This window comes from Micromys minutus (assembly GCF_963924665.1).
Source record: "Micromys minutus genome assembly, chromosome: 16".
NCBI lineage: Eukaryota > Metazoa > Chordata > Mammalia > Rodentia > Muridae > Micromys > Micromys minutus.
Window position 1 is genome coordinate 27,495,685 of NC_137985.1, and position 144,179 is coordinate 27,639,863.

At 43.3% G+C, this 144,179-nt stretch overlaps 1 protein-coding gene and 1 long non-coding RNA gene across 2 annotated transcripts; one reads left to right on the plus strand and one right to left on the minus strand.

The window, feature by feature from the left end:
- Positions 1-13,322: 13,322 nt before the first annotated feature.
- On the plus strand, positions 13,323-75,200 carry ETS1 (ETS proto-oncogene 1, transcription factor). The gene is made up of 8 exons (XM_080930323.1): positions 13,323-13,695; positions 45,971-46,090; positions 47,560-47,760; positions 50,419-50,496; positions 51,395-51,643; positions 55,569-55,829; positions 70,262-70,380; positions 71,590-75,200. The coding sequence occupies exons 1-8, from the start codon at positions 13,614-13,616 to the stop codon at positions 71,803-71,805; spliced, it is 1,326 nt and encodes a 441-aa protein (XP_080786449.1). The 5' UTR covers positions 13,323-13,613; the 3' UTR covers positions 71,806-75,200.
- A 26,021-nt stretch (positions 75,201-101,221) lies between these two features.
- Positions 101,222-102,835, minus strand: LOC308430602. Its single transcript, XR_013975357.1, has 3 exons — positions 102,621-102,835; positions 101,869-101,962; positions 101,222-101,490 (listed from the first exon to the last, which is right to left on the minus strand). It is a non-coding gene; the product is annotated as an uncharacterized lncRNA (long non-coding RNA).
- Positions 102,836-144,179: the final 41,344 nt, after the last annotated feature.

Sequence of the window (144,179 nt, forward strand, 5' to 3'; positions counted from 1 at the left end):
TCTGACAGTACAGACTTGACACATACATTTCTCCAGAACTTCTAAATCCTTCGATTAAATCTCATTGATTATATGCAGATATTATTTTGTTTTGATTAGTACAGTGGTATGCATATACTCATTTATAATAATTCTTCTTTTCCAACCACACTTTCTGTTCATCTTTGTATCAACAGTTTATTTGTGTAGAGCAGGCTACTTGATATACACCTCTGATACATTAGGAGGTATGATTTTTTTCCAAGCTCAATACCCAGTGGCTGTTTTCATGCCTAATTCAAGGAGACAAATCTACAGGCAAATGTTGATGTCTCTGTCTTAGTCATTGTCCTATTTTTCAAGGTGTTTAGAGGTCTTGGATTAGTTTTCCTTAAGGCACTCTTTGAGAAGGGAAGGTAGGGGACAGTAACAAAAGAGCCTGTTGCCAGTCAGACACTTCTCTCAAGCTTTCAATCCACTGTATCATTACAAAGTAGGCATTTTTTTTTAATGCACAGCAAAGCTCACCAGGACAAAGGGTTGCAGAGCAGATGATGGTGCTTCCTCCCTTAGTCTCAGGTCAGCGGCTATAAGCTCATTTATTATTATTATTTGCCATCTGAGTGCCTATGGTTTTCTATATGGAACATATAGAATTCTATGGAACATACTAGAAAGTGTAGAGTTGTAGGATCTCTGACGATAGGGAGCAAGCAAAGAAAATGGCCACGCCTGCCATTATGCATGGTTACAAAGGCATACAAGGACCTCCTGGACAGTGGCTTCTGCTGCAAAGCTTAGGCATTAAGTGTGAGACTCCTTTAATTACGTTGGCTGCTTTTGAATTTTGGGGATTTGACAGTTCAAAAATCTACCTTACAAAGAACTTTTATGTTTTCATTCTTCTTTTTTTCTGTTATTGAGTTTGAACCCCATAACTATTTCCTGAGAACATATAGCATATGGGGTTGCTTTATGAAGAAGTCACCTGCTCAGTTGTGTGGAACATCTAAGAAGATCTTCCTTTCCTCCCCCTACTCATCTTCTTCTTCCTCCTTCTCCTTCCATTTTGAGAAGTTGTCTCATGCCATAGGGTAGGTTGTCCTTGATATTTCTTTCTCTCTCATAATTTAGTGTGTATGTGTGGGGAGGAAACATGTTCCACAGTGAGAAGGTTGAGAACAGCTTGTGGGAGTTGGTTCTATCCTTTCACTGTATGGGACCTGGGAATCAAACTCAGGTCATCTGGCTTGGCAGCAAGTGCCTTTAGTGACTAAGCCTTCTTGCTGACCCACCCATTAACCTTCTGACTGTCCTTACCTCAGCCTCTCAACTGTTGGAAGAAAAGCTTTTTTTAATTTTCTTTTTATTTTTATATTTTTAATCATCTGAGTCTAAGAAAGCAAGAAGGAAGATTTAAGTCCAGAAGCTGGCATGAAATAATTCAGTTCTAGGGCCACATGGCTAGCCTAGTCTCCTTCCAAGAGAAGATAGACAGAGAGGTCACACGTGTGCTCATGCATGCGTGCGCTCGTGTGTGTGTGTGCGTGCACACACACACACACATACACACACACAGGGAGAGAGAGAGAGAAAGAGAGAGAGAGAGAGAGAGAGAGAGAGAGAGAGAGAGAGAGAGAGTTTATGCTATAAAATAGCAGTCCTTTTTCTAAGCATAAAGACCCAACTATATGTTTATGTTGTGATGCTAAATTAGCAGTAAAGTGGACTAACCACCTCAACCTCAGACTATACCAACAAAAAATAATTCCATCATCCACCCATCTATCCATCCATTTATCTACTCACCCACCCACCCACTCACCCATCCACTCACCCACCATCTTCCCACCCACTTATCTGTTCATCAATCATCTATTAATCCATCCATTCATCCATTTATCTGCCTATTTATCCACCCACCCCTACCCACTCATCCATTCATTCATCTAAACATCCATCCATCCATCATCCATCTACCCACCCACCCACTCACCCATCCACTCACCCACCCAGCTACTCACCCACCATCTTCCCACCCACTTATCTGTCCATCATCCATCATCTTCCCACCCACTTATCTGTCCATCATCCATCCATCCATCCATCATCCATCCATCCATCCATCATCCATCCATCCATCCTTCCTTCCTTCCATCCATCTATCTATCCATTTATCTGCCTATTTATCCATCCACCCACCCCCACCATTCATTCATCTAAATATCTATCCATCTATCCATCCATCCACCTATCCACCCACATACCTACCCACTCATCCACCCATCCATCTACCCACCCATTCGTCCATCAACCCACACACTTAACTTATCTACCCACTCATTCATCCACATTCATTCATCCACCTACCTGACTCATCCACCCATCAATTCACCCACCTGCTCATGCATCCATCCATCCACTTGTCCATTCACCCATCCATCTATTCGATCATCTTCAGTATCTAACAAATACTCCATCAGAAGCCTGCATGTACACAATCAAAGGCTGCTTGTCCTTCAGAGCCCAGCATAGGAAGCAACTGATTTCAGCAAGGAAGACCTTAGAAATCATATCTGGGAGGAAATGTTTGCTGCTCAATGTTGTCAGCACAGTGAGGAAGCTAGACTAAAACTTGTAAAAGTGCAGAAAAAGCATATAATCTTAGATTCCATATAGTCCAAGGTTGCTAACTAGAGATTGAGGGCCTTCTGTGAGGAGAAGGGAGAAATGAGATTGAAGAGAAAATGGGACCACATTTGAGCCTTCACTTGGATTTTAGCTGCCTGGCAGTAGAGAATTTTAGAGTGCAGCATTTGTTTCTACATGATGCTTAACAAGAGCTGGTGACAATATTTTTTTGGATCCCAGCTGTCCTGTGTAAGTACCATCTTTCCAGTAGGCTGTGATTGTCTTTTTACGTAGGTCCCAGGCCTCCCTGTAGAAAGGGAGGGCTACCCAAGATTCCTTGATTTCATCTATCTGCCTTTGGCCCTGTCAAAGTTTTTCACCAAATGCTTCACTCCACTGGCTGAGATGTGGGTTGCTGCTCCCCAAATACCATACTTACTAGAAACTTCTGCCTTCCTGAATAAGTTATTTTTGAAAGAATGTCAGTTTGGTCTACATTGTGAAGCTGAGAGGGACTAGGGTGAGCTGTGAGGGAAATGGGAACATGAATGGATTCCTTGGTATTGATAAGGGTGGCTTTTCAAGGGCTGTGGCTAATTGGTGATGCAGGGGGTGGGGCTTCTGAGAATTAGAAGATTGGATTGTCTATCTCTAGGCTCTTTGCAGAAGTTTCTGGCTGAGAGAAGCTAATCAGGAGACCTGCATGGGGAGAGAGGCGTGTTATTTAATTAGCTTTACAATGGGCTGACTTGAAGGCACGTGGTGGGTTTAATAGAGGGAGATAGATGTCCTTTTTTGCTCGGCTAATTGTTGGGAAAGAGCAGGGTCTTTGTTGAAGCCCAGCAGGAGAGCTCTGATCTCTTGCAGCCCGGGGCTGCCCCTACTTATAATTTTAGACAGAGCTATTCACGGCTGCTCTGCAGTGAAAAGCAGAACAAGAAGTGTATTGTGTGTGCAGGATCAGTGCCCAAACCTCCCCAAAGTCACTGGAAAGAAAAAGAGAGGAAAGAAAAGGCAAGCCCTAGGACCCAGCCATGTGCCTTTTGGAGTATTTCCCCATTATTCATTCGCCGTGGTTTTGGAAAGGGCAAAGTTACACTTTTACCAACTTGGAGCTAAGGTGGGGTGAGTTAACCAAACTCCCCTACAAATACCAATTAACTCTGCTTTCTCAACAAGAAGAAGACCCTGCTCTTGCCAAGATGGAGTAGGCAAATGAGGTGATGGTGTGAGCCCCGTACTGCCAGCCTCGTTGGCAGGGCACCAGGCCACGATTAGTGCCAGAATGCAAATCATGTAGCTGAAGCCCCCTAAATAGAAAATCTGTGTTGCTGCCAGGGGCGGGGTGGGGGTGACTTGAAGCAGTGATGGTTCACAATAGCAGCCCAAAGAGTAGATCCTTTGGGGCAACTAGCCCACACAGGTGGCCATCCCCACAAGTAAAATGTCATCTCACATCCAGATGGCAAATCCAGGCTTTTAGTGCTGCCACCTATATCTGTAATTTCTGTCACTGTTCTGGGTCATAGATGAATTTTGATACATCCCCACACCAGGAGGGAGTTGAATAAATGCTGAGGCCAGCAGCTTTAAGAAGATATGATTTCTCCAAGTCGTACCAAATTATTGCATGGCTATCACATCTTCCACTTGAGGGAAGAGGACCGGGTCTTGGCAGGAGCCCTGAGGGGCTGAGCACATCTTTGGTGTTAATTGGAAGCACAGTTATGACCATGCGATCTAGTTCCTCAGCCATGTCTCACATTTCTATAACGGAAATTATTGTCATTTCATCCGCAAAGGTACAGTATCGAGGGCCTGGGCGATTTATTTGCTTGATGTTATCTTCACTCTGTGTCTGAAGGTAAAAGGCACACATACCAAGAGGGATGACAGGGGCTGATGCTTGTGACAAAAACGGTGTTCAGTGGTTTGGATTAACATTTTTGAAAAGTTTGTGCTCACTAAATCAAAAGTCACGATTCTGGTGTGGATAGACCTGGGTGGGGCAAGACAGGGTCTCATGTAGTAACCAAGTGTCTTAGTTTCTTTTCCTGTTTGTGTGTTAAAGGCAACTTAAGGCTGAAAGGGTTTGGTTTTGCTCAGACTTCAAGGTACAGTCTATCATGATGGGCAAGTCAAGGCAGCCTGAAACTGAATCAGCTGTTCATAGGACATTCACCTGTCAGGGAGCAGGGAGTGAAGACTGCTCTTGGCCACTCAAATCCTTTCCTCAGCTCCTTTCCTCCACCCATAAACCAAGTCAGGGGATGGCACCACCCACAGTGGGTGGATCTTCCTACCCCAGTGAACTGAACGAAATCAAGATAATTTCTCAGAGTCATACCCAGAGGTCTATTTCCCAGGTGATTTTACATTCTGTTGAGCTGACAATATTAATCTCTATTCCAAAGATGACTTTGAACCCCCACACCCCGGTCCCAATCCTCTAGGCTCCATCCCTAATATGGCAGGACTGCAGGTTTTTGCTACTACGCTAGAACCAATTCTAAGTTTTAAAGGTGGTGAGTTATTGTAAACTCAGTCTGCCAGACACAGTATGAATAGTCCACGGGACACAAATTATATCATACTCAACTCAGCTCTGAATTGGGGGCTTTTCTTGTCTCCATTGAGAGGTGAAGAAATTGAAGCTCTTTGAGGCCAGAAGACAGGTGTCCAGAAATGACAAAGGTCACAGCCTGGCTCTAGTCTACACACTGCTCCTGCTCATCACCCCACCTCTTTGCCTCCCGGGTGGTTTAGAGTTTAATGGTATGTTCCACACAGTGAGCCCAGCCAGAGAGTTGTGCTTGCCAAAAAGCTGAGTGTTCTGAGTGTTTGAAACCCAGGGCACCTTTTGGAATTGTGTTCTTACCTCTACAACTCAGTTCAAGTCAACTTAAAAGAGTTCTCCGAGGAAGAAAGTATTATTGATTTTAAAATATAGGCATCTACGTGAGTGCTAGGTCCATTGTGAAGGAGGAATAGCAGTTGCCAGCTATCTCCCAGTACTCTAGACTTCCCTCAAAGAAATGTCTACAGTTTTCTCTACCTTCTCTGTCTCTGTTTCTCTCTCCATGTGTACACACACACACACACACACACACACACACACACACACACACACACACACACACACACAATTCTCAATATTATTTAGAATTCCTGGAAAGGATTCTCTCCTGGGAACCTGCCACATGAGAGCTGGCTGCCTTTTGTTCTTCCTTACCAGTCAGCTGCCAGTTCCCCACCCAGCAGTGCTCCTCCCTCTTCCAATGGGTCCCTTGGGGCACTTCCCACCCAAGGTCCCTTTGTGAAGAACTCTTTCAGGCTGGATTTCCCAATCTGGGAGAACATGTGTTTCAGATCCCTGATGAAAAGCATTTCCATTAAGAAGGAACTTCTAGATGATTTCTTCTTTCTTCTCCTTCTCTCTTCTCCTTATCATTCTAAGCCTGAAGCTCTTAAACGTGTGCAGCCTCACAGGCTTGACCTACTGTAAGGCAAGTCGTCCTTGCATGACATACAGAGTTTTAGTGTATGAAGGCCAAGCCCAAGAGTTGAGCTGAGCTGAATCGTTGACCGTACATTCCAACTCATTCTGACTCCATCCTGAGGCTGAGGCTTGGTGTGGAGGAAGCACAGCTGGTTCCCTGCAGATTAAGCTGGACCTCACAGCTCTCTTTGAGCTTTCCTGACAGTATCCTGACTTCGATCCTAGCAAAGCAAACAATCCCCTCTAGAGTCTGGCTTTCACCTGTCAGCTTTATAGGGTCCTATATTTAAAGGTACTTGGGCTATTAAAAAAAAAACAAAACAGTACGAGTAGTTATTCTGATACACTGATACACTGGACAAAAGGTGTTTTTCCAGATTTATGTCTCTGCATATACACGGAACTCAGATTCTACACACACATACACACACACACACACACACACACACACACCATCTAGATTTGAAGTGGCGTGTATCTTCTAGTTCCTCTGGTATTAGTGTTAGCTAGGATAATGCTGGAATTCCTATGAATTCATTATGAAACTGTCATGGGATTCAGGGAAAGACTCTTAATGTAAGCAAGATATCTGTGGATGATTGCAGGGAATGTATTCAAAATGTGTTTACTGGTTAGTACCGAGTTCCCAGTATGACTCATTGAGTTTTTCTTGTTATTTAGTACTGGAAAAAGAAATGAAAACCAATGTGTGTTTGTCCACAATTCCCGTCAAGAGCCATGGATTTCTTGGTTTCCATGGCTGAGAATTAGCCAAATTTTCTGTTCCTGCATGTTGATTATCTATTCACAGATCCAAGTAGATGCAGTGACTATGATCCACAAAAGAGGTTAGCCAACTTCCCATGGCCTTGCATGCTTTCAGGCATTGTGGCTCAGTGGTTTTACCTGTCTTTTCCCTTCCCATCCTTCTTCACATCCCATCAACGTTCCATTTACCCTTCATTCCTCAGTGTCAGGGATATATCTTCATAGCCGATGGGCACATTTGAAAGTGCAGACCTCTCTGTGAGCTGTGCCTTCCCCCCTTTTCCTAAAGACACACATAGTTAAAGTCATTGCATGCATTTTCTTCATCTTGAAAGTGATAATATATATATTAGGGTGGTCTGTGGAATGAAGATTCGGTTTCAGAGAGTCCCAAGATAGCTTCTGAGCAGAGTCTGAGACCTAGGCAGCATACTGCGTGAAATGCCTAGACTGACAATAAAACACTTGGCCTGCTGTGGTGAGCCAAAGAGCATCAACCGCATGTGTGACAACAGGGATGAAAAACAAATCAATAGAATATAGTCACCTTGCCAGCCTTTTATGTGTTCTGTGACTGGGAGGATATGCAGGGTAAGCAGAATTAATCTGAATAAAACATCATCAGGTTCTTTTTTGTTAAAAATAGTTGCTTAGTTATTTAATGTAAATTTGGGGTAGCCCTGAATGACTTTTAGGTAAAAAAAAAAAAACCCTAATAAATAAATTATATTATTATTTTTTTTCTGTAAGGATCCATATTTGAGATGTTAGGAGGTTACCTGCTTATTAATGACATATAATTAATTATTGAGCTCTGGCATTATGAGAACAGTATAATATAAATGAAGGAGACAAACATGCATATTTTAGCACATACCACATAGATACTCCAGCTGATGAATAGGAAAAAATTGTCTTGTAGGGAGAGATAAAGTTTCTACGGAGGAAATTTTTTATAGCAAGTGTCCATGTGAGAAAAGAAACCCTGAGAAATACCCTATACATTTGAGTGTGACCTGCCCTGCAATCCTCTGCGACCTCCTAAAGTCTACCTTGACCCCTAAGATTCTACCCTGGGTCCTTCATTGCTCTTTCAGCATGAGGCTCTCTCTCAGAGCTCCCTCCCCTAGTTCTGTGGCTGTTGGCTTTGTGGACATTCTGGATTCATTAGCAGGTGCTAATGTTATTATCCTTGATTCTTGGGAACTCAAAAAAATTCAGAAAATCTAGGACATAAACCCATGGTGACATTGCTGATCCTTTGACTTCTCTCAACCTCTCCTTCATTTCCAGAGATGACCCCTTCTATTCCCTTAGCATTTCCGAAGTTCTGAAAGGGCTGTTCCTTCCTCAACCATCTGTTTTTTTTTTTTTTTCTTTGCTTGACTTTCCAACTTCCAAACAGAATAGACATATAAATCCCTAATTTCATCTCTGCTTCTTCATCTCCAGAGGGGGGCACATGTAAGCCTTTAAATGGCAAATGAACAGACTTGCCATTTAAAAATGAAAGTGAGTGGAGAGAGGGAGGGGGAAGACTACACGATGAAATTATTTGAAGGTAAAATTCAAGCCATACCTACAGAAAAACCCATTCTGAAGTTTGGTATTTCTTTTCCTTTTATAACATAAAAAAAAAAAAAAAAAAAAAAAAAGAAGAAAAGAAAAGAAAAAAAAAAAAAAAAAAGAAATCTGTGTAAGATCAGGGGTAAGATCTTCCAGGATGAAACCACCTGAAGCCCTAGGAATAGGATTCGGATCCTGTTGTCATGGGGTAAAAGCCTGTTGCTAGGGGCTTCTGCATTGTTGTTCAAGAATAATGTTCTCCTGCCATCTGAGCCAATGCCCTCATTCCTCCATCCATGAATCCAGAAGAACTTAAATTGAGATCCAAATGATGAAATCCCCCACTGACTTACAGGGCAATCCACATTCCACACTCTCCTGGCCCAGAAAGCAACGACAGTCCAGAAAAGATGTTCGGCGAGATGAAGGAGCTGACGCTGACCCTGGGTGTGAAGAAGGCTCCGGAGCTTTGCCGTTTTGATTGGCAGCTCCTCTTCTTTTTTCTGTCTGTGCCAAGTCTGATTTGCTGTGAGAAGAATACGTGATGTCTAAACTGATGGATCTTTAAAATGTCGCTCGGTCTGTGGATTAGGCCAATCCATCCCACATTGTTGGGGCTGCAGATGCAGTTGAATGGCTCATAATTATAGCTTAAGAAACTGCAGACAGCAATGGAGCCAAGCCAGACCCCCTTTCTTCTTATAGCCATGCCAAGCTGTCTCCTACGGGGATGAGGGTGGTTAATCTGCAGTGCATTTGCACAGGACAGCACAGACTTTTGCCAGGTTTCTCGGAGATTCCTGGTCACCTACCTGTTCTGATGTAGGTGAGAGTTGGCTTTGTGTGGCAAGGACAAACTCAGTTTTCTCCTCTAGTGACTTAGGAGGGCTGTATGTGGAAGTCACTAACGGACTTCCATCTCACTGAACCATGTTGTGACGAGGGTCTGAGGTTTTGGCTCCAGTACTATCTAGAACAATGCCCTTTGTCTCAGGACAAATACAAACCCACAGGTTTTCTTCCTTAGTGCTGGAAGCAAGGCTATACGCCTGGGTCGTTCTCTATTCAAGAACTGTGGAATGATGTTGGGTTTTATAATTCAGCATGATAGCTGTCTGATCTCCCCCAGGTGATAACTGAGGGTCTAATCCACTCCACAGAGATGTCCAGAGAGAATGACCAAAAGCCATCTCTCCCATAGTCTCCCGGATTCTGGATCCTAAAGACAACAACAATCTTTTGCTGTTAACTGATCACGCTCCTATCCTAGACATTCAGCTGAAGCTTTGTGTACCTTGCCTCATTTAATCATGCCGATAATCTTAAAGCATGGGTGCTCTCATTTTCCTGGCTTCAACCATGGGGAACTCGGTTTCAGGGTTAAGTGATTTACCAGTTAATTTAGCAGGTTAAGTTGGTTAAGTAGAAAATTCAATTCTAACTTCTAAACCTGTATTCCTCACTATCTGTGTTACTACTGAGCTTTCTGGGCCAAGTAGACCCTCAGGTCCTGCCCACCCTCCTCCCTTTCTCCCCAACTGCAGCTCTCTTACGCCCATTGTGTATTGTTCCCCTGGAACAATAGTTAATGAGTCTGCATTACAAGCTAGGAAGATCCAGGGGGCTGGTTTTATTCCCTGAAGCAGAGATGAGGTTGTGACACCAAAAAGGTTAAATGGCTTTGGTGAGGTCACAGAGCCAGCTTTCAGTCATCAACACCCGGCTCAGCTCCTAAACTGACCCTAAGGCCTTTTTGGAATTACAGTTTAATTAATAATTATTTTAATTTACCAATGGCTTGGTAATGGTAGATACTGAGGCCCTGGGCATTGTTCTTACCCCCAAGCTTTGCACTAAACTTAACGGTAACTTCTCGGTACAGAATTCGGTTTCTGAAGTGTTTTTCAGAATATGATAGGGACCGTAGGTTTTTTTTCTCAGTTTGAAAGGGAACCACAAGTGCAGCTAAAACAGGTTGTTAACCGAGAGCTCGAGAGATTTTTTTTTTTTTAATCTTACATTTATACCAGTAAGTCAACATCTGTGAGTCATAAACTTGCTTGGCATCAGTCATTAGTGGTCTGAATGGTTTGGTGCCTACTGTCAGTGGGGCCTATTTTTTGAAGGTTCGAAAAGCCGAGAATTTTAGCACATTTCTGGATAGGAAGTTTATGTCTCCAGTGATTTTTTGGAATTAAGTGTGTTTTTATATACTTAATGAGATTGGAGGAGGACTGAGGGAAGAGAAAAGGGAGATTATAATTTTTTGTATTATGTTCCTAGTGTCTAAAGGTGTCTTGATGCCATTCATGCCTTTTGGAACTCGAGAGCCATATTCTGCAAGGTCTCCCAACCCTTGATCAGATATAATTAGCTAGAATCTAAGGACTTTTAAAGATACAAATCTGTTTTCTCCCATTTGAAAGCAAACACTCCCTTCCTGCCCCCCACCATCAAGTGCCTTAAAATCCATCAGCCTTGAAAGAGTGTGCTCAAGTGTATGGAAGGCAAACCTTTTTGGCTGGTAGGTAAGGTGAACCACACATGAAAAGGAAGTGGTAGGGATAGGAGTTCCGTTTTACCATACAGAACAAAGGGAAGCTCTCGCTGCAGAGTTACTGACACCTCTTAGGTTATGTTCATTACAGGCAGTATGCTAGGAGAAGTCCAGAGCAGCCAGTGAGCTGACATGCTTCACCCAAGAAATATTTACTGGATGTCTGTAATGTCCTAGGCTTGAGGCAAAGCATATGATTTTTTTTTTTTTTTTTTTTTTTTTTTTTTTTTTTTTTTTTGGATAGGTAAGATGTAGAACTGGTTTTTAAACTCCACAAGAATGCTCGTGGAAATCTACTTCTGTTATAAAGAGAATGCAAATTCTATTTGCCAACCATTAATTAGGTGAGTGAGAGTCCTGATTGGATAATTGGTGTCCTCAAAATGTATAAATATCTTAAGTGGATCTCTCTCAGTGCTTCTCATCCTACAGGAAGTTTCAGCCAGTTCCTGCCGTACCCTTGGTACGTCAGACGTTTTGAACATTTGCCATCAGAGTTGTCCCAATCACACCTTCTGATTTGGACATTAGAATTTTTTTTTTTTTTTTTTTCTTTTTTGAGCTTCTGGACAGGGATAGGAACAGGAAAACCAACAAACTGATGGTCAAGGCTTCCTTTAGGGTCACACATGCTTGCATGTCAGTAGTAGTGTAACTAAACATGAGTTTAGTGGAAAAAGAGGCCTCGGGGAGGGGGTGAGAAGAAGGGATTCTGAGGAAATCGCTTTTGCAAATAAAGTGAAAAAAAAAAAAAAAAAAAAAACCTCTCCAGCATTTTCCTAAGACTACAACATCAAAATGAAAATTCCCCAAAGAAACCGTTAGTTTGTCCAGTTCTAAGACATCATAATAAGGCGGGACCAGTCCAAAATTCTTTTCCTTGCTGCTTGTTTGGGCGTGTGAACGGACAATTCATTCATCAGCTGGTTCTCTCTAAGCTTTTCCCAGGCTCTGAAGTGTCTGTTCTTGTCATTTGGAGGCCAGCATTGTTTTCTCATACCTTGCAGAAACACAGCTGGACTGCAACAGTCTTTGTTCTTTCCAAAAAAAAAAAAAAAAAGAGGATTACTACATCCACATATTTTCCTCTGGTCACCCCAGAAGGGTGGAGCCTAGAGATTGACACTGCAGTGCTGACCCCACCCTGCTGACCTGCACTCCTAAAGCTCCAAGGGGAGAAACATGAGCAGGTGAAAGTTAGCAGGTGGGAATAAGTTTGCTGGAGAAGTTACAGTTGCAGTTCAGCAGATGCTTAGAAATCAGGAAACAGTACTAAGAATAGCTCTCCCTGAGGTTGCTCGGGAAGATTTATTACGTTGTCTTTTACTCAAACGTACATGTCAATGTCTTGCTGCAGCTACACATAGACGACCATGTCCTGGATGGTTTGTTAATTTATACCAACTGTCTCGATATATAATGGCTATCTATCAGTGGCAAATTAGAGATTACACTCACTCATTTTGCTACCTGGCATGTTGGGAGTTCTCGAATATGGTAAGGGCGTGCACTGTGATGAACCCCAGAGATTCCCAACCAAGTGCGGGTGAATATGATGCAGGAAACGATGCTGTATTTTCTTCCCTAATAGAGCAGTGTCTGACAAAGCGTAGGCCAATAGTGACACAATCAGAGGAACAGACTATTTAGAAACTCAGTTACAGGTTCTGGTCTCCCTGGCTAACCCAGGATCTTAGTGACTTGAGTTTTGGGGGTCTTTAATAGGCTTGGTTCTGAGCTAATGAAGCTGATTGAGGTTTCTGCTCACCAATGCTGCCCTGGCCTGGCCAAATCCACTCCACGGGCAGGGATTCTGAGTCACGTCTAGGCTGAACCCTCGCAGGACCCCCGCCGTGGAATCCCCCGCACGCGCCCCTCGTTGCGCACCCACGCCTCACGTCCTGTGTGTCAAGCTTTATGAATGAAAGATCTACACGCACTTGGAAAACTATGCTGCTACTGGAGCGGGGCCGCAGCGGGTGACCAAACCTTCAAGAATGCGTGCAGAATCAGACGGATTTTCCCAAGACTGTGGCAGCAGCCCCTGCACGCCAGCCACCGGCTCGCTAGCCATTCTTACCAGCGTTGGGCCAAGGCCCTCGCCCCGCGCGCGCGGAGTAGCTGGAGCTGCGCCGCCCGGCCAGGCTCGCCCGCCCTTCCTTTCGCTTTTGGGAAGCGGGCAGTGATTGGCTGCAGGCACTAGGCCCCGCCCCTCCGCCCCGCCCCCGCCTCCCGCCGAGTGGGCAGGGCAGGCGCTGCGACCCTGGGCCTGGGCTCCGGGAGGAACGCCCTAAAGCGGAGGCGAGCTGCACTGCGCCAGAGCCGGCGGGCCGAGCGAGCGAGCGCCCGGGACGGAGGAGCGAGCGGGCGAGGCGCGGGCGAGGCTGGGACCCAAGCGCGCTCTCTGCTCCGCCAAGTGCCAACTTCGCGCGGACTGGCTGGGCGCGCACCTTTCCGCGAGGCGGTCAGCGGGAATTTTTGAGATTTTTAGGGCTGCGCTCTTTCCCCTTCCCCTGGGTTTAAAAAAAAAAAAAAAAATCCCCATTTAAAAAGCAAAACAACAGTTAACAGCAAACTTGCTCTCATCCCGCCGGCCCCCTCAACTCCGGCACCATGAAGGCGGCCGTCGATCTCAAGCCAACTCTCACCATCATCAAGACAGAAAAAGTGGACCTGGAGCTTTTCCCTTCCCCTGGTGAGTGGCAACAGTGAGGCCCCCACCCCAGCTCCGTGTCCCCCCTGGGCTGCGCTGCTCTCCCAGGAGCCCGGGATGCGGAGACCAGGAGGACTGTTGGTGACCCGAGACACTTGGGTTTTTTGGGGGGGTGGTGGTGGTGGTGGTGATCTATTTATTTTCACAGCTGCATTTTTTTGTGACTAATGGGAAAAGGCTTATAGAATTTCTAGTGCCCTAATTCCGGTGTTTCAATTTTCCCACCTAAGTGAGAACCTTCTGGTAGTATTCCTTAATTTTAACCGGGGGGGGGGGGGGCGGGGGGTTGACACTGCCTCTCAGGTCACCCCCACGCCCCTCCCAACTGTGTCTCCCCAGAACTGAAGCTTGATGGGAGGGTCCTGTGGAGTGCTGAAAGGGTATCTGGCTAGCTGCCTGGCTTTCAAGCACTTGTATCCTGAGCTCCCCTGTCATTAAGTCCCTTAGAGTCTTACTCCTCTTTCCTAGGTTGAGGAGGAGGTAGTGGGAGGAGAAATAAAATGAATCTGTTTAACGTTGGGAAAGTCTGGTTCCTTCCCGTTCAGTGTAGTAACTAACTTTACTGCCTTCGGTTCTGTCATGTTTTGGCCTTCGGTACCAAAGGTCCTCGAAGAAGAAAAGCATCCACCACCAGATGTGACTTAGTGTCTTTGGTTCATGGTTTCATTTAGCAGGCTTAAAGGATTTGAAGAAGAGAGGGAGAGTAAAGACATCGAATTTTGTCTTAGAAGGAAGTTTTAGTGCTCAGCAGATGGAGACGATTCTTCAGGGTTCCCGAAGCTAGCAGAGCGTGAGGGAATGTGCCTACTTTTAGGAGAGGAAGCTGGCCTCAGAGAAAAGTGATGTTGAAGGTGAGAGGATGTAGAAAGATACAGGGAGAAGGTGATTTTGGAAAATAATCAGCTGTCAAAACACACACCTCTACTCGTTCAGCTGCTGTCCCTGATCTTTGCCTCTTCCGTAAAGAACTGCATATTTAATTTATACAAGCCAAGATGACATTTCGACATTCTCATATGCTTCAAAATGTTAAGAAAGACATTTGCGTCCTATCCCTTCCAAAAACTCTCCTGATATTCAGTGCAGGATTGCTCTGTACCAAAGTCTTGTCACAGTGTGATGACAGTCAGACCCAGGCTGAGCTGGGGGGGGGGGGGGGGCTCTCCTAAAGCTGTGGATACTTCTCAGCACTGAGAGCTACAGATAGAAATGGTTGGTGCTCTGAAGGTTGTTTTGGGGGGTGTTCAAAGGTGTTCTCTGTGTTGCAATTGATTGGAACCATATAGAGCCCAAGCAAAGGGATAGTTCACAGAGAAGATCTAAACTCAACTCATAGGCCCTTTTCCTTAAGAATGGCTTGTTTATATGTGCGGTGTGTGTTTACGGGGAAGAGACAGATTTGGGCGTCTGGGAAACATCATGTGTATTATGTTAGTTCACATACCTACAGTGGACCTTTCATGCTGGTACTGAATGAGAGCCCTGGCTGCACATGTTTTAGATCATAGCAAATAGCTGGAGCATGTGTTTTGGTAATTTAATATTAGATATGTGAGATTCCAAAGCATTTGATTCTATTACTTCAGTTATTGATAAAAAATAAACTGTGGGTGAGTGACTTCATTGAGCTGCCCCACCAGTAAAATAGGGCTGGGCAGGCCTGATGCTGCTCATTACTTGATGTACCTTTACTATGGCGCCTCTTCTTCTTCTTCTTCTTCTTCTTCTTCATCTTCTTCTTCTTCTTCTTCTTCTTCTTCTTCTTCTTCTTCTTCTTCTTCTTCTTCTTCTTCTTCTTCTTCTTCTTCTTCTTCTTCTTCTTCTTCTTCTTCTTCTTCCTCTTCTTCCTCTTCTTCCTCTTCTTCCTCTTCTTCCTCTTCTTCCTCTTCTTCCTCTTCTTCCTCTTCTTCCTCTTCTTCCTCTTCCTCCTCTTCCTCCTCTTCCTCCTCTTCCTCCTCCTCCTCCTCTTCTTCTTCTTCCTCCTCTTCCTCCTCTTCCTCCTCTTCCTCCTCTTCCTCCTCCTCCTCCTCCTCTTCTTCTTCTTCTTCTTCTTCTTCCTCTTCCTCTTCCTCTTCCTCCTCTTCTTCCTCTTCTTCCTCTTCTTCTTCTTCTTCTTTGGATCAAAAAAGGTGTTCAAGGAATGCAAGTTGGAAGTAAACCTTGGGGGCTACATAGTGTATTCAAGAACACTTTGAGCAGTAGAGTGAAATCCATTCTCAAAATTAAAAAAAAAAAAGAAAAATTTCCAAGCCACTGACCTTCAGTGTAACAAAGCAACACAATCTCATTTGCTCCAAGAAATTATTTTCTGCCATCCACTATGATTATACATACATCTCAGACAAAATAAGGAGCAATGAACTGTTGATTATTATATTTTTTAAAGCATTTTTTTTCCTGGACTATAGTTGCATTTATGTAAATATTATGCCCATACTTCAGATGAGATGCTAGAGGCACGGGAAAGTAAAGACACTTGGGCAAAATTTTGCGCCGAGCCAGTAGCTGAAGGAAGATGAATTTATTTCTCACTTGTCAGTTACGTACCGTGAGCAGCAGTGCACATTACCTTTGGCGGCTTAGCAAAGAAGCTTCAATGGAGACTTAGATTTTTAGGTGCAAAGATGGAGGAAGCCCTGGCCAGGACTGACATCTTTTGCTAACAGAGAGGAGATTAAGTGGATGTTAAGCAGAGCTTTTCCTGACCCATCCAGTTATCCCGACACCTGTGTCAAAGTTTGACCATTCACAGCATGGGGTGGTGTCCACCACTGGGACCTCGGTGTTTATCATCTGGTTTTTCTTTGTATTGCTTCGTTTCTCACGAGTGGAGACAATTAGTGTCTGGTATGATGTTACCTCAGAGATTGAACCAGAACTTCCCTTCTGTCCCCTCCCCAGATCCCTAGAACCAAAGAAGTGAAATGGGAAGTCTGAGGGTCCAAATTGGAATGTTTGTTCGCCTCTCTGTAGCTAGGACTTGACCAAGAACCTTTATCCACTTTGGTTTTATTTTGAAGTCTGACATTTTGACAACATCACGTTATCAATACATACTCTACAATGACGAGGACATTCGGTTACTCTTGCAGGTGTCAGGGAGGGCATACTATTCCACTGCCTACTTCTCTCAGGTCTTACACAGATTTAAACCAAATGCAGCCTTGACTTGTCCTGGTTCCTTCCTGGTATGGAGGCTTCTGAGGAGGGGCTGACGCTAGGAAGACAGGGTGCACAAGCAAATGCCAGTTCTTTATAACTCTCCTTCCCATTCCGCTTCACCGTGACAGTGAGGGGAAGATTCTGGCCATAAAGGAGCAGGAGTTTTCATCCTGGCTCTTTGCCAGCTTATAAGACTGGAAGGACCAGCCCCAACTTTCTTCTTACTTTATGGAGGATGTCCATCCCCTGGGGACCATTCTTAGAGATGGGAAGAAGCTTTGTCCTCTCTTCATTTAGACTGTCTTTGTGTCACTAGAGGCAAGAGGGAAGAGGGGAGGGCAGCCGGCTGCCAGCTTTGCTTATGACTGTTTCTAGATCCCTTGTTACCACACTCTGTCAGTGACTAAATAGCCCAGTGGTTTAGACAGGGTCTGTGGAGCCAGCTTGTCTGCGTGTGAATCCCTAGTTAGTGGCTGTGTGACTTTGGGGAGACTACATAATCTCCCTGTGCTCCAGCTTCTGCATGTGTGATAATCCTTGGATAAAGATGAAACCGGAGTATGTGGAAACTCTTAACTGGTTGCCGAACCTGGTAATGGAGTCTGTTGAGCAGTTAAGGAAGAAGTAAGTTGACAGAAACCTTGAACAGTGTAGAACCATCAGAGGACCTCAGGAGGTTTGGTAGGGAATCTAATGGCTGCTTTATATATGTCTCCCAAATCTACTACTTGGGAAGGAGAGAAGGAGAGAAAAGAAGACCTGGCCTGAAATTTCACACCAGTGGGACTTTATTCTGAGCTGTAGATAGCAAATCTGGTGAGCAGTTCACTTGCAGAGTGTCTGGTCGTCTGACTGTTACTCTCTCAGATCTGTAGGCTGGTATACTCCTTTGGGTGATCAAACCTGTCACTGATAACCTCAGAGTAACAAATCTACCAAGTCCAAGGACAATGGGGACATTTGCAGAGTTGAAGGAGAAGTAGAGTATTTTCTATCTGGCTGGGATGAGAAATGTGTCTTGTCCAGTTATTATAAAGTATTTTACATTTTATTTATTTACTTGGTTGGCAGAGCTTACATTCCTGGCATTTTTGGTTGGTTTGTGTTGCTGGGTTTTTTTCTCCTCTTAAAGAGGCCAGACCACCCTGTAGGAACATCTCTCTCTAGGAGACAAAGCAGCCGTGGTCAACCTCCACAAGCCTAGCTTGTTCTGGGCCCTGCTACAGTTTCTGCAAAAGCAAGAGCTGGTTAGTGGCAGCCAGGATTTTCCAGGAAAGAATATCCCTGCTTCAGAGCACAGTGACTAATTCCATCGGCAAAGGCGACAACAAAATTATAGGCAGAATGAGAACCGTAGCCATGAAGGCCTTCCAGGGGTTTGTCCATGGGAGATTCCTGTGACCTAGCTATTGTAGAGAGAGTCTGAAATGTCTATCACATATGCTTTGTATGTCTACAATGGTCCCATACTGGAGCACACCTGACTTACACTGGCTCTGTCGGGACTATTATTCATCCCATTTTTCTCTTTGTGGATAGAGGATGTGATACTCATAGAAGTACCCACCTTTTCTAAGCTCACACTTTAGAAACTTAAGACCCCCCGTGAGATTAGACAGGCATCTTGTACCTGAAGTAAAATCATTGAGTTATTTTCAGCAATTAAACCATAGTCTGTATAAGAAAACCATGCTGGCTGTCTGGTGCTTTGGAGGTTCAGGGAGCACAGAGGTTCTTCCTGCCATCCTCTGAGCTGAACTGAGTACCCTGAGTAGCTTGGTGAAAGGGTGTCCCTGGGTGTGGCCATCCGGATGAGTATTCTTCAGAAGAGGCTTAAGGTTCCGGTCACTCCAACCTCAGGTGGTAAAGGAAGAACTAGAATTCCTGTGCTTTGCTGACTTTCAGGTATTCTAGGCTCTGTCTCTGGTGGGACCATCAAATCCCAGAGCCTCCAGCTTCTACTCATTCTGTCTCCTTTGGCACCGGTGCTGCCACGGATCCATGGTTTCAAGTCCGGATGATAAAAGATATCAAGTGGCAAACCGAAGGCAGTTGAAGATTAATTTTCTGCTTTATAAGAAAACTCAGGATAACTTCCTTTGCGTTTCACATAAGAAAAAAAAAACAAACTAATATCTTTGCTTCTAAAATTTATTTATTTTGATTCTAGTTACAGTGAGAGGATATATAGAGCAGTTACAGGGGAACGTAGGGTAGTCACCATCAGCACATGGCTCATTGAGAAACAGTCTCTGCCTCCTTATCCCTGGTGAATATTGATTCCTTTACCATTACATCATGAGGGGGTGTTTCTCTAAGTACTTAGCATCCTTGGTCCATGCAGCCATCATAAAGAATAGACAGATGGCTGCTGGATTTGTTAACTGTATAATGATGGCCGGTTCCGTTTCTCCACTCAGGTGGAGACTTGGGTAGCATTTGCCTCCACGTTCACAGAGTTTTAGATCTGCCTTCTACTGGTAGCTGTGAAACTGAGCTTAAGTCGGGGGTCAGAAAAGTCAGAGCTGTTCCCAAACCTATCATTCTCCCTCTTCGTATTTTGTAGCTACCTTTTTTCCCTCTTTAGTTAAGGGTTGAGTATGCCTTTTTATAAAACTTAAAGTATTTCCTAAATTGCACCAATAAACAGTTTTAACTTGACCACACTTATGAAGTCTGGGGTGACATTTTGCAGCGGACTGGCCCATGGTGCTTATGTAGGAAGGGATTGCTGTCTAGTAGAGGGTTGCAGTAGGTCCGGTTCTGAGTGCAGAGGCCGATGGGACAGTCAGCATACTGCGGTACGAGCCTGGAATATTTGTTTTGAGCTTCTTGATCATCTTGGTGCCAGGATCCTCCCTGCTGCCCCTGCTTGTGCTAAGGCCTGTCACTTGGTACCCCAGGTATGGTGGGGTTCTCCCCCCTTTTAACTGTTCATGTAATATTCCACAGTGCCTCTTTCTGGACCTTTCTGTTCTGTTTCCTGGAGGTGTAAAATATCCGGCCTACACAATGTTGAAAGACCTATTTAGCACAGGTGGTCTTCAGGCAGTTGGATTTGAGATCCTGGAACAGTATAAACGGGACTCGCCATCCAAACAGGACACACTGTCGGAGGTGTGTGTATTAGTAACAATCATACCAGAATAATAAAACTTAAAGTTGGACTCTCCTAGCAGAATAGGGTCTCTGAACCTCGGCACTAAGTGTAGACCAGAATATTCTCCAGAATGTTCTCTGCCAAATGCTCATTTAAAGGCTTAGACTATCCAATAAGCAAATTGGACCAGACTAAGAGTTTCATGTTTTCCCTCCACAGTGAGGAATAATTCTTTTAATTTTGCCTTCAATGTAAAGCTTAATGTTTCTAGCTCTCATGACACTACCTCATACACATTGAGTGCTTGAAACTTCCTGCTAACCTTGGGTAGCTCTGATAAGCCATTAAGTGTGCTTTGCAGAGTTCTTCTGCAGAGGAACTATATACATTTGCATGTAGAAAAGGAGAGAAAAGAGGAGGGACAGTCTCTGTGAGTGAGAAAAATGAACTTCTGAGTTGGGGGCAGGAAGTATTATTACAGTCCTGAAGATAATTAGAACTTTGTGTTGTTTTAGGGCTTAATCCAAGATGAGGTTTTATAATGTTGAGATTAAAAAAATGCAAAAGAAAAAAGTGTGTGTGTGTGTGAGTATGTGTGTATGTGTGTGTGTGTGTGTATGTGTGTGTGTGTGTGTGTGTGTGTGTGTGTGTGTGAGCATGTCTTTAAAATGGATGAAAAGAAAACAATACTGTACAAGCCCTCATCTGTGCAGGAGGGAGGAATGGTAGGTTCAATTACAACATCCCTTTTGGCTAAAACATGAAAAAAAAAAGGGAAGGAGGACAGGAAGAATACAAAAGAAGTAATAAAAGAATGAAAGATTAAAAGGAATTTCAGTGGTATTTCGTAGACTTTTAAAACATCCTTCTCTGGAGCAAGTATTGTACTGGACCAGGACTTCTTGTCTCAGGCGACGTGGTAGAGAGGCTCGGGGTCTGTTCCTGCTCTCTGTGATGCCATTTTCAGACGTGGTAAACTCTTCGTGCATCTGTGCTTGGTCAGGATAACCCAGATGTTGTTTTTCCCATGCCAGATATGAGGCTATGTATGGGTCCAGGCTCCAAGTGTTTTCTGTGCCTGATGAGTGTTCTTTTTCAATGGTTGTTGGGTAGAATGCTTTCATGAGCCAGCCTTCTGAAGATCACAGGCCACTTGGAGGCATTTGAAGAAGCCATACAGGGAAGTGTGTGTGTGTGTGGGGGGGTTACTTTTAATATAGAACAACATAAGAATTCTGTAAGTTTAAAATAAACAAAGACTTGAAGGAAAAAGTATTGTTTGTGGAGAGTGAAGGGAATTGTTAGATGTCAGAATTTAAGAGACACAGGGAAGCTCAGGAAGATCTTTGTCTTCCAGAATGGGGAGGTGGGGCTGTGTTCAGAACACATAATGCTCTTGTAGGGACCTGAGTTCCAGGTATCCAGTACCCCATATCCTGTGGCTCATAGCTGACTGTACCTCTGTCTCTAGGGGGACCCAATAACTCTGGCCTCAGTGGACACCTACACATAATTTAAAATAATAAAACTTCCACACTTTGTAAAAAAGTATGGTGGCTTCAAGGACAGCAGTGTTGCTGAGCAGGCGTTTGGGAGGGCTGAGCTGCATTACTTTCCCTCCCACTCACAACTGTTAGTTGCTAAAACCTCTGTATCGGTTTATCAGAATAGGCGTTAAACCTCAAAGAACATGACAGAATCAATCAGGTACATATTTTTAAGGTAAGAAATGGAAAATAACTTAGTCAGGCACTTAAACGTTTGTAGATTATTTTTTTCTCAATAATTTGTTTATATTTATTCACTTTACATTCTGACCATAGACCCCACCTCTTTTTACAAATCTCTCCTCCCTTACCCCTTCACCTGCTCCTCAGAGAAGTCCCCACCTTGGGTATCACCCCACCCCTGGATATAGTCCCAGCAAGACTAGGCACATCTCTCTCTGAGGCTCATTCAGGCAGTCCAGGTAGGGGAAGGGGATCTAACGCCAGGGAAAGGAGTCAGAGACAGCCCATGTTTTACTTGTTAGGAGACCCATAGGAAGACCAAACTGCACATTTGCTACAAAGCCCCTATATGCTCGCTGGTTGATGGCCCAGTGTCTGTGAGCCGAGGGATGAATTTTTTAAGGCTTTAGGAGCTCCTACTATGTGCCATGCCTTGTACCTGTTCCTAAATAATGTTTTTTTTTTTTTTTTTGTGTGTGTGTGTGTGTGTGTGTGTTGTGTGTATGTGTGTGCGCGTGCGCTTGTGTGAGTAAAACTTAGGTTTTCCTAAGGTAATTCATTGTCATTCCTATTCAAAATAAAAATGTGATGATAGGTCTGATTTTAAATTATACTTTTAAAAACTTATTACAGAGAGTTTACAGTGAGTAAACTTCGGTCTGACTGATTTTTATGCTGATCCTTATTGTTCTTGATATTTTTGCCTAACCTTTAGATTAATTCTTTCTATTGTGTGTAGGTTGTCTTGCACCATCCAGATACTACTAATGCACAGAATTCAAAGGAGAATGATCAGGACTTACTAGAGGGACCTATCATCAGAGTAGAATTAAGTATTATGTATGAAATGTAAAGTTCACTTTGTAGGGGAGGGGCAGGAGAGACACACACACACAGACACACACAGAGACAGATAGAGAGACTGAGACAGAGAGGGACAGAGATAGACACACAAAGAAAAAGAGACAGATACACAGAGAGACAGAGACAGACACACAGAGAAAAAGAGACAGACACACAGACACCACACACACACACACACACACACACACACACACACACACACACACAGAGAGAGAGAGAGAGAGAGAGAGAGAGTGTGTGTGTCTTCTGACTGTCTCTGACTAACAGGAGAATTCTAGCCATATCTGTGATCTTTGTGCCTGCTTGTATGACTTTGGGGAAAATAATTTCATTTATTCCAAATCTCACTTTCTTAATTGGCCAAGTAAGTCACCTAGAAATGATAACCTAAGTTCTCTCTTAACACTGATGCTTTGTGACTTTGGGCAACCGTAAAGGCTGGTAAAGAACATAGACTGCTATTTAAGAGGTGGACAGAACACTGATTTGACTCAGTCACTGGGAAATGTTAGGTACCTCTGTAAAGGGCAGCTTACAGACTGGTATTAGGAATTGGGCAAAGCTATCAACGAGGGTTGGGGTGACAGGCTCCACTGTTAACAGCTGGCTCCAACTTTTCTGTGATCATTTCTGGATATGTCGTCTCAGGGTAATGCTGGGCCAGGAGTCATGTCTTCCCGTATACAACATCTTCCTTTTCTGCAGAAGGGTTGACCACAGGGCCAGCTGAAGGCAGCCCCAGGGAGGGGGTCTGAATTGGAGGAAGAGATCTGTAGGTTAGGAGTCTGGTAGGCAGAGCAGCTAACCCAGCTGTATCCTCACAGCTGCCCCTGCTGTCTGAGTAGTGACTTATTTCATGGAAGCTGCCCCTTCTTGTTGTTCTGTTCTGTTGAGAAACAGTCCCCTCCTGCAGCAGGAATGTATTCCGCTGTGAGGCACCTCAGCACCTCTTCCTGACAAGCCTGGTGAGTCAAGGTCCTCACTGTCTGTTTGCACAGAGGGAGGGGCCCATGCCTGCTGGTGGGACTGTTCACAGATGCTTCCTGGGCAGCAACCGGCTGACCCCTCCGTGGGCATGGCCTGCCTGGTGGAGTTGGGGGCAGACAAGATGCCACCTGCTTAGACTTCCCAGCCATCCAGGAAGCTCTAACTGCGCTGGTGTGTCAACAACGACCCTCTCGCTTCTCAAAGGCTGCCTTTGTGGCTGGCTGTGGTGTCGCCTACGCACGCACGCTTATCTATGATCTCATTTTATTGATGCTTATTTCTACATTTTGAGAAAGATCTGTCACAGTTACCCCTCTGGGAACAAGGACCTAGGTGCAACATTTGTAAGGAAAACAAGAAAGACTGCCATTGAGTTCTTATCAGAGGGTAGATCTAATTCCTACCCATCTTCATTTGTTGGTGCTGTTGTGGTGTGTGTGTGTGTGTGTGTGTGTGTGTGTGTGTGTGTGTGTGTATTAGATTTAAAATATGAGGTTTGTGCCAAAGACCCCCCTGATTGTTTTATCCTATAGTAAAACGCTTGTTCCCATTTCATAGATAAAGAAGTGAGATGTTAAAACCTCATCACAAAGGTGCTAAGCACTACTTACATTCAAGCCCAGCTGTAGCCAGCTCTAAAATTACACAGATGCTATCATCACAATTTTTGAAGTACTTAAATGTTAAATTTGGAGGGGATGCTGAGGTCTGCCATGTGTTTTTAGCAGTCTGCCTAAATTCTGCCTCATAATCTGGTAGTGTGTTAGTTTGGCACACGGCTTTGCCCACCAGAGATGCCACTAATCCTATGAGTTGACGGTATTTTGTGAACAAGGGGAGTGCACATCAGGGATTTCAGTGCTACCAGCAAAGAAATGACAGCCCACAGCTGGGACTTGTCAGATGTCCTGACTGCTCCATTTGGCCACTCAGCTTAAATATTTCTCCCGTGTGATGAGCACCTCCACAAGAGCCAAAATAACCACTAACACTGGACTGAAATGTCAACAAGGCAGTCGCCCCTTTTGGTTGCTGCAAGTACCCTTCTACATGTTTTATATATACATCTTCCGTGGGTCCTACAGAGTCGCTAACTAGAGAGCTTAAGTGGGTTGCCCTTCTGTGTCTCATCTAGGAAAATGACGGAGATGTCCAAGACACCAGAAGCAAAAAGAAAAGAGGCTTGTTCCATAGAGTCCTGGACAAATGGACACTTTTCTTTTGAGAGAGGGTGGCTTTGGATCATAAGTTTGTTGTTGCTATTGTTGTTGTGTGTGTGTTTTGTCTGTTTATTCCTAAGACATTTGAAAAGAATCCTCCCAAACTGGTTTTCCTGTATTAAACTGAAGGTTCTTTGCTTGGGTCTTCTCTGCCTCAGTGTATGTCATTCGAGGTCCATTTTGATGGGCAGAGGGAAAGTCAGACAGCTGGAGGCTGCTTCTAAACAACACACACACACACACACACACACACACACACACACACACACACAATAAAACAGGAGAAAAATTAGAATTCATAGTACATGTTACATAAAAGAACTGTGCCCGAGAGGCATACAAGAATTAATAACATCCTAGTTGAGTGGTGTATTCTTTCCACTTAAAGCAGACATACCACTTAAGCTGTGGTACCAGGTCTAGGTGTTTGTGTGTGTGTGTGTTTCACTCAAAACTAGTTATATTGGACCAGATTCCTAATTATTCTTCCTAAAAAAACATCAGCACCCTTGCTTCCCCTCCTTGGTTTGACCTTACTGAAAGCAAGCTAAGTGACAGACTGTTGGCCTGAGCATTCCCCTGGGTTTGCTGCTGCTTTCGTGCAAATGCATGTAAATCCTAAGTGACCAACTTTACTTACCCTGGGTTTCCCTGGATGACTAAGGAGGGGAAGGAGAGGCTGGGAAGGAGGGGGTGGCACAACAGTCTACAGCAAAAACAGAAGAGTTTTAAGCTTGGCATCTTTCAGTCCGGGCTCTCAATTCTTGTCAGGAAAATTTTGGGACACATACAAAGTAAATCTTAATGCATCCAGAGGGTGACTCTCTTCAAACCAGGGTCAGTATCTGATTATAACCTCCCACTTAGAAGTAGTTCACAGCAGGCCTAAAGGGCCAGTCCTTGATCTTATCTTGCCTGGCTTAAACAGTTGCTTTGCTGTGCACTGAGCTGGCTGGAGGAGGTTGTCATCTTGTGTCCTTCTGAGGCCCGATGTGAGATTCAGGATGCTGTTTTGACTCCAGGCCTCTGGGTACTTGTTAACCTCTTCATCATCTCTGTATTCTTCTTGAAGGATGCTGCTCCTAGTTAGCTGTCATTCTTTTGGAGAGAGAGTAGGGCAGTTAATGAGTTCATGTTTACAAAGTGCCTGAGTCAAGTCACTGCGATGCAGGGAGAGTTGTTTAATGAGTGGGATCTGATACAGAGGCTGAACAGCATGACCTCTCCAAGGTGAGTCACATATAGATGTGTAGGAAGCGTGTCCTTGATTGCATATAGATCAAGAGTTCCACCATACACCCTCTGCCCCTTGTCCCCTGATAGAAATAAAACACTCTGCAAAATGGTTGGGTGTTCCTTGTGTTTCCTAGACCACAGCTGTATCTGCAGCATAAGGAACGAGAGAAGTGAGTAATGTTTGTAGAGAACCAGGTATGTGCCAGGCACTTCACAAGGACCTTTTCAGAAGCACTCACATCCGTGACTGGTGAACTACCCTCTGCCAAGTTAATGTTTCATCCCTATATTTTTCCTTATAAGAAACAGAATCTCAGAAAATTTCAAATCATTTGTTTAGGGCCAGAGAGGCTCAAAGTCCCAGATTTTTGTTTGGACATTTATCACAAAGCCCAGCCTATATAGAACACCCATTTGGAGAGAAACCTTGATTCCTCGATTCCTGGGATGCTATCTTTTTTCTGCATTGTTTTTTTTTATAAGATCTTCATTAATATCAGTATTGGGGGAAAAACATTCAGTTGTCTATAAGTCTGTGCCATGAGATGGGCTTGGGTGATTCCTAGCATGTTTTTGTTTTTTAAGTTCAAGATGGATAAATGAAAACGCACTTACTAAACTTGCATGCAGAATTGGTGCTTTGCCCCCCTACCCCTACCCCCACCCCCCTTGTTGTCGACCAGGAAACCGAGGAATGAAGTGAGAGCTCAACTGTGCCTGAGAATTTTCCAGGGAGGGGACAGAAGTTTAGACCTTGAGACCACTTGATGCAGCAGGAATGTTTGTAGAAAAATAAACACACACGGAATGAATCAACATCTACACGCTGGACCGGCAGTTAACCTCCTCCAGCAGGAGGGGGAGTGGGAGGAGCCAGAGCTGGAATCCTCCCTCTCTCTTTAAAAATGATACTTTCTTAAGGGGATCCTGGTGAGGGCTCTGCCCTTAACCAGAATCTTCTGCATTGGCTGGCCCGATAAAATAAATTAGACAATTCAGGGCCTCCGTAGAACTTTGGGTGCTTGTTGAACAAAACAGCAGCGGATTACCAGTGACACTGGGCCCCGGTGAGTTGCTGTGGCTTCAGGGGTGCTCTGGTCAGCAGTTGGTGCTTGCTGGCATGCCTCACAGTGAGTAAGCCATGAGCAAAGCGGAAGCAAGGCTGTCCTTGCTTCGTAGGAAAAGAATATTTCCCATGTGTTTCCGACTCAGCCCAGTCCTAGGGAAGTAGTGTGTGGATTAGCAAAGGCTGGTGTAGGATGCACACTCCTCTCCTCCTACACAGGCTACTCACGGTAGCTGTGGGGCTACCCCTCCCCCCACCCCCCAATTCCTGTTCCAACAGAGTCTAAATGTGATTCATCTCATTTAGTCATTAGTGCCGGGGTCTTAAGTGTGTCGGGTGGATTAAGTTGTGCCATTGGTTGCTTATCATGATCTTACGTTACATAGCCATTCTCCTTTCTCATTTGGCAGATGAGAACTAATCAAAAAGAAAGGTTCATGTTTAGGATTTTCAGTAGCAAGCGATCTGGGTGAAGCACAGTCCTCAGTAAAGGCAGGTGAGGTAGCCCTGAATGCATTGTGGCTCACTCGTTCATCCTAAGGCAGATGATTTAGCTTCCCCTAGCCCCACTTTCCTGATCCTAACACGAAGATAATAAGAAAGCACGCCCAGGGCTATGGCAAGGATTAGAGATAATTCCTCTAAAATACTTTTTTTTCCCTCTTCAGACCGCACCACAGGGTCTCAGGAAATGGTGTCACCATTGTCTCCGCCCACCAAATTCTGTACCAGTCTTATTTGCTGCTGACACTGTTTCTACTTCAGCGGTTGTTAAAACTGTGGTTGCTGTTAACCTGGTTACAGAAAATTTTCCACTTGACACCCCTTTAACCAAGTGTTCTAGAACGGCCCTGTGGCTGGCTACATTGTTTTCCAGTCCCTCCTTCTCAGACACTTACCTTATCTGAGTTCAGGCTTTGGCAGCATTTCTAACTCCAGAGCCTTATTTTCAGACCAGTCTTTCCAACTGCAACGAGGAGGCTTCTCAGCCCGCCTCATCAAAACTCAGGTGATCTCGGTTGCTGAGAGACACACATTTAGCTCTGGAACTCTTCACTTGTGGGGAGGTGACCTATGCCATGTGGCTTAAGAAGGAAAACTACTAGAACCCTCTGTGAGTCCAGGAGTAATTGTTCTGGTCACTTGCTGAGCCAGGCATCACCCCTCACCATAGGTGTGAGAGTGACGCTGTAGGCAGACAACCCACTGGACACAGAAGCAGCCTGTTATCCTTCCCCAGGGTTCTTTCTCCTGTTCCCAAACAGGTGCCTGTTGGACAGTCCTGGGCGCATCCAGATTTTTCCCTAGAACCCACACACCTCTGGGCTTCACCAGTTAATTGCAGCAGATGATTTACAACCAGAATCTAGCACCTAGAAAAAGGGATTGTGTGTCTTTAAACAGCTCTGCACCAGTGTGTGTAAATGTGCTTACTAATCCAGTGACTAATTCAGTAGATTATAAGGCAGCAATGAGCCTGCTGCCAAGGCAGGGCTCTATCCCAACTGGAGGGTGTGTAGGGCTCAGAGAATTATTTCTTAAAGCCCGGTCTCTCTGTCCTCTCTCCTCTGAATTTCATCTTGAATGTTCCCTGAGCCAGAGTCCTTCCTTACCCTCTTGATTCCTGTCCATCAGATGTCCATTCCTCTTTCTTCTCCCACCTCTCTGCCCTGCTTTATTCACTTATCAGGACTGGGGGCCCTGTGCCATCCCAGTAAGGGGTAGGGAATCCATCAGTGTTGGGTTGGGACATTGCAGGGGACAGAACTCATTATTCCTCTTGAAAACTTCCCCAAATGATCTTGTCATCAGTGTGTTGTGATCTGCCTGCCTCAGTTCCCAGTCTGTGATGCTGTGTTCGGCTCAAGTCTGTCTTCCTGAGATCCTGTTGTATCTATCCCTCTTCCATAACCTCCTAGGGGTTGGGAGAGAAACAGCCAATGGGCAGGGTCCAGAGTGAAAGGTCCACTTCCTTCTGAGGGTCTTTAAGGGAGGGCCCGGGAAGCCTCTTCTGGGTGTGGCTAGGGGGCTAGGACATTAGAGAGATCTGGGGCCTCTATCTTACTGTTCCCAGAAGTCACGGACACCAGGTGTCTGTTCTGGACGTGGACCTTGCTCAGCTTCTCCCACCGTGTCTCAGGGAGGCACACACAGTTCAGCTGCCATCTGAAGCATTTCCGTGTGTCGGAGGTGGGTGTTGGAGGCCCCAGCCTCTCTCTGTCTTCCCTTCTCAGTAATTGGTTTCATATTTGTCACCTTGGTTCCCCTCCCATCCCAGGACATCTGCAGACTCCTTCCTATTCCCCTCCCCGAAGATTCTGGAATTCAGCCACATTGGTCTCACTGCAAAGTCTTGGCCACTCTGGACTTGGGAGCATGTATTGCTTTTTTGTATGTTTAACAGCATAGGTTCGTCCCACTAGAAGGGGACCCCCCCACCAAATGGAGGGTCTATGGCTGTCAGTCCCCAAAGTATTCCCTTTGCTCTGTGTGTTAGTAGCTGGCTTATCTCTTAAGATGAGTTCATATAATAGAAGTTCAGTGGCTTTTTAATACATTCACAGAGTTGTGTAATCATCACAAGTACCTCCTTTCAAAATGTTATCAATGTCCCCCAAAGAAGCTCTGTGTACACCCACAGCCTATAATTGATGCTCATTGAGGGCATGTTGTCCGGTAAGGACCAAGTTCCTAAGGAGTGTTCAAAGTACACATCTGCCTTGAGTTCTCCATCTTCCGATCTCTAGGGACCTACTTTCTACTCACCTAGGCCCAGCACTTAAGCTCTCTGTTCTACTCTGCAGGCTGGCTTGCTTAAGCTTCTCAATGGAGTAACCCCGGTAATGCTGGGTGGACGTAATGAGCGCTTTCGCCAGCTGCATGCAGACACTCTGCCCAGGGAGCTTGGGCTGTGGTGGCTGCAATTTCCTAATGGCTTCCTGATGAGGCAGAGCCAGTTATTAACATCGGATGAAGGCTGTGCATCCGGGCCTCTCTTTCCCAACTGACCCAGGCAGATGGAGAGAGCGGATTCAGCTGCTGCCCCCTTAGCATTGATCACTTTCTCTCTGCTCTCCAACTATTGGTCTGTCTAGCCCATCGATCTGAAGATTGGGTCTGCCTGGCGACTGGGTTAGCCTCTTGGGTTTGTTGTTAAAGGCGCCCAGAGCTCTCTGCTCTGGGCCTGTGTAGACAAGACTTTGAAGCAGCAGTGTGGTTGTCAGTCTGGGTGCATGGGGCTCTTATAAGAGACCCAGAAGGAAGAAACCTGTGTGGCTAAAAGGTGTCAACTAGGAGAGATATAGGAATCCTTAAAGCTGTAGATTCAGCACTCCAAATGTGTTTGTTTTTAGAACGAGAGGTACTTGAATTGCTCCAAGACTTCAGGCCCCTTGGGCTGAAACAGACAACTTCATCATTAGATAGAGGCGTGCTTCACGGGCTTGCACTCGGACTTTATGGCCTGAATAGTGTGTCTCTGTGATGTTTATTGTATCTTGGTCATTCTGTTCGGGCACCACAGAAATGAAATGGTAGTAGTGTTGGAGAGGCTTCAAATGGCACAGTGACTCTTGCTTCTCCTCTCAGTGGGTGTTAGATACAGATCTGTAGATCAGACATTAACTGAGGTCTTCTCTGCCCCTGGTTTGATAAGAATGGCACCCTCTGTTCTCAGAGCTGGTGTACATTCCAGTGTCCTGCCACCAAATACTTCTTGTTTAATGATCACTGACACACAACAGGAACCTCTCTCTTGTGCGTGAGGGGGACGTCTACACTTTGGTGGTTGTCACTCAGCCCTTGTAAACTACAATGGGAACAGGTGGTAGAGGGGGCCATAGTATATTGTGCCATTTGCGGATGTGTTGGCTTTTATGGTTGGTTGTCTCCTGGGGTTTCTGAAGAGCTTGGGGAGGAATGTTGATCCAGAATGATACTTCAGGGCTTGGTGGCAGTAAAGACATGGAAGGGACCCTCTTCCTCCCAGTTCATGGTAGTGTGCAAATGGTGGTGGTACAGATGGGGAATCCAGGACAGGGGTCCAAGGGTCCTGAATTAGAAAGGGAATGGTGGATCACCTCCTGGGATTTCTTTCCCCATTAGGGAAAGTAAAGTTGGAAGTAGATGACATCTAAAGGCTCTTCTGACTCTTGCAGGCCAGTGACAGAGCTGTGAGACTCCTCCTTCACTGGCAGCTTCCCTTTCATTCATCTTATAATTAAGTCCGGTTGCCAGGCAGGAGAGCCTCCCTCCAAGGAGTTGTTAAGGTTTTATAGCAGATTCTGTAAATTCTTTTCCGCTTCTTGGCTGCAGATGAGGCTTCCCATGGCCAGAGTAAGGGTGTATAGAGGAAGAAGGCAAGGGAGGGATAAATAAAGACTCGGGCAAAATGCACGGAGTGATGGTTTACTATTCTTCAGCCAAAGCTGAAGAGATACAGGGGGCCTCGTTCTAGATTAGGTAGCTCTGCACCAACTGTGGAGAAGGGCAGATGACAGGGTTAGCAGAGAACCTAATGGTGTCGGGAGAGTAATCACACACTCTTCCAAGTTTATCTCTCTGGGTCTTAAGTAACTCCTTAGCAACCCAGGAGACGTTAGCAGGGACCCACTCTTAATTATTACTTAAATACTTGAGGTCCTAGGGTTCGAGATACGTGTTGAGATTTAAAGGACTGAGTAGGGTCTTTCCTTAGTCTGTGACTTGTTGAATGTATAGTCTAAGGCTATAAACTCCAGCTGTTCCAGTTTGAGGCAAGGCCACTGTTTGCTGCTGTGCAGGGACTATTGAAGGCCGATAGGCAGAGAGAGGAGGGTTGTGTCCTGTGGTTGCCAAACAAGCCACGGGGGGGGGGGGGGGGGGGGTTTCACGTCTCTGATGTCAGCGTTGTCCTGGGTATGAACGCTATGGATGTTCGTAGTCTTGCCTTCTCTCCACTCCCATCATGTGGCTCCCATGTGGCTCTCTTGAATTACCCTGGGATGAGTCAGCAGAGCCTTTGGAAAGAAGGGGATATTTTGCCTGTAGGGAAAATGGGCGGAGAGAAATGAAAGAAGCAGGGTTTGAATGAAAGACTGGATCAGATCAGGTGTTCCGCTCCCACTCCAACATCCGTTGTCTGATGTATTTTAAGGTGGTCTTCCACTGGGATTTTGTCTTCACCCTCTGTACTGCGTGACTTCAGCGCTTGCCAGTGTGGCCTGGCACATGATATCTGTTATCTTGGTAGTTCGGATTTATTAGTATGCCTTCTGGTGCTCTGAATTGGGAGCAAGCAAGCATCTTAGCTCATGCGTTTGTAAATGAATGAGGCTGGGGAAGGAACACAGTGTAACCTGGCACTGTTCACTGGGTCTGCGGGGCCCTGCCATGCCCTGCCTGAGCTCTAAAGTGATCAAACACTTAAGTGCTTGCCACCACTTCTTTCTCAACATGGGAGGGAGTATGTCTCTCCCATAGTCTGAGCTATTTAAATGAGAAACAAGACACTTACCTTCTTTCTGCTTATTTAGGTGTTGGTTTTCCAGGAGCAGGGAAGGAAGCCACTAGTGGAGATACAGAGGCAGGGGCAGAAAGCTGACATTTCCCCGCAGGGATCTTTGTACTGAGTCTCAAATGTCGTTTTTTGGGGGAAGAATCTGGGTTGTGCTTAGGCATTGTAGAGCTGAATCCAGCTGATGACGTTGCTGACTTGGTTGCCTGGCTGTCCTCAAAGATAACAGGTGGCACATGTATGAGGTGGACAGTGAGCAAGGTGACAGCCTACAGGGATTCACTGCTAGGTCTCTTTTCCTATGGCTTTCTTCTGGCTCCAGCCTGTAGCGCGTTGTGGTCTATCACAGACTAATCTGACCACTGGCTTCCATCTTTGTAAGCCTGTGGGAAAAATGAGAATATAAGTAAGGAAAGCAATGATTATCACAGGATGAAGCTGTGTTAGGAGAAAAGATGAAATTCCAAAGGGAAGACAAGGCAATAAAAGGGAAGGACAGTCGTCCTTTGTGCCCATGCATTTCAGCTCGTGGCTTCTCTTTCCTCCTTGACAACGGTGCTGGATTGAACCCAGATAGATGCATGCTGGACAAGGGTTTGCGACTTGAGATACACCCCCAGCTAGGAGTGAGCTAGGGAACGGAACCATAGAAGAGCTCTGGGGTCGTGTCACTAATCACGTGTAATGAACAGACCTGATAAGACTGTTATCTTAGGAGCCATAGCATTGATTTCTGTTGTTTGGTTGATGCATCCTTGGCATTAATTACCTCTCAGCTCTACCCATCTCAGAGGGGACTGTGGAGGGCAAGCAAGTTCCACACTTGGCTAAAGAGACTTATTAGACTGAGAAGGAACAGCTCATTCCTCAGCAGGCAGCCTTTGGGGTGACCTCATCTTCCTCCCAGCTCTGGTCCAGTTGGAGCTATGCATACGGGGCAGACTTCCAGTTCCTCCTGTCTGGGACTCACAGGGGCAGCTATAAATAGACCAAGACTTTGTCTGTAACCATTGTTCTCCGGCTGCCCATTGTTTCTGGTACTGAAGCCTACCCCCACCCCTCACTGCGCCTGCCCCCAACTCGCTCTCACTGTTCAGAAATCTGAATTTTAGCCTGCCTATTTCCATTTGCATTTGTCTGGTGCTTGGGGAGACCAGAGGAGAGAATCATCCTACAGTGGAGATCAGCCGAATTCTAAGCTGATGCCAGCAATGCTTTTGTCTGAGTCTCTCCTTGATATATTTGTGGTCCAGACAAAGATATGTGGATGTGTTGATAGTAGAAGCAGGAGGATTTGTAAGGAGTTGAACAACTGTCCCCACAGGGGCATGATTAATGTACCTGTGTCAGAGTAATGCATGATCTGCGGTGTTACGTTATGGGGCTAAGTACTTGGCCATTGCCTCTTCAGTGTTTTTTTTTTTTTTTTTTTTTTTTTTTTTTTTTAACAATAAGGGGCTTAGAATAGAGAAAGATGCAGAAAATGTTCTAGTAAGTTGCAGATGGTGCGAAGGTTAAGATGGATAGCCAATAGGATGGATTAAAAAAATAGGTTTTTACATGGGGAATTATGGTTCAGAACAGTACATTTGTTATAGATAAATCAGTAAAGGCCAGGCTGGAGGTGTGGGACCGGCTCCGTATGAGTTTGTCTTGAGAAGGGCTGGCAGGAGATTTCACCTTTTGCTGAGTAGTTGCCACATTCTTGCTTTTAAGCAGCTATCTTATCGGTCTCAGTTTACCCCATTCCTTGGACGTTCTCTGTGAAGGGTCCTGATGCTCCCCTAAGGGGCACAGACATGGAAAGCTGCTTCTAGGTGGAACAAGTGGCCTCTGTGAGTGATGGCATTAAGCGGGGAGTTTTAGGAACTGGACAGAGGGGTTATCAATCAGGGAGGAAAAAAACTGAAAAACGCCTAGGTGAAGGATCTGTACTGCAGGGCTTTGACCGACAGAGCCAGGTCTGAAGGACACAACTCCCTAAGCAGCCATCTTTTGACAGAATGCAATAGATAGTTCTTCCCATAGGCGTCATGGCTTACGAATGAATCAAAAAGCTCACAAAGTAGGGCACAGCTGGGCGTCTTAAGCCAGTTTAGAGAAAAAATGACGACATTCGCCTGGGTTCTTCCTCTCCTTGGCTCATCACCCCTTTGTCAGTCTGAGACGCTCAGGACCCAGTACGTGGATGGTGTGTCGCACGTGGCGCCATGTTGCGTGCCTCCCTGTCCTCTACTGGGAAAGTGGGCTTACTCATTTGGTGTCAACGATTTTTTTTCTGGTTTGGATACAGGCGGTTGTGCTCTGTGCATGTGTGTGAATATGCATCTTCCTTCCTGCCCAGATTTATTTATTAAAAGAAAAACACATCTGCATAAAAGAAAGCCTCAGAATACAGGAAGAATGTCTGCTTTGTTTTTCTTTCTGTAGCACCAAGACACGCAGGGTTTCAGCTTCCTCTGAGGGATTTTGAAGACTGGCTTTCATCTCAAAGAAGACCCCCTCCCCCCAACACAGACACACTGGAAAATTGTGCTTTTTGAGGGGAGGGGGGTTAAATGTATTTATAATAGTTTTAAATAAATAAGAAAACGGGGAGAGAATTTCCTTTTAAAGTTCATGGGAAAGATTCCTTTCTGAATTGGGAGTAAGTCGCTGCATCTCCTCAGCCCCTTCCACTAGGCCTCCTGCCTCTGTTCTGGCCCTGTCCTCCTGGTGTCTTCTCTCCTCTCCTGCTGTCTCTTCCCAGACAGGTCCCAACTCGGCTCTCAGACCATCTTCCTCAGCTAGCTTTGAGCCACCGAACTCTCACTGGAAGAGGCCTGGCTCTGTGTTTGTTTCCTGCGTGGGAGGGAGAGGCAGGCCTTGAGAAAACAGTTCAAAAGTGCAGAAAAACTTTACCTCTTCCAGCCTAAATAAACCGGCTTTGCTCCATTTGTTTGCCCAGATTTTTCCTTTGCCCATGGAGAAAATGTTTCATCTTTTACCTCTCCTGGGTTTACTTTCCTGGGGGGGGGGGGGGGGGGAGAATCCTCAGCACCTCCTTCTTCATGCTTGTTGTGGGCTCTGAGCCAATAGTGGGAACAGGCCACTTTGGGGAGGGCCGTGCGGTGACACAGGAGCCCCTGGAATCCCACATGCTGCAGCTGCCATGTGCTATCTCTGAGACTGAGCTCTACCTTTCTCCAGAAAGAACTCTTCTACAATTGAAAAGAAAAATCCTACACTCTTGTGGCCAGCCTGCCTTTTCTGCCTCTCATGCTTACAATTTTACAGACAGACCCAGAGAGGGAATATCCACCCTTTGTGTCTAAATATCTGGACTTGGGTGTTTGGTTACCTCACTTTCCTGTCAGCAAGGTGGTGAAATAGCCCAGGTAGCCTTTGTGGGGCTCTGTCTCCTCACCTGAAGAGGGGAGGAAATAATACTAAAACATTTGAGAAAATACTTTATAAAACGTAAAACTCTGCTTAACAAGCAGTGGTGGTAATTATAGGTGGGAAGCCAGTGAAATTAATATAAGCTGATTATTTTAATAACCCTCCTGGGCTGTAAAGGTACATCAGGAAGCCATAAGCAATAAACCGGAAGACATATCTTTTGCTGGGATAACAAGATGTAGAGGGTCAGACAGTTTCCATCATTAGGGTTGGGATTATTCTATCACGCTGTTACTAAGAGCCTTACCACCACATCATGAATGTTTGTTTTAGTTGCAGGTTAGATCAGTAATGCCAGGGGTATACGGGCGGGACTGGGCCTTGGTAGTAGAACCTGGCTTGTGCAATGCCTAGGTTCCAGTCCTAGCCCTGCACAGTCAGAAAGCATGTGGCAGAGAAAGAGCCAGCAGTGTATAATATGGCTATGCACACATCTGGGTTTTTCTATTTACAGCTTCTATGGAGACCAGTGCCCGCTACTGTGTGAGTCAGGACAAAGGGGCCACACTGACCTAGGATGTCTTGGACACATGCAGGCAGTGTTGTGTGTTAAGAGCTAAAGATAGTCATGTTGGTTGGAAATGCTCTGAAGTATGTAAAACACCCTGTAAATTAGCTGAAAGTGGTCCTTTAAGACTTCTATGTTTTATCCAGGTGGTCATTGTGCAGAACTCTGCCACAGGGTGGTAGGGCTAGAACCCAAAATATGTATATACCTTCTGCCATTAAACCATACCCTTTGCCTTTCCAAACATTCCTTCAAACTGTGGGAGAATCTCTGCATTAAAGGCCCATAAATGGCTAGTAGAGTTTATTTTGGGTTTAAGAAAGTCTTACTATATAGGAATGAGTTTTGAATGCAAAACTCCACTTTTTCTTTGTGCAGTATTGATTCTAAGGTGGCACTCATGGAAAGCCTTTAAAAACTAAAAGATCTACAGGGTATGGTGTAGCTGGGAAGTGTTGTCATGGCAAACATATTTTAGATGACAGCTACCAAGATGATTTTTCTCTAGCAGGTTGGATTACAAGACACAGAATAAGTAAGAAATTGCTCTGTTCCTTCAGTGGGGTATCGAGAGACAGATTCAGGTGAAAGCAATTTTCCCGAGCTTTCCCTCTGGGGTGTGCTCTGCAATGAAGATTATGGAACAGGCATTTGAAAACACCAGGGTCTAGTGGGACATCCTAGATGCTCAGTAGGGTGTGGTGACTTAATCGGATTGGAGCCACAAGAAACAATACATGGGGTTTCATTGACAATGCTTACCAGGACATCAAGGGTCAGGAAGCAGACAACCTCCCAAATGCACCTGAGTTGCACAAATGAGAAAAACAAAGGGATCTCTGTCTTGAGACCATCTCTTGGAGCTTCACTTGCTGGGTCTACTGAAGAAGATACACATTTCAATGTGTACGAATGAAGCAAGGCATCTTCACTCACACGCTTCCTCCCTTGGTGTTTTGGGTGGGAGACTTGAACTGTCCAAGGGAACAGAGTAAGAGCACTGAGCTGCAGTTGTGCTTTCTGGCTTCCAGCCTGGAACGGAAGAGCCTTTCTGGGTTTCCCTGAACACCTGGAATTGATTTGGGTCCTGCTGCGCCTTCCTATACATATGCTGAGGTGGAGGATGGTGGAGGGGCTCGGAAAGAAATAAATCCAGTGATTAAAAATAGCTTTTGCATGTCAGGTGCCTGAACACATTTGGGAACTTGCCTGCAGTCCCTTTTGTCTGGCAGGTCTGAACTCTGGCGCTGCCGAATTACAACTGCTTTCATTTGTTTTGCCTGCTTCCCTACCTTGTAATGGTCAAGGGCTCATTGGAACCATGTGTGAGCCTGGTGACTCACCAAATCCTCAGGACCTCAGTGGTAATAATGTGTTAAAACTTTCGGGGAGATGGAGCAGAGGATGGGCAAAAGGAAGGAGGGGAAAGTCTGAGGTCACTTCCTACAGATGTTCTAAGTGCCTGGCAGACCCCGCACACTGCTTTCTCATGCACAGAGCAGCTTGGAACACTCTGTCTTTTTTAAGACCCTCTCTTTTGTCCTCGGGTAGCTTCCCTCTGAGAAGAGGCAATCTACCTTTGAGCTGGCACGGTTGTGTGTGTTCCCTGGTGGCTGTGTGCATTGGCACAGAGAGATGTTGTAATCCGAGACTGGTTTACATTTTTTGGGCAGCCAGGTCACTGGAGGGTGAATTGGGGATTTTCTGTACTGCTTCTCTCTACCTTCTTTGGATTGGATTTTACTGGCTGCTGCCTGCTGGAGGTCTGAATAGAGAAGGCTACCCACTAGGCTGCCTGTTTTTCCGACTTGGTTAGAGGCCATTCCATGTCTCACGCTGTTCCATTGTTTGAAACAATGTTGCACTGCGTGATTGGAATGGGTGGACCTCGCATGGCCCCAGGTGGATGCCTGTGTATTGCTTTGTCACATCACTTGTTATTGCTTTGTCACATCACTTTGTTAATGTGACCTGAGCCAGGGCTGCAGAAGAACTCTCACCTCCAGTCTATGTCTGCGTTTAACCTGCCCCTGGGATGGAAGTTTTGTCTGCCAGGTTCTAGAGCCCCTTAGTGGGCTTAAGAGCTAAATAGAAGGTATTATTTCCCTTACCTCTGTTCTGCCCTTCTGTCCAGAAGGGAAGTTACTCACTGTTTCTGAGATTCCCATTCTTTTTGCATGGTTGTCGTGTTTTTGGTTGGGTATGCTTTTAGAAGCTGTTTTCAGCTCCTCTAGCTGCAACCAGTTTTCTCCTTGTGTTGTTCTCCCTCACTGGGGTTTGTTCTAGGAAATTTGACCATGGCCCTTGCTTTGAAACTGTCCTTTTGGTGTTTGTCAGAATGGCAGCCGTTCCTTGTGTGCTCTTAGTTACAGGTGAAAGTTCACGAGGCCAAGGGCCATTAGGAAGCAGAGGGATGACTTCAGTCTTCCTCACGTAGGGCACGGAAGTCTCAGGTTAGCTTTCTCTCCTCTTAATCTAAAGTCATTTCTCTCTGCTCCTCCTGGGCCAATTTCAAGATCACAGTGCTGTTGCCTTGACAGAGTTTTGTTGTTCAAGTTGGCCAATAAATGAAAATGTAGACCCTGATGGAAATGCCAGGCAAGATCATTTTAAACCCCATTTTCTTTGGCATCAGGGTATCTGTCTCTTAAGCTTTCGTACTATAATATACATTTATCTAAACTCCTCAAGACAACTATTAGTAGGTGAAATAGCATGTTGCTTGGATTACTTTCTCTCTCTCTCTCTCTCTCAGTGTGTGTGTGTGTGTGTGTGTGTGTGTGATATACAGAGAGGAAGGAGAGAGAGGGAGACAGATAAGAGTTCATTACACAGTTATGTGTGAAAATTATCAGATGAGAACTGTAAAACCTAGCGAGAGAGTGGCTGCCTCTTAACAGAGTTTTTTTTACAGATGAATCGGGTAGGTGACTTATCTAGCTTGAGTTGCCTAATGAAGAATGTGATAGCAGAGCCCATAGGTGAAGATAGAGAAGGCAGCCCAGCCACATGCACGTCTCCCATTCCCTTCTTTCCTTGTCTTTAGAAGCCGATCTCTGCCGTTGGGCATTTCTTTTCATCTCTCTGTAAGCCAGAAGGGCTCGTCTTGGTTTCTGTTTACGCTGAGAAAACTCAGCAAATCTTTGTGTACCTAATTAGTCTTATTATATCTACAGTGACCCATTAGGGTGACTCAGGAGTGAGCACAGACAGGGGAGGAGCCAGGTTGTTGTTTGACCTCTGTGCTGGGTTGGTGTGGAAGGAAGGAAGCCTTACCTTACTCCCAGGAAAGGAAAAGAGATGTAGTAGGTGATGAACCATTTCCTATCTTATCTCTGGGGGTTATGGAAATGAAATGCACAGTCTTGGAATAATTTCAAGTGCTTAAATATCTCAGTTTTATATAATTTTCAAACAAGAACATGAAAAAAAACCTTGTCTTTTTTCAGCTCTGAAATTTTTACTTATATTAATTATATTTATACAGCCTGTTCCTATTGGTAGTAGAACTGAGCAGGAAGACTCTTGAATTTCAGAAGCGGAAGGCTATCTTCTGACCCTAGCTACTCCATCTTACTCTCGGACTATATGCTAAACCTCTGGAGTCTTGCTTTCTCTGTATATAAAATGGGAACTCTGAAGCACCTTTCCAATCTCCCAGAGATATGGTGGGAAGGTATATGAACCACGTCTTGGTGAACTGTAAGTTAGCGCCCCCTCCCCCACACACATTATGGCTCTCTTTATGGCAGTACTCAACACAGAACTGGTGGTATCGTCAAGTACAGACTTTGTCCCAGAGTAGCATCCACACAATACGGGGTACTCATCCGGGATTTCTTGTCTTTGACTTTGTCCCCCACTGTCATACAGTGGGTCCCAGATGCTGTGGTCTTTTTGACATCATTTGTTGAGAACAACAAGAGAAAGAACTCATAAGCCTTGAGTTCTCAACATCCTCCTGAGCAAAAAGCTGCTGCAGTCAAGTTCTTTGTAAGGTTGATATGAGCAATTCTGTTTCAGAGAACTCCAGAGAATGGTAGAAAAGACACATGGACACCTTTGAAGTATTCTTGGAACCCTAACAGCCCTTAACTTTGACTGACACACAAAGAGAATAGAAACACTTGTTTTACATTTCTCTTGAAATGGGTTGGAGCTGTTGGGGGTTGGGTCACACTCAAACACAGGCAGGTGTTTTTCTGCATTCAGAATACGCTGGCTCAGTAAGTCTGTGAATTCCAGGAGAGCTGGTCTGCCGGCTTCCACACTGTGCCTTTTGGAATGGTTTTTGTTGTTTGTTTCGTTTTTGTTTCTTGTTTTTGTTTTTTTTCCCCTCATTGGCTTTTGTACCATTGTCTTCTTAGATATCTAGGTTAAGTCCTATACATGTTATTGCAGATCTAGGGCCCTGAAGAAAAAATGAGTAGACAGAAGTTTAGTATATGACTCAAATTTCCATGAGCTATGTTGAGGGTCTGCAGATTGGCATACTCTATCTTAAGTTAGATTCTGTGTATTTTGAGACACCTTGTTATTTTAATTCAAGATATTGTAATTGTTACCACAGAGGTAATCTCAGTAGGTTTCTAAGAAATACTAGTTAGTTGATGTTCCTAGAGCTACTGATTAATGTCCAGTTGCTGCTCTTAAGGTTAGAAGCTATCTATAATAATGCAAAGTATTGTAGTAACAAGGTAAATAAATAGTAACAAAGTAACTAGGTAAATTTAGGAACAACATGATGTCTGCTTGCCTAGACCATGTCAGGTTCTCCACCTGCTTACTGATATCATCGCCATAACTGTCACCATCACTGTCACCATCACTGTCATCATTGATATGAGTAATTACCAGAACTCACGCAATCACAGATAATGTTGAGGGGCCTTTTTGCATTGGACTTTTAAGTAATATCTACTTTTGAGCATGACCCTTCATCATTTTTACATGAAGTGTCCATTCCACTGAAAAGACAACTCCAGCCATCTGTTTTCATATGTAAAGAAAAGAAAGGCATGGCATTTTAAAAAGTTTAAATCTTTAGCTTTACCAATTCAGAAAAGTCCTGACTTCTTTTTTGCACCCTTAGGCTCCAAGGACAATGACAGTGTCCTCTGCTAGAGCTCACAGCCTAACCCAAGTGTCTCAAGTGTGGGAATAATTTTTCTTCAAGCTCCCAGGAGACCCAGCACACAGTGCTCGTAGGAATATGGACATAGCCAGGTGGCTAAAAGTCCACTGGGCATTTAGAAGTGGTATAGAAGTGGACAAGTCAACATAGTTCCAGATGCTTCCATGAGAGAAAGCACGAGAGAAATAGAAATTCTTGCTGAGAGGAAGTAGAAACCTGCATGGAAAAGTATATCTGCTTAGCACTGCTGGCCAGACAAGACGCTAGAGAGCTCTAGAGTTGAAGGAGTCAGCCTCAGGGAGTTCTTCTTCCCAGGCTCTTATCTCACAAGGTCTCACTTTGCCCAGCTTGCACTTGTAGAAGAAGGTGAGGTGGGGTCACCCGGCCAGTTCCATCCCAGGCTCAGTTTATAGCAGCCCTACCGACCCTCCATTAGGTTTGGCCTACATTTCCCACACATGGTCCCAGCCAATTTCCACTATCAGGAATGTTCTTTTCATGGAGTTTTTAATCTAATGGAGAGGGACAAAGGCACAGAGGAAAAACCCCTGCAGTTCAAGCCTGAATTTATATTGGATGGGAGAGAAGGGAACAGAGTTGATTCAATGGAGAAATACTGAATTCATAAAATATGTGTTGACTGGCTGTGTGTGAGCACATTATCCGGGGATGTTGGAGTTTGTTCTCCCTGCTCCTAAGACGTGCTCCCTGCTTATCCAAAGGGCTTCCTTCTTCCTGACATATGCTCCGAAGGAGAGATGCTCTAGATCACAAATCCACTCTTAGATTGGTGAACTACAGGCAAGTGGAGAACATGGATGTGTTTCTGCGTGACCCATGTGATGATTACGCCATTGTTTGAAAAGATGGCTGTTATGTAATCAACAACCATCCCTTTCCCAAGCTTACTTTTTATTTTATTTTATCATTATTATTTTTTACTCCAAAATCTGGGACTTTTCCATCATTTCGTCAGCCTTCCTGGAGGGCATGCTGATGATTCTTCCATTGCAACTTGTTTGGAATGTCCTAGGGCAAACACCCTCGGGGACTTGAGATTTCTTGTCATTGGCAGGGACAGGGAGAACAACCACAGCGAGCCATCTTCTTAGGTCGCTCCAGACACCGGCTGCTCCCTGGCTGCGTGGTTAGAAGTTGTCCTTAATCAGGCACGGTTGCTTCTGTTCATTTTGACATTCAAAGGCAATATATTGGCTCCTTTTCTTTGAGGTCACTAGTTTAAATTATTTCCCTTATTTTTGTTCAGGGATTTTTCCTTTCTTTTTTTCTTCCTTCCTTCCTTCCTTCCTTCCTTCCTTCCTTCCTTCCTTCCTTCCTTCCTTCCTTCCTTCCTTCCTTCCTTCCTTCCTTCCAAATAGCCAAGCTAGCTGAGGAACTTATGTAGTATTCTCTTCTGGAACTTAGTCATCTTACACCAATTTCTGCATGTGGAACATTGACAGTTTAGGCTTCTAGAAATTTAGGGCAGTGGAGGTAGTCACTTCAAAAAGTCACAGAAAAGCTAGGTGGAATTAGCTTTGGGGAGAGATTGACCCCATATGAGTTCAGAAGATGCACCCATATTGGGAACCAGGCCTGCACGTGTAGAAGTGTATAACTGTGTGGGGTCTGGCTGGTCTTCAGGATTTGATACCTCACCGTCCTTTCCCACCCACGTAAATCATAAATTGCAACTTCCTGTGCGCACTTCAGGCTGGCCTGCCTATCTTATCAGCATTGCCACTGTCATCAAAGCCACTGCCGTCTCTCAGACGAACAAATGACACCACTTTCTTAAAAGTGCCCCGACAGCTACCCATATCCACCCATATCCACTCTTTCCAAACTAGCCAAGGCAGTCTCCTGGAGAACAATGCAGTGAGGCCATTCCTCTGGCTAAACTAGAGCGGCTTTCTCTTTTCCTCGGGAGAAGGTGACCGACCTATTTAGTGTTCCCACTTACTTTTCAACCGCAGGTCAAACAGCAACCCTCCTGGTCACTTGGATTCAGCAGCTGTTCATCTTATTTTTTTTCTTTTACATGTCACAAAGTTTTATTGTTTCCCTTTTTTGTAATCTTAGAAATTCAGTTTATTCTATGAAAACCTCGTGTGTGTGTGTGTGTGTGTGTGTGTGTGTGTTGTGTGTGTGTGTGTGTGTGTTCGTGTGTGCATATTCTGATTATTCCTCCTCTTATCTTCTTGCTGTTCCTGTCAATTCCCCCCTCGTTTTCTTTCCTAGACATGGCTTTTGTTTTTGACTTGGTGACTCAGTTAGTTTAATCAGGGCCATCTGTGTGACTTTTGACTTAGTAATATCCATGGGAGCTTGGTGGGGTCACCACTGAGTACTCAGCTAACACAACGGCACCCCATCTCCCTGAATCTGTCGGCAAATAGTTCACGGTGAAGGGCATGGCTCCCTAAGCCTCTCTCATCCACACTGGGCTGCTGGGAAGCTTATTCTTCTGAAGAGCTGTGTCTTTGAGACCACATTGTCTGCGCCTTTTCTAACACTTCTCTGTGCAGTCTCCCGTTATTTCTGCTTCCTCCTACTGTGTTTGCTGCACCTTAGAGAGGCTGAGCACTTATTAGTCATGTGTTCTTAGCACCTGGTGTGGCTACGAGCGAGCCCCCTTTACCACCGTCACTGCAGGAGAAGCTTCTATGATTAAGGATGGGATTAGCATTTGTTGATGAATATAAACATAAATATTTAAAAGGCAGTTTGATGCTATGCCAGGTTTAGCTAAACACTAGTGTTCAGTTACCCCTGAGTTTTTGACAGGGCTTCATGTACCAGGCATGGCTTCTGTCCTGTGGAGTAGGTCTCAGAAGCAGAGCACAGTTGGCTACCTCACAACAGTAGTGCCAGAATTGCACAAGTAGGCACGTCTTGTCTGCTGGTTGAATTTCTGTAGTTCGTAGGGTTCCCAGCTGTTTAAGACCACTGCTGTCTTTTCTCCAGGAGTTTGCTCAGTGCTCTTTAAGCCTGTGTAGACTAGCTGGAGGGGAGCTTTCAGCTCACTTTCAGCTGGGTCTTTCTCATTCAGTGAAGATGGTAACACTGACTCTACTACTATTTAGTCTAGTTCCCAGTCATAATAGAGCATAAGAAGGAAGCAAATGGCATACAAATAGGAAAAGGAGTCGAAGGACCTCTGATTACAGGCAACATGACAGTGTAGGCAAACAGAAAAATCCCAACCAGCTAGTTTCCAGGAGAGTGGTAGGATACAAAATTAACTTACACACAAAAAATAATGTCAGCGGTCTGTTTATGTACCAGTGACAAAGGCACTAAGGAGGATCAGGGGGATAATTCCATTCACAATAGCCTAAAAACAACAAAATAAAAATAAAGATAAAACAAACAAAACTCTTGGTGTAAACATAACAAAGGACTTGAAAAACCTCTCCATTCATCTCCATACCTCCTATCTCATGACCTTCATTTACTCTCTGCCAAAAATTGTGTTGCTTAAGTTCAGGACTCACCACTAAATTTTTTGTTGAAAAGCACATGCACTCTGATCCACTAGGCATCCAGGAAAGATGAACATTTGTATCTGATCATTTTCAGGTGAAGCTGACATGTGTACTTGGGGCACCACTCTGAGAACAGCTAGGATAGAGTGCAGTTTTCTTCCTTAATTTCTGAGTGCCCATGGAATCTCACTATCCTCTGACAGAGGCAAGGTTTTCCTGTGCATGGAACAGTTTCTACTCTTGGCTAGCATGCATCATCTCTTTTGAAGCGCCATCGGCATTGTGTTTGAACATTTGTGTCTGTAGATTTTTAATGTCTGAATCCACTGCAAGGCTCAGAATCCACTGTCTTGGCCAGCGATATTTCTGTTCTGTTCCCATCCCTTGACATTACAGGCACTAAGTCATTCTTGGTTGCATGAATAATACTGTTCGTTCTTTTTATAGGTAACTGAGAATATGTCCTATCCCAAGTGGTTTCAATGAATAAGATGGATAAATGGGGGGAGGGGTATGGGTTTTGGAAATCAGAAGGAAGAATAAGCATTTTTGTTCACCAGCATTCAGAGTGTTGTAAGCAAGACACGGGCTTGTTTTTTGTTTTTTTTTTGTTTGTGTGTGTGTGTGTGTGTGTGTGTGTGTGTTTTTCAAAGGGTTCTAGTGTATTGTGGAAAACCCCTTCAGTTTTACCTGCTTTGATGAAGTCGTGAGCACAGCTCTTTCTCAGTTTGCATTCTCTGGCTCATTCACACTCTTTCATTCTTTGTGAGTGGTTAATTACCTCTGTGGGTTTTGTTTTTCATACGCTGCTTTGTTTTCTCTTACAGATATGGAATGTGCAGATGTCCCACTGTTAACTCCGAGCAGCAAAGAAATGATGTCCCAGGCATTGAAAGCCACTTTCAGTGGTTTCACAAAAGAACAGCAGCGACTGGGAATCCCCAAAGGTATACTCTTCATAGTAGGAAAAAGAACCACTAAGATGGACTGCTAAGGCTAGCTCATCTGCTCTCCTGTAGCTGGGCTGGCTAAGATCAGTCACAGTGGGGTCAGCTGGGACGGGCAGTTGCAGGAATCCGTGAGCCACAGGGACAGATGCCCCACGATTTTTCAGCTTGTCATTGCCAGTGTTCTTAGGACAGTGTTTCCTGACCTGTCTATACACCAGCATCTCTGGATCTTTGAAAGCTTCTTGGGGTAAGCCCCAGACTAGACCAATTGAAATTATCTTAACAGCTGCTGAGGTCTTTACTTTGTAAACCCCTCAAATAATTCCAACTAGAAAACTTTATATATGCGACTATGGATGAAACCAGGGAGCTGTGTTACTTTATATTTAAACTCAGTTCTCTTCCATACTTTAGCAAAGTATCTTTGTGCTTTGGGTGTTCATGTCTAAAAGGGTTTACAGAGGATGGGAAGAGTCTGGAGTTATCATAAAGAAGTGAACGATGAATTGTCAGCCTTCCCTAGAAACTTTTCCTGGGCAGTCATCAGTAGGAAAACTGTGTCTTGTTTTTATTTTGCTTTTTGTTTTGTGTTGATGTTGTTGTTAACAAAGTTGAAGGAAGGCAGTCTATAAATAACACCTTGTCTAACTGTAAATAAGAGACTTCCAGCTTGGCCAGACGGAAGAAGTGTTTGTTAGATTCTTAGAATACATTTGTGCAGCCTTTTTTCCTTCTGTTTACAATTCTACTCTAACCTGAATGGACCCAAAGTCTAACCATCCTTTGTGGACCAGAAGGCAGAGCAAACTGACTTCTGAGCCCTGGGTGTTCCAGGATCTCATGCAGTTACTTTTGGTTCAGGCATCATTTATGTGGACCTTTTCGGTGTCATTGGCAGGCACACCTTAGGTCATGTATGAAGATTATAAGTCATCACTGCTATCCAGAGCTGGGCCTCTGATCACAAATAAGGACATGCAAATGATTTACCATCACTAATTGCTGTGATTATTGTAATAGCTAAGTGGCTAAGGTAAAAAAAAAATTCTAGTATAAAACTTCAAGTGTATTGCAGAATGGAGAGCAGACAGAGGCATGTGCAATTTGTGGAAAACACTTTACATTGCTATCCTTGCATTAAAGAAGGCATAGTCTTTTATCTGGGGGCTTTTAATTTTTTTTTTTTAATGGAATAAGGGTGAGAGATGAGATGAATGGAAATCCTGGTCAAAAAACAAAACAAAACAAACATACACCCAGGGAATTACTTTTGACTGACTTTAGCTCCTCCTATCTGACAAAATAGGGAAAGTGGGGTCCAGATGTGGGGAGAGGAATCTTAGAGGTGCTAGGCAAGATGCTGCTCCCTAGACGTGAGAGTAACCAGCATCCTCAGCCCTGTACCATCCCTTGCCTGTCTTTTCCCAGCCTGACCTACTGTATCCTCCCTTGGTCTCTCTTCTTAGACCCCCGGCAGTGGACAGAAACCCATGTCCGGGACTGGGTGATGTGGGCTGTGAACGAGTTCAGCCTGAAAGGTGTGGACTTCCAGAAGTTCTGCATGAATGGGGCAGCACTGTGTGCGCTGGGTAAAGAATGCTTCCTCGAGCTGGCTCCAGACTTTGTTGGGGATATCCTGTGGGAGCATCTAGAGATCCTGCAGAAAGGTAAATGTGCAAACAGGGAAGATGGATGCTGTGGAGTTTTTCTAAGAGTAGGAGAAAATGGAGGGGTGCTCTTGCTGTTGCCTGTGGGTGTTCAGCCATGGATGGCATCAACAGTCTGTGGGGATGTGTTTGGTGCAGAGCCAGGCACAAAGCAAGAGCTCAATAGATGCTGGCTTATTTTCTTCTATGCCTTAGGAGTTCATATTTTATTTTATTTTAGCAAGACTGTACTTTTTTTTAGCATCCTGTATACAATCCATGTTACTTTCTTAGACCCATGCATTATTTGAATAAACAGTGCCTGGACTTAAATAAATCTGAATTAAAAAAAAAACAAAACAAAACAGGTGTTTTACCTACTCTAGAAACTTGAATAGATACTCCCTCGATCTATGGTGTATACTGTCTGGTAACAGCAGAATATGGCTTTTCCTAGCTCATTAGCGAGACAAGTTTCTCTGCCAGTCACTGACTTGGGATTATGGCAGTGTAGAATACCTTTTACATTTGGAGCCAAAGCTAAGGTTATGTCAGGTCGTGGTGTTGCAACCTTGTAATGACACAGCCTCCTCTACTAGCCTCTTCTAACCTTTATGGATCAAGTGACTCACGTCCCGTAGCTCCGGCTGAGTATAGCAACAGCGGCGGGTGGCAAACTTGGGTGTTTCTTTGCTTATTTGTCGACATTTCTTCTTAAAATAAATTGCAGTTACCAGCAGTCAGCAGTGCCCTCAAGTTGACTGTAAGCCTAGAAGCCTGCTGCCCTCTGTAACCAGGCCCACCCTTTCCCTGTGGTCACCAGCCTCTAGGCACAGTCACTGGGGGCAGGGCACAGAGCTCATTCCATGTAAGACCTTCCTTTGTTTAAGAGTGTGCCTCGGTCTCAGGGCTGGGGAGAGACCCAGGTCCCATCCCTCTGGGCACATGAATGTGATGTGTGTTTGTTCACCTCGGCTTCTTGTTGAAAATGACCAGTGGATGAATGCAGTTAAGGACTCGGTGGGTCTTTCTGTGGCTTCTGCTACTCACGACTGGGCAACAGCTGTAGAAACTGCACTGGTGGTGACTCCTAGGCACTGACATGAGTGACCTGTTTGTAAGAGGAAAAGAAAAATGTGATAGGCTCCTCGCAGCACTGGCTTAGCTGCTGCCTTCTGAACACAACAGCAGGTTGCACCAGACCATGAAACCAAACAGAGTCTGTCAATAGAACGCATCTCTGAACTCAGAATGAATTCCCACAGTGGATGTACCAGGAGCTGGGGTAGTTTCGGTTTGTCACTGGTCATGGTTCGTTCACATTCTTGACTCCAAAGTGCTGCCAAATATATTTTCTCTTGGAATTAGCCTCAATTACTGATCAACACTTTAAATTTTACTTCCTCCTAAGTCTGTCTTAATTTCACTTCCCACCCAGAGTTCTTGCTGTGTTAATGCGCACTCAGAAGAAACTCTGCACTAAGACAGGATTAGACTGTTGGCTGTGTTTCTGCAGGGGAGTACCCTCGGGGAGTTGAGGTGAAGGAGGGTGTAGTTGAGTCTGTGAGGAGGCGAACCCTGTCATCCTAGCCGGTGTCCCATTGCTTGAGGCAGTAAAACTGTCTTTCTGTGGATTCCTATTTCTGAAGGAACGTCCAGGATGTTTGTAGGCAGGACAGCGTCCCTTCTGTGATCAAACTTGAACAGTATGGCAGCCAGAGAACATAGCTGCTTGGGGTGGAGCTGGAGGCCAAAGGTGCAGGGGATGTTTTAATCTGATAAGCTGCTCAAGCAGAGTTTAATCATTTTATCTCAACTGGGAACTTTTTTTTCTCTTTTGAGTGCAGGCATAAACTTGTTTTCCTATCAGCCTTTGGTCTCAGCAGGCTATCAGATACCTGAGGAAAAACCTGTATCAGCAGTCTCCCTTTACAAGTGATTTTTGCAAAGACATGCAGGCTCTGTGGAGTGTCAACAGCTCCTGCATTTGAGTCTAGGGTAGCCAGAGTACCCCAAGCCCACCATGACCCTTCTGCTGGTCGCTGAACTTTCTCTAGTTCTTTCTGAGTCGTGAGGACATTGGCATCTAGGCAGTTTGGATATGTTGCTTCTCATGGTTCATTGAGTGGAGTCACCTTACCAGTGTCCAGCTTCTTGTCTGGGCCTGAACTTGAATTCTGAGAACAAAGAGAAAAGCAGAATTAAAAAAAAAAAAAAAAAAAAAATCCAGATGTCTGCAAAAAGTGGAGGATACAAATTCCTACTTGCCTAAAGACTAGAATGTGTTCTGAAATGGTTTTTAGTTGATCGGCCTGAGTGCTAGTTTGCTGATCATGGTCCATGAGACATCCCCAGACCTGAGCCTGAAGATTCAGTTCTCTGAAGAGAAACACCAAGACATCCTCAGTTCCGTGATTGCCTACTGGGTCTGCTCCCAAGATAAGTGGACCAATCCCATTCCACAGCTACTGAAATGCTAAACTCAGCCATACTTTTCTGATGCCATCCTAAGATAAAGCTCCATTCAGGCAACCAAGACACCAACTCTTGTAGCGTGCTTACAGACTTCTTATTAAAAGAAAAAAAAAAAGAAAGGTTGAGATTACCAGGGTCCTTGTGCTTTTGTAGGTCAAATTTTGCACACTATCTTTATTTTATTCCCTGGTGTGTTTCCTACAGAGGATGTGAAACCGTACCAGGTTAATGGAGTCAACCCTACCTACCAAGAATCCCGTTACACCTCGGATTACTTCATCAGTAAGTGCTGTCTTCTGCTCTCCTTCCGTCTCTTGGCTCTTCATGGTAGGGAGCTTGGAAAGGCTCCCTGGCTTAGTTGATCTCAGATGCTTTAATAATAATCCCATAGAAAGTAATATTTTCTTAATTATATTCTTCTATTTATTACTTATTTTATGACTTAAGTTGGTATGTATGCTTATCAGTCTATGAAGTTTCTGCAACTGGGAAGGAATATACCCTGGCCAGAATTTGACCTTATTTAATTTCCCCTGTGCTAGTAACTGGGAGAGGGTTGGGTTAGAGATTTGATTTTGGCCTGTATGCTTTCTTTCCCTATCATTAAAGATGATAGGCTTGACTATGGAATCCTTGTGGATTCCATGCATGGTCCATGCAGGATCACATCCTGTTATAGAAAGCAAAAAAAAAAAAAATTTTTTTTTTAAAGTGCAAGGCAGCTTAGCACACTATAGAGGTGTCCAGAGAAAAAGACTATCATTGGGCTTCTCTGATGGCCCTGACTTTAAAGGTAGTTTTAAAAAGGTGTGATGTGTATTTTAAATCTAGTTTATTACAGTTTTTATTCCAGTGGTGACAGTTACATTCCCTACATATTTGGAGTTTATCAAGAGTGCCAGAAATGTTGCAGACTTTGTGAATATACACGCAGTCTCATTTATCTTCACCGTCATGCTCTAAGGAACATGTCATTAACCTTATTTTGTCGACCAGTAAAAAAGGGAAGGTGTCTATGCAATGGCTACAGATAGCAAGCTGAACCCAAGTCCTTCTGCCTTACTTTCCTCTTCTCTTTTAAGGGAGTTGGCTCTCATCACATGGTGGGGCCTTGGTAGGTAGTAAGAATGGCTTCTTTCAGGTACCCGTGTCTCCAACTGTAAACATTCTCCTTTTCTAGGCTATGGTATCGAGCATGCTCAGTGTGTTCCTCCCTCAGAGTTCTCAGAGCCCAGCTTCATCACAGAGTCCTATCAGACACTGCATCCCATCAGCTCGGAAGAACTCCTGTCCCTCAAGTATGAGAACGACTACCCTTCTGTCATTCTACGGGACCCTCTCCAGACAGACACCTTGCAGACAGACTACTTTGCCATCAAGCAGGAAGTGTTAACTCCAGACAACATGTGCATGGGGAGAGCCAGTCGTGGTAGGTCAAATGTACTTTCAGATTCCTTGGGTGTACAAGAATTACCTGAGTTCATTCATTGTTCCGGTCCCAGTTTGCTCACTTAACAGTCTTATATCCATCAGCCTTAGCTTTTCACTTTCGAGTGTATAGGCAAGAAGACCTTTTTCTGCTATTGGATTTTAGCCTTAACTAGCATGATGACAAAGATCTTGGGGTCCATAATGGAACTCAGTAAGGCAGAGTAATACTCAAATGTGTTATCAGGATAAAATGCCTAATTGTTACTTCTGGGTAGATTTTGAAAGGGAGACTGAGGTTTCTTTAAGACTGCTTTGCCCAAGATCATAATCCTCTTGAAATTTGGCATGTGCTTTGATATTCCTTTCAGGGCTCACCTGAGCCATATTATAGACCCTGGCTTGGTACCTGGGATGACCCTTGCTGCTCATTGTGGGAACTTAAGCCACTTGTGATTTCTTTGGTTTGGGAAGATACAAGATGGTTAACCAATGGTTTATTTGGAGCTGGTCATCAACAGTGTGGGGAAAGTATGTATTTAGCTAGGAGACCAGGGGAAAAAGTGGCCAGAGGCTTCCAAAAGAAGGTCCTCTTGTTGACAAGGCTATTATAATAGTGACAAGACATTCACTGGCAGTGAAGTCAGTGTTTCTAAATAGGTATCATTGACCTAATGTCCCAAAGGTGAAATGTACCTGATGTTTAATGTACTGTGGATATTCCACTACCAGAAGCAGCGTGTTATGATTGTCTTGTTGCTGAGAAAACTGCAGTACAGTCTCTTAGAAGGAGGGGCTTCTTCATCCAGGAAAAGCCCACTAGTTTCTGAAAAGCTGAGAAGTTACTTTCCTGGTGGGAGAGTACTATGACAGGAAGAGGAAGGTCATGATTCTTGCTCACAGAATGACTTGCTCTGCTACCTGCTCAATGCTCTCCAAAAAGGTGAGAGCGGAAGGTAGAGTTAGCCTGTGGCCATGGAGAGCCATCCCTTCTGCCACATGCTTCAAGTGTCCAGGCTCCTGTTTGCTCCCAGCAAGCCTTGGGCTAGCTCTCTGGTATAGAGGAAGCCCAGGCAAAATCAGAACCCAGATTGTCTTTCTTATGCTCCTAGGTTGTTTGTGTTTCAAACCAAAGGGAATGGGTGGGACCAGGTCTGTCTTCTCCTTTCTGCCTGTCTTTTATTTTTGGGTACGTGTCTATTTAAATACATACCCTCAAGTGCACTTCTCCTTAAGCAGGCTAAAGCCTTAGAACCATTTTTTTTCTTCGTGGGGCTCTCTGTATATTTAAGGAGACTGAGTTGTGGGTTTAGGGTTCAGCTATGTTGTAAATCCATGTAGATCTGTAATCATCCTGTTTTACAATTGTGGCTGGTTTTGCATTTGTATAAATACCCTTCTCTCCCTTTCCTCCTCTTGGTTCTTGGGTCCGCACTCCCCTTCAAACTCCCACTAATGATCATAAACCCAAACTGATCCTTACCGAAGGATGCCAGGTGTCTGTGTCTCTCCTCCTGTTCGCCTCCTCTAAGCTCAGGTCACAGACTTAAGGGGAAGACCAGCTTGTGCAAGCCTGCATGCTGCATGGTAGATGTGCTGTAACACGGCTGGCCGAGGGGCCATTGATTCTGACTCTTGTGATTGGTCTAGACTGAAGACATTACTGTTAGCTGACTATTAATAATCACAGTATTCAGATTCTGGGTTATGGTATACAAAGTGCTTCTCTGTCCCACTTATTGGAGCTCTAAGGCCTGTCTTTGTGTAAGTCTTTTCTGTGGGTGGCTGTGGGGCTACCCTTCTGTTCGGAGGGCTTGTTTGGTGGACTCAATTAGCTTTGGAAGAACGTTGCTGAGGCATTTCTTAGAAAAGATGGTCATGGGGATGCTTGCCACCCCTGATTGAACAGAGAAGCAGAACCGAGCGTCTAATCCTCTTGGATTCAAGTCAGTGTTTTGGAGAAAATACCCATTAATGAAGGTTTCCAGCTTCAGGGTTGTGAAACAGAACTAAACTGAAAACTGCACTCCTCTCTAAACCACAGTCAGAACCGAGTGACATCTGGTGAGGCTGTGAGAGAGTGGCGACGCCTCCTTTACACTTACGCTGAATGAAGCCCTTTCAGCTCTTGGCCCTCCACATACAAAAATGGCCAAAGAGATAGAAAACTTGCAAGAGACTGAGGCATAGAGAATCCCTACATATGGGTGACTCCGAGGGCAGGCCACTTTTCGTGGAAAGATGGGTTTTCTTTCTTAGCTTTTTGGTGTGTTTGTACTCGAGTGACATGAAATAACCCTTAGCATCCATAGCTGGTATGAGGGCACACCTATGAGGTACTGGGAAACTTTCTGGCCTGCTAGGAAAGCTATGGCATTGTGTGTGGAGGCTGCTTTCTTGAGACATTTAATGTGACTTAAAGAAAATTAGTAATGGAAAGGGGCTAACGAGGTACGGGTGGGTCACTCATTCCTCAGGCTCTGATTTGCTTCCTGAACATTGTCTTCTTTTGAACATAAGCAGAGGGTGGAGTGAGAAATGACATTTCTGTCTTAAGTAGTACAGGAGCGAGCAGCGGGGCAGGATGTTCAAAGCAGAAGTACTTGTTTATCTGGGATTTTTTTTTTTTTAATTTTGAGAACAATATCTTCCCCTTGTATTTGACTTTGATTTGGGCAGCTGCTTATGTCTGGATATTATTTTTTTAACCAACCCACAGTCAGAAGCACACTGATAATGTGGTTGGATAAGACACTCTGCTTTAGGGTTTAGCCAGCTTCACACAATTGAGAATGAATTTGAGCATATTTCAGCAGACGCTTTTCACACATCTTTCTTATGCTGGGTAGAAGTGGCCATCCCGTCTCTTGAGGTCTGCTTCTAGCTGTCTGAGAAGTAGCTGATCATTGGACGTACAAACAAATGTTCTGGGATCCTTTGTAGACCTTCCATGTATCTATTCTCCTCTTAAAGTTTCCTTATTAGCCCCTTTCTTAATGGCCGTTTTTGGCAGTGGAGATCTCTCCAGGAATGCTTGCACAACCGCAGCAGCTGTTTATAACCTGGTTTGGGAAATGAACAAACTTGCACGATCATGTGGTTGGTTCAGAATGCCTTAAGCAACTCACACACTGACGGGGTTCTGACCCTGCTCTGGGCCTCTACTCCTTAGCCATCCCTTGCCATCCCTTCTGTTTCTCCTGCCCATGGAGTATGAATTCCAAGTTCTAAACTCTACTGCAGAGGGTAACTAATACAGTTTACTGCCTACAAGAATGAGTGGACCTGGATGGGTTTTGTTTCACTCTCCTTGAAGGCATCGCATAACTTCTTTCTCTGTTATAAAGGAATGACTTAGTATTTGGGGAGAAAGTACCTAAGAGGTAATGCTTGAGTTCCAAGGTCAAGGGAGGCCATTCGGCCCTTAATCTAATGAAATATTTTTTTCTTGTGATCAAAATATTTTGCCAAATTGGGCCTTTTAAAAAAATTATTGGCTGAAATTTAAAAAAAAACAATCTAACTGTTCTATTTGTCTTTTTTTCTTTAATTAACTTATTAAGTGTGATGTATTAACCAGAAATCTCATGAGAAGTAGCACTCCAAGTTTCTAAATTTCTGGCTTTAGAATTCTTAAGGTCCTGTCCTCATGACCGATCTGAGGAGTAGAACCTTACTTACTTTGGGCACAATGCTAGGAACTATAAGCCAGGCACTAGCAGTAGCCCTGATGTTGTTTCCAGGCTAACGTCCTTTCCCATAGTGTAGACTCAGGACTTCCAGGACTCCTGTATCCCTGGGCTCTCTCTCCCTTCATTCCCTCTCCAGATCTAATGAGTAATCTGTCCTCCATAAGAGGGATTTTACAGTTGTTTTTTCCCAACCCCTCTTCCCTGCCCTCTTCCTACCTCCTCCTTTACCTCCAGGTAAACTCGGGGGCCAGGATTCTTTTGAGAGCATAGAGAGCTACGATAGTTGTGACCGCCTCACCCAGTCCTGGAGCAGCCAGTCATCTTTCAACAGCCTGCAGCGTGTCCCCTCCTATGACAGCTTCGACTCTGAGGATTATCCTGCTGCCCTGCCCAACCACAAACCCAAGGGCACCTTCAAGGACTATGTGCGTGACCGCGCTGACCTCAACAAGGACAAGCCTGTCATTCCTGCTGCTGCCCTGGCTGGCTACACAGGTAGGCACCCAGCCCCTGTCTAGGTGGCTAATTGCATGTTTCCGTGGGCCGGGTCAAGTGTAAGGCACAGAGACCCAAAGGCATCCCTTTGTCTTTTTTCGAAGAGTAGATGTTTCTGAAGGGTATTTAGTTTCAAACCATTCTGCTTGTGAAAAGCTACTGATTTTCGGAAGCCTGTTTTATCATTCTATTCCAAGGGTTCATTTTTAAGAGTGTTAGGAAATTTAACTTTTGAACTTCTTTCATATCTGGGGAAGGGACCTGAAATAACTGGGAGTTTCTGGTAGCATGGAGGGACTTTTGCTGGCCCGCTCCTTCTCAAAGGCAGAGTTGAATGGCGTGCATGCTGGAGAGTTTCTCAGTATGCTTGCCGTTTGAATTTAGGAACAGTGTTCCAAGCCATGTCCAGACCCATTCGGTGCTTTCATAGCAAAACACTTAACAACAACAACAACAACAACAACAACACAACCACCACCACAACCACCATTACACTTTATGATTGTTTTTCTTCCAGGCGTGAAAGCCATAACTAGATTAGTAGTGATTTCAGAAAGAACCCAGAGAGCGGACCAAGTTCACCAAGCTGAGGCTTTGAGGAGAAACTGAGTGTAGAGCCAGGCAGTTCACTGATCCAATGCACAGCCCAGGAGCCCCTGGGGTTGTTTGAGAAAAATTAAAAACACACTGAATGATAAATGTGGGAAGCATCAGATCTCTGTAAGATTGTAGCGTATTCAAGGCTTACAAAGTGCATTTGAGAAGAGCTGCAGGTTAACTTTTGTTAGGCAGATGTTTAGCTGCCATCTTAAGACGTCTTCAGCTGGACAGGGGGCTCTCTGTGACTGAAGAGGTGGCAGACATGGTGTTTCTGTTGACATAACTGATTCTTTATCAAGTGAGCTAGGGTAGTCTTGGGATTTTTTTTTTTCTGAAAATTAACTGATCTTTAAGAGCACACTTTATATACTTAGGGAACTTACCCCTCTTTCCAAGATCAAGAATGTATTCTCTATACTGCATCCCACAAAGACCCAAGCTAGAGTAGTCACTGCATCCAAGATTGCCCAGGAAATACAGCTGTGATTGGGAGTGATGGCAAAGACCATATGTAGAATCATTAGAAAATGACAAACTTGAAGATCTTTTTGAAATATCTGTGTTTTTAAAAAAGATATTGATGGGGGGTACTTGGTATGTTTTAAGAGGACCTTTTCCTATCTCTGGAGAGCAGATGATTGGGAAATTACTCATTTTCATTGAAGATGTCTGAGATGAGAAACAGTGCAAGAAGTCTTTCAAAGTGTAGAAGAATGGAAGACTTTGGAATTGAGAAAAACTCCTCCACCTAGGTGCAGTGACAGAGCAGGGAGGGGAGAGGACTGCCAGGAAGGGAAGAGAAAGGCCGGGGTAGTGCTCAGATGATTGACAGTATTCTTGCTTGAAAGTTATTTAATAGACTCTTTCCCTCCCTCCCTCCCTCCTTCCCCCCCTTTCTCCCTCCTTTTCCCCATGGGATAAGGGATTAAAACAGCCAGTGAGGAGAGGAGATGGGAAAGATCATAACTTCACTTTCTCAAAAACTAAGCTCTTCCAATTGAACAAAAAGATTTAAGGCATGTCTACATTTAGGTTTCGTTTCTTTATAATTATGGATTTAACTTTTTCACACTCAAAGAGTGGTGAGAACAATAGACCAGAAAACAGAAGTTCTTTGCGCTCCCTCCCAGTTCTAACACACTGTGTGATTTTAGGCAAATTTACCTTGTACCTTTTTCTACTTTAGTGACATAGAACTGTTCACCCTTATCCTGACAGTGGGAGACGTGTGCAAATGCAGTTGAGCCAAATCCATTAATAAAGTGAGTGCTAGACATTGTGCTAGACAGGGTGAGAAGAAACCCCTACTTGTAACAAATTGATTCTTTCAGCAAACGAGCACCAACTCTGTGAGGATCAGACCCCCCACCTCCTCGCTCCCCCAGAGGCTGTCTTACCCAGTTTACTCAAAATGACCTTAGACTTGAACTACGCTCTCTTGTTACTGTGGTCCAAATAATGGTTGGGATTTGTTTGGTGTGTGAAGGCATACCAAATTTTGGCGGCTTTCCCCATGAGCTCTGTCTTCAAGGAACACTTCCCTGTCTTCACTATAGGTTCTTTGAGCCTGGTGGCCCCTTCTCAGAAACAGATAAACAGGAGATGAAATGCATCTGTCCTGTACTGTCTCTTACCTGAGGTGACAGCTAGAGTGTCTGCAAATGGGTGTCTAGCTTTATGCAGATGTGTTAGGACGAGCTGACTTTTGAGAAATACTTTGAAAGTGGAAATCACTATGTAACTGTTGGCAGTGCTTTTGCTGTAAACATTGTTTGTATATAAATGTTGCACTAGTTTTCTGTCTGGTTCTGATCCCTTTCTGTCCTAAAATTCAATTGCTGCAGTTTGTGTGTGACCTATATAATAGGAGCACTCAGACTTCTGCACCATGGTCTGGACTACATACATGTGCTTACCATGGCTGCCTGGCCTACACTGCATGCCTGTGCTTAGATGTACCTAACTGAGAAGAGGAAGCATTTTCCACATCCCTAGACGAGGGGCTGATGTTTCTGTCCTTACTGCCCCCACAGGAATACATTCTCGTCCTTCCTGTGAGATCTTAGTTACCGCACTGTAAGTGTGGAAATCAGTTAGTTAGAAATGGAATTTTCAAATTCTCCTGCACAGTTACATTCTTTCTTCAAAGATAAGAAAATTGCATCAACCTTAGCAGGGCTTCCATGGCAACTTGTTAAATTAGGTCGAGATGTGGGGGCAGATAACATGGCTTGAAAGCCTGCCTGTTAGCTGGGTGAAGAAAATACATCAAGTGCAATGTTGGCTTCCGCCACAGTGTACCTCCGTACCTTACTGTTTACGGTTATCAAACTGATACAGTCGCAGAGCTCCATTTTCTCTTGTTCATAGATGCACTCTCAACCCCTTCTAATTACAACACAGAGAGCCACCCCGCTGTTCTCTGTATTCCTTACAGACCTTAGAAAATCCTGAGCACCCAGTCTGTGCTTACATGCTGAGATCATCGATTTGCTAATGATTATGGGTCCTTTCTGCCTGTGTCTAACACAATGTGTGACATTAATTTATTCAATTAATTGATTTGGGTGTAGGGATAGGATAATATACTGGGTTTTAAAATAGTAGTCTCCTTTCCTCCCTGTCTATTTGGCCTCATTTTAGAGATAGTGAAACTGAGGACAAAGAACATGCTTTATTGGAGGTCAGGTAATTTCGTTCTGCAAGAAGGTAGCTCCTTAATGAATTTTTACTGCTGCATACCTTGCTTGAATGCACCATCTGTTCTTCATGTAAGGAATGGGACCACTCCTTGAGTATCTCCATGTCCTTCACCAAGGGATTAAGACTCAGGTGGCCTCCTGTCACTAATTAACACTTCATACATGTGACTGAGGGGAAGGGGGAAGGGTAAGAGATGGTTTTGGCTTCAGTACAGAGTTCTTGGTCCGTGAATCACCATTATTGAACTTTATTCTATATTTCTAGTCACAGTTACTGATAAAGGTCCATTCATAACCCTACTGGTAATCCATGTCTGGGTATGTCATCACCGCTAAGCTGTAATTATGAGGAAAGAAAGTCTCTTTTTCATCCAGAGCCTGGAAAAGGACTCTATACCTTAAGCCATCCATTAATGATCATTTAAAAAGAATTGTATATATATATATGTGTGTGTGTGTGTGTGTAGATATGTATATGTATACACACACACACATATATAGTGTCTCTCTCAAACACACACACACACACACACACACACACACACACACACACACACACACAGAATGTGATATTATTCTAAAAGGAATCATATTTAGAGGAAAAGCAGTCCCAGATGTCCCCCTGTGGGTTCTCTTAAATGGCCTTTGGTTAGAATGAATGCTATTTTGCCCATTTCACAAATGAGAGGGGGGCCAGTCTAAAGTCACACAAATCCCTGGGTCAAACTCACAACCCCTGAGGTCTGATTGTAGTTGAGTTTTAGGGTACAGTAACCCAAAGCAACAGGTAAGACACATTTGAGAAATTAAACAACTTGGTTACAAAAGGAAGGCCTGTCAAGCCCCCCCAGTTCAGGACATGGCCTGTGATTTTGGAATAGCATCTATACCCACAGTCTTCTGAAGAAAACTGAGTTGTTAATCTGCACAGACTAAAGCACAAAATGGTAACAGTCTTGGGAAGCTCTTAATGAGCCCAAGGTAGCAATAAGGACAAGGGCAGCAGTTTGCTCCACTTGTAATGTAGCAAGCGTCTGTGTAGATTTCAGATATTCCAAACATAGGTTAGGAATGGTGGAGCTTTCTATTATGTTACCCTGTACTAGGCTCTTGGTGTAATCTCTCCACGCAAACACTGCTGGCATGAGACAGGGAGAAGATGCTAGCATTGAGAAAGGCCAGCTTGTCAGAATGGGGAGAGACCCTGGTTGCAAACACTGAGCATTTTCCGTGTTTCCAGAAGCCAGAGATGCTAGGTAATGACTTAACTGAGCTCCTTCGCTCTGCTAAGACTGGAGCTAGCTCATAGGCTTATCAAGGCCAGTGTCTCCATAGGGAAGAAGGAAGCTAGAAACTAGAACGACACAGACTGTTTTCGTTGCTGAGCTTAGGTCGCTGCTGGAAAGTGAAAGGAACCTCCCTGCCCAACAGTAGCCCTGAGACCCAAGGGACTGATTCTCAGTCTCTGTGAGAGCCTGATGACAGGTCACAGGGACTCATCATGAAGGTGGCTTTGCATGTCATAGTAGAGTCCTGGGTTGGTTAGCATGCTGTTCAGATGTAGGTCAATGGAGAATCGCTTTGCAGTATCAGGGAGGAAAATTCCCAGAAACATTGGACTTAGGTAGGAGGAGAACGGCTCTCTGCAGCCTGCAGAACCATTTCATAGCTCCTGCCTCTTAACTGCTTAGTGTGGTAACAACAGTTAATCATTCTCCACCCGCAGAGGAATTCCTATGGTTGGAGGCTTTGGCCACATGATTGTTAACTTTTTGTTTCTGAATGTCTTAACATTTTATTGGAAGAGGGGTTTCCTATTTATGCTTATAGTCTTGAAGGCCAGGGTAGGCGGAGCTTCCTCAGAGCCTTGAGGAGTTGCTTCCCAGTCTGTCTGGACCCCTGGGGTGTTTGCACCTCTCTAAGACTTGTCTGTACTTTGGATTATGGGTTGGCTCTCTCTGCTGGGAACAGCTCCCTGTCTGATTTAGAGAAGTCACAGAGTCTCAAAATTTGGGGGTCACTGTTCCTTTAACAAACTGTCATTATGCATGATGGAATTGGGTGGCGTCTGCTTGGGAATTCCACTCTGAGTCCAGTGTGTAACTCCACCTTTTTGCCTTTGAAGCAGGATGTTTCCACTGAGCCAAGTGCAGCCAGCGTGCTGTGAGACATCAACACAAGCCCTGGCTGCCTTATGGGCTTGGAAAGTCCCTGTTGCCTCTCACACGTCCCAGATTTTCCAGCTCTGTTCTGTGGGGGTCTCCTTTTCACCGAGCAATCTTCTGTCCCTGCTGCTGAGAAACCGCTGCTCAGCACAGAGGCTCAATCCCAGAAAAGCACTGCTCTTCCCGTGCACAGGCCCAAAGTGACCTTCACTTGATGCCATGGCTTCAGTGACATCTGCCATTCAAACATGCCTTCAGAGCGAAGTCCGAGTTAGACACTTGAGGGGATAGCCACTCTGAGGTGCTCTGCCATGAGGCTACAACCATGGACACGGACTTGGGTTCTGCCACCGCCAAGCTATGTTATATTGGGAAATTTCACAACCCCTATACCCCATTTTCCTTGTCTGAGAACTGAGGTCATAAATGGATCCTAACTCATAAGCACGTGCGAATTAGTGAATTTCTGGAGCCATGTAGAATGGTGCTGGGCACCTGGGAAGTAAGCTCAGAGTACACTCATTCCTACCACATATTGACTTCAACCCTTTTTACAGTCTAATTCTAGTAATTGCTGATGGTATGGGGCAAAGCAAGAGCTTCTTTGTTAGTTAGGCTCCATCTGACATGTAGCCCAGTGTGCTGCCTGTTTACCAGTGCCTACTGTGTCCTGGACTCTTTCACATAGTAATATTTGTTAACTTTTCAACAAAACCATGCATGGAAGCTTCTGTTTTTCTCATTTCTGTAAGTGTGGGATTGATTTTGAGGAGGAGGGGAATGTCTAGACCAAAGCCACAGAGCACATAGGATGCTTCCGAAGGTTTTGCACATTGTCTAGCTAACAATTAAGAAAATATCCAAAATAGTGAGAAGCCAATAAATAAGAAATGGCTTGCTGTGCAAACAATGTGTCTGTTGGACCATCCTCAAAGACAAAGAAGGAATGGGATGAGGCAGGGAAGCCTCCAGAACATGCTGCGAGCCTGGACCCAAGGAGGTTTGGGTAGGAAGTGCCTCTTTTCTGTCTACATCTCAGCCTCTGAAATGGTTCAGCTAAACTGGTAAGGAGGCGTTGGGTCACAGTCGCCCAGTAGAAACACGTATGGGTATCACAGGACTGGGCCTACACGTCCCTTGTTATGCTTGTCCCTGGCTGTAACAGTCCCCAGCAGTCCTGGCCTTGCTTGGGACACGGTGGAGGAGGTCTGTAATGTCCCCTGCAGTAGGACACCTGAGCAGCAGTTTAATGTGATAGCCACATTGGACCTGGCCCACAAAAGTGGCATCTCAGTAAGCTAGCATAGCTTCCCTGTCTGGCCAGTGTAAGGCACTACTCGGGACCATGTGTCTGCCTGGTCGTAGTGGCCCAAATAGGCCCTTGGGGTTCTGTGCATAACGGAGGCTGGAATGAACCCAGTGCTGTGACTCACATCTCCCTGATGATAAAGAGAGTGAAAGTTCTCCTGGGATGACTGAATTTGAAAGTGTAGACTGGGAGGAGGGTTGTACCCACGGTATTTAAGAGGTGGCAGGACACAGCCATGTGGAGGGGTTTGACATTCAGACAGAGTGGAGCAGTTTCTTGTAAAGGCCTCTCCAAGCTCCTTCTCTGGCCCAGTTCTTCAAAGGCGTAGGCAGGACACTTTCGGCTTTTTCATTATGGTGAAAAAAGAAGTTTTTTTTTCCCCTCTAGCCCCAAGCTGTTGCTAATATTCTGTTTCATGTTCCACCCCAGTCTAGTTCTCATCCCCTACGTGAAAGATACTCATAAATGAGTTGCTGGCTACGTGCTGGTCAGAGCTAGACTGAAGCTCATGCTGTGTGTCCCGTAGAGTTACAATAGACCAGATTGGCAATGATCTTTATCCCTAACATGCAGAGGAACCTTTCCCCCCAAATTAACTTAGTCTCAGAGATGAACCCCTGGAGTTACAGAGTGTGGAGTCTTGGGTTCATATTCTTACTAATCAGTCAGCCCATCCTCTCTTCTGCTGAGCTGGGTATTAGAGCAAGGTGTTTTCTTTAAGATATTTACATAGGTTAGGGGAAAAAAAATAGCATGCTGGTTTATAACACAGTTCCTACTCCCTGACCCTGACCCCAGCTGAGCACTCTCTGGTGGCTTCTTAAAAAGTCTGTTCCCTAGAAAACACCAGGAGGAAAAGGCTTTAAAGAAACCCACTTCCTGACTTGAGGCTCACTGTGCAAGCTCATGTGCAAGTTAGGCTGAACTGCTCGGGGTATGACGGCATCCGTGGTGGGCTTAAAGGAAAAAGGCTGAGTATAAACTTGGGATTAGAAACGGAGGCAGTCCCTTTAAGAGAATGGAGTGGTCTTCTTTTCCTGCTGCCACCCATCCCCAATTGGGGACACTTGAATGCACGCAGGTGTGCAGAGCCTCCGCAGAAGCAAAGGTCTTTCCCCATACATTAAAAATGTAACTGCCTTCTCCCATCCAAGCCAGACTAGCTCAGTGAGTCTTAGTAAACAGTGTCCCAGGTAGAGCAGCCCAGCTGGCCACTTACTGCTCACTGAACGTAGTGGCCAGCTTGCCTGGGTCCTGATGGCCAGGCAAGGCACCCCACTTCTCAGTTTGTTCCGGTAGACCATGTAGAATCATGATTGTGCAAACACGGGGGAGGGTAGTGGAGGCTTGGCCAGAACATGATTAGGAAAATGCATCATGTGGGAAAGGACGGACTAAGTCTATCTGTAAACCAGGTTTCCCCAAGCCAGGACGGTCCTTGATGCTTTCACTTGCAAAGCGATCCACTCTGCTACCTCTTGTGGTGCATACCAACTCTTAGCTAGAGAACTGGTTTCATTCTCATCCTGAACTTTAAAATAATGGTCAGTGGTTGATTCTGTTAAGATGTTTTACAAATTATCATAGATACGAATGATTTAAAAAAAAAACTCAAAGTTTATACTTTCTGAAAGTTGCCACATGAAAGGTTGATTTCATTCTTGGAAGCATTATTAAATTTTATCTTGGGAATTTACAAGTTTTTTTTTTTTTTTTTTTTTTTTTTTTTTGAACATTCTGTTTTGACAAATGCCTCTTCTGCTATCTTAGGGTGTTCTGTATGATTCTAGTATTTTTCCCGGTCTGCTGGCATTCATTCCTCATGTTCCCTTGCTCTTGCTTATGCCTGCCATGTTTCTCTAGGACCTATCTGTAATTAAAGACCAGCAGAATTACTATTCCGTTTTAGGAAGAGGAAAACAAAGCCCAGGGAGTTTGAGTTGCGTTATATTTCATTTGAACCAGGAAGAATTAAAATCAAAGTTCTTTAGTGGGTCACTACCTATGCAGGCTTTCTGTGTATATATGTGTGCATGCATTTGTGTGTTTATGTGTGTGTGTGTGTGTGCGTGCTTGTGTGCATGTGTGTGTGTGTTTGATTTTCTAGGTTTTATTTTTATTTTTGTCACAAGCATAGCTTTAATAGTCTCATTAGTAGAGCTTCTATTATATTTACTACTCTTGATTTGTAGTCTTCAACACAGGCTGTATTTATAGAGTATAGGATAGCAGGGACTTACTAAAACCAAGGCATTGTGGGAAGGCTGTAGAACACACAATATATGGGCTGTGTTAGTGTCACGATGGGACACTGTAGTGGAACCAGAAAGCCATAAGTCAGAAGAAACAAGAGGTGACAACTCTAGGCAGTCTTTGCTCTTTCTTCTCAAAGTTCTTTTCAGGCTGTATGTACTACAGAGCAGTATCATCCTCAAACAGGGCCTGGTCTGATACACAGCAAGAAACTGTTGGGTCATTTCTATTTAATTGGCCCCTCAACGCCATGACTTCATGGAAACAGTAAGATTCTGGGACCACTTGTAAATGACTGAGAAGGGTGAACGAAGACTCTGGAATCATCCAGCCCATCTCAGAGACAGGTGCTCCCCAGGGTATAAAAAGGGAGGCTATACTGAGCAGACGGGTCATTTCCGGACTCCAGTGTTCTGTTTTTGCTGTCACCGTTGGCTGTGGGCAGAGACACCTGGCTAGAAGGGAGGGGCAAGCCAGGCTTATTCACTGTTTTAAGGCCACCTGCCAGATGTGTCTCAGGGCAGAGTCAGCCCCATTGCAAGGGTGATCAACCATGAGAGTTTCATAGGTTAAAATAAATATGCCATCCTATCCACGCTGAGGTATTCAATTTGAATTTGAGAGTAGAACTAAAGGACTTCAGTTTCTTAGAGAAGCATGAATCCCCTAAGGACAAGAGGTGTGGTTGCTTTATTTTGGGAGCATGTTGGTACAGCATAACCTGGGTGTTATCCATATTTTGGTCCCAATTTTATAATTTATGCACCTTCAAAGCTATATGTTTCCTCCCCCACCTCCCCTGGAGGATAATGGTTTTGGCGAAAGCACCCATTAAATGTTGAGGCATCATGCCTGGCACCACAAACATAGGAGTACAGACCTGGAGGCATCTGATAAAACACATAGTGTTAGAATTGTTAGCTGGGAGATGTGTGCTGGTCAGGTGTTGTCTAGGCTTCAGGAATGAGAACAGAGACTTTCCTGGGAGCATATATTCCAATCTTGAGCAAATCATCAAGTCTTGGTGTTGGGAACCACAGTGAAAGTGGCTGGGGAGATGGATAGATGGCTCATCTGGCTATGTGCTTGCCTCCAAAGCATGAGAAACATAGTTTGACCCTCAGATCTCCAACACCTACCTAAAAGTATGGCCCATTGATACACTTTTGAATTGTCAGTGCTGGGGACAAAAGGACAGGAAGACTCCTGGAGCTCTCTGCCCAACCAGTCTAGCCTACTTGGCACTCTAGACCAGTGCAGAGGTGGGTGGCTTCTCTCAAGACAGCTGATGTTGTCTCCTTTCCTCCACATTTGTTCACCCATACACACACCCTCCAGAGAGGGGCAATATAGGGATAGTTTAAAAAGAAACAACAGTGAAAATATGAACAGTCTGCCAGGACAACAGCTCTCTAGTGGTTACTCCATCTATATGAACTCGCACGTCTTGTGTTAGCCTCTTACCAGGGCCGGGGTGATAGATGTGAACTACGTTTGAAGTGGAGATGGCAATGCGGATGGGGTAGTAGAACCTGATGTCTCATCATTGCCTCCTCTGCTTTCAGCTTTGAAGCCACTGCCCTGGGCAGGTAACCTGCAAACCTAGAGCAGAATGATGGTGACATTGTCAAGTGTGAAGGGCTGCCATAGTTGGTCTTGCTGGTACAAGCCTCTGACCTCAACTACTCAGGGGGATGAGGCAGGAGGATTACAAGTTCAAGGCTAGCCTGGCCAACTGTAGTGAGAGTCTGTCTCAAAATGCATGCATGCATAAATGAATAGGTAATTAAACAGTTGAGGGCATGGCTCGGTCTTAGAAAATTTTCCTACCCAATTCTGTAAACACCAACAACCAAAAGCAATCAGAAAGCTACAACCACACAAGCCAGATATTTATGCCCGTGCACGCACACACTTTAATAAGGTTCATTCCTAGTTTGCTTCAACTTATAGCCTCAGAGTCAGTGACCAAAACACAGAAGATGACAACATTCAGTCATCGACTTAAACATTAGGCCTTGCAATTTCTAGCTAAAGATGAGGAACATAAAATATGACTCAGATGAGCAGGGATTTATGTGAATCTGCCTCTGATTTGTGGACTCTTTAGGGTCTCCTGGAGGGCAGTGGGTTGGCTGTTCTTTGTCTCCTGGCCCAGGCTGCTCCTTGTACTTCTTTCAAGTCTGGGTTGTGCTTTGCATACTAGGACTGCCAGAATTGTCTAAGACTTCTCCTCTCATCTTGAGTCTGAGAAAGGAAGGCCTTCAGGAAATTCCCTAGCTGGGAGGGCTGGGGAAGAACAGAACAAAGGGTGTGGTCTACGCAGGAGATGGGAGCAAGATGGGAGCTGGGCCTATGCATGTGTGTCCTATGCTTCTTCATGCCCCGCCTCGGAAGACCTCCTTCTAACAGGGACCCCTCTGTTGTTGTGGCTCCAAACTCCACTGGAGCAACATAGTTTCCCAATGATGCGATTGGATTCCTGATGTGTGACACCGCGGGGCAGCATGGTGAAGGGCGCCGTTGACTGCCTTGGGGCCCCAGACAGGCCTGCCATTGTGAGTCACATTTAACATGTGAGCTCCCCTTTCCCATGACTGGCGCTATTCTTAGTACCAGTTTCTGCTCTGGGCGACAGAGGCTCACTTGGAACCACAATGCATTTGGGTAGGTGGATGGGGCCAGGATCAAGGAAAGGAGACTTGAAGAAGCTCGGAGATTTCAGAGCGTGTTGGAGCAAGGGCAAAGGAAGGAGGCAGGAGCCTTGAGGGTGTGAACTGGTCTATGCTAAGCAGTTGAGAAATGACCTCAGGAGACCGGTAACCGGGACTGCAAGTCTCATTCATGAGTCTGGGCGTAGACTTGGACGTGGCTGGCAGATATGCAAAGCAAGTAAGCATTGCAGCATCAGAGCTGCCTTCGTGTCTGTGTCTCCACGTGGACTTGGTTTTCCCTCCAGAAGTGAAAGCTGAGGCTGATGTGTTGCTGTAGGAATAGGGTCCTTGTGATACCATCTAGAAAAATGATAACCTGGAAGTCACAGCTCCATACCCTTCCTCCTTCTGTTGCTCTCTCCGACAGAAGTGCGATGCGTAGAAGTCAGTGGAAGGGCTCTAGCTGGGAAGTCTTAGGACCAATCGTGGAATTGTCTCATGGGGTACAGCAGTGTGTAGGTTCTTATCCCCTCTTTGGGGTGGGTAGGGGAGGAGTCTTGATGTGAAGCCTAGTATGGCCTTGAATTCTTGGCCTCTTGAATGCTGGGACCACATCCAGACAGATGTTAACACACCTAAATTTTTATAGGCTGCCAGGAGCACACGGGTCAGCTAACCAGACTTTTCTGCAAGAGTCCTAGGCAGAAGACCTGAGCTGACATTATGGCTCAGCGAACCAGAGCCACGTCTTAGGTTTCGAGCTCCTCCGTTTACCTTAGGCACCATCTCTCCCTGTTTGATCCCTTCTTCTCTCTGCTGTATCTACAATAAAAGGTGGCAAGAATAGTTGATCCTAGGAGGTGGATTACCAGTTTCCATGTTAACATTTATTTTTATTCCCTTTGAACCCAGGAAAAGTAACATTAAGGGGGGGGGGGATGCTTTTCAGGTCAGGATTCCCTGTCCCCAGCTATATTGGGATACCAGTGGGAAGGCATACATAGGCTATGGTGAGTTCTTTGCCATTAAAGTTTAGGTAACACTGAAGGGAAATTTCTTCCATCCCCCAAGCTGGTGCTGATAATACGATTTTGAAGTCCATTTTTTTCCCCCTGTCCCAGCCTGTGCTGTACTCCTGAGTCTTCTTCTCTAGGAACCTGTAAATATGCTTGCTAACCGCCTGTTAATAATAACTAGGATCTGCCTGGGCTTTCCATCTTTCCATCCCTCTCCTTAGCTTAATACACTAGCCTCTCTCTGAGAGACAAATTTAAGGCAATGTTGAGAGCAGTTCTAGTAGTATAAAGCTAGCCACTGCAGGGGGTCTTCTGGGGCTGGCAGTATGGCTTGTTGGGATAGGTACCCAACATAGTAGGTCATGTGTCCCTCAAGAGTCTGTGACTACTAGGGCAAGCAAGGGAGATGGCTCCTGAAAGCCAGATCCATTTAGCACTTGAGTCTCTGCAACCAGGCAGCCAATTTAATTAGGTCCATAGCTTCGGGTTAGGGCATTGTATTGAAGAATCTGAGGTCTTGACCCAGCTATTCTGTTTCTCTCTGAATGGCTTTACCCACGTTAGACAGCTATGTTGCACACTGTGTTTTCGTTGTCCTTGTTTTTCTGCTGAAGGGTGAAGAAAGCAATAGACTAATCACAGCATCTGTCCTATTGAGTCACCAGGAATCCGCAAGCAGAGAATAAAGCATTGACCTGCAGCTAAGGCCGCAGCGAATGAATAGTAGCTCCCTTTGGTTTTTCTGTTAGGATTTTTCTCATGTTTGAGCTCCGTAGTGTTAAATCAGAGTGAGCATAGAACTCATGCCGTCTTTCCTGTCAGGGATGTGTGAGGTTACTGAGCATCACCAGGAAACTTATGCTTGGCATTGGAGCGATTACAGGCCATTTCTCAAGACCTGATTTCTTTCTTAGCTCCTAGGTCACCAAGAATGGCTTCTCAGTGGGTCTCTCCTTTGTCATCTTTAGCTTCCCAAGCTCCGACAGGTAGCATTAGCTGCTAACTTAAGTTGACCCCTAGGAAATCTGAGCATGCATTTGAGTTGTGCACTAAGTGAATTATTACATGTAGGTAGATAGGGAAGGAGTGAAGGCTTTACAGCCCTTTGTGTCATTTCTTCAAATAATTCATTAGCTTAGAAGGCATTTGCTGAGTGCTTTTATTTTCACTCTGTTTTTTTGCAAGATGGCTTCACAGAGCTTAAGGTACGTTCTCAGTGTGGTGAGGAAATGCTGGCTGCTTTACTACACAAAGCTTGTATCTACTAAGGAGGGACTAAACTCTTTTGGCACCAGGGAGACATAGGCAGGATCTCTGAGTTTTAGGTCAACCTGGTCTACAAGTTCCAAGCCAGCCAAGGCAACTTAGTGAGTCGTACTCTCAGAACAAATAAACAAAATTTGTATTTCCTTAGAACATGTGAAGATAGACTCTATTTTCTCTCCAGAAAACTCTGGAATTAAAAGAACACAGCAATTAGAGGAGACTGACCCGGAAATGAATAAAAACAGACAAATGGTGTGTTATGCCGCGTGATTTCCTTCTTTTAGAAGGAAAATCTTTACTTTCTCTGAGCTCGGAGTACTGACGCTGGTGTTTGTGCTATAGCATGCCCGAGTTTTCTCCTGTCTAGACAGGCTGGGAGGGGGGATGAGGGCTGCGGCATAGTGGGACTAGCTGCTGTGAGCCTTCAGTGTGTTTTGTTAATGAGCCACTATGCCTTGTGCTTCCAGGAAGTGGGCCAATCCAGCTGTGGCAGTTTCTTCTGGAGTTACTCACTGATAAGTCTTGTCAGTCTTTTATCAGCTGGACAGGAGATGGCTGGGAATTCAAGCTTTCTGACCCAGATGAGGTAAGAAATGAGTGACCCGGGAGTTCTGGGCTGAGAAAGGGTGAGAGAAAATGCTGAGATTGTGATCCTGTGGGTCCGGAGTTCCAGCTCAGCTCTTCTGCTTGCTGCTGTGTGTCCTAGAACAGATGATGCAGCCTGCCCTAGTTCCTGGTACATAGGTGGTCCTTCATCAGTAGATGCCCTGTCTGTGACATACCCTCTGTCTAGTCCTTGGCTCTAGGCACCTGAAAGGCCTTGAAAAATGCATTCGCTTGGATTGTTTTCCATCCTTTCATGCCAGGGCGCTTGATAAATGGTTGGTGTATGAGAGAGATCATTCCTCTGGCAGACATGAAAACTTGTCTCCCTCCACCTGGTCCAGAAAGGATGCTTGCTACTGGTGGATGCAGAGGTGTCACTGCCCTGATCCCACCCTCGTCTTCCTGTCAAGTTCTGTACTTTCAAATTAAGGATACCTGCTCATGATGTGGGCCAGAGGGATGTCGGTTCCATGGCTACTCGTTCTCCGTCAAAACCAAGTGTTTTAATGGCATCCCAGAGGAGTTTGGGATCACGATGTTTTCGTCAATGTAGACAATTGCATTGAGTCCAACACTTGGAAACTCGAACACAGGGGTTCTATTGCAATGAATGGAATAGGAACATTGTTCTATTGAGAGGAATACAAAAGACAGCTCATATGCTCACTGAATTGCTGATTGCATAGACGTAGAAGATAAAATAGTGACTTATCAATGCATGGCCAGGAGGAGGAGGGGGAGGGGATGGAGAGACACTGGTTAATGAACCCACGAATGATGCAGCTACAGGAAGAGGCAACTCCAGGATTTCTGTGGCGCTGGAGGGTGGTTTCAGAACATTAATCAGATATTTAACAACTGCTCTTGTGAGTTATTTCGAATGGTCCCGAGAAAGTAATGGTAAATGTCTGTTATGGAAGACATGTCATTTAACCTGGTCTGATCATCATACAAACGCATAGCCATATTAAAATGTTGCATTGCACTGTCTTTTGAAATAATCTCTGAATGCCCATGGCTCCTAACTGTACATTCAATGTATAGTTATTGTAAACAATTCGAAAATGAAAATCAGAGGGAATAAGTCAGAAATATGCACACACACACATTTCTGAGCATTTTGCTTGACCATCATGATGGGTGTGAAGAGATGTTTACGCACTTGTATTTAATTTTATTTTTATGACAGGTGGCCAGGAGATGGGGAAAGAGGAAAAACAAACCTAAGATGAATTATGAGAAACTGAGCCGTGGCCTCCGCTACTATTATGACAAAAACATCATCCACAAGACGGCGGGTAAGCGCTACGTGTACCGCTTTGTCTGCGACCTGCAAAGCCTGCTGGGATACACCCCTGAGGAGCTGCACGCCATGCTGGATGTGAAGCCAGATGCTGATGAATAACGGACACGGAAGGGGCTGGGGGAACCCTGCGGAGACCTTTCAAAGAACAACCCGAGTTGGTTGGACTCTTAATTTTTAATTGTTATTCTATGTTTTATTTTCCAGAACTCATTTTTCACATTCAGGGGTGGGAGCTAAGGGAGCTGCAGCTGTATTCCACTGGCCATTGGCAAGGCCGGAAAGAGAAATTCAGGACCTGTGGGGTGGGTGGGGCGAGAAGTTCCTGAGCAGAGAAAGTTCGGGAGAGAGAAAAAGGTCTTCTCAGAATCCTGATGGACCTAACTTACAGAGGAAAAGATTTATGTGTCCAGTCATTTCTTCTAATCAAAGAAAAAACGTCCACCTTTAGTTGTGGGTCTACTTCTCCTAGTGGGAGGAATTGTCACAACAAGAGTAAAGAGAGTCATGGAAGTCAGTTTGGAGGGTGGGATGAAAACAGTTTCTTCAGGGGATTAGTAAACGCAAGAATTATTAACCTTTCTACTTTTAGAAACAAAGATGGACCTTAATGGAAGGGGTCCAAAACTTTTTATGTTGAAGTTTATTTTATTAAATCTTGTGCCAGTATTTTTTTTTCTTAAAAAAATTGTTTTAAGCTCTAAGGTGGTCTCAGTGTTACAGTATCGTGAGTTTGTTGTGATTTGCTGGCTGAGGATTCTATCACAGTGAAAGGCAACTGTTTCTATAGACCCCATTGGAAAATCCCAACTCTCTACTGAGATCAGAGACCCCAGACTCTTTACTAAAGCAAATGAATGCTGATTTGGGGACAGAGGAACCATGCGTGTGAATTCTACCTGAGGTTTGTAAAAGAAACGTTTCCGTCCTCTTACTTACTGTCAGGCTTGGGACTTAGTGTTAGTTCAGGGGCATTAAGTCTTTGCACTGAATGTATTTTGCAGCTCTGCTTTGGAATTGTTGTCAACATAGGAACACTGTTTAAGTTTTGGAAAGAAAATCTAAGGAGGAAGATTACCTGGTTTTTGGTTAAATTGCTACCCTAAACATAGAAGACTCAGAATAAAATCTGTTTGCATGGGCATTACCCCTCGGGTCTGAAGGCCTAAAGATATGCCATTCCAAACTAACATTCTGCAATTTCTTCTCTATGTCCTATTTCCTCAGCACCCCACATGGCTGCCCCTCCCCCACCTTACTGATTAGTAGAGCAGAATGTGATGCTTTCTGATAGGTGAATGAAAGTGTAATTTCAGAGATCACAGCACCAATCAAAGAGTAGAGACTTGCTAGGGTTCAGAGGCCATGGGAATAAAGAGGGTATTTCAGTAGCATGTGACTTAGCCTCCTTTGGGAAGAGGCTTTCCTTTGAAGAATTGGAGCTTGGCCCGTAGGATTTCAGGTGAGGCTGCTTGCAGAGGAAGTGATGGAACCCTGGCACAGAGAACTCGACCTGTTGCTACCTTGGCATAGGGTCAGCAAAGGCCAACTGTAGATGGGAGCAAAACTTGATGGAGAAAATACAAGGGAAGGAACTAGGTAAGGTGGCTCCTCATAGATAGAGTTTACTTTCCTCAAAGTTTAAATCCAAAGACTTCATTGATGCAGCCATCTTCCTGCCAGTTGAGAGAGGAGACCTGACAATAAGGCATTGTGGGTAAAAACAAAGCAAGGAAACATGTCTGGAATCATTAGAATCTCTTCCACTGCATACATGCCTAGTTAAGACAGTGACCATAGACTTCCGTGAAAGAAAAGAGGCAACTGGTTGAGTTAGGTCTCTCCAGGTTCATCCTTTGGGAATTGTAGCTACCCGGTGTCATCTTCATGAGAGTTGATGGCCGACTCCCAGATTCCCTTAAAGACTCTGAATTACTGAGAACATCACTCTTGTCCGTGGGTGTTCTGTACGGATTGATTGGAGCATCCCCACGAGAAAGCAAAGGCAGAACATTCTAGCCCTATAGTTTGATCTTACAAATGCAGGTGCCTTAATGAAGCTCTCAAAGTATTTAGGAGCTGCTCAGGGAGTGTTAGGTGGGATCACTTGGATTATATTGTTTTCTCGTATATTATGTGATCTTTCTTGGGCACTGGCAGTGTGTGTGTGTGTGTGTGTGTGTGTTGTGTGTGTGTGTGTGTGTGTACATTTGTATAAAACTGCAGCTGAAATAGTACTGAATTTTATAGTAAAGTCTGTCCACATTTCCATAACAGTGAAAGAGTACAGCCAGGGCTAATACCATTCTTTGCTCTTTGCAACAGGGCTTAAAAATCACTTTCCCAAGTCATCATCCTTCCCCATATTCAGTAGTTCATGCTGAAAACACCCCTTCTGAGAGTCTACCACCTGCGGTCCTATAGCAGAGAAGATGTAAGAAAGTGCCTCCCACACTCCTCAGCTTGCTGACTTGCCAAGATGCCCTTTCTCCCTAAATCCACCACCTTCAGGATTTGTAGATTGTATATTAGTCAGACAGCTTTGTTGTCCATCTGGCCAGATGCTTTTCCCCATTTTTTCCAAAGGCCAGAGACCATCCCAGGAAGAGTGGCGGGTGGTTTATACACTGGAACCGTAGCGGCTTCGCTGCATTGATGCTCTATAAAAACACGTTCACTTCGGAGGAAGGATGAGCAGATCTGATCACGCTGGGTGACTCCAGTATTTTCCCAGAGCTTTAACTCGTGTGATTGGCTTTTGGCTCAGAGTTGGAGGTATGGGGCGGTAAGGATGCTCCCTACATAGAGCTCTGATGTTGTGGCCATGGAAACTGGTGGAAGCATACTAGATCAGAGATGCTCTTCCTCACTTTGAAGACCAACACTCTGGGTTTTAAAGCATTAACCTTCATGGTGAAATGACACCTTCTCTCTGCTAGCCATGCTGTGCATGCTGCTCTCTCTGTTGGGGTCTATATAAACTTGTTGAACTCTTACCTACATTCCAAAGAAGTGTCAAGGAACCACACGTATATGTATACAGGTACATATATGAAGTGTATATGTTAAAATGAAAGTATCTCTATCAGGAACACTGCCTCAGTTATTAAATTTTTTTAAGGATACCTTTTTTTTTTAAGCTGAGAATTAACGGGGTGAAAAAGATGTTATATTGTGTTTGACTATTTTCCAGCTTGTATTTTCACATAATTTATATTTTTTAAATGCTGAAAATTTAAAAGCAAGATTTAAAAAAGAAAAAGCAGGTGCTTTTTAAAAAAAAAAATCAGAACTGAGGTAGCTTAGAGATGTAGCAATGTAAGTGTCTTAAATGTTTTGTTTTGTTTTTTTTAAAAAAAACAAATGCAAAAAAATCCTTATGGGGAAATTTTTTGTTTGTTTCTTTTAGTAGCTGATGCTGGCACATCATTTTGCTGGAAAGTTTTTTATATACTGTAGCCTGATTTCATATTGTATTTTAAACTGTGTGAAATTAAACAAAGAAATTCATTCATAACAAGGTGGCTCTGGCTTGATTCTTTCCTGTCTACATCATGGGAAAAATAGGAGAAATTAATCAACCAAAGAAAAGCACAAGAGAAATACAGTTCAGTGTCTCAGATCTTGCAGCTTGGTATCATTTATATCACGTCTATACTGTAGCCTAATAGGTTGCCTAGTAAAGGGCTTGGAATATAGGGTCACGGGATTAGTGTTTCATTGATTACCTGTATTGTTTGTCTCAGCCTTTGCTGATACCCCCTGTCTTGTCAAACTTCATTGTTTATGTCTGAGGGACCAAGAACCACGTGAAGAAAAAATATTGATGACTCAACAGGTAGCCCTTAGATTGAAGTCCAGCTTCATACAGTTCCTGTTATCTATATAGACAGACTATGATGTTTGGTTTCTTCTGAAGAGAGCTGTGCTCTTTGGCAATTAGAACTCATCACATCCGTCTCTTTGACTCCAACTTTTCCACTGGGGCTAGGGATGGAAAAAGATAATATATGTTAGAACCCCTCTAACCTATGTCATGAATAGAATACATACATGTGTTTAGGGAGAGGAATGCTTAAGGCTGCATTTTGTATGCTGCTCTTTCTTGTTGAAACCGTAGAAGGTGGATGTTTTTAATTAACACCAACATTTGCAACATGAGTCCCAATTCACAGCTGGAAAGAGAATTTTTGCTGAATTGTTCACAAAGAGAAGTCTGTTTTTGGAAAATCTGTTTCTTCAGTCCTGGAACTTGAGGTTTGCTGAGCACACTTTAAACACGGACTGTGTGGTCTAGTGGTCAGAGAGCCCAGCTGGCCAGGAGAATGGCTTTGGTCTTGAAAAGCTGGTGAAGCTATGAGTACTTATGGACAGATCTTTATTTTTTTGAGGAAGTCCTCAGATTTTGTCCTTCTCAGCTGCAAACCTGGGCAAAACCCCTACTCCCAAGCCAACCTGAAGCCACAAGTGAGATTTTCTGTCCCTGAATAAACCATTCAGAGAATGGATTCCAGCTTTAATCAAAGCTTTGGACAAAAAAAAAAAAAGTGCTCCAAGTTGACGTTATCTCTCAGAGTATTTGACTACATGCAGGACACAGCAAACAGCACATGTGGTTGAAGTCAACCTAGTCCTTTCTCTCTGCAACTAGAAGCCACATATCCAATGTGGAGTTTTCAGCCAATCGGGCTTTGGTGCTCTCTTGACCACACCCATGAGCCCCTCTGTATGGAAGCTAACCTGGAGGGGGGCATGGCAAAATATAGCAACCATTGTAGGAGTTGGGAAGGATGGGTGAGGTAAGGAACTGGGGAAAATGGGGCATTTAAAAGAAGATGTGGCTACGCAGACTCCACGTGCTTTCAAAAGGTAGCAAATAAGATGTGCCAAGTGTTTTGAATCCTTGTTACCATGAAATTATAGCCAGTTCCCCAAATAAAGCTCTGACCGTGCTTCCTTCCTCTGAGCAGATAAGCTGATAAGTGTGGATCGGTTTTCTGTAGCTGTGGGAACATAACTGAGGTAAGTAGCAAAGAAAAGCATTTTCTTTAGCTCAGAGTTTTGGATCTCAGAGTCCTGATGGTGGTGGCATCGTATTGGGTGGGTATAGACAGAGACCCTACCTGATGGGAGAGGAGGCTGCAGGGATTCATGAGTCAGGCTTAGTCTTTTATAATAATTCTCAAGAGAACTAAGTCATTTTTCAAGAACAGCATGAATCCCTTTGAGGCCATGTCCTTCTGACCTAACCAAATTCTACCAGCCTTCATCTCTAAAAAGCTCCACCATCACACTGGGAATCAAACTTCCAGCCCACGATCTTTGGATGGTAGATTCAAGTCATATCCAAACCATAACAAAGCTTTTCAACATAGTAAATTGTAACTATTTAAAAAAGACACTGTGATCTGTGTTTGGGGTCAAATAAGGGAGAGGGCATGTAAGATAGTGAATACAAAACAACATCTCATCTCTGGGATGATTCATTTGTCTTTCAGAGTGTGGTGCCCACTAACAGGGCCCAAATGAGCAGCCTACTTACATATGCCATGACGCCGAGTAGGTTCTCTCCCCTGGATGAATAATCTATTTCATCCCCAGTGGACCAGACCCATGCATTTACATGCGTGCCTATTTCCTGTAGAATGTGAGTCCATGGTTCTTACATAGATATTTAGTCTTAGTTCATGTTTACTTAACATGAAGCTTATTGAATTCAAGAAACTCTAGTGGAGGAGAGTACAGTCACCAGGCTCATCAGAGAGCCGTCTGGTTTCTAATCACCCCCTTTTTTCCCCATTATGCCAAGCGCTTGCCATAGGACTTGAAAGGCTTCCTTTGAGGATACGGGGTGGTGGCTCACCATCTGTGGGATCCATAATTCTGGTACTAAGAGGTACACTTCATCCTCTAAACATGGAAGGGGACAAAGTCTCCTTTTTAGCAAGGATGCTTTTCAAACCTTCTAAATCCTCTCTGGCCTCTCCTTTTTTTTTTTTTTTTTTTTTTTTTTTTTTTTTTTTTATAAAGTTCATCCTGGAGGTGGTTGGTAATGTGGTCTTCTTGTACAGAGGCTCTGCTCTGTTTCAGATTGGGAGGGTTCTTGACTTACATGGGAGCTGGCTGTAGGACCAACCCCAGCCACATTGGCTGAACTAACTGTTGACTGCCAACCACCCCAAGGGGGTCTCTCCATGCTATAAAAACCTACCTGGTCCTAAAAGCAATGAATAGCAAGATAAAAACACTTTCTTGGTGCCTGTTGTAATAAGGCAGTCATTGCAGATGTCTAATTATAGCAGTTGTTGATCAACTGGAGAAAAAGGTCCTCAAGGCTAAATTGGGGTCACACCCGTTAATTGAGAGCTTGGAACCCAGGTTAGAGGATAAAGTGGACCTGTCCTCTGCCTTTGGGTCAATGCCAATTCCTGTTTTATTTTATGTCCCAGTCTCCTCCCTTGTTTCCATTTTCCTGATAAATATGTCCTGGGAAAGTCCCTCTTCAATGGCCTGGCATATCTCTATGTGCTGACGTCCAAAGCAACGACAGCAGTGAGCATCTGCCCACAGCAACAAGAGGAAATCTACAATGGCCAGGTCTTGTGACATGCTCCCAATTCCCAAAGCCTGCAGGGAGTTTACAGACCTGTCTAATCTCTCTCTGTCATTCAGGCTCTGATATGCCTAGTCGCCACACTGCACAGAACTTTGATGTTGGGTTGGCTCTGGTTATTCCCTGTGATAAGACATAAAAAAGAGTCCAGGAAAATTTCAGCGGCCACTTGTGGTGATTACTAAGGTCAAGAGATGACCAGTGACACTATCGGTTCAAGCCATTACATCTGACCCACTGTATAGCAGGCACCTGTAACTTTTATATAGGCAAATGTGAAACTACAGGTGATTCTTCAAGATATGTTCCTAAGGTGTATCTGGGAATGACAAGAGAGCATTGATACTTGAAGAAATGGCCCCAGTCTTCAAACACCCATGACAGCAGTGATGACAAGTAGCTTGGTCCGAGATTGCCTTGTTGATGTAAGACTCCTCCAAACTGTGGAGAAGAGATAGCAATAGGGCCTTTCTATGTACTTTGGGAAATATGTAATTAAGAAATGGGAGTTGGCCTCTCAGATTTCTGAGACAGAAAGTTCAAGACCTGATACAGAGCTCGGGATGTTGCTCAATGATAAGTGAACACGTATCTATCATACACAAGGTCCTGAAGATGCAAAGAAAGGAGGAAGGAAGAAAGGAAGGAAGGAAGGAAGGAAGAAAGAAAGGAAGGAAAGAAAGAAAGAAAGAAAGAAAGAAAGAAGGGAATAAACAGTCTAACTCCAAACCAATCCCCAACAATGACTGAATTGAAAGCCTGTCTCTTTTACAAGCTACATTTTAAGTCAGTCTTATTCCAAAATTTCTGACTTCCTTTTAAATAGAAGGTCCACAAATAAAGTTGCAACACACAAATACATGTCATCCTTTAATTGAGGACATATATATCTTTGTATGTGTTTTGTATACTAGTATATTTGCACCTTAAATAGATACACTGACAGACAATGACTGGTGTTTGGAGTATCGGATATGTATGCATGTGTCTGCTTTCTCCAAAGCCAAGCTTTCACAATAGAGAATTATATCTGCACCCTGCTGTCCGAACAATTTAAAGCCCCTTCTTATTCCCTATCACAGAGCACTGGAGGGAAGTTCGAGGGCAGTTCGAGTGTGCTACCGGGATGATACTGACAGCACGTGTTCGTTGCTTTAGGAACCTGTATGTGTGTGTAGCCTGCTTGAAATTCCACGTCAGAACTCTGACTACAAATTCCAAATAGTCTTCTCTCTGCTGCTGTACGTGATGACCCAGATTCTGGAGCCCAGGCCACAAAGACAGGATTAAAACCCAGGTGGACTTCATGACCAAGGGAATCTGGAGGCATCTCGGTGTCCTCGAATCATCCTGGCTGGCTCTTTCTGGCAACTCCTTTCTCCTTAATAGTGTGTTGAAAGGCCTCCTTGGGAAACACAACAGTGGCCAAGCCATTCACGGGGTGTCCAATCTACAATTTCATCGCAACCATTTTGTCTACAAAGGTCATGGTCAATCATGTAATAATAATAATAATAATAATAATAATAAAAGAACAAAATTACAAATGATCACCTCCAATCATACAATGTTTTAGACTTAAAATTTTTGGAACGGGACACATTTGTAGTTATTGTATGATGCATTTGGGCTGTGGACTGTAGGTTAGACACTCCTAGAGGAATGATGGGTGAGGGTCAAAATGCCATAAGTCTTAGGTTGACATTCTACAATCTCTTTAACTAGGCACTCACGATTTGACAGTGCAGTGGGGATGGATACATGACTTGTGTCTTCTTTTCTACCTCTGCAACAATCTGCCGTCAATGTATTGACAGAAAAATTGTCAATGACTTAATTTCATTGGTGATTTCACCTTTCTCGTCTAAATCCGTTCTGTTTATTCTCCTTCATTTCTTTTCTCTTCTAGTGTCTTACACCTTGCAGTTTGAGAGAGGAAAATTGAGAAGTGAAAGCAAGAAAACATTGCATTGAAGGGTAGGAACTCTGAAGCTGCTCCACGTGGTTTTAAGTCCTGCTCATGATTTTTTTTTTTTTTTTTTTTTTTTTTTTTTTTTTTTTGTGAGCTTTGTGACCAGACACGCTGCTTACATTCTCTGCACCCCACTTTCTTCATCTCTGAAGCAGGAATAATGATAATTGCCTCCCAGGGGTGACAAAAGGGTTGCCCTCCGGTCCATGTTGACTCTGCATGCAGAATGAGAGCTATGTACAAGGAAGTGGGTCAATGTATAAGAAGGTATGCTTAAGAAGCCTTCTCTCCCTTTGGAAAGCCATATTTCCTTTACAGGATGTGGACTGTAGAAGGCCTTTCTGTAGAGAGAGGAGGGTCTGACTCCTCCTCGAAGTCTTTAGGCATGGCCACTGCCACCCAAGCCTTCAGCGGGTCACCGCAGCTGCAGGTGGGCAGAGCAGCTCCCAGCAGTGTGCCTGCCAACTGTGGGACTCAGCACTTTCCACTACGGCTAGCTCTGTTTGTTTTCTTCACTAGGCTCCTCCCGCCCAACCAGGCTTTCTGAATGATGTCCAACAGCAACGTTGGGCAGCCCAAAAGTCTTCTCCCACCATGGCACAGGGCTCCAAGGCCTCTGCTGGCCTCCTGCTGTTGGCAGGCAGAGGGAAGAGGGTAGTTGGCCCACTCCGAAGGCTTGTACACAAAGTGCCATTGTATGGCACTGTGCTGTGGGATACAAATGAAAGGGATTTCAAAATCAACGGCGAGTTATTTTTATCTGCGGAAGGGCTGAAGTGCCTTTCTTTTACATCTTGGAAAACAAACCGTAAGGGCTCATTGTGCTCCAAGGAGTGTTTTCATTTTTCCTGGTACTCAAGAATTTCGAAGGGTGACTTCAGAAACACTTGGGCTCCAAAAGATCGAAGTCCCAAGACCCAGGCCCGGGATCTGTAATCTCTGTATGGGGACTACCCAGTCTCTTGGATCCTCCAAGTCTTGCTTCTCTCCCAGGACTCAGATCACACTGTGGTCCTCTTGAGGACATGCCTTTCTGTTCTCATCTCCTTCCCGCTGTCACTTCAAGTCTTCAATAGCTTGCTGTCCTTATATTACCCATGGTGCCCTCTGTCCAAGTAGGTTCTCTTTCAGGAATAACACAACTATCCTGTAGGTCAGAGATCACCAAAGGAGGAGGTGTTCAATCCAACCATCATCAAAGAAACCAGTAGAACCTCTATTTAAGTTCATTTTAAATGTAATACTAGAAAAAACCCTTCCTTTACTCATACTGAAAATACATGTCACTTCTCCCTCAGCCTGTCTGTCTGGGTCATTTGCCTATATGCAAAGCATCCCAAGGGAAAGTGGGAACCATGAGTGTGTGGGTGGGGGGCCTACACTGGTGCCCTTGTTAGGTCTCTGTAGATACAATGAGCAGATTTACAAACCAGATGAGGTAACTTTACCCAGATAATCTTCAGGAAATGGGCACATCACTTCCATGTCTCCAGCAATGAAAGCATAGATTGCAGACACTACGCACAACTCAGACACAAGAAGATGAGGGAACAAAACTCTAGTGTCTTCTTTTCTGCCCCTGCAACAAACTGCCGTCAATGTATGGAAAGTAAAATTGGCAATGACTTAATTCCATTGACAAGACCCCTTTCCAAACTGTCATGACTTTCCTATTCATGATTCATATCTGCTTTAGTCAGTGTTTTATTGCTGTGAAGATGCTCCACGATCACTGCAACTCTTATAAAGGAAAGAATTTACTTGGGGCTGGCTTGCAGTTGCAGAGGTGTAGCCCACTGTCATCCTAATAAGGAACATGGTGACTTAAATGCACACATAATCATAGAGAAGTAGCTACAAGTTCTGTACCTGGATCTGAAGGTACCAGGAAAAGCAAGGCACTGGGACTGACTTGGGCTTTTGGAACCTCAAAGTCTACCACCAGTGACACATTTCTTCCAACAAGACCATATCTCCTAATCTCTCTCAAGTAGTATCACTCCCTGATAACCAAGCATTTATATATATGAGCCCATGGAGCCATTCTCATTCATACTACCACAATATCTATTGTCATTACTGAGCATGGATGCTCTAGAGTATGCGTTGAGACTGCCATATGACAGTGATTGGCATGTGTAAATTATAAATTAATAATATTATATCTGCATTGGAGATGGTTTGTAAAGAGACTTACCAAAGGAAAATATCAGAGACATTTGGAGATGCCTGGTGACTATTGTGATAATCAGTCTTGATTGACAACCTAATTGGATGAGCAGATAACTAGAAGATTAGTAAGCACAGCTCTTGGTCAGATTGCTTTCAGTGCCGTTGGTACCACCCCATAGGCGGGGGACCTGGTGGAATAAAAGAGGGTGGTTGAGAAAGATTAGAGCATAGGAATATATTCCCCTTTCCAACTATTCTCTCTTCCCCTCCCCTCCTTCCCTCTCTCCCTCCCTCCCTCCCTCCCTCCCTCCCCCCCTCTCTCTCATACCTGTTCTACTCTGCCACACTCCCCACTCTGATGGGATTAAGAACTCAGAAACCATGAATCAAAATATATCTTACCTTGCATACACTGTTTTGCCAAAATTGTTATGTCATAGCAATAGAAAGCAATCAAAACAACATATCTGACTACTTCTTGGAGAATCTGAAGATTTCTGGTTGTGTTGGGAACAGCTCAACACATGCGACCATTGGAAAATCAGAGCTAAATTCTGATTTTACTACTCAAATAGAGTTTACATGCTCAGTTGAAAATGTAGCTTTTGAGAGATGTCTAACGTCCATAGGCCTCAGTTTCCCCAAAAGGACAATGACACCAAAACTCACAGGTCTGTCAAGGAGGATCAGAAGCTTCTGGTGAGATTCTGGGAAAGGTCATGTGCTTGAAATAATGGCTCTTAAGCTGAGAAGTGTTAACACAGGTTGATTTTGATTCACATCACTGATACACTGTGCTTGTCCCTATAATGAGAAGAAGCATACCTGTATGTGAGAGGGGGGGAAGAGAGGAAGAGGAAAAAGGGGAGAGAGATAAGGGAAGAGGGAGAAGGGGAGAAAGGAGAGAGAGAGGGAGAAGGGGAGAGGGAGAAGAGGAGAGGGAAAAGGGGAGAGGGAGAGGGAAAGGGAGAAGGGGAGAGGGAAAAGGGAAAAGAGAGAGAGAGGAAAAGGGGAGAGAGGGAACAAGGGAGGGAGGGAGGGAGAGAGAGGGAGGGAGAGAGGGAGAGAGACAGAGAGACAGAGAGAGAGAGAGACAGAGAGAGAGAGAGAGAGAGAGAGAGAGAGAGAGAGAGAGAGAGAGAGAGAGAGAGAGAGAAAAGGGAGATTAGACAGGCCTTCCTGGGGACTTCCTAACATGTTTGCAGTAAGTGGATACACACCAGTCTTAATCCAGAGTCCAGCTCAAGACTATCTTTCCATCCCCTTCTTCTCCTCTGCTCTCCTCCTCTTCTCCCTTCCTTTGTCTTCTCCTTTCCTTCCTTTCTCCCTTTCTTCCAAATTAAAAAAGAAAAAGAAAGGCCACCATGTATATGAGGTTGGGGTGAGGTGAGATAAATGTTATTTCTTTCAATTCCTTTCCTTGGCTTCATTCTACACAAAGTGATACAAGGTGAGGATGATGATGATGACGTCTAAGCACAAGAACTACCGCCTCCATCCACATATTGTCCATATTGTTGCTTAGATAGGGAATTGTCTTCTCTGATAAGTCATACACAAACTGGGAGGACCAGCTTACACACAGGGGTCAAGTAGGGTAGGGTGGAAAGTTACTCACCAAATCCTTCATTTTAAGCAGCGTCTTACAGGCAAGTATTAACCTTAGTGATGCCTTCCCCTTTCAGGTGTCTCTGAGGTCCAGAGAAATGTTTCAAGCTACAGGATAGTGTTTCCCTTTCAGTTGTACTGTGAGTGAGGGGAGAGAAGGCAAGTTAGCCTTCTATTGTACTAGGACCATACCCAACATTATGGATGTTAGAGAGGATTCATTCACAGTCTCCATCAAAGCCAACCGTGAGCTGCTGCAGCCCCAGGATGTGATCTGAATGTAATTCAGAGAACCCGTCCTAGCCCATTGCTCTATTGGGCGAACCCTTCTTCCAAAGACCTATAGTCATCGCCAGACGGGTGACCAACCTGTGAGCCAGACTTGCCCGAACTAGAAGAGCTGGTAGAGAGGCAAGATGTTCACTCCATTCTGTAACCTGACATCCTTGACCCTGGTCTCCCACATTGTTACCATATCTGAGGACAAAGTAAAGCTTGTTTTTACAACCTGCCTCCAGGGCATTAGCAAGTAGCTGCGCATTCCTTCCCTTACTACAGTTGCCCGGATGGAGCCTGGAGCCTCTGTCTTTCCCATTTTGTCTGAATCTTTTCTTGCCTCACATCAGTCTTCCTGGAGGTTCAGATGAACTCTGTGTGGCTTGTGGCACAAGCATTAGGGTGCTCTGCCTATTTAAAGAATGAAACCCTGAGTAACTAATAGTGTGTAGTAATTAATACCAGTGTCTCTGCCCTAAGATCAAACTGGGCTAGCTTGATACATAGCACCTACCCTTTTCCTCTTGCAGATGAGGGAATAGGACATAAATTCACAGAGTAGATACATTGCCCACATAAGATAACGTAATAAGGAAACCTTCAAAATTTAATGGCAAATGCTCATTAAATATTAGTTCTCTTTCTTACATCCACTCTATAAGCTAGAATACCCCAAAGTAGTTTCATTAACTATATATGCGTTTAAGAATACAGATGGTACAATTGGAGTCATATACATTTCCTAAAGCTCCACCTGCCAGTGACTTCCTATGTACCGCTGGCAGCTGGTATAACCTCCAATGGGAAGTTCCTAATTAGGACATCAGGTATGGACCAGCAGAGGAGATTTGAGGCTCCTGGTTTTATCCTCTTGTTCTCTTTTCCTTGCCAGCCAGTAGGTGAGTGGCTTTGCTTTCCTATTATGCTTTCCATGATGTAATCTCTCTGTCATCGAAAGGACCTAAAAGCAACAGGTCCACCAGCTTGGCATGTTTTGATAAACTTGTTGGTATAAGGGACACTCCAGTAAGGCCCCTCATCTCCCTCCTACAGTCTGACAGTATTGTGAGTGCTGTTCTCAAAGGATACTTTTGCCTGCGCATGGGCTGCACAAGTCACACCTCACTGGAGAAAGTGGGGAAAGGTTCTGCATCAGTAGTAGTCTGACATTAGCTATCAACCGGTGTTGTTCCATTCTGGCTCTATTAGCTTCAAAACAAGATTCGGAGAAGCCACACTATGTCCGAGTAAGCTCAAGAATATTTTTAGGAATGCAAAAATATCTAGAAAGTCCACATTGCGTGACATCCAATAGAAAATTACCAGGCATTTAGAGAAGCAACGGAGAAAGAAACAATTATTTACCTAAAAATTTCTGAGAAATGCCACAAATGATGTGTTAGCAATAAACTCACTAAAAGAATTTAGTAACTGTGTGTGTTTAAGAAGCTGTGTGGGGGTGATGCATGGGTCTCACACCAGCACTTTGGAGGCAGAAGCAGGCAGATCTCTGAGTTCTAGACCATCCTGGTCTACAGCAAAAGTTCCAGGATAGCCAGGGTTATACGGAGAAACCTTGGTTTGAAACCATAACAAAAACAAACAAACAACCCAAACAACCAACCAACGAATCAAAAGGAGAGGAGGCCAGAAGGAAGGGTGGCTCAGTGGGCGAGGGTGTTTGGTCTCAAGCCAAGTAACCTGAGTTTCTTTTTCAGGACTTGCATCATAGAAAAAAAGGAAAGAGCGGCTCCAAGCTGTTCTCTGAACAGATAGTGTATGCTATCTCTCAATTTCTAGAATAAATAAATGTAAAATCAAAACTAAAACCGAAAACAAAAGTATCCATAGGGGCCAATGAGGGGGAAGGTACTTGCTGTATAAGCCTAACGACCTACGTTTGAATCCCCAGGACCCACATGAACATGAAGAGGACCGACCACACAAAACGAAACTGTGAACTCCATAGGGATGCTGTGGCACACAAGCACAAGTACAGGCATAGCCATAGAAGAAGGTACGTCCTCTTCTGGGGCCCGGAGGATAATCTCTCAGCAGAAACAAGTCAGCAAGGAAAGAGTGCTAAGCAATATTAACGAATAGAATCCCATCTGGAATTCTGTATTTGTGTAAATATCTCTCAACAACTAAATAGAAGGCGGATTCCGGTGGCCTCTGTTGAGAGACCTCAGCGTTGGCACACAGGCACAATAGGAAAAGGTAAGGGCTGTCCTTTAGGCAAAGGTTGACAGCAGGTGGCAGTGAGGATGGGCATGAGTTAATTAGGAGCCTTGAAAACAGCGATTGTGTAAGTAAACATTGTCTTCGTGTTTAAATCCCTTTTAGAGACAGCAGCCTGTTTAAAGCAGACAGGAGAGCAGGCAGTTTAGGCTTATTACACAGGCAGAAGTAAAGTGCATGGGGACAGGAGCAGAGAGTTCAAGCATCAAGGACAGGGGTGGGCTGACATAGGATTTGACCGTATGTGTGGACAGTACAATGTTAGTGAAAACCGATTAAAACAGAAGCACAACCAGACAGTTGGGGGAAAAGTACCATGGAACAAATAGAAGCCATCGGAGAACCAGCTATATGCACAGGGCCAAAGACACAGACACAAAGGGGTGTACCTCCTGAAACCAAAGCAGGTGATACTGGATTGCAGAAAAATAAAACTCAACAACACAATGGCTTTGTGGGTAAAAATCATAAACCTGGAAATCTTCAGCCAGCGTAAAGGCAGAAGGAGAGAAATGACATCACGGAGTTAGCCTCCCATCCTCCGTGTGACCCATGTCATGGCAGGGGTCCCTTCTACTTCCCCCATCCACAACACAATAATAATGATAAACAAAATGCAAAAAGATAATGGAGGAGTTAAAGATGACAAGGGGCAAACTTTGGTGTGGGTTATCTTTCACATTCATGAAAGCTGACTCAGTTGTACATTTCACACACATGCGCGGCTGAGCTTTACTACAGCTTTGCCTCACGACAGCTTCTTTGTAATGTTTCTGGTGGCCAATGAGCTTAACTGGTCGATGTCCTGTGCTAACCAGCTCAGGACCACAAGCCTGAGTCATCCTGGGCCCACAAACTTCTCTATTTCCAGTAGCAACAAAACACCATCTTATTTTCCTGAATTTTGAGGTCATGGGATTAGAACGTGAGTGGTCAGGAAACTCATAACCACTACAAGGAAAAAGTAATTTCTCAAAGTAAATTGTTTACAGACAGTGGGTCTCAGCTGATCCTCTGTTTACAGTGGAGAGCACGGATTTCCCCCTCCCTTGTTTAAAAATGGTTCTAAGTGATCCTACTTAATTCTGAATTTTACTTTGTCTTCCACTGCTCTAATGACATACAAAGGTTAAGGATTGAAGTTGCAGTCACGCAAGCAAGCGGGGCCACCTTTACTTCATTGCTTTGCATCTAAATAGATCTCTTCTTTCTCGCTCCTTTTAAAATAAAAAGCAAGGCATTTGGGGGGGGGGGTTGGTCGATATTGTTGTTCTTTCTATGGGGTTGCAAACCCCTTCAGCTCCTTTAATCATTTTTTTAGCTCCTCCATTCGGGTCCCCATGGTTAGCTACAGGCATCCTCATCTGTATCAGTAAGGATCTGGCAGAGCTCCCAGGAACTAAAACACCAACCAGTGAGCACACATGGAGTGACCCATGGCTCCAGCGGCATATGTAGCAGAGGACAGCATTGCCTGGCATCAATAGGAGGAGAAGCCCTTGGTCCTGTGATGGATCATTTCCCCAGTGTAGGGAATGTCAGGGAATTGAGGTGGGAGTGGGTAGGTGGGAGTGAGACCATCTTTATAGAAGCAGGGAGAAGGAGCATGAGGGGGGGATAACATTTGAAACATAAATATATAAAATATCCAATAAAAATCTTGTGTATGAAAAAAGAAAACTCAAGGCACTACATTGAAGTATAATTAACATGCAGCAAAACATACAAATTACAATTGCCCTTTGATAGAGTCTGGCACAATGTAAATTCTGCAACTTTCACTATAGTATGCTAAAGCTAAGGACATCCACAACCCCAACGTTTGTGTGAGCCCCGTGCAATTAGCCACTTCCCAACCCCATGCTCCAGATTCTCCATATCATCTGTTTTCAGCAACTGGTCATCTGTCTTCTGACAGGGATGGCTTTGAATGATTAAGCGATTTGTATAGTTAATCTTGCAGCATACAGTCTTCTGCTTGGCTTCTTTCTGTTTAGCGTGATGATTTGAGATGCACTCGAGTTAGAACAACTCATACTGTCCTATCTACACTTTGTTCTTTTCATTATTTGAGTGGCTATACGGCAACTACTTATATATTTACTTAGTTCCTTGTACTGTTTAATATGCATGTAGTTTATGTGCACGTGTATGTGTAGGATTTCAGCGTATGTTGTTACATTGACTTTTTTCACTTTTTAGAATAATTTAAAAACTTACATACAATGATAGTATTAATAGCCCACACATGTTTTTCATTTTAAGCAGTTGTATACTCTCTTATGAACCAATAATTAATGAACCAATACTGATACTGGAGATGTTCTACCCACAGTGCCTCAGTTTTCACTCAATTGTTCTTTTTGTCCCAGGTTTCTAGTTAGGTGGCCTCACTGCCTGTTTTCTCGTAGTGGTGCTAATTGCTTAGGATTCCCAAGTTTAAATTCTTAGCCATTGACTTACGTGTGTGAGATGGCACATGTGTGCCACAGCTTGTGAGTAGGATAATATGGAGCAGTTGTTTCTCTTCTATCTTGTGGGTCTTGGCATCGAACTTTAGGTGCCAGGTTTGGCTGCAAGCACTTTTGCCTGCTAAACCAGCTTGTTTTCTTGTTTCTGATGACAGTGACTATTTTGAGGGTATTTCTCTCTTGGGATTTGTCTATTTTTGTCATAAACCCATTGTGCCATACCCTAGTGGGACTGTGCAGTTAGTTGTCTTTTAAGAAGCCTTATGCCCTTTTCTATGGATGGTCTACACTATGCTGTGACCAGCAGTGTTTGAGAGCTCCAGTTGTCCCTTGTCCTTGCTAGCACTGATAAGAGCTCATTTAGGCATCCTAGTGAGAATGATTGGATAGGATAATGTTGTGGTCTTAAGTCCGTTTCCCTAATGACTAATGCTAGTTGACATTTCTTTGGCTGCTGGTGGGAGATTTGCAAGTATTCTTCTGTCTGCTATGGTTTGGATGAGTGTCCTCAAAAGGTCCCCATATTAAAGGCTTGATAGCAGGCTGGTACTTTGAAGAGGTGGGGCCCATGAGATGTCTCTGAAGGGTGCTGTGGCTTCCCAGTTCTTAGTCATACTGTTCTGTTTCCTGAGTTAGAAACTGGTCCGTCCCAAGCTCCTGCTAGGCTGCACCGCCTCCCCATATGACCAACGCAGTAGGGTTGTCTGATCTTGGACTTGCAGAACTCAGAGTTAAACAAACCGTTTCTCTTCACAATGAAGTGCATTAAGAATTTCATTGTAGCAACAGAAATCTGACTAATACAGTCCCCAAGTTTTCTGCCAATTTTAATCATGTTTGCCATCCTTTTAAGTTTTAAAATCTTCAAGGTATTTTTGAATAAAAGAATTATGTGTGTGTTGCTCGTTTTGGTCAGATATATGAGCTTGAATATGTTCTGAATTGAATTCTCTCTCTCTCTTACACACACACACACACACACACACACACACACAGACACACACACACACACACACACACACACCAGTCTCATAACTGTATAGCAGGGTGGCCTTAAAAATCACAATTCTCTTGTCTCAGCCTGCAACAAATGAGAATGGAGACACGCAGCCCTTGTCAGCCTACATCTCATATTCAGAATGGCGGCTTTTGAGGAACAGATTTGCAGCCCCTTCTATGGCTTAGTTTTTTTTTTTTTTTTTGGTGTTGTCTCAGAAAATTTTTCTAACCCAAAACCTTGCCCTATGTTTAGTACACAAATCTGCTAGTGTTCCATTCTCCATTCTGGTCTGCGATTCACTTGAGTTCTGCTGCTGGATGTTGGCCAAACTTAACTTTTTGCACACTTACGTTTGATACTTGACCTATTATTTGTTGAAAAGAATTTCTTACACAATTATTTTAGAACACTCATCAAACGACCTTTAGAAAAAAAAATCCGGGTCTATTTCTGAGCCCTGAATTTGATTTGATTCCATTCACCTACATGATCCTCTCAAAGACTTGTCACTATCTCCAAATCACATTGTTTACCACGCCCACAAGTACACAGGGTGAGCCTTACCTTCTTGAGCATTGTTTCTTCTGAAAGTAAACATGGCTTTTGTCCTTTTCACGCAGACTAGATTGTGTAGAGACCTCCAGAGAAAAGCCTGGTGGGATTTTGTTGCCGAGCAGTAGATCTACAGGTCAGTCTGGTATCACTATCTTTCCAACCGTTGGTCTTTCCACTGGCAAGCACGGTTTACCTTATCGTCTAATCTTCTCTTTGACTTTTTCAGAGGGATATTCTACTCTTTTTAGTATGAATTCCTGGGCATTTTGCTATCTTTATTTTTATGTGCTTTATATGTTGTGGCTGCACTCACTATATGTAGAGCTTTGTAATATTTTGCTTTCTATTCACAGGTAGGATGTCTAAGCATAAAGTTGATTTTAGATGATGACTCAGCACCCTACAGCCATCCAGTTTTTCAGTTCTAAAAATGTTCTGTGAGTTTCTTGTCATAATCCTACGCTATGCACATAATAACTGACATTCATTCCTTTCATTTTCCTCTTTTCCCTTTTATAACACTAGATAACGCTATTGATAATTTTCAGATGTGAACTGCACTGTCAAGAGTGTGACGGAGTCTTGGTGATGATCTTGTCTTATTCAATATACCTAGCAATAACAGCAAATAAATCCATTTAATGTGACGATGGAAAAGTATTACTTTTATTTTTCTTAGAGTAGTGGGGTATACAGCATGTGTTGGGCTGTCATCTCACGTGAATGCTATTTTATGAACTCAAAAGTGCCTTTGAATCAGTCACAGGCTGCAAAAACAACAATAACAGCATGAAAAGAGTTTTGGAAATTTAATAAGCACAAAGGTTTAGAAATCTAGCCTCGACGGGCAGTGTGACCTTTATAATAAATAATGGCAAATATATGCTGAATAACAATTTTAGGGTAATGAGGAAGATCATATGCTTTCATGCAGTTAGAAAATTCTAAGAACCGAACACTTCTAGCTCCGAGTTTCAGCATTTCCCAAATAAATATGCAGTCACGGCTGTAGTTTTAGTTCTGGGAGAACTTCCCATGCCAGCATTTGCTCAGATTTGCACACTAGCTTATGATAGTAAAAAGTCTGCCTTGCTTCTGGGTCCTTGCTTAAAACCATTTACAAGTAGGAAGGGCTTAGTCAAAGAAGTGGTCTAATGTTGGGTGGTAATGCTCACCATGGGCAGAGAAGCAGCTCAGGGACAGGGGGAGAAAGGGATCCATCCGAGTTAGCTGCCAAGCTTCCCCTTAACCCAGAAGGGAATCTTGGTACCAACTACTGAAATCATCCAGGGCTATGTGCTGCTATTTATAGAGCGTTAAACTGCATTATTGCACCCACAGCGTTCACTCTGTGCTATAACTTATACGGAATTTGTCGAAAATTACTTTTCCTTCCGTTTTCATGTCATAAATAACTTGACCTAAACTGGACCTAGGTGTTTCCTATCTGATGCTTTCTGTCAAGATCAGCAGTGAGAAAGGGATTTGCGAGCACTCTGCTTACAGAGCCTAAACGTTACATGTCTCAAGCTACACTCGTTGGGTGACAGTCTTGAACGGTTTATCTATAAGACTTGGTCCTGCTTGGAAAAACCAAAATAGTGGTAGATTTTTCTTTTTCTTTTTGCTACTTGAAAAGCACCATGCCGAACCCTTTCATGATCGTCTTAAAAGAATGTCACCATTAATGTGGGCTCCATGAGGGTTATGTGGGGGTGCTGTGAGTAAAACATGAGATCTTTCATTGCGAACTAAATATTAAGTACAAATTTGCGAGCAGTAGTAATAACCTGTTGGTACTGCTAACATCTATCATTGGGAACCCACACAGGCAGTCATTTGACTGTCGGCAGCCACATTCCAACCCCAAGTTATATATTTCCTTTACATAGATTCTTTGTATGTACATACATGCACTTGTACATACATACATACATACATACATACATACATACATACATACATACTTTACAGACATAATAGAATGTCTGTATCTTCCTGAGGCTAAATCATAAAAGTAGGATTGCTACATGTATTTACTTAGGGGTAAGTAGCAAGAAATAACTAGTGTTCTTCTAGAGTAAACGAGTAGTTTCGGTGATTCAGGGTTGAGGACTCAGACCCTGTACTGTTTAAGAAGGCAGCTGGTCTATGGAAACCACGGGACTGCAGAGCCATGGGACCTTCCTTTCTACTTTTTGTTTCTGCTTTTGAGATTCTGTCCCATTCTTTCTTCTCTCTGCAGGCTCCCTTCCAATGTTGTTCTTATTTCCGATGACAGGCCACGTGGCCTCAGGGCAGTCACAGTTTATGCATCATGGGTACAGCAGCATAGTAAGGGCATGGCTCTCCCTCTTTTGGTGACAGTTTAAAAGTCCCAAGGAAAGGTCTCAGTGCCCACTCCCGACCGTACAGCTGTGTCTGGGAAAAGATATCTACTCCCCCGACCTGCAGGCTTCTCCTCTAAGTGGGAAGTCCCTGTCCAGAGCAGAGGCAACTCCCTGTACTAAACACTCTACTGGGTCAAAGTTTATGCACACAACAATTTTAATGCCTATTGCAGTATTTTTATCCCCAAAGATCCTCTATTTACACCCAGGGTATATGTGAGCAGATGTTACTAAATTAACTTCTTTCCAACCTGTTTAATGATCCAAGTCTTTCTATAGTTATACTTAGGTAAATAAAATTTTGGAGGTGGACTAATATTAGGTCTTTTACTTCCTAAAGTAGAACCCTACATTTTAAAACTCTACCTCTGCCTCACTCCCCTTTTCACAGGAATGGCTGCTTTGTCTTAAGTTTTGATGGTCTTGGAGTGTAATAGCTGGCATCACCTCTCAAGGTGAGAACTATATTTCATAAAACTGAGCATTTTTATCCTAGCCTTTATGTATGTCAGCAACTGTATGCCTGTGGGTAAGGAGTATGGTTTCTTGACTGATGGTTGGTGTGGATGGGTCAAGCTCACTTGGGAGTGAGTAGTAGGTGATTAATATGGGTGGTCCCAACCCTAGATAGGTGGTCCTAAGTTGTATAACAAACCAGATGAGCAAGCCATGAGGAACAAGTCAGTGACAGCAGTTCTTCCTGGCTGCTGCTCCAGTTCTTGTCCCCCAGGTTCCTGCCCTGAGTCCCCGCAGTGATGTACTCATAAGCTATGAGGAAGAAATAAATCCTTTACCCCTTGACTTGCTTTTGGCCCTGTTGTTTTATCAGAGCGATAGAAACACTAAGTCATTAACCTAAGTCCTTTTTGTTAGAATCTCATGTCCTGTATTTATGTCATATTACCCCTCCTCCACCCCAACTTGTCCAGTCCCCTAACACGTCCCTTTCATACTCATGAGTTACTTTCAAATTACTACTTTTATGCATATATATGCATAGGTACACACTCACACACCCATGTACACATGCACACGCTACTGAGTCTATTTAGTGCTGCTTGTATGTATATGTATTTAGGGCTAAGTACTTGGGAATGGATAACCTAGTGAGGACGTCATGCTCAGAGAAAACACCCTCTTCTCTCAGTGGCCATTGCTAGTCTGCAGGTCTTTATTTAGAAGGGACCTTGTAAGATTTCTATTGCCACCCATGCTTGCATGCCAGCTGGTGTTGATATTCTGTAGATCTTATTTAGGCCACCAGAATGTTGAGACTTCATGAGTTTAACTTCTTCATGTCTAGAAGTATACCTTGAAGCACAGATACTGGTCCCCGGCTCTTACTGACTTTCTGCCCGCCCCCACTTCTGTCAGGACCTCTGAACTCGGATGTAGAGATTGGACTGTAGATGTAACAGTCAGAGTTAGGCACCCCACCGTCACTTTGTCATTTCGGACAGCAATTATGGATCTCTATTAGTCTCCATCTATTGCAAAAGGAAACTCCTTTGAGATCTAAACTTTCTGTGGTTGCAAGTACTCAGAATGTACTTAGAAACGGCATTGGTTTAGGAAAATGCAGCAGTAGTAAGTTTTCCTCTATGGTCTATGAATGCTCCAGGCCCAGAAGCATAAGTCTTACAATAATTGTGACACCAACTTGGACGCTCATTTCCCTCCCTTGCTCTGTCTAGTCTCTCCTGTATGTTTTCATCATCACACATGACATTCCTTTCCTGCTTTGCTTTCTATCCATTTTCATTATTTCTTCCAAATGATGACAACAAATGGGGGCACCTCACTCGAATTTAGATTTCATATTTACTCCACTAACATTCTATCTCCAATTGCAAATGGGTTTGTGGGTCAGATACCTTCTTTGGAACACTTAGGAATGACCACAGCAGAAATAAGAACTGTGGCTATCTAGGGGCTCCTCTGCAAAGGAAAGAAATTCCTTACATGACTATGACACAACCTACTGAACTGAACCATCACAGAAAGAAATGCAATTGTTATCAGGCCTCAGTATTTGGTTATATTTAGTACTCTTTGGTGACAGCAACTCCAAGTGTCTCTCATGATATGAGTCTGAGTGCTCTTGGTGGGCACTATTTTGGGCTTCCTGCTAGCTTGAAATATCATTTCTACTGCGTTAACAAAATAAGCTCAAAGAAGAAATGACAAAGACAAAAGAAAAAACCTCAGGTTCATTCTGCCTCTTTCCTTACACTGGGAGCTCCTTTCATGAAGAATTCCCTTTATCCAGGGACTTGCTACACAGTCACATGCCTCCAGGTTTCTGAAACTGCTGCCACCATTGGCCGAGAATATAGAAAGTGTCTCCTTTGTGTGTGTGTGAGCATGATGAAGCCAGAGCTTACTTATCTCTGTGCGGTAATAGTTTCCTACTTTGCCAACACCTTGCCCAAGCATACCCTTTCTCATGCATCCCCTTTCCTGGCTCTTTCTTTTTCTTCCATTTCTGATCTATTAGCTTCTGGTCAAGTGAACAGACCTTGGATTTTCACTCTTCCTCACTGAGCAAAGAGATGGAATGATTGAAGGCTTACTTTGTGTTGCATTGAAAGTATTTGACTATCGTTGGGTTAGGTGATAGAAGCATAATTTTTACATTTAAGTTACCTTTATTCTCATGGGTATCAAGAAAAAAGGCCATGTCGAAATAACAAAAGTGGTAATAGAGATGTGTTCATAGGAAAAAAAAATGAGATTTTCATTCTTCGTGGTGTTTAAGGAAGAAGCGAACACCGAGCCCCTCTTTGGCTAACCTCCAAGGAATAATATCAGGGAGTTTTATAGCAGGAGATGAGTCTTGCTGAATGGATTTATAATACTTTCTGTTAGTCCATGTTCTTATTTACATACTGGAGTAGAACTCCCAGGGTGAATGTGATGCAGTCTATCCAAGTCTTCCTGAGAAGCATGTTAGTTTAATTCTGTGTCATCATGAGGAAGTTCTCTTGTCTGCTTCCCCATCAATATAAATACATTCTTATTAAACTAAGGTTAATATTTTGGTGTTCCAACCTGCTTTAAGTTTTGGTCTTTTTTTAAGAGGCCAGGATAAAAACAGGGAGGCTGGGGAGAATAATAACATCTGGTCCCTGGAAACTTGTCCCTGTTATTCATGGTGACAGGTGAAGGGTACGAATGACTAAACAGAGTAAAATGAGAAGAGTCTGTGAGTCACAGCAGAGGCACTGGGACATCCCTTAGCAGAGGCTCAGTGGGTGTAGCTCATTTGGTAGAGTGCACACCTAGGAAATGTAAAACCCTGATTTTTGTTCTCAGCAACACACCAAGTAAGTGTGGTGTCAAACAACTAGAATCCCAGCATTCAGTAGGTAGCGGCAAGAGGACTTGAAAATGAGGGTCATTCTCAAGTATACAGTGAATAGTTTGAGACCAGCAAGGGATATGTGAGTCTATCGAAAGCAAAACAGCTAACACACACACACACACACACACACACACACACACACACACACACAGCTAAGAGAAGCTCCTAACATGAAGGACATGACTACTGCAGATGTAGTATGAGATTTTCTTAGAAGAATGTGTCTCCCCTGGACTGAGAAGACCCACAGTCAGATTGGGTAGGAAAATAAGAGTCAGAGCACAGGCAGTTCTGTGAAGTTAAGTAATTTTAGGTTTCCACAGTACAACAAGCTGAAACTTTCAAAAAGAAAAAAATATTGAGTGCCAAACAATGTGCCCATCAACAAGAAGCAGAATTTTGGGGTGTGGGAGAAGGTTGGAGGGCTGACATGGGCTGTGAGTAGTCTATGTCAGAAGTGACTGGATGAGGGTTAAATAGAGAGACCCACTAGCTCCGAGAGCAGAAGAACGTGGAGGATGTAGTGGCTGAGGAGGAGACAGGGAATAAGGGGGGTTAGAGGGCCCGTGCAGGCTCCCAGATTCCAGTTTGAGTGTCTGGAAGTGTGTGGAAAAGATGAACTACCCTGTGGACAATATGCCTGTCTTAACACCCAAGACATCACATCTGTGATTACTTGCCAGTCACAAGCAGTTATACATTTTGATAAAACAACGACAAAAACCAAGGCAGTTTGTTTGAGCACTCAGAGACTATTACATTCTGCTGAATATATACTAAGTACAAACAACATATTTAATTATTTTTAAAACCTTTTGGAGATGGGGTTTTATTCGCCATTGAAACCTAGGCTGGCCTTAGACTTTCAGTGAATGTCCTCTCAGTTTCTTGTGTCTAGGGATTTCATGGTGAGCCACCAAGCCTGGCTTTTCATGCTTTTAGAAGACACATTGGTACAATTCAAATCTGGAGTATCCCAAAGGCTCCAGCACTAAATATTTGACTCCCAAGTATACACTATAGGGAGATGGTGTAATCTTCAGGAGATGGGGTGACAGGAGGTTCTTAGGCCATTACAGATGTGACATCGAAGGCATCATATATCCCTGGTCTCTCCCTCTCTTTTCTGTCTTCCTGGTTATAGAAGGAGGCATCATTCCATCATGTGCTCCTGGCATTATGGGCTGCTACAGGTCAAAGCAATGGGTACCAGACTTCAGTCCTTGAACAGACATGTCCTCTTGCCACTACATTATATTTCCCCTGCCATCTGAGCAGTTTGACAGGAGTAGATGTATCTAACATGTGCCTGCATGAGATTGCCTATCATTCCTTATTTTGGTAAAATCAGAGACAAAAGAGCCAGGCAGGTAGACACCTACTTGGCTGGGTGCCAGGACGACACAGGTGGAATGAGACTTGGGGGCGGTAGAATGAAGGTAGAGCCAGGAACTATTCCTCAGGGTCCCGGACTTCTAATCTCAGGGACAGAGTTCCTTTCCAGGGGAGGCTCAGGACATCTGTTTCCCATCTGACTATCCATTTATGATTTTCTTCTTCTTCCTCCCTCTGACTCTTGGGGTTGGCTGCAGCAGGGAAAACATGTGGAAGCAACATTCTCAGTAAATCACCGAGAAGGCTCTAGGGCTTTAGGGCTCATTTTTCACTGGAAAAGCCAAGTCTAGCAGAGGCTAGTGAGGGCTAAAAAAGAACTGCTGGCTTGGGATATCTCCGTGCAATGGGTGGGGAGTCAGGGGGCAGGGACTATGTCCATAAGTGAGTGTGTGCGGGCGTACATGCATGAGTCTGTCTGTCTGTGCCAAGGTGCATGAGTCTGTCTGTACCAAGTTGCTTGAGTCTGTCTGTCTGTGCCAAGTTGCATGAGTCCATCTGTGCCGAGGTGCTGGCTCAGAGCCTTCCTCCTGGCTTGTTGATAGAGTCAGGGAGACAAGTAGCTGAGCCTGGAAGATCTCCCTATACTCTGCCTCGTCCCACTAAATACAAGGCTGCTGTCCATCCATGAGAAAGTCTGCTGAGCCCAGACCAGGCCCAAGGCTCCTACTCTGCACTTGACACCCACAGACCTCACATGAAAGTAAACAGGATCTGGAAGCAGACGCCCAAATGACTTGGCAGTGTGGCCACACTGGGGCTGTGCTAGGCATGGGAGGCCGTGAGAACATAAAAATTAAGTGTGAGGATATGGCCATCCTCTAGATGGCTTTGGCGGGGTTGGTGGTCAAACTGAACATGTCGGTAATTATGCCCCCTTTGGTGTTTGTGCTGCCGTCTGTTTAACCATGTCACTTTGGTGCCCTGCATTCAGGGCCCACCAGAGTAAGGGGTCTGTTTCCATAGGCTGAGGAAGATACAGATGAATCTGTTAAGATAGTAGAGTGCCTGAGCTCACAGGGGCCAAGTTTTTCACAGCTGGCTTAGCACACAGCTCTCAGTTCAGCAGACTTTATGACTCAATCCACCCTATGCTAGGACTACATGGAGTTTATCATGATAGTTGTTAGGGGAAGTAAAGGTGGGCGCTCTTTTATGAACTTCATCATTTTTGGAAGAATTTCTTTTAGTGGGACTTGAAGCTGTGCTGGTTCTTTTGGAAGGTTTGGGATCTTCGGGTGGGTCTTTGAAGTGTGGGGCTTGGCTTTGAGTATTATCTCTGCTCTCTTGTGTTTCTTGGCTCTTTTAAATTTTATTATGAGGATAGAACTGATTTTCAGTTTAGGGATATTTCCATTAGTGCATTGGCCCAATGTAACAGAGCCAATTTAAGACTCACATGATAAAAAGGGGTTTCTCTGTCATGCCCAACATCCTGGGAAATGCAGTTTCCAGAAAATGGTGAGAGTTTATGAGACAAGCAGATTATTTGAAATGGGGACTGGTCCTGACTACACGTGCTTTGGATTCTGAGGTAGGACCTTCTCATTTTTATATTCATTCTAACACTTCCATTTAAAACATGTGTGTGTGTGTGTGTGTGTGTGTGTGTGTGTGTGTGTGTGTGTGTGTGATGGCAGGGGGCGTGAGTAGAAGTCAGAGGATAATTTGTGGGAGTCTTTGCTCTCTGTCTACCATGTGGATTCTGGGCATCCAGCTCATGTCATCAGGTTGAATGGTGTCTTTTTCTGATGAACCATATTTCCAGGCCACAACAGCTTCTGTGTAACCTGAAGAATGAATTTATTTGTGAAACTACTGTGGGGATGCATTGGACATACACTGGCTGAATCAGATGTCAGGGGCAGTGCCTGATGGTGGAGTCTGAAGAGGTAGAGAGACAGCTATGTGTCCACGCTGAGTGGAATAGGCAGGCTCCACCCTTGCTACAGATAAAGGTGATGACTTCCATTAAAAAAGAATTGATTCAAATTATGAAAATGTCTAGAACTTTCCCCCCAAAGTTTTTTGTAGAATAAAACTTGGTTTCTGGGACAACTTATTATACCCGACAGTGGTTTTCTTCAGCATGAGTCATACCAGGCACCCAGAGATCTAAAGCAAACTGAATTCGGGGATGATATTGACCGCAGACTTGACAGAGCCGCACACACAATCTGTTGAATTCAACTGTATTGTACAAAATCAACAGAGTGATAACAGAGAAAATACAGCAGCAATGACATCTAACCTATGTTGAGATCTTGTTTTGTGCTGGGCACTGTCCTGATTGCCTGTCATAATCTTAGTCATTTATATCTTAAGAGACTCTTAGAAGAGGGGTGCTTTTTTAAACCACCCCCACTTTTCATGTTAGGAAGGGAGCCAGGTAAACAACTTGCTCAAATCCACACCACTAATAAGTGGCTGAGATTACTAATATCTAGATGGTCTGACTGTAGGTTGTTCTCATCACATGTGTTTCCTGCTTCTCTAAAAACATCCTTAAGATGTAAGTTAACACTCCACTGCCTCCTTGGAGTAGCATTTCATTCCTCCTGGCTACTAAAACTAGGAAACAAAATTGGTGCTTAGAGTCCGGAGTGGGCAGTTCTTCAGAAACTGGGTACTTTGTAAATTTCTTCCATCATCCCAAGAATAGCTCCTGGCAAAATTACATTTATCCCACATCTGTGGTTGGATGTGGGAGGGAAAGAAAAAGGGTGGATCTGGATACTGTTGTATAACAGAAATGTGTAAGAGTGTGAATATTCCCAAGACCGTCAGAATATGACCTCTGAGTAAATCCAAGGCCAAGAGAGGAGATTATGGGTGATTCAATCTCTTCCACTGGCTCACTTGCACACGCATGATGGAGAGACCAAGGTACACATGACTGAAGACACAGTAAATTCTCCAAGTCAATTGAAGAGGATGTCCTAGAACCACAGGTCAGGGAGACGGGTCCATATCCTGAGAACCCCACAAAATACCTCCCAATGGACTATCCACATGCAGGGGCCCAAGATTCTTCATTGTATTCAAAGTGTGGACTCTGGAGGGGGAAAGATCCCTCCCCCCAGTCTGTCTCATGGTTGTGGAACTGGCCTATCTGTGCCATGTGCCACACTCCACACTTGCAGGAAGAGTCCTTGTTGACTCTCAAGAAGAAAAAGAGGAAAACTAAGCATTTTGGTGTGTTCCAAACCCTCTCATCACAGCAAGCTCAGAGTTTTAGGGGAAGGCATTATTGGTACATCTTCTCTATAATTTCCAGCAAAGTGTTGGGTAGGGGATGGGAAGCTTGCATGCCCAAGGGTAAGCAGCTTAGTGGAGGGACTCTGCACCTCCCATTAGAAGATTTCTCAGTCAAGATTACAGGAATCTAAACCAGTGTTGCATAAATCTCTCAGCAATTCGGTCCTGAAGGGACCTAGTGACTTTGCTTCCACTGTGGGCCATAATCCTCGGGTATGACCTCGCTTACCACACTATCCAAGGGACTCCTAAAGTATACAGGAATGCTAGTTTTCTGCTTAGAAACTCCAAGTATCCTAAAGTAGAGTCATTCAGAGTCAGTTTTGTTCAAAGGCCTGGTTTATAGTTCAGGGTGCCAAGTTCCTCATCTGCCAATCGAAATTATGAACGCCAAATCTGGGCACTGTAATTCCAGCATCAGGGAGGCAGAGACGGGCAGATTGATGGGTCTTGCTGGCTTGACATCCTAGGCTGACTTCAGATTCAATGAAAACAACAACAACAAAACAAAAAAACAAAACAGAAAGATATGGAAAAGGATTAAGGAAGACTGGAAACATGGCCCTCTGGCCTACATAAATTCCTCTTCCACGTGCATACATGCAAGCATGCAGACATATACACATAAACAAAACAACAATAACAACAATGATAACAACCCCCCCCAAATCAGTACCCATCATTTTGTATACCATCTACAAGACTCAGGTAAGGCCATACATGTCAAAATGCCCAGTGAAGTACACTGGACTAATCCAATATAAAAGATGAACATTATTATGGTCGAAAAATACAGTGCATCATTACTTAATATAACAGCAAATGCTTATTTAACAGCCACTGAATTAAATACCTTAAGAAAACACACAGACATATCAATATAATACAGTCACATAGTGCCTATTATCTGTCAGAGACTGCTAGAGAAAAGATGGGGCACCTTCTTCCTGGAGAGACAAAAAAATAAGAAAATAATAAAGATAATTTTAGAAATTAGTAAATACTATAGAAAAAATCTTGTACAGGATACAACTGAGCATTGGGAGGGAAAGACAGACATTTCAGATGGTTGGCTCTCTTCTGACAATGTGACGTTTGTGACATAGAAGGGATGTCCCCTGTAAGGGATGACAAAGTGGAGTCAAAGCTAAGACCACAATAGCCTTGGTGAGGTAAGGTGGGGGGTTTTGAATGGATCTCGGGTACTAGGGCCAACAGATCCTGTGGGGGTAGATCTTATTCCCAGTGGAAAGCCACTGGATCATTTCAACCAAGAAGCAATGATAGAATTCTATTTTAGCAACAGTCCCTTGGCCACGGGGAGAGAAATATTGAACAAAATAGGAGTATAAATGAGATCCTTCCTATAGTAACTCAGAGGATGAAACAAGTAACCCCGTGAAGAGTTCTTAATGAGTTCACTGGCTTTTTAGGGAGTCTGCATAGCTTTTGTGCAAAATCAGAATGCCATGAGTTATGGAATTAGGATCTGAACCCAGGTGGCTGAGTTTCCAGAGCTGGTGCTCAGCCCATAGACTTTCAGTGTTCTTTCCACCCCAAATCCTTTGTAAACCACTGCAAGGAATGCTGGTCAGTGTGGCTCACCAGTAAGCGGGGGCTACAGAGGATTCTGCCACTGCTGGAGGCTGGTTTCCAAGGTGCAGAGATGGATGGGGTAGCCATTCCTTGCCCTAGGCTTGAAGGGCTGGCTGAACTTGGCTGCTTCAGAAGGCAGTGCCCACTTGGTTCTCCTCTGGGGTTTTCCATTCCCATCGAGTTGTATCCCCCAGAGTGTTTCACTGAGGGCTGTGGCCATGTTATGGCTTCTGTCCACATTCTGCCACAGTTTGCAAGCCATAGGGCAAAGATGGGACACTTCTGTTTGCCACAACAGCTGTTCCCATGGCAACAGCTCATGATACCACTGGAAAAGGGATTGGTGAGAGTCCGGGCTGAAAGTAGAAAGGCAGAGCTAGAGAAAGCTGCGACTAGAGCCCTGGCTGAGTCTCTGTGCAGTATTCAGGGGGGTGTACACGGGGGTTTCTTTCTGTGATCCTTGGCCTATCCAACTTTTATTTAGGCTTAGCAAATCCAGATGTTCTCCAGATAGCTCATGCCTATTTGGTCCAGATGTAAACTTCATTTTTCATCCAATCTCACAAATATTTGTAATCGCTTAGCAGTGTGAGCCCCAGGAACTCTTTGGGTTGAAGAGGGTTAATGAGGACAAATCCTCCCCAGATGGCTAGCTGCCCTTCCCCCAACCCTGGCTTCTCTTGACAGGTCTGAAGCCAGCAGGATCTGCTGTCCAAAGGACCTCCTGAGACATCCAACCAGTCTTTTCTTAGAAACAGGAAGCTGCCTTCAGCCAAGTACAAGTGAAATGAAGCACCCCGAAACCCAAATGGCTGCTCCAAATCTGAGGCCTGGGGCAGATAGGGAGGGCTAGGCTCTGGGAGGGGCTCCCTCCTCCTCAGCAGTGATCTCCATCTTCTTTAGTGATCATTGGCCATTGTGTAAGTGCTGGTTACAACCCCACTGAAATATTTATATCAAAGTTTTTTTTTCATACAAATTAAGTTACATTATTAACTTTTATAACTTCACAATTGAATTGGACAAACACTGACCACTGATGGGATTGGAGCGATTATGGATATAATAGTCTTGTATTTGAATGGAGCAGAAAGCAATGGCACGGAGGCTGTGTTTCTCTTATGGATGGCAGGAGCCATAATGGAGACTCTCTGGAAAGGGTAGGCATTTTGGACATCGCATTTGTCGAGCAGCTCCAAAAGTCCATGGAGCTCTTTCAAAACATTAAATACTTTTTACCTTCTCGAGGATTGGGATACACCTCCCTGTTCCTTGTCTTCAGCACCTAGTGTGATGGGGATTCTGTAAGCACTCAGAAAGTGGGTACTCGGTGAATAAATAAACATGCAAATCAGTGAAATGAGCTCTTGGCTCAGTCAAGTTGTAGGAAGCCCACAGTAGGTGTGGTGCAGGGAAAGAGGAGAGTACGGAAAGTCGATATGGATGGTGGGAGACAAGTCTTCCTGCAAGAATGTGAGTAGAAAGGCTGTTAGACTTGAAATTACAGGACTAGGATTTTGTCTTGGCTTTGTGTACCTGTGTAGTCTAAGACAAGTTGTTTAGTCTCTCTGAGCATGAATGGCTTTGTCTCTAGAGCAAGCTTTTTGACACCTGCAGACACTGTTATAACACTCTGTGGATTAAATGAGACCGGAGGGAGAGGTGTAACAGTCTGTCTAACCCACAGGGCCCCTGCACACTTCTGACTATTCTGCCTACTGCTCGGTTTCTTTGAAGTACATGGCGTGCCTTGTTTTTCCATTGACAAGGCCTATTATCTACTATCCTAATCAACCGCCATCTCACTCCCCTTCTGTATTCTTTTCAACAACCACATGGCCAGAAAAAACATCTTCGTGTCTCAGGCACATCTCCTTCCATTGGGCAAGTGGTTTCACCCCTCTGTGCCTAGCCTTTTCCCTCTGTGATAACTACCATCACTGGAAGCATCCTTGTACAGCAACTCAAACAACTTTATGTGTTTTTTGGAGCTGAGGGTTACCATCTTCTGGTGGAATGTGTACATTTGTTTCCTAACACTGAGGTGGGGGATAAGTATTAACTATGGAGCTGGGCCTACCCTGCCTTCATGAACAGCCTATGCTCCCCAAACCTCTCTTTCCATCTCTGCCTCAGCCTCCACAGAGAATGCTGCCATAAGAACAGCTCTTCTGGGACATCCCTCTCTCTCTCATGGCACTTGGGCTTTCCAACAAGCTGGCCAGCTGAGGGAGTGGTTTCTGTGGTGTGGCCTGCCACATCTCATTTTCCATGAGGGTCACCAGGCAACCGCCAGAAAGTGACAACTCCTGACGCAAATGCTGCTTCACCCGGCGACAGGCTCTGTATCTCATTACTCAGTCTGGGCTGTCTCCAGGCTGGTTATGTCAGGACATCCTGCTTGCGAGGGCAGACTGGCAAGTCAGAGCCACACAGCACGATGCCAATCTACTGAGGGCCCGCTGGGCAGGGGGGCAGGACAACAACACAGCAAGTTTGAAACTTAGCTTCTGCTTTCTCTCACACAGAGGAGACATTTTCCTATCAGGGAGTCATTGAGAAAATAGAATGCTGTTACTTAAAAAGTGATGCCAGCATTTCCTCTTTCTATGGTGATTTATAATGCTGGAAGCAAACAGGTTTCCATGTTGAAATCCTGTCCACCAAATAGCACTTTCAGGGAAACTTGGTAGAGGATACTCTTTCCATTTCAGAGACAGAAAACCCAGCTCAGAGGGAAAATTATTAGCTGATGTTCTATCAGGGAGAGATCAACAGAGACCAGTCTTTGGTCTTCCTTCTGTATATAACTATAGCATTAATCTCTTCATGTCTCCTTCAAACCAACCGTGTTTCCTTTGGGACACTAATTAAAGAATCCAGTTGTTGTTTATTTATTCATTTCCAAGTCTCTGGGTTGCCTGATGAGTGCCAGGTGTGAACAGAGCAATGAGAAGACCCTTGACCCACCTGTCCTTCTGGGGTGTCGCTTCTGAGGACAGACTGTAGCACCTGTGCAAGTCCCAGCACATGGGGATGATGGAGCAAAGTACAGATGGGACCAGGAAGAGCAGGCGAGCTTGTCTGCATCTGCGGGATAGGGAAGAGCTTCCGGCTTACACAGAATGGCTAGGCGTTACATCTCATGGGCTACTGGGAAGAGTAGGGTGTGGAGCCCGTCCTTGTTCTTGGGCATGCCTTGTAGGATTTCTGGATTGGTGTCTATCTGCAGGCCGGCCCTGTGAGGTATATGTTGCTATCAGTGGCAGATGAGAAACTCCCAGAGAGGACCCTGCCCCAAACCACACAGCTGCAAGTAGGGGAGATGAGCAGGCTGAAGTCTGGCTTCAGAGATCTGCTTATATAACCACTATAGGCTTCAGTCAGGGACCTGAGATGCTAATTACACCCAGGTGAGTTCAAATGCCTGCAGGGTCCTTTTTATTAGTCAGTCTCATCTTTTCATTTCTTGTTAGGCAAAGACCAGAGTGGAGGGGTCCCAGTTAACATCAACTGCATGATGAGCAGACTCTCTAGAATCAATACAATCCTTCAAATACCCTTATGTTTAGATGTACATTAAGTATTATATGTAATACCTCACTTAATTTTAAAAAAAAAATTTGCTCTAGACATAAAGTCCCTTCTTTTTATGGCTTTATTTTTCCACAGTTTCAGTTATCTATAATCCAGAAATAGTAGGTGGGAAATTTTGGAAACAAACGAATTTAAATGCTAAGCAAGTGCTGAAGAGTATCACCCCTGCCTATCTATCGCCTGTCCTGGGTCATACATTTTCTCTTTGGCCACTGTATCCATGCTGTATAGGCTGCCATCCTGTTACTGGATAGTCATTACGGTTATCAGACTCTGGAAGTAAAACAGGGCTTGCCTACAGGGTCCAGCACTATCTGTGGTTTTAGCCACCCACTTTCAGTCTTTGAATATCACCCCAATAAGGGGTGCTACTGTCCGACCTTCTTCCTCATTGCACAGATGAACTTGAGCCAAATGGTTGAGTCTGCCCTACTAAGTGCTTTCCTTAACATTCAGCTCACCTCTTACACCAGAGGAAGGATGCCGAAAGGAAAGGGCAAGTCTGGTTTTTGTAGCAGCATTTTTAGGGACAAGCAGTGTGTAGTGTTACTAAGTGAAGGACACTGGGGTTGCTTCTCCAGAACTGAAGGGTAGCACATAAAGCGGTTCACTGATTCGTTTGGAATGTGTGGCAATCTCCTGACACACATAACATTGTCATTTCACCATTCAAGGACAAGCTCTATCTCCACTCTGGCATGTCTGACTTCTTTACAGGCATTCCTAACATATATTATTTAATTATTGGGCATTCCTCATCCTCCAACCCCCAGTGACACTACAAGGTCATTTCTCTTTTAAGAACTGAGCTCTCCCTTGCTCACCAGAAGGACACATGCAGCTTTGTTCCAGGATCCGACCCCCTCCTTTACATTTGTGCTTTTACCTAGAAGTTTCGCAGGATCCTGCTGGACAAGCCTGGGCTTTGCTCTCTGCAGACGGACAGTGTAAGCACATCAGACTCTGCTTGCTACTGAGCTATAGATTCTCCACCCCCACAGGGGCTCTTCCTGGTCTTCCTCTAGACTGTGAACATGTGTGAGCAGACAGCAAGATTCACTGCTGTCTGGCCTCTCCCAGTCCTCCCCCAGATGAGCTGAAGCCAGATGACAGCATCAGGCAGACCTGAGGAGGATCGATGGCAAGCCAAGAAAGATTGAACGATATCTGGTCCCAGCTTGGGCTTTTGCTTAATCGCTACCACATGAGCACAGGGCTGGCCACAGTGCAGGACTAGGATAGGAGGGAGTTTGCTTCTGGGATAATGAGGAGAATGAGAACTCAGTGCAGGAGGTGGTACAGTGCTCAGGACATGATGCTTTCTACTATGACACTGGCATTTCATATTGACTTGAGTGCCTCTCAGTAGCCCAGCCTGTCACTAAGTGTCCAGGGCAGTAATCATAAGAGTTCATCTAGTGCATGGCTGGGGACTGTGTTGTTGTCTCCTTTTTTTGCAAACGAAGAGCCTGGGGCTCACTGAGATGGTGACGTAATGCAATCAGTCATCCATCTGGTAAGTGAGTAGCAGAACTGTCATCAGAAATCCAGTGCTTTCTCTATAGACCCTAAGCCTTTATAGGAGGTATTCTTTTACCCATTCATTCACTAATTCACTCCTTTTAGCATGAATTCACTCACACAGCTGGTGCATTTTCCTTTGACCCACTATACATGAGCACACTAATTCAGCTATCAGTGTCTATGATGGGTCAACAGGAAAACAGCATCCTTGGTTTTCCTTCTGTCTGACTACAGAGTTTCAGTCTGGTTTGGATGTACATTATAACCACCTGATGAGAGTTGGGTAACTCTGATCCTGTCATCTTCTTGGCTTAAAACACTCTTTCAGATGGAGGCTTCAGCTTTTTTTTTTCCTTGACAAATCAATGGATTATTTGAATGTATGTTTTCAGGGCTGACCATTGGTTATTGAATAGCTAATTGATGTGTTCTTCCCTGGGGAAGACTTTTCCCCCATTCTCAACCTTCCTTAGTTGCCTGTAATTCTTTGTGTAGAGTTAAAACCTCGTGAACTTACAATTACATGACATTTTTCCATCTGGGCTCATAATGCTTCCCACAAGAGCCATAGACTATGTAACAAAAACCTCAACACTGGGCATGAGAAACCCTCCTTTGAGTCGTTGGGGAAGGTTGTCCAAAAGACTCCCAAGATTCTTAAGATAAAACTGGCGTCGGCATAGTCCTAGTTCAGAAGTTGTTCACAATTTAAAAGTGGGGACATGGGTGCATGAATGCAAATTGTAGAGGAAGCTGGGATGTGTGGCTGGGATTGCATTCTGTGCACAGAGAGGAGGGGAGTGACTTCAACCCACCTGAAGAAAAGAAGACCCATGACCATGCTTCTCAGAAGCAATGTTTGAGGTTGCAAGTCCACAGCTGAAGGGTGTGGAGATTGTAGCCACTGACAGGATGATTTTTCAAAAATGGTTAATGCAGTTTTGAAATTTCCATGCAGGACAAAATACACCCTTCCTGTGATTTACACAGCAGTCATACTTCCAGAAAACTCCAACTGCACCAAACTGCACAACATACAAAAATGAAGTCCTAGGTGTTTTTATGTAAATGGAATTAAGTGTCGGGCTCAAATGATTTCAGTGTCCACCCACAGGAATGTCTGGGCAAACAGGCACAACCACTGGCTGAGGAAGGTAATGTTTCACTGTCCAGCATTGTCGTCCTTTGCATTATAGGGCACTCAACATTTTTGACCATTACGAAAGTGAAAGTACACCCAGCTTCATACTGTGGCCATGCACAGTTCTCAGATTCCCAAAGGTCTTTCTTTAATCAGGGTGGTTTTACATCCGCTCTGAACTCCTGATGTAAGGAGAAAAATAAGAGTGTTTCTGAGCAGTTGATATTAGCATTTTATGGAGTCACACAATTTGACATAATCTGTGGTGGCTGCCAAGTTCCAAACAGCTTTGACATTATAACCAAGAACTCTGTAGAGTCTTGGGATGCAGAGCCCCTGAGTACCCCAGCTCTGTTTCTGCAGGTGAGTAACCTGGAAGTCAGAGCTTCTCACTGTGAACATGTGATGGGGAAGCCAACACATCTGCATTTCACCAGGACAGGACCCATCTAAGAGCTGATTTCATGGAGTTTCCAGGACGTTGTGAAAGGATAAAAAATATAGCCTACTCCCTCCAAGGACCCCAAGCTAAAGGAGCCTTAATTCCCCCGCACCTAAGAAACCCTAAATAACTCAAATTCCAGACCCTGCTCTCTGCCAGTAAGTAGATATAAGGTCACAACTCGCTGTTCTGGAGCAGCTTTCTGTATGAAACTGGGTGAAAGGGCGTAGGACAGGCCCTTGGATACGTAAGCCAGTCCTAGTAAGTTAACAGGAGATAAGCTGACTTAACCGCTTATCTGGCTTCTGCAAACTGCTTGCACCATAGACCCCCCCCACCCTAGTGACTTATCCTGAGTACCATTGTCACCCCCACCTAGGAGACTGCGCGAATGTAGACCTCCGAGACTAGAGAACTGATTGGTCCATGGAGCGTGGGCTTAGATAGTTTAACATGATTGGTTCATGAAGCGTGGGCTTAGATAATTTAAATTGATTGGTTTGTGATTCACAGGCTTTGCCATGATTGGTTTGTGATTTGTGGGCCTTATGAACCTATAAAAGCTGTCCTGATCCTTCACTCTGGGTCCACAGTCCTCTGCTCCTACGTGGTGTATGACTGTGGGCCCCGACACGCTTAGAATAAAAATCCTCTTGCAGTTTGCATCAAGACCCGCCTCTCGTGAGTGATTTGGGGTGTTGCCTTTCCTAGGACGGAGTGTGGGAGTCCTCAATTTGAGGATCTAACATATGCTTATGAAAGGAACCTGTTCTTGTTAACTTTGAGCAATCAACATAGGCTGCAGGATTCTGAGAAATTCTTAGTGTTGCACACTTCTAGTTAACAGCTTATTTTGAAAAATTATGGAAGAGCAAATATTTAAGCCCTTCTGTTATGGGTAAGCTTTGTGCCAGTTGCTTTGAGAATAACAGTAAATATTTCTGAGCTTCAAAGAATTAACTAAAATATAAATCTCTAGGTAGGACATAATTGTGCAGACTAGAGAGATGGTTCATCCGTAAAAAGCACAGTCTGTTTTTGCAGAGAACCAGGGTTCAGTTCCCAGCACCTATATAGCAGCTCATAGCTCTCCATAATTCTCATTCCAGAGGATAGAACACCATCACACAGAGACACGTGCAGACAAAACACTAATGTACATGCAATAAAAATAAATACAAGTACATAAAAATAAAAACAGTTGTATAAATTAATTAGCAACATAAACTCTAAATGAGGGGCGGCATTTAGACCCTAAATGTTTAAGACCAAAGATCTTGAAAAAAAGAGTGATTCCAAGATTTTACAATGGGGCCAAGCCCAAAACAATAGATATGAATTAAAGAAGAAAATTGAGGCGCCCCTTCCAGGTGGGTGTTACAGCAGGGACATCGAGCAGCAAGGAGGTGGTGAGTAACACCTGACTGAATGATTGCCTCCACCAGGAAGAGGAATCAGCAAAGGGAGGAACAGGTTAGATTCTGATAATAAGGCATCTTTTATGCCAGGTGGAGACATCAGAATGGGGCTTTAAAGGGGTGAAGGACCACTGCCTATTTTGATTAGAAGGTCGTAGGACCAAATTTGTGGATGTTGAAGCCTTTCACATTTTCCTGGTTTCATGGTGAACAAATCTTGAATACAGAAACACTCTCTCTGTTTCCCAACCCAAACCTCCCAAAGGAAGGAGGAGTGATTTTTCCCTGATTGATCACTTGGGAAACAAGCTGTGCTGTCCATAATTGAGTCCCCCCGTGGTCCCCCCTCCCCGCTTCTGCCTCTCCCCCAGCCTGCCTGTCCTGAGATAGTCCTGCAGAATGTATTCTTGTTCTTTGTACCCTGTCCTTTGTAGACATAGCTCCACATAGAGAAGCCTGTGTCCAGATGTGGGTGCGACTGGATGTGCAGCTCTGCCTAATTCAACATGAAGTATTAGCAAGCCCATTTAGCTGCAAACAGCTGCACTCCCCACAGAAAGGTCCTATCTGTAATGACACTGACATTTTGAGCTCACCTGTCTGACTTCTATGGTTCTTTGCTAATTAATTCTAACTTGGATGGTATTTGCTGGTATTTGCTAGAGATAAAACATCCAATTAGACAGGGGAAAGAAATGTTTGACCCCGTGAAAGACTATTAGAAAAATCACCTTAAAAAGTGAATGCCCAATGTAGACTTGGAAGTAGGGTTGCTTCTGGAATAATTCAGATCCTAGGGTAATTGATAGAGAAACTTCAAGATGCTTTGGGCCAGTTGTTGACAAACTGGATAACTAAGTCAAGTTTGGCTCTTCACTTCCTTTTGTAAATAAAGTTATTTAATCACAACCAGTTATCCGCTAACATACGATCTGTAGTTAGTTTTGCATTTTGATATACGAATCAGTATATTTACTTAGCCACTGGTTTGATATGTGTTATCTAAAATACTTGAAAATATTTTGTATGTCATACTCCTCAGATTTAGAATATTTTTATATGCTTAGTTAAATGTTGTGTGGATGAGTGCCAAATATAAACACAAAATTAATTATATCCTACACACACACACCATGTGTACTTACCACAAGATAATTTTACGCAATATTTAGAATGACTTAGCACATTCAATAACATTTAAAAGCATGCCAGAGCCTCCCCCAACTTGTGGATTTCAAAGAATTTCTGATTTTGCTGTTTTGAACTTGGAGGCACTTAGTCTGTATGGTCATTTATCAGAGCTGAACAAGCTGTGATAGAGACCAAGTGGCCTTCGATGGCTCAAAGCCAGTCCGGAATGGTTACTGAGATTCGCATGCCATTAATATGTTTACTTTTAGCTTGCAGAGAGATAATTTACTAAATTGAAAATTTTCAGGTATCTTACAAAGGGGAAAAAAAAGGTCCTCTTACTTCTAGCAAAATTATTGAAGGTTAAAAATCAAGTTGTATCTGAAATATATAGCCACAGGAAAGTCTCCCATATCAGTTCACGCTGTCCAGGTAATCACTTCATGTGCTGTGCCCATGAAATCATCTGCTTTGGAACAGAGACAATTTCTGGAAATCCCCACCCAGGCCCACAGTAGACTCACAACTAAGTTTTGTGCACACTATGATCTAAACCCAGCGTTGATTAGTATCCATTTCTTGACACATAAATAGTTTAAAAACTCGGCTTCAGTTTGTTCATAAAAACTCTATCACTATCCTTGGTTAAGGACAAAAAAGTATCCCGGTCTTCTAGTAAGTATCACAGGAAAGAGGAAAACATTTTTGTTTTGTTTTGTTTTTCAACATTTAAAATTGGATATTCTCTGCATTTACATTTCAGATGTTGTCCCTTTCCCTCAATCTCATCCCCCCCATCCCATTGCTTCTATGAAGGTGCTGCTTCTCCCAACCACCCACTCCTACCTCAGCACCTTGGCATCCCCTACACTGGAAAAATGAGCCTTCACTGGACCAAAGGCCTCTCCTCCCATTGATGCCAGACAATGCTATCCTCTGGGGCTATGTTTCTCTCCATGAGAACTCATTGGTTGGTGTTTTAGTCCCTGGGAGCTGTGGTGGGTTTGGTTCGTTGATAAATTTGTTCTTCCCATGGGGTTGCAGACTGTTTCAGCTCCTTCAGTCCTTTCTCTAGCTCCTTCATTGGGGTCCCCGTGTTCAGTCTGATGGTTAGCTGCAAGCATCCTCCTCTGTATCAGTATGGATCTGGCAAAGCCTCTGAGGAAGCATCCATATCAGGTTCTTGCCAGTAAGCACTACTTGGCAGCAGCAATAGTACTTAGGTTTATTGGCTGCATATGGGGTGGATCCCCAGGTGAGGCAGTCTCTGGATGATCATTTCTCCAATCCCTGCTCCTCTATTTGTCACTTTATTTCCTCCCATGAACATTTTGTTTTTCCTTCTAAAAAGGACCGAGGCATCCACTTTCTGGTCTTCCTTTTCTTTGAGATTCGTAAGTTCTGTGGATGTTCTTTGGGGGTATTCTGAATGATTTGGGCTAGTATCTGCTTTTAAGTGAGTACATACCATGTGTGTTCTTTTGTGACTGGGTTACCTCACTCAGGATGATAGCTTTAAGTGAGAAAAACATTTGTACATGAAATTTCACATAGCTATGAACTGTGTGGCTCATTTGCTAAATTTTCAGTCATATTAAACAGAAGATAAAATTCTCTTTGGGGGATGATATATAACAATTCTCTGAAGGTCTGATTAGAATTTCTGATGAGGAGAAGAATGTACTGCTAAGAGTGAAGATACCTGGGAATCTCCAGGAAAGTCCATTCCATAAAAGGCACAGTATCTGAATGTGCATTTCTTGGTTTGTGTATGCTAAGCCGGCATCAATATCCTGGTCCTCTTGACCTCCCGGTGCTGGGATTTCAGCCCTGCAACACCATGTCCAGCTTGAGCACTTATTTTGATCACATTTTCCTATGTTCAATTGCTATCTAATCTCATAGCTCTTCCCACGCAGCTCTAGAAATGCCAATTAATTAATTAAGCATGGCCCACAACAAACACACCTATTAACTTCTAGCTTTTTTTTTTTCCTTTTTTTAAATAACATGAAAGAAAAATATTCAAAATCAGATAGAACTTTTTAGGGAAATTCCCCTAGATAGTTTTGGTTCAATTTTTTTTCTCCCGTCAAATTTGGTGTAGGATGTTAGAAAACAAATTCAAAGGCACCAGAGGAGAACTAGCCCCCGAAAGCCTGAAAACATTAGCAAGTGACTGGATGTGTAGATCAATTTGTCTGGCTCATCTTGACTGGATATTTGGTCAAGCTTAATCCTGAACATTTCTCCAAGGGTATTTTTTCTTTTTTTGTATGAGGACTGCTTATAAATAATAAATCAGATTCCTCACCACAGTGAGCCAAGGCCATGTCCCTTCTGTGTATGTCTGACCAGAAGACTGAGTTTCTCCCGCGTCTGCAGGTTGCCTGCTAAGCCCACAGAGTGGAGATTACAACCTCCAGGATCACACAGAGGCTTGTGGAATGAGACATGTTCTGTGGACACTTGCTCTGTGGCTTCTTGGTCTGACTGCTAATCATTTGGCATCATGGTAAAGGTTTTAGTGAATCCTAAAAGGAAACATTATAAGAACTATTCTGTTTATTTTTATCAGTCAAAAGGAAAAGGAAAAAAATTTTCAGTACATAAAACCATAGAACAATTTTTCTTTGTTAAAGCAAATGTCTGCTCTCTGAGGAGATTGCTTAGGCTGTTAAAAGCAAACTAACTAAATAAACTAACTAACAGCATTTGCTAACCAATGCTAAGAGTCAACTAAGTACTTCAAGATAGTTCACAATTTAACAATAAAAGCCAGATTTGAGTTTTCATGGGATCCAATATTTGATACATTTCTCCTATAGCAATTTTTTATGAACATACATAGCAAAGTGGCAAACTTTACTAAGGTTTTAGAATATTTTATGCTTTTGATAGATTGAAATGTATAATAATTTAAAACAAGACACATAAAATTGCTTGTCAGAACCCTACAACTTTGTCGGTATATCAGTTTCTATTATACATCTGAGATTTGCTTTCACTCTCTTCTTTCATGTTCTGGAAAAGCCAGTGTACCCAGATTCATGGGCAAACTACCCTCACAGAGTTTGGTTATGTGTATGTGCATGTGTGCTCGAATGTGCATTAGTGTATGTGTGGGAATCCATGCTGCATACAGTAGCCTACTAGTGGAATTCAGAAGATAGATTCGGCCCTTACTGTTGATTGACAGAGATTCTTCATTGTCTGTCTGATGCACAGAGTGGCCTAGTAGGACTTCAAGCTTCCAGGAATTCTTCTGTCTCCATGGGAGAGGCAAGCTTGTGATGCTCACACTATGCTTCCAAATTTTTGTGTGGGTTCTGGGGTGTTGATCTAAAGTCCTCACACTTGCCGAGCGAGGACTCTTCTCTGCAGAGTTACTTTCTCAGTTCATTCTGATGTTTGTATGTTGAATACAAACAGAAAACACATATCTCTGTGTACAGACCGTATTTGGACAACTCTTACACATTCACATAGTGTGACTGCATGTTACTCACACTGATGGTATAACATTGAAATAAACACAGTCTATTTCAGAAACTAGTCACTATGTGTGCCAGCGTAGTATTAACCATCCATAGCAACTATAACCTAAAATAAGCCAGCCAACTTTGATATTCATAGGACAAACTGGTAACTAATTACTTGCTCCTGCATAGCATTTTAATAGACTCGTAAGGACATGCTACATACTACTTACTGTACCTGCTATAATTAAATGCATCACTATCTCAGTTAGCCTTTCTATTGCTGTGCTAAAACACCATGACTAAAAGCAACTTGTGGAGAAAAATGTTTATTTCTTCTTATCCTTCCAGGTACCAGAGAATCATGGAGGAAAGTCAGGGCAGGAACTTAAGAAGGGCAGGATTCGGGAGGAGGGGTTGATGCAGAGGCTGTGGGAAACCATGCTGCCTATTCATTTGTGTCTCACAGCTTACTCAGCCAGGTTTCTTACAGAACCCAGGACCACCAGTCCAGGGATGGCACCGTGCACAGTGGTCCGTGGCCTCCTATATCGAACATCAATCAAGAAAATGCACCACTGGTTGCCCACAGGACAGTCTGGTAGGAAAAGGTATTTTCTCAGCTGAGGTTCTCCCTTCCCAAATGACTCCAGCTTGGGTCAAGGTGAGATAAAATTGGACAGCGCAGACCCTGTTACATCCTTAGAAAACAGGAAAACAAACATGTTCATTCACCTGACTTGGAAGTATTATTATTTCATGACATGTAACAACATGAAACTAAAGTTCATACACATACACACACACACACTCACACACACTGTCAAGCATGCAACCTGGCAGTTTTAAAACCTGAAACATTATAAACATACTAAAAATGTACACATACATTTAATCAAATCCACATCTAATAATTTTTAATAATTAGTGATTTCATGGGAGTACTGTTATTTAATTTGTTAAGTGAGCCAATAGAATAATATCAGAAAATGCTAAGATCTTGTGGAAATAAGATATGTCTTTGAATTATTCTTGGTATTATTAAGATGGGTGAATTTTATAGGTAATCTTCAGGCAAAATGACTAAATTGACCTACTGAAATATTGACTTGAATTAGGTCAATTGAACCTTAATGGAAACATTCTTCTAGGCTGGCAGTTTTGACAGACTGAACTCTTCATTCACTTATGAGGATATTTAGTCTAGTCTTAGTTTCCTAGAAAAAAATATTCCATGTTTTGTGAACTATTTGATTTATGTAAATGCTTATTATATCTAAAGTAGTTAGGAATCATGCCGGAAACCCAGGGAACACACAGTCCATCAGATGCATTCTTATGAGGTGAGAAGTAATCTGCAGGGCTGATCTATGCAGCGCCTCCACGGGACTTCCAACAGTATAAAAGAACAACTTCCCAAACTTCAGCATGGTTCCCTTTCACACACAAGATGACTTTTTTGAATCTGTGTTATTTCATTACTGAGGGTCCACATCACGTGCTGAAGCAGCTCAAAGGGGACATCTTTGAGGAACCAGATGTGTTCAAGGCATTAAAGAACATTCAGAATAGATAACAAGTGCCTCTGGGACAACCGTTCTGTTGCCTTTGGGATTATCTTTTTTATTGGCTCACAATGTGCAACTCAGCCTGATGTTTTCAGGCTAAAGACATTGTGAAAGGCAAGTCGAGTTCTCCACGAGAACTGGAGAGTCCTTGGGAGGTCTCTGGAGCAATGTCCTGTGATGGTGACGGGAAACGGCACCTCCACTTTTCTTTTTTACTTTTTTTTCTCCTTATAAAAATTTAAAAGTACTTCCTTGCTCCATCCTGTTTATTTGACCCAAGCACATCAGGTCTCTATTCTCTGAAGATTCTTGAACTTTTTTTTCCTAGAGAGCAAACGTCTTTTTAATTTTTTGACATTATGATATAATTTCTACATTTCTTCCTTCCTTTTCTTCCTCCCAAAACTCTCATATATCCCTCCTTGTACTTCACATGCGTGGACTCTTTATCATAAAGTTATTAATTGAGAATATGTATATGTGTATGTAATATATGTGTATATAACATATATACTGTATTTATATATAATATATATGTGTATGTATGTTGTGTGTTTATGATATATGTATACATAATGTGTGTATAAAATGTGTGTATATAATTTATATATAATGTATATGTGTATGCATGTTATTTGTGTGTTTATGATATGTATGTACATAGTATATGTATAAAATGTATATGTATATAATTTACAAATATATGTGTATGTTATTTATGTGTTTATGATATATATATGTACATAGTGTATGAATATAATGTGTATGTATATAATTTATAAATGATGTATATGTGTATGTTATTTGTGTGTTTATGATATATGTACATAGTGCATGTATAAAATGTGTATGTATATAATTTATATATAATGCATATGTGTATAGGTATATGATTACATATATGTATATACACACATATTCCTAAGTGATACCAGCTTAGTTTAAATGATGTTATTTATATGTATGTTTTCATAGATGACCATGTTACTTGGGTTACTGACTGGTAAGCTCTTCTCTGGCCTCCTATTGTCAGCATTCCTTAGGTGCCTACAAGCATTTTGTGACACAAATATTTATTTTTCTAAACTTTGTCATTAACTAAGGTGACTTGGTGGCTCTAGTATCCAAAGATAACATTAGTTCAAAGTTATTCCAGCCACATTTCCTTCTCTTGGATGTAAAAGCCAATCAAAACAGTAGCAGCAATGAACAAATTTATGTGTATCTGATGTAGAACTGTCCCTGGATTATAGTCTAAAAGTAGGCACTAAACATATGCACTGTGGCATACACAGGCAGTAAGGACATTTGAAGTTTAACATCTATGATTACGTTCTCCATTTAGAAACTCAGTTGGACGAGTGAATTGTTCTGCATACCCCTTCTCTACAGAGCTCCCCTATTCCCTCACAACCATAGTGCCTACAGCTCAGTATTGCCTTTTTCCTTTGATCAAATCCTTGTCAGAGTGAACATGGATCACATATGTTTACAAAGTCAGTCCCACATCCCTGTTTTATCTGACATTGTGCTAGGTTTGTGAGTGCAAGAAAAAACTATTCACCTGCAAACAAAGCTCCCATAAACTACAGTGGCCCACAAAGGTCAAAACTCCATATGGTTTACTTCTAAAGCCTACAGGTTGCATCTGTTCTTGCAGCCTGTGCTAGTTAAAAGGCGACCATAGAAATATAGAAAAACAGGCACTGGTATACGGCCAAAGTCCCATAAGTTTTAGATTTGCTGAATTTTGTAGCCTAAAACCAACAACTGAGGCCCCACCAACACTGATCAGCTATATGTTGTATTTAATATTAATTAATTAATTTTTTTCATTTTAAATTGAACAACTTTATTTTAAAAGACAAAGATAAATGTACAGATTTTAAAAGCATATTTGCATAACAGTATATAAACACATTTTTGTCACTACTTGATTTTTTAAAGGTTTGATGGTATGCCTTAAAATCTTACTAGTTATGATGAGCATAAAGTACATGTAAAACAAGATGTAACTTGGAAATAGTCAAAGTTTTCTTGGTGTGTAAAGATTAAGCATAATGAATTTTTATTTTTATTTTTTTGCCTTTGTTTTTTTTTTTTTTTTTTTTTTTTTAACTTCATATAGTCTGTAAGTTGTTTCTGGGGTGTTCAGAACTTTCTGGGGTTAGTATCCAATTATCAGTGACTGCATATTATGTCTGTTCTTTTGTGACTGGGTTATCTCACTCAGGATGATATTCTCTAAATGCATCCATTTTCTTAAGAATTTCATAAAGTCTTTGTTTCTGATAGCTGAGTAGTACTCTATTGTGTAAATATACCACAATTTTTGTATCCATTCATCTACTGAAGGACATCTGGGTTCTTTCCAGCTTCTGGCTATTATAAATAGAGCTGCTATGAACATTGTGGTGCATGTGTCTTTGTTGTATGTTGGAGCTTCTCTGGGATATATGCCCAGAAGTGGAATAACTGGGTCTTCAGGTAGTACTATGTCCAATTTTCTGAGGAACTGCCAGGCTGATTTGCAGAGCTGTTGTATCCGTTTACAACCCCACCAACAGTGGAGAACTGTTCCTCTTTCTCCGCATCCTTGCCAGCATCTGTTGTCATCTGAATTTTTGATCTTAGCCATTCTGATTGGTGTGAGGTGGAATCTCAGGGTTGTTTGGATTTGCATTTCCTTGATGGCGAAGGATGTCAAGCACTTTCATAGATGCTTCTCAGCCATACGATATTCCTCAACTGAGAACATTTTTGTTTAGCTCTGTACCCCACTTTTAATAGGGTTGTTTGATTCTCTGGTGTCTAACTTCTTGAGTTCTTTGTGTATGTTGGATATTAAGCCTCTATCAGATGTGGGGTTGGTAAAGATCTTCTCCCAATCTGTTGGCTGCCCTTTTGTTTTTTTGACAGTGTCCTTAGACTTACAGAAACTTCGCAATCCCATTAAGTCCCATTTGTTGATATTTGACCTAAGAGTATGAGCCATTGGTGTTCTGTTCAGGAACTTTCCTCCTGTGCCTATGTGTTCTAAGGTTTTCCCTACTTTCTCTTCTAATAGTTCAGTGTGCCTGGTTTATTGTGAAGATCTTTGATCCACTTGCACTTGAGCTTTGTACAAGGAGATAAGAAAGGGTCTATTTTCATTCTTCTGCATGCTGAGTGTCAGTTGGACAAACACCATTTGTTGAATAGGCTGTCCTTTTTCCATTGAAAGTTTACAGCTCCTTTGTCAAAAATCAAGTGATCATACATGCGAGGGCTCATTTCTGGATCTTCTATTCTATTCCATTGATCCACATGCCCATCTCTGTACCAGTACCATGCAGTTTTTAACATAATTGCCTTGTAATATAGCTTTGGGTCAAGGATGGTGATTCCCACAGATGTTTTCTTGTTGTTGAGGATGGATTTCACTATTCTAGGTCTTTTGTTATTCCAGATGAAATTACACATTGCTCTTTCCAACTCTATGAAGAATTGGGTTGGAGTTTTGTTGGGGATTGCATTGAATCTGTAGATTGCTTTTGGTAAGATGGCCATTTTTACAATGTTGATCCTTCCAATCCGTGAGCATGGAAGATCTTTCCATTTTCTGAGATCGTCTTTGATTTTCTTCTTTAGAGATTTGAAGTTCTTGTCATACAGGTCCTTCAGTTGGTTAGTTATAGTCACACCAAGGTGTTCATATTGTTTGTGACTATTGTGAAGGGTACCTTTTCCCTAATTTCTTTCTCCACATGTTTGTCCTTTGAGTAGAGAAAGGCTACTGATTTGTTTGTGTTAGTTTTATATCCAGCTACTTTGCTGAACTTGTTTATCAGCTGTAGAAGGTCTCTGGTGGAATTTTTGGGGTCACTTACGTACACTATCATGTCATTTGCAAACAGTGATGTTTTTACTTCAACCTTTCCAATTTGTATCCCTTTGATTTTCTTTTACTTTCTAATTGCTCCAGCCAGGACTTCCAGTGCTATATTGAATAGGTAAGGGGAGAGTTGGCAGCCTTGTCGAGTCTCTGATTTTAGTGGATTGCTTCAAGTTTCCCACCGATAAGTTTGATGTGGGCTGTTCGTTTGCTATATATTACTTTTATTATGTTTAGGTATGGGCCTTGGATTCCTGTTCTTTCCGATACTTTTAACATGAAGGGGTGTTGAATTTTGTCAAATGTTTTCTCAGCATCTAGTGAGATGACCATGTGGGTTTTTTTCTTTGAATTTTTTATATGGTGGATTACATTGATGGATTTCCATATATTAAACCATCCCTGCATCCTAGGGATGAAGCCTACTTGATCATGGTGAATGATCATTTTGATGTGTTCTTGGATTCAGTTTGCAAGGATTTTGTTGTGTGTTTTTGCATCAGTGTTCATAAGTGAGATTGGTCTGAAGTTCTCTTTCCTTGTAGTGTCTTTGTGTGGTTTAGGAACGAGGGTTATTGTAGCCTCAAAAAATGAGTTAGGTAGTATTCCATTTGATTCTATATTGTGGAATAGTTTGGAGAGTATTAGTATTAGGTTGTCCATAAATGTCTGATAAAATTTTGCACTGAACCCATCTGGACCTGGGCTTTTTTGGTTGAGAGGCTTTTGATGACTTCTTCTATTTCTTTACGTGTTATAGGATTATTTAGATGGTTTACCTGGTCCTGGTTTAACTTTAGTATCTGGTATCTGTCTAGGAATTCATTCATTTCCTCCAGATTTTCCAGCTTTGTCGAGTATAGGCTTTTGTATCAGGATCTGATGATTTCTTAAATTTCTTCAGTTTCAGTTGTTATGTCTCCACTCTCCTTTCTGATTTTGTTAATTTGGATACTCTCTCTTTGCCCTGTAGTTAGTCTGGCTAAGGGTTTATCAATCTTGTTAATTTTCTGAAAGAACCAGCTCTTGGTTTTGTTGATTCTTTGAATGGTTATTTTGTTTATATTTGGTCAATTTCTGCTCTGAGTTTGATTATTTCTTGCTGTTTACTCCTCTTGCGTGTATCTGCTTCCTTTTGTTCTAGAGATTTCAACTGTGATGTCAAGTTGCTAGTATATGCTCTCTTTAGTTTCTTTTTGGAAGCAATCAGAGCTATCAGTTTTCCTCTCAATACTGCTTTCATTGCATCCCATAGGTTTGAGTATGTTGTGTTTTCATTTTCATTAAATTATAGAAAAATCCTTTATTTCTTTACTTATTTCTTCTTTGGCCATGTTATTATTTAATAGAACATTGTTTAGTTTCCATGTATATATATGGGCTTTTTGTTGTCTTTGTTGTTATTAAAGATCAGTCTTAGACCCTGGTGATCTGATAGGATGCATGGGAGTATTTCAATCTCCGTATATCTATTGAGGCTTGTTCTATGACCAATTACATAGTCAATTTTGGAGAAGGTCCCATGAGGTCCTGAGAAGAAGGTGAATTATTTTGTTTTAGGATGAAATGTTCTGAAGGTGTCTATTAATTCCAATTGGTTCATAACCTCTGCTAGTTTCACTGCATTCTTGTTCAGTTTCTGTTTCCATGATCTGTCTATTGATGAGAGTGGGGTGTTGAGGTCTACCACTTTTATTGTGTGGGGTGCAATGTATTTTTTGAGCTTTAGTAGGGTTTCTTTTATGAATATGGGTGCTCTTTTATGAATATGAGTTTGGAACGTATATGTTAAGGATTGAGAGTTTCTCCTGACAAATTTTTCCTGTATTGAATAAAAAGTGTCCTTCCTTATCTTTTTTGATAACTTTTGGTTGAAAATCTACTTTATTCGATATTAGAATGGCCACTCCAGCTTGCTTCTTGGGGCCGTTATCTTGAAAGGTTTTTTCCCCACCTTTTACTCTGAGATAGTGTCTGTCTCTGTCTCTGAGATGAATTTCCTTTATGCAGCAAAATGCTGGATTCTGTTTATATATCCAGTCTGATAGCCTATGTCTTTTCATTGGGGAATTGAGTCCATTTATGTTAACAGATATTAAGGAATAGTTGTTGCTGTTTCCTGCTATTTTTGCTTTTAGAGGTAGAATTGTGCCTGTCTTTCTTCTTTTGGTTTTCTTGCTTAGGTATTTTCTTGTTTTTACTAGGATGTAGTTTCCCTCCTTGTATTGGGGTTTCCACCTATAATTCATTGTAGTGCTGGGTTTGTGGTCAGATATTGTGTAAATTTAGTTTTGTCCTGGAATATCTTGGTCTCTCCATCTATGGTGATTGAGAGTTTTGCTGGGTATAGCAGATTGGGCTGATATGTTCTCTTAGGGTCTGCATGATGTCAGTCCAGGATCTTCTGGCTTTCACAGTCTTTGTTGATAAGTCAGGTGTGATTCTGATCGGTCTGCCTCTATATGTTACATGACCTTTTTTTCTTACTGCTTTTAGTATTCTTTCTTTTCTTTGGGCAGTTGGCACTTTGACTATTATGTGTTAGGAGGAATTCCTTTTCTGGTCCACTCTATTTGGAGTTCTGTAGGCTTCTTTTATGCCCATGGTCATCTAATTCTTAAGGGTAGGGAAGTTTTCTTGTACGATTTTGTTGAAGATATTTATTGTGTCTCTTAGTTGATATTCTTTGTCCTCTTCTATTCCTATTATCCTTAGGTTTGGTCTTCTCATTGTATCCTGGATCTCCTGGATATTTTGGGTTAGGAGCCTTTTGGCTTTTGCATCTTCTCTGACTGTTTTGTCTATGTTTTCTATGTTGTCTTCGGCCCCTGAGATTCTCTCTTCCATTTCTTGCAGTCTGTTGGAGATGCTTGCATCTGTGACTCCTGATTTCTTTTTTATGTTTTCTACCTCCAGGGTTGTCTCTTTTAGTGTTTTCTTTATTGTTTCCATTTCCATTTTAAATTCCTTCTATAATTCCTCTATCTCTTTTGTTCATTTTTCCTCTAGTTCTTTGATTTCTTTGAGTGTTTCTCTTGTTTCCTCTTTAAAAGCTTTTAATTTTTTTTTTATGCTTTTCCTCCTGTTCTTGTTTAAGGGTCACTATCATTATCTTTAGATATGATTTCTCGTCTGAGTCTTCTCTTTCTGGAGTGTTTGGCACTCCACTGTTTGCTGTGATGGGAGAGGTGGGTTCGGGTTTTGCCAGGTTGTCTTGGTTTCCATTGGGTAAGTTCTTTCTTTCCTCTTGCCATCCTGTCATCTGTGATTATATGTGGTCTTGTTGTCAGTGATTGGTTCCCGTCTCTCCCATGTACCTAACCTGTGTCCCTGGATCTCTGCTGTTCCTGGTGGCGGATGGCCTGAGCGTTTGGTCCACACACATGGGCCCTCCAGGTGTAAACTGAGTCTCTATGGCAGAATTCCTGCTCCCCTAAACTAATGAACCTCTGTGCTCCAGATACTTGCAGCATAGTCTCACCAGGCCTGTGTCCCTGGATCTCTGCTGTTCCCGGTGGCTTTAATATTAATTTAAATTTTTACTTATTTCTTGAAAAAACTGGTTTAGAGGGGGAATCTAAAGAGTACTCTTTTTTTTTTTCCTCTGCCTTCATGTAGAACCAATTGAGGTGGACCAACACATCAAAGTTTAAACTGCTCCATGATTTTCAGTGACAATTTTGGAACAATATAACTTAAGTGAGAGTCTGCATTCCATGAGCAATTCCTTCCTGTCCCTCTGGTACACAGAGGGCTTTAAAGTCATAGATGATGTTGGTGGTATGGGGAAAGTTGGCTGATTGACAAGGCAACACACATAGTTAACGCAGACACAGATATGTTACTCTTCTTGGGATGAGGGAGGGCAGTAAAATCGGAAATGCCAACCGTTTCTGCAACAGAGCATCACAACCAACATAGGTTGCAGAACCAGACTCCTATATTAGCCAGACCCTTGGAATGGAAACCTTTGTTGGCTATTGGAATCTCAGAGTAACCCACCCCTTCCTCTTGTTTTTACTCAGAAGTGTTTGCTGACACTTTACAATGTGTTTACATTGCCCTAGAAACTGGAGAGTCAGAGATACATTCTGTTGCACAAGACATAAATTGAACAAATGCTTGCCCCAGGGTGATTGCCAAATGCAAGGAGACACAGATCCTCACACAGAGTATGCAGTGGGAGGAAACCCAAACTGCATTAAGTTAAGTTTTTAAAAAGGAGACCTGTGCTTGCTTACACTGGTGACAAGTTAATGTCCTTGGCCTCATAATGCAGTAGCAGTGAAATACAGGGTCCTCTGCTTATGGGGTATTCACTATTTTCATAAAGTTTCTGGAGACTTGATAGCAATGGATTTAAAGTCTCATCTTAAGGTGGAAAGAAAAGAATATGAATCTTCATTCCAGAATTCTCAGATAAGGTGCGATTGGGTCATGAAACTGTCTCCATGCCAATAACTGTTTGTCTAGGCCTGTATCACATAGAGGTCCACCTGAGCAAGACAGGAAATCTAAAAGGGAGTGGATAATTCTCTGGAATGGATGGAGTAAGTTTATTAAGAAATAATGAGTCCAGAACAGGGATCCAAGGCTAGAGATGTTCACTAACCTGTGACTTCACCTGTGGTCCAAGAGGAGCTTCTTTGAGGAAATAAGACATTGTATTGAGCCAATGATATCTTAAAATTTCAGGAGGATATAGAGTTCTCTAGGTCAAAGCAAGATTCTTAGGGATAGTGGTAGGGAAGAACAGTTTATATTTCAGGTCAAGCCACCATGTTAAAAATCTGACCAAGAGCTGAAGAACAGCAGAATATGTTGCAGCTATAAACAGATACCAGATCATATCTGGCTTTGTAAGTGATAATAAGTCATTGTGAGGTGGCCATAAGGATCATGTCATGGTATAAATGGGGAATAAGTGGAAGTAAAAAAAATTAAAAAATTCTCTCAAATGACTGTAGCCTTCCACAGACAAAGTTCCAATATAATCTTAAAGGTATTGCTGCTCCAAAATATATTTCTTTATTGTGGATGTATCTAATACTTTTTCTTGAAGTAAGCTGAGCATCATAATTCATCTCACTTGCCAGAGGTTATTAATATAATTGTAGCTGGCGGGAAGAGGATATGACTTACATGCTGAGAAATAATGTTATCATCTTCTACTAGGGGTTGACTCACATATCTTTCAAGTAACTTCTTTATCTACCAATGGTTGGACTTGGGCCCAGATCTAAGCAACAGTTTAGTATTTATGCTAAGAATTGAAAAAAAATGAGTGTGCAGTGTCTCAAGCAGTCGTAATGTCACAAAACATGAGCTTAGAGGCTGAATCACAGCCCGGTTGTTTGGTTTAACTCTCTTGGGACCAAGATATCTCAAAATGTAGATGGTTCTTAAGAATGGGAAGCTACTGGGAAACTCTTTTAATGGATGCCCATTCTTTGTCTCACCCCTCTGTTGAGTCTGAAAGCAACCATGGCCAGAAGGTGACAAATCAAGGAGAGATGTTAGCTCTGAAGGAAAGAAGCTAAGGACCAAAAAGTGCTTTTACATCTTGGTGAAGTGAAATCAGACTGGAGCATTACTGAGATACACTGGAATGACATTAATTCATGGAGTGGATCTTCTGGTTAAAGTAGGGTTAATAAAAGCCACTTGCCAATATTTTCTAAAGCAAAGATAGAAAAAATAGGGCAATAATTTAGAATTGGCAGAATCTGTCATCTTTTAGAAAACTAGGAAGTGGCAAACTCAGAAAGTCTTGGTTATACCAGATGTGGACAGCTGCTGACTTAGAAATATAAGAAGTCTTGGACAAAGAAATAAAGGAAGAATGTATGTTACCAGAGTCTGTGATAGAAATAGAGAGATGTTAATAGAACACCCAGCTTCAGTGGTGTCAAAACTGTAAAAAATATGAACAGGGGTCTTAGAGATGACATGTCTCCGGACATACTATAGAACTCTTCATAGATGGGGAAAGGCAAAGAAGATGTTTGGTCCCTGTACCTATGTCTTCGGTCTCTGTCTGGAGTGTTAGTGTTGGGTGCTAACATGCTAACCATGGTCACAGGACTCCTGGAACTGGGGTCTCTACGTGTATATAAACAGTGACTTTCTTTGCTTTATGGAATAAAGCAACTCTCTTCCATCCAGTGCTCTAAACAGAAAATTCTCATATCAGGCTAGCTGAAAGAGAATCAGAAAAACATCAGGCTGAGCTTAGATGAAATCAGGCTGTCCAGTGTTCAAATCTGGGTCAAATTCCAGAGTTTTAGTACTGAATTCCTTTGTATAATTTCTTATCAGATATACCATTAATGATCTTGTTTAGTGTCAGAAGGGATTTGTAAGCATTCTATGGACTAACAGGGAAGAAAAATTGCTGTGAGGCTATTTGAGCTAATCTTTCAAAGATGAAGGATTTTTGGGGAAATCTGAAATGCCATGCAAATGACCAGTGTGGGTCCCTTAATTGTCTGGTGTCAGACAAAATCTGGCAGAGAAGGATGGGCTTTTGGTTTGGCAAATTGATGACTGCACGAACTGGGAAACAGCTAACAACTTTTCTCTTCCAGAACGGCTTTCTCAGCATACGGGAACCACAACCAAGTTAGTGAGATCCCGAGCAGCAAGCAGACAGGCATGGACCAAGTTCCAGGTAATAACCCGGGGAATCCAGGGAGATATCCTTACGTCACACAGGATGTACATTATGGTTCCCATGAGCAGACCAAGCTTCTTCTTGGCCTTCCTCAACTTCTCAGCCTCGTTTCACATGAGAACAATTAGCTGCTAGTGCCTGGTCCCTGGATATCTGCCCCTGTTAATTCTTTCTCTTCTGAAGAGCTCCATGAAAACAGAGTGAACTTCCGTCTTTAATTGGTACAGCAATGAGAACAGTGCACAGGCTACATATACAGACTGCTCTATAAAGTTACTGCTCAGAAACAGAATGGAGGATGTGCTAGCTAAGAGGTACTGGACGAGCCACACAGGGGAGGCACTGTGGGAATCGCAAAGAAAGCAAGGACAAGGGTCACTTGGTGTGAGGTACTCCACAGGGCACAGGATGACTTGGCCTATCCATTCCACAGTGCATTTATTTCCCTGTGGAAATTTCCCTTCATCCCTCCCCCTTTCCACCTCTCAAGAACTCCTAGAGATCCTTTCCCCTCTGACCATCCTCCATTGGATTTACTGTTCCACTCCTACCCATGTGGCAGTTAGAGGCTGTTTAATGGACAGATGACCGAGACTCTGGTATGGATGAGAAGCTATTATGATATTTGGACCCCAGGACTCTTACATGTGGGGGATCACACACCTTCTCATTCCTTTCTTTATGATTCTTATCCTAACTGTTTGATGGCAAAGTATTCTTGCCAAAGACCAGGGAGTGACCAACAACCAAATCTTCTCATTTAGAAGAAGCTGTTATACATTAAACCTTATCTATCTATCAGATCCCTAAAATCTGCCCAGTATTGTAGCAGTTTGTGTTTTTTCTCTTATTTTTCTTCACTTTCCTAAGTCTTCGAGGCAAGAGAAAATGTTACTTTTTAGCTAATGGACAGAGGTTTTTCAGGGTACCTGGTCCAGACCACATACTTCAACAATGTCCTAACGCTTGGTGTTTCTTTGAGCAAAGCAGAATCACAAGGCACTGCCCCCCCCCCATTCTTAGAAGCATGCCCCACTCCAGAGGCTGTTGCACTAAAGACTTCTGAGAAATGGAAAACCTGGGCTGGGATGCTTGGAATAAAGAGCATTGGAGTCAGTGTCCTCTTTATAGAACTCTCCAAGTCACAGAATACCGAGTTCTCCTGATGGGCATGGGTCCACGCTGCTTCATCTTACAGCTAAAGAGATTGGCCTTTAGAGGAAATCAAAAAGAACCTGCCTAGGCTACGAGAGATGGGACACAGCCTGTGTGTGCTTCTAAGTTCCTTGTAATCAACTGCAGCTCCCCGGGGCATTCTTCTTTCTTCCTCCAAATCTGAGAGGCAACAGCTGTGGGTAGCTTTGCTCACAGGTGTTGCTGTGCCGTCCCAGACTCCCCTGCCTCTCTGGGATACTCATTTGCAGTCTTTGGACTGCCTCATGAGATTCCTGGATCACAGTCCAGACGGACTCCAGAGACTTCTGTTTCAGGAGCATCTAAAACAGGTCAGCAATTCATTCTCACCTGAGTCACGGGGGTATCCCAGGATCTTGCTTTTAAGACTCAGCTCAATGTCCACCTGACTCAGCAGGGGCTGCTGACTTCTCTGGGATGCTCTCATCACAAGTGAAGAGGCTGTATTTCTGTTTCTGTGAGGAGAAGACCAAAAGAGCTGACACTGGGAAGGAGAAGGCACACACAAACATAGCAATCTCAACCCTATAAATAACCCCAATTAAAAAGAAAACACCAGCATACTCTCATCTTTTTCTTTCTGGACATCATGGGAGGTCCTTCCAGCAGAACCTCCAGGCTTGCCAACAATAACCAGGCTCTGAGAAAGAGAAGTTTCTATGTTTGTCTTTGTTTCTCTCTCTCTTTCCCAGCCAGTTCAAATCTTAAGCCTCTTTTCTGATTCTACATTCTGGTCTCCCCCTTCTGTTCTTTCAGGTGAGCTCGGTCTCGTCTCTGAATCTGTCTTCTATGCTGAACTATGAAGCACGGTCAGTTGATTTATGAGGGTAGTTCAGCAGGGCTTCATTCATCACACAATTAAAACAGTGCACGAGGGCTTCCCCCTGGAGGGAGGCTTTGGCTACTCTAGACTCAATTTTAAAACAGACCAGATAACAGAGGACATAGCACACAAGTCTCTTTCTCTTACTGAACAGGAGAAGTGGGAGATGCAGCTTAATGGTCTAGAGCTCTTTGAGCCTCACCAGGAGGACAGAGTCTCTATAGCTAGAGTATAATGAGGCTGCTGCAGGTGACCAGCCTGAGGCCCCAGTGTGGCCCACCCTTCTGTTCTGTGAAAGAGGACTAGAGCTGGGAAGCTTCCAGGACCCTCCATCCATTCCAGGACACAATAAAGAAAGGACAGAACGGAGGAACACTCAGCTTCAAGTTAGAGTTCGTCAAAATTTAAACTTCGAAAGTATGGTCATTTAACTCCCAGCACTGTAAAACAAAACAAAAAACATGCTGAGAAGTTTTACTAGCTTAGAGTCATGCACCTAAACATCAGCAGGGTCAAGGGCTCTCATAAATGCAGCAATTCTAGGTGGTCTCTTCAATAACACACTCCTTATTTGTGTGTCTCATGCCAGCTTTAGGTCCCCAAACACTCCCACACACGTAGGACACAACCATTTAATGAGCACAAATATTTAGTGCCCCTCCAATGCTTCCAAGCATCTAGTGAATAACATTATCATTTTATTTCATTCTATTAATGACGTTGAACTCTTTCTCTCTCTCTCTCTCTCTCTTCTCTCTCTCTCTCTCTCTCTCTCTCTCTCTCTCTCTCTCTCTCTCTCTCTCTCTCTCTCTCTCTCTCTCTCTCTCTCTCTCTCTCTCTCTCTCTCTCTCTCTCTCTCTCTCTCTCTCTCTCTCTCTCTCTCTCTCTCTCTCTCTGTGTGTGTGTGTGTGGTATGTGGACTTGTGTGGTGCGTGGATGTGCATGTCCAGTGCATGTGTGGTGCACAGTGTGTACATACAGGTTTCCATATGTTTGAGTGTTTATATGCATTCTTAGGCCACAAGGCTGATTTCCAGACTCACGCTCGACAGCTTTTCCACATTATTCATTGAGGCAGAGTCTCCACAGAGTTCTTCAATGTGTTTAATCTCTCTAACCTGCCTTCTCCAGGGTTCTGTCGCAACTTTCCAAGGCTGGAATTTCAGAGAGATGAACATGTCTAGTTGGCCTTTATGTGGGTCCTGGAGAGCCACTTCGGTTCTCACACTGAAGCTTTCTTAGCTACTAGGCCATCTCCCCGGCCTCTCATCTGTTTTTGCCACTATCTCTGCCTCTTCCACTAACTGTAAAGGCTAGATTCCTGTTTTCAACATCTTCAAACTGCTGAAGCCTGTGGTTGCTAGATTTTACTGTTAGTTTTCCTCAAACCAGACTCTGTCCTTGATGTTATGAAGGTATGGAAACTATAAAGGCTAGTCTCATTATCCTAGCAGCCTAAAAGGAGGATTAAGATTTCCATTTCTAATTCTGTATATTTTTCTATATAGGAAGATTATTAAAACTTCATACCTTTGGGGGCTGGAGTGTAATGGCTAAGCAGTTAAAAGCACTGTATGGTCCTGCAGAGGACCTGGGTTCAGTTCCCAGCATGCAAATGGTGCCTCACAGCAGTTTGTAACTCTGACACCAGGGGATCAGATCACCTCTTCAAGTTTCTGAAAGTACCAGATCCACATGTAGTACACGGAAATACATGCAGGCAAAACACCTCTATACATACAAAATAAATAGGAATGAAAGCCACAAAATGGTGCACTTTAAAATAATTGCACACTGAATAAAATTAAAAATATTAATATGGTATGTGAAGTTATATTTACTTTGTTATCTCATCTTCTAAATCCCCAGATGTGCTTTCATTCTTCAGACTCTGCAGGTTCTTTAGCCCCTTCTGTATGAATTGACCTCCTCTATGGTGTACAGTTCTCAAACCCACTAATCCTTTAAGACCGCCACCCTTCCCCATCACATATAACTGGAACTGGCTTTGAAGGTCCCTTTTCTTGTCCTTTGTCCATCTCTCACAACACTACCACAAGGCCTGTCCTATCTTCTTGATCTTCCCATTTCCCCCCTGCAGTAAACTGGAGTCCTGTAGATCACAGATGTGGCTCTGGAGGATTTCAGGCTGGTGACTCCTGTGACTTATGTGATTACTGCTCTTTCCTGCTGTCACCATGGACTGTACTTCTCAGACCACTCTGAGTGCTGACAGAGCCACGAAGACACTCATCTGCTGCTCTAGGGCTACCTGCAGGTCTGCCAGGGCTAAGATATCCTTCCAGAAAACAGCAGATTTGGGGCTCTGCAGTGCGTTCCCCATGGCCCTCTCATCCTCTGTGAGATTAGAACCCCAAACAATGACTTCAAGAGTTGTTACTTTTCAAGATAGCTCTAAGTGTTTTTTACTGTCTACTTTTGACCGAAATTGGAGAAATTTCAAGTGGAAAGATGCATTGATTCTATGAGTAAGTTTATGAGTTACTGGATAAAGACCTCTGTAGGAGTTGTATGCAATCCAATTTATTATTATGTTTTGGTGGCTTTGACATTGACAGATCAACATGTTAAGATTACAGTTTTTTATCTCATGTTTTGTCCCAAAATGTAAAAATACTGGACATGTCAATATCTATGGTACAATATCTTTGGGTGCACGTATTCAACTCAGAGCCACATTTCCTTTAAAACTCTAGCTTTCTAAAGCTGGTATACTTCAATGGATGCACATTTAAAAACGTTTTTGAATTTTTTGTTTAATTAGATATAAAGGAGAAAAGGTGGAAAATTGGTCGAAACTTACAAGTGCTTGAAAAACCTAGTGCTGTTTATATAGTCACAGTATATATATGGACACCCAGTAAATTAATTGGCCATAGAGCATCTTGGTAAACCACATGTAGAGCTTCCAGAAAATGTATAATTCTAATTTATGCTATATGATCTAATTGTTTCCTTGTAAATGTGTGGTAAGTATAGGAAAGAGGGATAGAGACAGAAACAACATGGTAAAAATGAAGGGAAAATGAGTTTTCATGAATAAGGTGATAAACAGAGAGGAAGAAACATCTCTTCACACACAGAAAAAAAAGAAGGATGCTGTTCTTTGTATTTACATTGCAAGAATCAGAAACTTTGCTTTCCTTGAGTACTGGCTCACAGTGTGCAGGTTTCCATGACGGGCTCTGTGAGGTCAATGGGAACAACTTAGAACTTCCTGTGACTGGGCAAGGGACAGTCCTTTCATGTGGTCTTACACAGAACACCCTGAGATCTCAGAGGAAGCCAGGGAGCCCTGAATTGAGAATCAGCTGGATGAGAGTTCTCCCAAGCAGTGACCCACATTCTTTGAGTGTACAAATTACACAGAACACGCTGCAGAGTCAGACACTTGCCAGAATTCAACAAATTGCTGTGTGAGCAATAGAAAAGGAGGCATGAGAAGAGTAGCACTCATTGTCAGGCTAACCCCGTTCACTTTGTGTGTTTCTGTGTGTATGCACGGATTCTATAGGTTTATGTGTGAGTATGGTGTGTGTGGTAAGTGTACATATGTGTATGGTTGCCTGTTCCTGTGCACATGCATGGGTTCAGAAGTCAGAGGTCAGAGGAGACATTGGATGTCCCGCTGTATTAGTCAGGGTTTCTTAAAAGAACAAAACAAGATGAAGGTATATATTAACATAATTTATTAATTCATTATACATTATGATAGAAACAAGTTGTCTTATGCCTGAGATGCTGAGACCCTTGTAGTTGCTTGGTCCCTGTGGTTGGGCACCACAGCATATGGAATAGCCCCACACTGTCTCACACTGGAAGTCAACAGCCTGATAACCACAGACATTTCCAGTCTAGTACCAAATCCTAAAGATTTCTGGAGAGCTGCTTATCCTTGGTCAGTGATGGAGACCTGGAGATGTGAGCTCTGGTATTAATAAAGAAATCAACACTGCAAATCAACTCTGCAGAAAGAGAAGGCAGACTGAGCAAAAGAGAAATCTCCTTTCTTTTGCCACAGCCACGTCTACCTGGACTTCCACCAGAAGACGACATTCACACTCATGATGGATCCTTTCACATCGATGAATGCAACTGAGAGCATCCTTCAGACACATCTCCCTACCCAGGCCATTTTCATTTGTGCCACCTTCATGTTAAAGTCAAACATCACACCCACTCTACCATGGTCCCTCTTATTTCCCTGGAACAGGCTCCCTCCATGGAGTTAGGCTGGTGGCTAGAAGCCCAGTGCTCCCACCATGTCTGCCCTCTACAGCACAGGTGTTACAATGCAAGTGGACCATACCCAGATACTTACATGAGTGCTGGAATTCCAGTCAGGTCCTTGTGCTCATACACACAGCACATGCTCTGATCTGCAGAGTCACTTTTCTAGCTTCCATTGATCTCTAGGTTGAAATGATCATCAGTATTCAGATTGGAATCAGATGGACCTAGAGAGGACAGTGACTCACTCTCCAGAGCCTGATGGATGTGTGGCTCTAGAATAAATGACATTTTGAGCACCCTCCTTCTTTTTGGCTTATTTTAAAGCTTGCTCAGAAATGAACTTTTCCAAGAGAATTTGGGAGGAATAATGTGTTTGTGTAATATGTGTCTCTTTTCTCTTAAAGAACATTATTAGCTTTTACTAAGGAAGATGGAAAATTGTACAATGATTGTGGTCAGGTATACTGACTTTTGATTCCACAAAACTGTATTATTTTAACTTTAAAATGTATTTGGACATAAAGACATTACTCTTTGTATTATTTTTGTTCGTCCCCCACCAAATTAAGATATTCCAGAGCCTTCAAACTGTTGTGAAGATTAAATAAAGTGATGTGCAGTTGTCTGTCAGTATGTCTGGAGAATTAGTTCAGGATCTTTAGTTGGTAGCAAAATCCATAGATGATCAAGGTCCTATGGAAAACTCAATAGTATTTGCATGTGATTTACATACTTTGTCCTTCCTACAGATTCCTTGAAATATCTAATCTGATATAAATGCCATGTAAATAGTTGTTATGGGGTATTATTTACAAAAGAATGACAATAAAAATATCTGCTCATGTTCAGTACAAATTAGGCTTTAATCGACATATTGATATATTTCCTATACCCATAAGTACATGTGGAATCTGTGGATATAGAAAGGCTGATTGCAAATAACATTCCAGTTGCAGTAAGCTTAATTCTCTCAGGCTCTGTGGCAGATACCTTTGCCTCATTTTCTCCAGACCCATTAGCTGAAGACCAAGCCTCACAGTTTCATGAGGATTCTTGACCTTTGTTTTCCATTGGATAACACTGCTGGAGTCTGTGCACAATTGTGGTCTTCAATATGGTAGAAAATTCACCTTTTTGAATAAATGCTAATTTTTTTTCTTCCAAGATCTTCTCAGCCATTCCTTTTGGCTGTGGTCAGCTAATGGCTAGTATGGACTTCTATATTTTAGCATTTGGAGAAGTGAGTAGAAAGCCTCATATGGCAATAGTGATGGGCTGGTGTAAGAATTACATAGTAAATGAAGATTGCACTATTAGACACCTGAGAACTTGAGCAGGCACACTATTCTGTGTTCTGTGATGGTCAGAACTCATGTGGAAGATCTTACTAATTTCTGAGTGACTCATTAAAAGATCGTCATCAACAAACCAGAGGATGCTTAAACACACACACACACACACACACACACACAATGAGCACAATCACAAACATAATAATGAGCAGAATGACATTAGGCAGCCACTGGAGAGAACCCAGAAGGTCATAAGCAGCTCAGTGGGGATAAAGACAGTGAGAGCTAGTGTGGACTTAATGTTATGAAGGGAAACTCCGAAAGAACAGAGGATTTGTTGTCTGTTTATTGGTTTCCTTTAGGGTCTAGAACAGAGCATGGACATTTAGCTTTTAATAAACACTTAGTGAATGCATGAGTAATGGTTTGTCAAATAGTTATGGCTGCTTGAAAATTGATTGGGATACCTTAGGAAGTAATGAGTCCTTCATGCCTGGGATTAGCCAGACACGATCTTTGGTGAGACGTGATACAACACACTCGAACACGGGGTGGAAGCTTGACTAGGTGACCTTCAAGGTCTATGCCAACCTCGAGATTTAATTATTAAATAAATCATGAATGGGGCCAGTCCCCAGAAAACAATCACAGTCTTGATGCCCTTCCAAGCAGTCTCTTGACAATTCATTTATCCCCTAACACCCTATCCCCCCACTCTGAGTGTTGATTCTAATGAACCCTTGGATCGCAGAGGGATTTATTCATTAATTGAGTGATTGTGGTGACCTCCCGCTGATCTGGAAAGGGTGAAGCTTTCAGTTCTACTTCTATCAGTGTTTAAGAGTGTCCAGGATAGAGTCTGGCAGGCATCAAGAGCAGGGACGGATACAGTTTCCACTGGAACTCCAGGCTTGAGGTATTCCTTCTCCAGCTTCTCATCACCCTTCCCATCCCAGCTAGTACAAGTTCCAAAGCTCTGGCCTCTCCTGCTCAGCTCCTTCTGGTCCACACATCTCGCCCCCATACCTTTTTTTTTATACAAGCCGGAACCGAATTCCCCGAGCCTCTAACTGGTGTGTAGACTTAGAGCATAAACACGATCCCTGGCATTAATCACAGCTAATAGAAACCAGAGATGAGCTGTCACGGAGTTGGCTGGCCTGTTGCTGAGTCAATGCAACCTTTTAAAAAACACACCAAGAAATACACACGGGCTGGGAACCGAGCATGAAAGAAATTCCAAGGAGTATTTCTTTTTTTCCGCTGCTTTTCTTCTTTTAATTATGCAGGATTCCACTTACCAGAAAAACATAAAGAATTAAAAATAGACTCAGACTTCTGAAGCTCTGCAATAGAATAGTACACGGAGAAGAAAGCATCTTTTTTTATTGCAGGGCATTCTTATAACAAGGGGTTTAACTATTTCAATATGAAAAATCTACGTGGTCCATCTGGTGGCTAGCTCATCACTGTAGTTGCTGTTCTCAGCAGCCATGTGGCTGGTACAGCTTGTTAAACGGTGAACTTGTAATTTTGGCTTGCAGTTCAAAATTGACTGAGTTCCTTTATGATTTCTGTGTCACGGGGTAATTTGTCTTATTCCTAAGTTTAATGAGCTCACCTGCAAGAAGACAAGAAGAATATTCAGTACACCAGATTGTAATGAAGATTTAATGGCATAATCATTTATCCAGTCCAGACACTGAGATATACACAATATATGATGAAGCTTTAATTGATTCTAGATTTGGTTATGCAACTGACAACATCTAAGACAAAAAAAAAAAAAAAAAAAAAAAAAAAAAACCCTAGTAGCCAGGGAAGTGTATATGTGTCCATTTGTATGTTTTGTGTGCATATACATAAAACATGAGCCAAGTATATACATTGTGTTAAATGTACATTTCTATTCTGCCATTTTACACAGACTGAATGGTATCTACAATGTACACAATTATTTTGCTTAGGTCTGTGCAAACACACCTTTCCTGTTAGAACCAGTCTTTGTGCAGCAAAACACACACGAACCAGTCTAGCATGCAGTCTCAGTTCATCGGACTCAATTCAAACACAATGAGAAATAGGTGAAAATCAGAGGCAACTTACCTTTATCTTGACATCTACTGACATGAGTTCTGTTATCATCCTCCTGGTCCTTAATTACGTACTCAGTTTCTACTCAATACCCTGGCCTAATGGCTTCATTGGTTATTATTTATTGAGCCTTGTGAGATCCAAACAAGTCTTTGCATTGCTTAGTATGAATAGAGCAAAGAAGCTAAATAATTTTTCTGATACAGTCCAGGGTCTGCTTTGGACTGAATCATGGAGTAACACAGATCACAAAGCCTTTGCTAGAACGAGAATGGGTTTGCTCAAAGTCTCTGTTAAATGTTGAACACAGGTTATGTGTGAAAATGGCTCATTGTGTGTTGAATGTTAAATGTGAGACACAGTCCATGTGGTTAGTATAATCATTTTTATACCTCACTGTTCAAAGCAGAAACTTTTGACTAGAAGAGGAGACCCTATAATAAATATTCTGCAAGAATATATATAAATAGGCCCAGTGGAAAATCCAAGACACATGTCATCCTGTCAGAAGCAGGCTGCTCTGGGAGCTGTCTGAGATCTTAGAATAACAGGGAGTCGGTTCTTCACAAGTGTTCTAAGTGGCTTTGAACATGCTGTCTGGGGTCTTTTGTAAATTCTTTTTGTGTGTTTGTTTGCATCTTGCTTTGCGACAGGTTCTCATCTTATATCCTCAGTTGGTTTGGGACTCACCATGTAGACCAGGTTGTCCTTGAATTCATAGAGACTCACTGCTTCTGCCTTTGTAGTGCTGGAATTAATGGCATGCTTCATTGTGCCTGGATCCTTTCAGGGATTCTTAGATTTGATTCATAGAAATGACACCATTCAGAGTCAACCAATCAAATCTAGGTATATGCTACATTCAGTGCTGAGGCAAGGTTTGGGTATAATCAGCATTGATTGCTGGATTATTTTTTTCTTCCCAGTCTATGTAACTTAGACCAGAGTTGTCTGAAGCTACACAAATCATTCACAACATTCCTTAAAGTTCCCATACACGACAAACTTCTCTGGGATAAACACAGCTATTTCTTTAATAGTGGGTTTTGAAGCAAACAATTCAAAAGTTTTGAATCAAATTTTTTATTCTACTCATATCTTTAATATTTTCTCTAGGGCACTGGTGACAGTTTGTATGGCGGTTTGTCACATTATAGGTCCTTATATATGCTCCAGGAAACTGCTTAATATGGCAACAATATGATATAATGAAAACAAAAGATCTAAGAAAAAATAGTTTGTGTGTGTGTGTGTGTGTGTGTGTGTGTGTGTGTGCGTGTGTGCATGCGGCTCGTGTGTGTGCATGTACATGAGTATGCATGTGCATGTATGTATGTATTTACCTACATGTGTGTATGTGTGTGTGCATGTATGAGTACATGTACTTGCATATTTGAGCATATGTACATGAGTATGTACTTGCTTGTATGTGTGCATTTACATGAGCATGAACTTGCATGTGTGTTTGTATATGTGCGTGGACAGCATGTGTGGGCATTTGCATGTGTGTGTGCATGTATGTGAGAGCATGTACCTGAATGTGTTTGTGTGTTTGCTATTACCCAAAGTTGTCACTATACCTCTTGGTTTGGAATAAGTTCCTTAACATTCCTAGGCTTCAGAATTTCCTTTGTAGATTTTTACTTCTTTTAGGGATTTATCTATGAGTGGAATTGCTGGATTGTTTTACAAATAAACTTCTGAGGAACATGCAGATTTTCCAAATTATTTACCCCATTTTATATTCCCATTAATGATGAATGATGGTTACCATATCTCTACCCCCTCACCAAAATGCAGTATTCAAATCTCGTTTTCCAGTATCTGAGTGGGAAGGAAATAGTATCTCACTATGGCTTTGTTTACATCAATTTCCCCGATTATTCCTGAAATGAGTCTTATAAACATATGATTTATCGTGATTCATTTTCAAGATGCTAGAATGCCACAATTATGTTGAGCACTCGTGACCAGAAGACCGAGTGAGAAATGAACAAAGAAAGCCATAGGGAAAGTCCAGCCAAAGGAGAAAACTGTGACTAGCAGTGTCTGTGACAATGCAGGGAGCTGCATGTCCCTGCAGAGTTCAGATTGAGTGTAAGCATTTGCTCTCTCTAGACCTGAGCTTCGGTTCCCAGGTGGCTGCTGTCCATCAGTGGTCACCACATTAACGAACTGTGCCCAGTCCGACACCTCCATCCCTTCCCCAAGGTTTTGTTTGTCTAATGGTTCTTCACTAACACAACACAGAGACTCACATCTCTCTTGAAAGGATATCCATTTTTAATGACATTTACTGGTTGTGACCTCTGTGTCTGTCTCATGTGGCCTCTTACTCTATCAAATGGATTGTGTTAAAACTGAGTTTGAGAACAAAAGGCAAGCCTGAGAAAAATGTGACACTTTGCAAGGTTTTGAAATGTACCATTTTGAATAAATAATATATCAGTGGAAACAAACGACAGGAAGAGGCAGGCAGAGCATGTGTTCCGGCTGGTCTGGTTCGCATGACTAGACCACCCCACAGCTACCACTGGAATTACCAATGAAGATAATTACCTTCTGAAACATGCTTGCCTGATCTCAGGATCTGATGATCCAATCTGATCATTGTCTAGAAATTGATTTTTGCTTTGTTGCTGCCTTTTGGCTAAGTTTCATCATGACCCATGTTGGTACAGTCAAGAAGAGATAGGAAAGAAAAGGGCCATTGGCAATGTGCAGTTGTACATATTTGGTTTGCAACATTACAGCTATTGTGCACGCTGCCTCGTGGGAGTTGGTGAACTGATGAAGTGGTCATGTGCTTCCAGTGAGCGCAAATAAATAGGTAATATGTCCTTTTCCACGCACCTATCAGATAAACTCAAACTCCTATTTGTATGCAAAGCCCCTGGTCAGCTCTGTGTGTATTGCTTCATCCTCATCTTTTTTTGTTTGACTGCTTAGTGACTCGTGTCTTTATGACTCAGACAGCTCCAAAGAAAGAGAGGCAGTGGGAAATGTGGAGATCAGTAAGAATGGTTTATTATGACCTGTACTACCATCTGCCCTGTGCAAACTAGAGACCTGTAAAACTTGTCTGACCCTGAAGTCCTGAGACTTTGGGTGGAAAAGAGAGTGGGAGTCCCTAGTCAAGTCTCAACGTCCAAAGACTTGAGCCTCTTGGATTCTGATTTCCATGCGCAGGAGGAATTGAACACTTCAGTGGCAAAGGAGAGAGTGATAGGTCTTTCCTTTGTCATTTCATTCTATGGGAGCCCCCAGTGGATGAGATGACTCTTGGATTCATTGGTGAGGGTGGATACTGTTCAGTGTACTGAATCACATGTCAGTCTTTTCCAGGAGCACTCTCCTACACAGAAATAACCACACAGGCATAACCAGAAATAATCTTTACTGGCCATTAACCCAGACATCTTGACACACCAAATCAACTATGTGAGGAGCCCAACATTCCTCTGAATGCCCATTTCTTCTCTTTGTTATTGTGGCTGCTGGTTCCTTTGCCTGAAAATACTGTCTTCTTCAATTTGTCCATATACAAAGCCACTGCTTTAAAAAATTAATAGTGTGCATTACATTTTTATTTTACCCTTTGATAAAATTTCATCTATGTGTATACTGAGTTGGGCACATTTTCATCCTTTTATTAGTTATCTTCTCTTTCCCTGCCCGTCCTGTGGCAACTCTTTTTCTCAACTATTTCTTTTTCATTTTGCTCTCTCCCCTTTTCTTTTAAACTCATAGCTCTTTAGTTAGGGGTGGGGCCTCATAAGTTCCTCCCCCATGTGTGGTGAGACGGACACTGCTAGAACCATGTGCAGGTCTTTTCCAGGTAACTGTAGTCACAGTGAGCGTGGGAGTGCAGTGGACTAATGGCCTGACAACAGTTTGATAGCAATTCTCCTTAAGCTCTGGTTCTCAAGGACTTCTGATGGCTTCTTCTACACTGTTCTCTGAACCTTGTGGTGGGAGTGGAGGTGAACGTGCTCAGTTTAGAGCAAGGGTTGCACAGTCATTGACTCTCCATGTTCTGTGAGTTGTTGAGTTTCTGTTTTAGCCACTGCCCCCTGTGGAACAGGTCATCTCTGACAAAGGCTTAGAGCAGCACTAACCTCAGAACTTGGCCAGAAGTCTCATTCAAACACTTTCTGGCCTCTTTTGCTAGTTCTTTTAATTTACTTGTTTTCCCATCTATTTTTCTTTTATTGACAACAGATTTGTTCTCCATACAATATATTCTAATTATGGTGGCCTATCTTCCAACTCCTCTACAGCTCCTTCCCACCTCTGCTTGCCTCTGGACCCACACCCTTTCTGTCTCTCTTTAGAAAACAAACAGGCATCTAGGGAATAATGATAAAATAAGATAAAACGAAAACAAACAAGTCAGATTAGAAGTAAACAAACTAAAAGACCACGAGAAGCATAAACACAGAGACAAACTTGTTCACACACAGGAACCCCATGAGAACACAAAGCTGAAAACCATGACCACATTCAAAGAACCTGTAACATTAAGGAAAGAAAGTTTTGACACTATATTTGAGACAAAGTACCCATAAAGATAGTGTTGAGTTTGTTTTTTGTTGGCCCTCTCCTTCTGGCAATGGCACCTACCTTTAAGAGTGAGATAACATTTAAGAAAACTAATTTTTTTAAATGCTAATTCTTCAAGACTCAGATCACTAATCTTTTCTATGAAGGCTTCTCTAGAATTTTCCATTCCTCTTTTCCCGGGCAGACCTCCTTCTCAACTGTGTCTGTTATACCTTGCACAAAAATAGTCCTTTCCCCTCACATTTATTGTGTATTGTGCTATGTTGTGTATTGTGCTAGGGTTCAAAAAAGAATTGTAACATATTCCATTCCCTCCTTAGCTTCCTTGATGTAGCAGAAGAGAAAGAAAAATGTACAAAAAAGTCCATGTAACATAAAATCTTTGGAACTGTGAGACCCAGTAGGATGGGGCAGCAGATGAGTCACGCAGGGGGAAATTATTGTTGGCTTCTCGGTTAATTGATGCCCGGGAGTCTCAAAAGATGGGTAAGAACCGAATGGGAGGAGAGGGCAGAATAGGAGGCTTCTAGAAAAAGCAGAAAGTGAAAATACAACTTGTTGACAAGAGAATGGGTGGGCAATTTCGGAGGTTGTGAGACGCTAAGTTGATTGTAGAATTAAATGTGCACGGGAAGAGAAGGATCCCATGGAGTAAGCTGAAGCTTGAGGGGTCGGCTATTCTGTGTCCAGAACAGTGGGCCTTTGCTCCCTCTGTCCTCTTCTGTCCTCAGGAAGAGGGGCTCTGTTTAACTTGCGTTTATATTTTAGTTCTTAATGCAGGACAATTTGTGGCAGGCATTCTAAAACTGCTCACGGAATGAGTAAGTGAGGGAGTGAATGAATGAATGAATGAATGAATGAATGAACGAACTAGAGACAAGCAACAATGGACTGGGATCAGAAATTGGCTGTAAACTATCTATGAAGAAGAAACAAGGGTTCCCACAAAACGTTCGGTTCACTTTGAAAAAGGATGTTAATTTCATTCGTTTTTTTACCCCACCATTTCATCCATTTTATTACCATATATTTCCTTAAAAGAAGGTCTGGCTAATATCAAAACAAAGCAGACTGCTCTGGTTTTAATTACCTCTCTCAAGGCCATGCTGGCTAGGCAAATGCTGCCTGGATCCCACTTGAACCATGATCAGAAACATGTTGTCTGTTTTCCTTGTGAGCTCTGGCTGGTGTGCATGAAGCTTATGTTGATAAGGCTTGAGTTGGGGGCTTTATCTTTTAATAGGGGTGATAAGATTCCAATGCCTCCACCCTCCACTATCTGCGTGCTGATGGTGGGAACGGTCACCAAAGCGATGTGCAGGCGGCAGTGGTGGGGCCCTGGGTTAACCTCAGAGAAACACAAATATGAGTGGGTGGGGAGGTTGCTTTCCATGAGAATCTGTCTCCTTCTCTTTCACAGCCTGGCCCACACTATTAGGCCCTTTGCCAGCAAGCAGAGCTTTGGATTATTTTTCCATCGCTCAGAGGAAGTTTTCTCTCCCCCTCCCCCTTTCTCTGTTCTTGTGAATGGAGAGAAAACCTTTCGTTTTAACTGAGAACTTTTGGAATTTCATTTTAGTAAAATGAAAGATGACTCAGAATGCTAGGACGCATTAGAGAAAAAGTCAGAGCTCAAGCCACCGAAGGGGCTGGAACCCTGCAGATGTGGCAGCTTCGTGACTGTTGAGGTAACCACACCTTTCTGAGCTTAGGTTTTTCTTGAGGTGTATATGATACTTATTTATTTAATGTTAATAAAACATACGTCAGTATCTTTTTATTTACCTGAGAAGGTTACTAAGATGAAATGCATGCAAAGAAAATGTAAGCATACAGTAGATACTCGACGTTTCTTATTTTTTTCATATGCCCTTGAATTTAGACAAAGAATCATTCCATCTTCCCACATTTTCTGTATATTTGGGGATAAAGTTGTGAGTAAAAGTCTAAGATGCCCAAGGGAAAACTTTACATATACAATGCCACATCCCACCCATTGATCTCATTCCCTCCACAGACCAAATATTTATTGAGTATGTACTCATGCTTGGAGCTGCCTGAGACTGCAGTTTACAGTTGGATAAGAGGTGCTTGCTGACATTTCTCCTCAGGAAACTTATCTCTTAATACAGCAAAAGAACATTATACAGAAGGCTAGAAAATAGTACCAAGCAGTGTGTGAATGTGTGTCTGTGTGTGTGTTTGTGGGTGTTTTTCTGTGTGTGTTTGTGTGTGTGTGTCTGTGTGTGTGTTTTTGGGTGTTTCTCTGTGTGTGTTTGTGCACGTGCACAAACACACATGTAATAAGACATTTTGGGAGAAAGTGAAAAGCAAGGACTAGGATAGAGAACAATTTTCAACTATTTCAGGTCAGTTTGGGGGGGTTGCGTAATGAGTAAAAATATCTATATTTTCTTACATGCTATGGCTTGGCCAAAAACAAAGTTTGAATTTCATAGAAAGCTAGTTCTTTCCCTTCTTAATACGGCTCAAATGTTTCG

Coding starts and splice junctions, on each gene's coding strand:
- ETS1 (XM_080930323.1), top strand. CDS start 13,614: ATGAAGGCGGCCGTCGATCTCAAGCCAACTCTCACCATCATCAAGACA. Junction 55,830..70,261: donor TGCCCTGGCTGGCTACACAG/GTAGGCACCCAG, acceptor TTGTGCTTCCAG/GAAGTGGGCCAATCCAGCTG. Junction 70,381..71,589: donor AGCTTTCTGACCCAGATGAG/GTAAGAAATGAG, acceptor TTTTTATGACAG/GTGGCCAGGAGATGGGGAAA.